The sequence below is a fragment of the Heteronotia binoei genome, chromosome 5 (assembly GCF_032191835.1).
Source record: "Heteronotia binoei isolate CCM8104 ecotype False Entrance Well chromosome 5, APGP_CSIRO_Hbin_v1, whole genome shotgun sequence".
NCBI lineage: Eukaryota > Metazoa > Chordata > Lepidosauria > Squamata > Gekkonidae > Heteronotia > Heteronotia binoei.
In genome coordinates this window covers 92,867,977-92,969,202 of record NC_083227.1, presented here as the reverse complement: position 1 = coordinate 92,969,202, position 101,226 = coordinate 92,867,977, and the positions used below count along the sequence as shown (strand labels likewise).

The 101,226-nt window shown below is 42.3% G+C and overlaps 1 protein-coding gene across 1 annotated transcript; it reads left to right on the top strand.

Annotated features, from left to right (window-relative positions):
* Positions 1-33,505: 33,505 nt before the first annotated feature.
* FBXW12 (F-box and WD repeat domain containing 12) lies at positions 33,506-63,769 on the top strand. Its single transcript, XM_060239822.1, has 10 exons — positions 33,506-33,661; positions 34,632-34,669; positions 37,985-38,145; positions 39,690-39,811; positions 44,784-44,993; positions 53,468-53,629; positions 55,645-55,852; positions 56,808-56,992; positions 57,074-57,201; positions 63,519-63,769. Exons 1-10 carry the CDS (start codon positions 33,569-33,571, stop codon positions 63,616-63,618), a joined length of 1,407 nt encoding a protein of 468 aa, XP_060095805.1. The 5' UTR covers positions 33,506-33,568; the 3' UTR covers positions 63,619-63,769.
* Positions 63,770-101,226: the final 37,457 nt, after the last annotated feature.

Sequence of the window (101,226 nt, the reverse complement as noted above, 5' to 3'; positions counted from 1 at the left end):
TGTACTAATGCAAATCATATTGAGGATGTTTCCATCAAAATTCATTCTTTTAAAGCCCTACAAGAGGGAGAAATGCTTAACTTGCCTGTTATCTTTGGGACTTAAAAAAAACAATGAAGACAAACGTTGGCTGGCTTTGAGGGATAGGTTGATAAGATATACAATATCAAGGAGAACTAATCTATACATCTAGATTTATTAAACACTAAAGCTTTTCATCTCTTTGTCCCATAAGATATTTACTATGCAGCAAAAGCAGATGTGCTGCAGGGACAGGAGTGTTTTTTTTCCAATATGATATATTCATGTTCACCAGATGCTTACTGGGAGACTGCCTTTCCACCTCTTTATTTAGCAGCAGCAACCTTTCCCTGAACAAAGATAGCAGGTCAAAGCTCCACCCAAAAACCATTTATCATGTGTTTCCACATTTGTATTCCTATTGTTAATTGTCTGCCGGGGTTGCCTCAGGGGTGAGACTGTGCAACAGTTTAATACACTGTTAAATCAGTATCCAGTGCTTAGAATTCAAAGAGGAATTCTAAGGAGGCATTTAGGGTCTCAGTAAAGTCCACCTTGGAACTGGAAACTAGACCTGCACTCTGCTTTTAGGATTGATACTTTACTTTTCAGGGTCAAGATTCAAATCCACTGGCTGCACTAAGCAAGGAAGCTTACACAATGACCACACACAATGGTTGGCTCTGGTCAGGGTTATTAATGTCTCATTTTTCATATGTATAAAGAGTTACTCAAGCAGTAGCAACAACACCAACCAACTCCCCCCATCTCCAAGCCTGGCCTCTCTCTTTTTAAATTCAAGAGATAATGTTGTTAAAAGCCCAATTTGTAACTAGATCCTAAACATACATCCCATCCCAGCCCTCCCTTTTTATCAAACTGTTCTGGTTTGTTGTCAAAACACCTCCTCAACAGCCACCCTGGAAAGTCTTTGCAATGGCAGGATGGGTCAAAAATCACAGAAGTGTCTGAATTGTCTTCTTTTCTAAACTAAATACAGCAAATAAACACCAGTCATCGACAGTTTATTTTCCACACCAGGTTCCACATGGAATCAAAAATATTCTTTTAAAAAACAACAACCCAAGGCCAGAGAAACTGCTTTATGGGTTGCTACAAGGCATGCAAGCTTTCAGAAGAATCCTTGTCTATTTTTGTGATTAAGATTAGATGGACAAATTTTACCAACCTTTTATTAAGCATCTGTCCAGAATCTCAAGATCTGGCACTCACTCTCTCTTCATTGTGTCAATATTATGGGTTATTTTCATTCCTCATTGGATCAAACTGAGTAGATCTGTTTGTGCTCATCCGTAGATCAGGAGGGAAGGCCCATAGCAGGACATCAGCCTGTAGATTCCGAAGCAGCTCCCTGCCTGAGTCATCTCAGGTAGGTACTTTGAGCTCCAAGATAATTATGTGCTGCTCAGACTAGTGATAGGCTCTGAGGCTTGGGGGAGTTAGGTTACTTCAAGTGAGAGAGACAGGGAGTTATTCTGACCAAGAGCCAAGGGAAAAAATCTGGATACAGGTGCTGGCTTTCACTTTTAAGGGTTGCTCACAAACCTGCCTTAAAGGAATGCATCTTTAGACACTACCCAAGTCTGTGTTGTCTTAATTAATCCTGGGAGGTAGTGTTTGTCTTTCCAGTGTGACTAACTGGTTACCCCAACTGCTGAGACCTCAGTTTTACCATTTCTGTTTTTGAAATGTGTCTACAAATTTAATTCGGTTGAAATGTCATTCCAGTTTTCAGTCATGGTTCTAATCTTCAGAAGCCTGAAGTCCAAGCAAGGCAACTTAAATTCATGAAAATCAAATGAGAAGAATTTCTTTACCATCAACCTGGGACCTTATGTTGTTGGCATACACTTCTTTGCGTATTTGAAAAGAAAATATTGCTTTCTTCTTTAGTGTCTGAATCAAATAAGAATGCTTGAGCTATATATAATCATACTTTGCTGAAAGTAAGAACTCCAAGTGTCCTTACCATGGAAGAACCACCAGTTAACCAAGGCTGAGGAAGAACAGTGGCTGTTCTAAATGGGAATGGGAAATAAAAGATGGCATATAGTGTATAAGAAGCTCAGGAACACAAAAGATAGCCTTGAGAAGTCTGGGAAATGGGAAAACTTTTCCAGGCCCCAAACTAATTCTAAGTAAAGTCCATTGACATCATTAGGCTTAGAAGGATTTGACTGAGATGGTATAACTGAGGCTGTTGAATAAGACAAGGATGAGAATAAGCCACACCAGTGTAAAATGGTATGATGGCCCTGAAGCAGAGAAATAACGAGGTCCGCACATTGCTGTGTTGAAACGAATTTTTACTTTGATATCAAGGCAGAACTTAGCCAGCCATAGGCCCAATATGACTAAGTTAAAGTCATTCTCATTCAGATCATTTTTATTCACACCCCAAAACAAGCAGGCAGGCCCCCAGGCTTATCTAACTCAACATTCCCCACCCCCTTGCTCTCCTTCTACCTTCTGTCTCCATGCATTATCAGCTCTTGCAAGAAGCTTCTCAAAGAAGCGGAGGCCCTTTTGTTAACTATTTTACAACCTTGAATCCGCACCCACTGAGACTATCTGGCCTCTAATGGACAGTTGCTTCAAACATCTTAATTTTAAAGGCAGAAGTATGCTTTTATTCGTTATTATAGGGGTATTCATTAATTATTTAGGGGTCCCCCTTCATTCCCCCCTTTCAGTCTGAAGCAGACTGACCATCATCATCATTAAACTAATGATTAATTCTGTATGCCCACTCAGGAAGGGCAGCTAGGTGACAATTTGGTTTTCGACATTCTCAAGAAAGACTGAAATGACACTACAATGGGGTAATGAAATAGTATATTGACAGAGATGGGGTACAGATGGGTCACTGGAGGAAGAGAGACAGTGATGGGATTATCCATTAACACTGGCACACCCCAGTATTTTCCATCTAGAGAAGATGTGTGTGTGGGGAAGAAGGTCACTCAGAGGCATGCCTTGGCTATGCAGCCCAGCCTTCCAATATGGAGTTTTCCTGGTCTCCATCATGGGGCCTTTCTCGGCACACAGACTAGCTTGAGAGGGCCCCCTATGTCTTTCAAGGCTACCCTCTTTATTTGGCAGCATTCTGGTATCAATTTTCCCTCTTTGGCACCACCCAATCCTTGGAGGGTGTGCGCCACATTTCATGGTGCACTGCCGATCAGACTTCAAACAACCAGGGATGAGACACAGTTGGGACAAAGGGAAAGGGTTTAGGAATGCCAACTACCAAAAATAGGCTATACATGAGTTAAACAGATAAAATAATCCATTCATGGTATATGCATTGAATAATTACATATGTCCAGTCTAAATTTGTGAACATAGATCTTGGAAGGATCCTAGAGAACTTATTTCTTTATCAATAAAACATCACTAGTTATGATGCAAGAATACAAGAACTCATCTCAATTTCTAAAACACATAAGGGACATATGCAAGTGACATGCTATAACCTGAATCAATTCATGAGCCTTTATGGCAAACACCTTGTTGTAGCCTAGGTGATTAAGATACACACATTCAGACATACTTGGAAACATTGCCAGTTGTGGGCAGTCCACATTTGGCCACATTATTACAATACAGAAACTATTTCCTGACTAATTCCTTGTTCCCCTCCTCCCTTAGTCTAACAAAAGGCCTTCTTTCTTGAGTTCATGGAGAGTTTGAGTGCTCTATGCATGACAATCTCTTCACAGGGGAATCTGTTTCTATTGCAGCCAAAAGGCATTCCTTTTCCTGGAAGCACAACTTGGAAGTGGCAGTGGGGCTGCTGTTGTGATCAGCTGGGGCAACCAGCCTTTTGCTAGGCAGAGGAATTTCCCTGGAAATAAGTTTTCTCCATAACTCAGTTTGGATGGGGTTCTGGGGGAGGCCTTCCTTCCAACATCAATGAGGCATGACCAGGCAAATTCCAGGACCTCTGGGTAGATATGGAAGAGCCTGGAAAACATACCTGGAGAAACAAATAAACAAAACAACAATAATAGGTGCTTTTTCCCTTTAAAGCTTTCCTTGGCTATCCACAAATTGCCATAACTTGAGCTCAACCCTGTTGAGATAGGGTTGCACACATTAGCTAAATTACCACACTTGCTTTGGACTGGAGTCTTCCTCCTCCTCACATGGAGTTTCAGTTTGACAAGGTCTCTACCCTTCCAATGTTAAAGGGCAGATTTCATACACCATACATTATGCAGAACACAAATCCACAATATAAACCTATGCATCACTTCTCATGATACAGGCTAGTGCACATCCATATAGAAAGCAAGCAACTAGAGGTTCATGAGAGGCCTTTCACTTTGTTGCAACAGATATGAATCTTAAAAAAAGAAACATGAAATTGTGCAGAAGATTAGGAGTTCCAAAAAGAGATTACCAGAGTTGGGGTTACCCCTGGATTATGTAAATGGTCACAAAAAGGGGAGAAAAAACTTCAAAAACAAACACAAAACAAAACTGAGGCCTCAATAGAACAATGCCAGCTTTTAACATACATGTATGCGAGGGATCAGACCCGAAATGATTAGAGAACTGGATTAGAGAATTTAAACCATTGGAAATCAGTGGTGTGTTCAAGTCCCACCGAACCCCATTTTCCTCCATGTCAGCTCATCCAAGATTTGTTCTGTGGGTCTCACATAGGTGTAAGAGTGGGTTTCAACAAACTTTTAACAACAAAAATCCTAAAAGCAAATAATAGTTAATCCTTAAACAACAATTCTTAGAAGACATACCAGCAATTCTTAAAACTACTATATAATAATGAGCATTCACTAAACTTGAATTGCAGATCCAGGTTTCCTTTATATAACAAAACAATCCTGGAAAGCAAATTCTGGTTAATACACCTTGACAAAGGAGGCTGAAATAACGGAGAGGCAGAAACTTAAAACAAGCAAATGGAAATGTGTTATCCAGTAGCAAACCTGGCCAGAACTGGAGACTGGATTGAAACACAAAATCAAGCAGAATTGGAGTCCTACCATGGTAAGAACATGAAACACAGAAAGGATTTTCTGGACAGAACACTCAGAAAAAGTCAAGCTCTAACAAGATACTATAGATGGAGGCATAAAATATGATAGATAAGCATATAGATGCCTCTTTCCACAAGTAAGAAGTTCACCATATAACTGAATAGGAAGATTGATATGCAGAGTTCATAGATGGAACATAACTATAAATTACATTAAGAGAGGAAATGAAGATATACATTTTGAGGAATGCAGAACATTATTAAAGTCCAGATTTCCAATGAAGACCAAGAGTTTTCAGGAATCCTGCCTACTAAATTACCAACAAATCTAGAGAAGGTATTTCTATGGGAAACACGACACTGAGAATAACTGGATCACTGGTAAAACGAAGTATTAGAGAAGCTGCACAGTGAGAGGGCAGTTCCACCCAAGGAAGGGTACAGATGTTCCTCTATAACACATGTTATAACTTCAAATGAAAAGAGGTCTTGTAGAAACCAAAATTTGTGAAGCAGAACTTCAAAACACTGCTCTTTTCAGAAAACAAAAACTCAGTACCAACAACAAAAGGAATCCCCAGATCCAAATGAATGAAAAATTGGGAAGCAGCCCAAAGTAAGACAGAAAAACTGCCAGATGCAACACCTGAAGACCACATACTTCTGGTATGAGATTTACTTAACAAAAATCACAAGAGAAATAAAATTTCCAAAAGGTTTGATACTCTATTACTTTAGCAGAATAGATGTTCCATATAAACCCAGAATTGCAAATATAAACTTTTAACCCATTGTCTCAGATTTAAAAAAATTAACAAAAAATCTTCTATTAGGTGCACCATTTCTTTAAAACAAAGGAGATCACAAGCTACATGGTATCTTAAACATATTCCCCTTAAAATTAAAGCTACAAAATCTAAGTACAAGGGAAACTGATAACAGCCACTAGAAAAATATTCTCAGACTCAAAAGGTAAAGCAAAAAAGAAATAAATTATCAGAGGAAAAGCTTCTAATCTAGAAGAACTCTTAGCCTCAGGACAGTTTACAGGCAGGGTCTTTTATCTAGCAGAGAAGTGGAACTTTGGGATGCCAGCTCTAGGCTGGAGATTTCTGAATATTTGAATTAAATTTGAATTAAATTTGAAGATTTGAAGATTACAAGGCATGCAGTCCATTTTCTTGGACACTTGCTCTCCCAGAGGCACTAGCCTTAATGTTCTGGGCATTACATTATATTTTTGAGAGTGATCTCCAGGTTCCACCCAGAGACTGGCACCCTTGCAAAACGTAGTAGTGTTTTTAGCAAGCCAAGGAGCTTTCAAACTGACTTGCTTATTTTAATATATACACATCTTCCTTCAAACTGACTTGCTTATTTTAATATATACACATCTTCCTTTAGAACTACTCAAATAAAATAGAAGGCGTAGATAGGCGTTTGAAAGACACAAAAACAACACTACTGACTTGATCAAAACCACTAAGTCAATTGAAGGAAAATTAATGCTAACAGATCAACGTATAGGAAAGATAGAGTTCCAACAATGAGATCTAGAAATTAGGACTGCCAAAGTAGAAATGGATAAGGCAGAATATATCCTAAGATTCTTAAATATCCCTGAAGGGGAAAATGAAGACTTGGTAGACTTATTGGGGAAGGCTTTGGCGTCAATACTGACGCTTATGAGGAAATAACGAGAGAGGAAGAAAAAGATTTGATTCAAGGGCGGACGTGGTGGAATTGGGTGTGGAGAAAGGAGAAAGGTGCGGTTGAAATGGCGGTAGGACAGAATGTATGGTGAAGTTTGAAACCGAAAGTAGGAAGAAAATGGCGACGGCCATGGAAAGGAACTGTGAGTAGAAGAAAGTAGTGGTTGGTGAGAGTAAGTAGCAGAAGTTTTGTGAAAGGAGGAATGGATTGGGATTAAAGTTTCAGAATATAAAAGAAGGTAAAGGGAGTAGAGGATACTGTGGAATTTTAGAGGTTTAGACTGATATCGAAGGTACAGGAAAGCCCAAAGGAGGAAGAGGTGGTTTTTAGCTATTCTTGTATGGCAGCCATCACTTCCTTGAAGAGTGGCAGAATACTGTGGTAGAAGAGAAAGGAAGACGTCAGGACTATGAGGAGGAGTGACTTTTAAATAAAGATATATAGGATATATATTAAGAAGAAAGAAGAAAAAGGGGACTAAAGTTGTTGATATCATTGACTTTTTAGTGCAACGGAACATTGATAAGAAATATAAGAAATTTGTTATATACTGTTATTGTGGAATTGATTGATTGAATTTGATTGGGGAATTTGAACTATAGAAAGAATGAACTGTATTTATTATGTTGATTAATGTTAGAATTCAATTCATTAGAATACTTAGTCAGTATAGAAAGTTGATGGGGTTGGAATAAATTAATTTGTAGAGGTGTTGAATAGGTTAGTAAGGTAGTTAAGTTGGTTTAATTGGGAGTGATTGACAGAAATTTTAGAAATGGAGTCTAAAATTAAAAAATTTGGTCAGGGTACCCCGCCAGGGGGAGGTAAATCAGGATCTTCTGCAATTAATCAGGATGCGCTGGAAAAACTACAAAATATAATGATAGCGGGGTTTAAACAAAACCAAAAAGCTTTAGAAGAAATTAAAACTGAATTAATGGGAGAAATTAAGAAAACTAATGAACAAGTGGTAGTGTAGCAGGGAAAGTCCTGCGTTGTCCAATTAATAGTAAATCATACTCACAAACGAGGTCTGAGGCAAGGTCAGGAAAACAGCTTCTTTATTTAACGTGCATAAGCGCTCTATACACGGGCTCCAGACCCGAGGGTCTGAGCAATGATCACAGTTACCTGCCGTCTTTTATTGGGTTTCTTCACCCCAACTGCCAGCTCAAAACACCCATGTTCTCAGTGTCCTTGGAGGACGCCTATGTCATACTTTAACCACAATCCCGGTTGTTTTTCAGCTCTCTGGGCCCTTCTTGGAGCCCCTCTTGGAGCCCCTCTCGTGCCAGTTTACCAGCTCCCGGCGCCCCTTTTAGGGCTTCTGTTTGTCCCCTGTTTCCCCACACGGAACCATTGCACACACACATTCCTATTGCTACACTGCTTTTTGCTAGCGCCTAATGAAGTTCCCTTTTACGCTTTCTACTGGCGCTTCTGTGCTTTCCACTCCGAAAGGGCAATGACCTTTTGTAGTTCCCTTTTTCTCAGCCAGCTAACACTCCCTTGCTCAAACTGCTCCAAAAGATTATTTTCTAAAAGCACTTTCATACATCTCTAGCATTTCCAATTATCCATCAATCCATATTTCCCTTTATCAATATCCCTTCTTACTCTGCCGTCTCATTCCCCTCTTTCAGGCTTTTTGGCCTGACTCTTCAGGCTTAAGCCTGACCAACATTTCTAGTCCACCTTCACAAACTCTCATACACATATTAACACCAACCTATTAAAACCAATACATTAGAGCCATACTCAGAACACATCTGGAATAAATTTGATAACCATTTGAACAGGCCCGCTTCAGTGACTGCGGCTAGGGGAGTCGTCTCCGATGCCTGTGGAACCCTGCCATTTCCGGTAGGCCAGGATCCAGAGGGCGTTGCCTGTGGAACCTCACTGCTGCCGGTGAGTGAGGTCCAGAGGTCGGGCTTCAAGCAATCAGGTCTGGGAGCAAGGCTGCACCTAGAAAGCCTATCTAGGAAAACTTCAATCAAACTGCATAGCCAAAACAAGGTCAGGTTCAATACAAGCCTACCCTATCATAACATTTCTTTCTGGGGCTGGGTTTTTTCATTTTTAACAATTTTCCTAAGGGCCTCTCATGTATCACAAATCACAAAGAACTGAATCTTCCCTCTTGCTTAAGCATCACAATATATGGCCAAGGCACTGAGCAATGTGTCAAGCTAAAACTAGCTTTGGGCACATTTTGACTACTTACCCCTAGGGAACGTCTTATTTTCTTCTCTTCTTCCGGGGCAAACAAGCCTTATGCATAGAGCTGTTGCTAGCAAAGGAAAGTGGCTTCAAAACATTAAAAAAAATCAAAATAATCCAAAAATTACTCAAAAGGAACAAAAAGAGTCCCCTCTTTGTAGCTTCATACAGAAACTTAGCAAGTTGGACTTTCTTCCGGACTTTCTTCTGGACCCCTCTCCCTGCTGGAGAGGCTCTTGCAGGCTCACACCTCGTTCTGGGACTGGGACAGCTGCTTCTTCCGTGCTTCTACCATCTCCTGGCCATCTCCCTCTGGCGCAATCCGGCTACAGCCTTCAGGCGCGGGACTTCCTTGATGCCAGTCAGTTCCCCTTTGTGGATCTGCTTGATCTGCTTCGCTGCTGGGCAGCGTTCTTTCTGCCAGCTGCTTGGCCTTCTCGTCGACATCCAGGAGCTCAGGCATCGCAGACATCGGGACCTTCAAATGACCCTTGGTTTCCTTATCTGGATCGGCCCTTCTGCTAGGGTTTTCTCTCTTATCTTCTGCAGCAACAGCGACAAAGAAAAAACTATTAAGGAAGCTCTTTTAACCCACAGCTTCCTCCACAGGCTTTCTACTTCTTTGGGCCAGCTGTTTGGCTCGATACTCATAGCCTCACATCTTACTGGCTGAACAATACTCTTCCAATCTCCTCCAGGCTGGACTCAGCTTCCTGCTGCCTTCGCCTGATATCTGGAGCCGACTGTAACTTCGTGGTTGGTGGACAAAATACATCTGGTGGGCTTCACACAGGCATCTGGCTTCTGGAGGATCTCTGCTGCCTCACACGTCTTAATGGCTTTGTGCCTGCCGGTAGAGCTTGTTGGCATCGGCTTACTAGGCAGATGGGAGCCTCCCTGCCGGCATCTCACTCGAGGGCAGTTGTTTCTTCACTTCCGCAATCTTGGAGGATTATTTCAGGGGCACTCAGAAAGCACTTTAAAAGTCTCTTCTCTCTTGTGCCCAATGAATATCTTGTAGCCTGTCATGGGCCAGGAGTTTGGGAGCCCTGGATCTGCTGGACATCACATGGCTGACGGGGATTTCTTCTGAGAAGGTAAGCTGACCAGAGGCAGGGGACTTGCTTCTGGAGAACTTCTCTCTGGGAGAGCCCATAGATCTGGAATTCTTCAGTTCTTAATCAATAAAGGGGGCGAGGGTGAGGTCTAAGTGGCAAAAGAGGAAGAAGCTGGGAGCCTTGCGTTGGGCTTAAAGGACCAGCTCCCTCCAAGGGGCAGCAGAAACACTGCTCTATATCCTAATATTTGATTCCTGGGGCTTCCTAACTAAAAGTGCCTTGTCCTGAGACTGAGATGCCCGTCCAGGGACAGTATATCTGGCAACCATATGCTACTTAAAACTACACATTAATACACTTAAGTAAAATGGGAACCATATCAAAACACAAATGTGACCTGATTAATGCTTTTAGGTGCTCTTTCACATGGTCTCACACGGCAGTATTATTGCAATCATAAAACAAAATAAAGCACAGTTTCCCTGGTTAATAGATAGCATCTTTGGGGTCTCCAGGAATCTCTCCTGGGGCAAAACACATACATTTTGCAAGTTGCTAGGTTCACACTCGCACTTCCCATTTTTCTGAGCGAGGGTTATGCAATACTGCAGAAATATTTCACATCACCCCAACCAGCCTTTACACTATCCAGCTGCCTGGGGGGCTGCGAAACCCGTCCACGGCTTCTCACTGTTCAGCAGACAACTTCTCTGCAATCAGTGCAATTTGAAAAATTTTCAAGAATTATGCGACCTTCTGGCCTCCAGCATTTTAGTGCGGGTCAAAACATACCTAATCGTCACACACCAAGTGAAATTTATAAACGGTTCTCTCTTCCACACAGTAATATATGGGCTTGTAAATTAAAGCTTGAGCCACTTGCTGAGCTCTTCCAGTAATGGTTACACAAGCAAAGGGGCAGAAGCTGCTGTGGCCCATACTAGGGCCACCATTGATCATTCCAGGGGGTAGATAGCATTTTATTTCTAGGGTCCCAACATTCTGGACCTGGGTCACCTCTAAATACCAATAATCAACATCGGCCCCCCCACGAGCACATATGGGACCGCTTTAATAAGCCTACAATACGTCTCCCCCGACTGACAGACAACTAGAACACAAGAACAGGGAGGGGTCACATATATGGGATCCTATTCAGCCGCTTCTCTGTGGTCCCGGCCCACCGTGCTCACGCAGGCGGGAAACGCGGTACTGACAGATCCACTATCGCTTCAATAGCAAGTATTGTCTCAGGCACACGTCATGCACACATCAAGCATACCAGACAGATTCTATTGCATTAATAAAACTCTTAAGTAATGAGGAGGCACAAAACCCTCCTTTCTTTCCCCACTTTTTGAAAGCTCTGGAAGAAGAGTGAGGTACCTTGCCTAAAACCTGTGTCGGGATGGCAATCACAAAAACAGCAGGGGCGTCCCCCAGATTATAAGTCACTGATGGTTAACCAAACAGGCAAAACATTTAAGACATATTGGACACACAATTTCCCTAAACATTAAACAGAGAACTTTCCCCAAAATGGAAGAAGAGGCGGCCTCACCCTGGCGGGTGACTCAGCCATTTTATTTTTCTTCTTTACTCAGTACCCTACCTACAGGAGGCAGAAGGGTCGATTGCGTCCCTTCCCCTCTTCGAATGCAGCCCGTAGCCTAGTGCAGCGGCTGCATGCGGAACCGACTAAGGCCCGCCGGCAGAAGGGGCTAATACCTTCCCTTCTCCGTCGATCAGACACTGTTAGAAGGCCGCAGGCAGAAGGCAACTCTTGCCGTCTCGCTCTGCGGGGTCCTGCGAGTGCTGGAGCGAGGTAGCTAGGCTCGCCTTCCCTCCGAGAGGGGCGTCTGGCGACCCTTTGGGTCACCTTACCCTATTCTCTCATATGGAGAGGTTCAGTACAAGTTTTAGTATTGTAATCAGACTATTTCAGGTGGAGAAAATCTATCACGTTGAGCACAAGGTCCTGTACTATCAGGGCCCTGGGTTCAAGGTTCTCTACTTACACTCCGGAGTCTTTCAAGCAGAGCTGATTCCTGTTGCCCCCTTGCCGGTCCGAGATTAGGCCATCGGTCAAAGGTCAACTGAAGACAGGGCGGGCAGATGACGGTCAGCCAGAAAGAAGGCTGGGAGCTCCTTACCGTGAATCTGGTCCTCCCTGCCAACAGCAGCACCTGGCCGGGCTAATCATCAGGGGCTAAAGGCCCCATGTCCCATCTGGGTCGCCAAATTTATGTAGCAGGGAAAGTCCTGCGTTGTCCAATTAATAGTAAATCATACTCACAAACGAGGTCTGAGGCAAGGTCAGGAAAACAGCTTCTTTATTTAACGTGCATAAGCGCTCTATACACGGGCTCCAGACCCGAGGGTCTGAGCAATGATCACAGTTACCTGCCGTCTTTTATTGGGTTTCTTCACCCCAACTGCCAGCTCAAAACACCCATGTTCTCAGTGTCCTTGGAGGACGCCTACGTCATACTTTAACCACAATCCCGGTTGTTTTTCAGCTCTCTGGGCCCTTCTTGGAGCCCCTCTTGGAGCCCCTCTCGTGCCAGTTTACCAGCTCCCGGCGCCCCTTTTAGGGCTTCTGTTTGTCCCCTGTTTCCCCACACGGAACCATTGCACACACACATTCCTATTGCTACACTGCTTTTTGCTAGCGCCTAATGAAGTTCCCTTTTACGCTTTCTACTGGCGCTTCTGTGCTTTCCACTCCGAAAGGGCAATGACCTTTTGTAGTTCCCTTTTTCTCAGCCAGCTAACACTCCCTTGCTCAAACTGCTCCAAAAGATTATTTTCTAAAAGCACTTTCATACATCTCTAGCATTTCCAATTATCCATCAATCCATATTTCCCTTTATCAATATCCCTTCTTACTCTGCCGTCTCAGTAGAATTTCAAAAACAATTGCTAGTTAATACTCAACAAGTACATGACCTGTCAGCAAAGGTAGTGAAATTAAAGGACCAAGGAGAAGCAATGGCTATAAGTACATGAGAAAATAAAGCCAACTTGTCAGAATTAGAAGACAGAGTAGCTAGATTGGAGATGGACAAATCACTGATATCACTGATCCATAAGAAAGGGACAGATCCATCAGAAATTCACAATTATAGACCGATCTCGCTATTAAATGCCGACTATAAAATATTTGCATCAATTCTGTCTGAGAGGCTTAAAAAAGTTATATCTATGGTGATTAATGAAGACCAAACGGGGTTTATTCCCGGAAGAATGATGAGGCAGAATATAAGATTCTTTATGAATATTCTAGAGTATTATCGGATGCATCCTGAAAAGCAGTTTGCAGGCATTGGACTAAATGCAGAAAGGCGTTCGACAACATCAACTGGAATTTCATTTTAAAATCCTTAAAAGCTATGGGATGTGGTGAAGCTTTTATTAAACTAGTTAGAGCCATATATACGAAGCAAAATGCAAAAATAAACATTAACGGTCACTTCACAGGGCCGATAAATATAGAACGGGGTACTAGACAAGGATGCCCGTTGTCGCCCTTGCTCTTTATCATAACATTGGAATTCTTAATTATTAAAATAAGAGATGATGATGAAATCAAAGGTACTAAAATCAAAGGGGAAAAATATAAAATACGCACTTTTGCGGATGACTTATTACTTATATTAGAGGATCCCATCTCTTCAATGGAGTATCTGATGAAGAGACTGGATCAATATGGAAGAGTATCTGAATTTAAAGTAAATGTACAGAAAACCAAATTTTTGACTCAAAATATGACTAAAGATCAAATTGTTCAATTAGAAATGAAATCTGGTTTTAAATATGAAAAGAAAATTAAATATTTAGGCATTTATTTTTCAAATGATCTAAAAACTTTACAAAGGGACAACTACAATAAGACTCTAAAAGAAATCCAAACAGACTTACTCAGATGGAGAGATTTACAAATTTCTTTATTGGGCAGAATTGCCACAATTAAAATGAATGTACTGCCTAGAATACTATTTCTATTCCAGATGGTACCAATTATTCTGACACAAACCTTTTTTCAGCAACTAAACAAAATGATTACAATATTTATCTGGCAAAAGAAGAAACGGAGAATTAAATTAAAGGTTCGGCAAGATAGCACATCAAGAGGCGGTCTAGCTCTGCCTGATTGGAGAAGTTATCATAAAGCATACTGTTTAGCATGGTTAAAAGATTGGTTTATGTTAGAAAACAAAAGATTATTGGTACTGGAAGGTATAGGACTGGCAAGAGGCTGGCACTCCTATATTTGGTATCAACCCCCAACGAGAAAAAATATCTTCCTCAGACATGAAATAAGAAAGTCATTATATAAAGTGTGGAATGAAGTTAAAAATATGATCTACATGTATGTACCAGCTTGGCTTTCACCAGTAGAAGCTTCCAGTCAACCCAATTTATATTGCTGAGAAAATAATTATAATTATGGTATATTACTGGACAAACAGAATAACCTAAATTTGGATGACAGTGTGAAATTGGATTGGTAGTTGAAGACTCAAGTAAAATCTAAATACCAATCAGACAAGGAAATAGGATTTAGTAAAAAAACCAAATGAATTTGATGTGATAATTCATGATAATCAGAAACTTATTTCGAGAACTTACAATTGGTTGTTACAAATTAAAATGCACAGTGAAATGATTAAAGAAAGCTGGATAAAATGGTTGAAGGATTTTGGATGATTTAGAGGAATGGGAAAAAATTTGGAATCAAAATTTAAAATTAACTAAATTGTCAGTGTTTAAAGAAAATTTATACAAAAAGATATATAGGTGGTACTTAACACCCGAAAGATTGAGTAAAATATATCCTAAGTATTCGAATAAATGTTGGAAATGTAGGCGAGTAAAAGGGTCCCTCTATCACATCTGGTGGCAGTGTGAGTGTGCTAAAAAGTACTGGACCCAGATCCAAAAATATATAGATCAAAAAAATATCAGGATTAAGATTTCAACATACTCCGAAATTGTATCTGTTGAACGTGTGTAAAGGAAATATCTCCAGACCAAAAAAGAAACTCTAATCCAATATTTTTTTTCCTTACTACATGTCCACCATAAATGATAGAATGTATCCGTTTTTTCTCTGCATTTCCAACATTTTGGAGATAGACCTGGATTAATCTTCGCTAACTGGACTGGTGTGATATACCACCTGTGGAACATTTTGAATAGATTTTAGGCACTCTCTATACATGCTCAGAGGCTTTTCCTTGAGCCTGAAATTTATAGAACTGAAGCAGTAAATATTTAACAAAACTAGTTTAATCTCTCTTTCTCAGAGGTATTTGGTTCTGGCATTTTAAAAGTAAAAATAAAGGTACAACTCTCTGAATCTCTCTCTCAATCATGGCAATAAATTGTATTTGTTTAATTTGCATCCTGGCTGCATTTTAAAAGAGCTGAACCTAAGTTCTTTTGGGCTAACTATAATGCAGTAGCCATGCACCAACTGAATTTTAGAGCTGATATAGTTGAATAGCCTTAACTGGCTACACCACAAGGGTCTGGAAGGCATAAAAATAACATAATGAGTACATTTCTTTGCCCAGCCTAACCGAGACTAGAGCCTGTTATGCTGAACAGCCTCCTGACGTAATTCCATTCGGGGAAACCTTTGGATTCCATCTGGACATTTGGACTCTATGATAATATCTAGTTCTCTGAATTTATACCCAGTTAGCTAGTTATATTGAACAACTCACTGAAACCAATGCTTTCATGCCTATTTTGTAAAATAAACTTTCTTTAAGTTTATTTGTGTGGTTATTTGCCTTCAGGGCCACCACAATCTGAGCCAAACTTACCCACTAGCCTTTGGAAGCACCTACTATTAATTTGTGAAAACTGACTTGGGGAACCCCTTGCTGCAGTGGTGTGGCTTGGTTTTCTCTAATTTCTATTTTCCTAATAGGCAGAGGCTTGACTAGGGCCTCTGTGCTAAAGGATTTATCCAGTCTGGTGGCAACCTACCTTCCTGGTGTTTCTGGGGGAAATACCAGACTTTGGACCTGTGTTGGACTATCAGTTGGCAAGTCTGCTAACCCACCTCGGCCAGACAGGTGGCAGACTTCATCACACTAACAGAGACCTGATCTTTTCGGCAAGGCCATATTCTCTGCAGTTAATTTTATTTCCTGAATGCGGCTGCCATATCCAGACAAGACAGATTGCTAGAGATCTAGAATGGAAATCTAAAGAAAGATGAGATCCCAAGGGAACCAGGCTCTGAGCTCTCACTCACACCAAACTTCCATTACCCTGCAGAGAAAACTGAGTCTGCAGCTTGGAACTTTGTGCTGTGATTCCTGGAGATCTCCAGGCCTCCCCCTGAAAACTGGCCTCATCTAGTTTTAGTCCAAATCATTGCTCTTCTGTTTCTTTATTTTATTAAGGGGAGAGAGGTCTTTGTTACCTTACAAAACCAGGTTTCTCTATTCTAAAAGACATTCAAATCTAAAAGTTAGATTTTTCTTGAAGGGGAGGTTTAGGGACAAAGGAGCCTTGTCTGCCCATGTGGAACTACCATTCTCTGACATTTCCCAGAATTCTGGCTTTTAAGTTCCCCATGGCACCAAACATTTAGACAAGACACTTCTAGAGAAAACAGAAGACGACATTGGATTTATATTCCGCCCTCCACTCAAGAGTCTCAGAGCAGCTCACAATCTCCTTTATCTCCCTCCCCCACAATAAACACCCTGTGAGGTGGGTGGGGCTGAGAGGGCTCTCCCAGAAGCTGCCCTTTCAAGGACAAGCTCTGTGATAACTATGACTGACCCATGGCCATTCCAGCAGGTGCAAGTGGAGGAGTGGGGAATCAAACCCAGTTCTCCCGGATAAGAGTCTGCATACTTAACCAGTACACCAAACTGGCTCTCAAACAGAAAACAGGAGCTGCCAGTAAAGGGTCTGGTAGCCAGGGAGCCCTGAGGGTTTACACTCCCTCTCTCTCATGACCCAGTGAGGTCTCCCTACTGGGAACTACACAAGAGAAAATCCCTCTCGCTTAGAAGCTTCGTCTCCTCTCATTCACACACAACACAGAAATCCTCCCAGATCCTAGCTTCTGTGCTTCAGCTCCAAAGCAGAGCCTAATAGACAGAGCTTAAGCGGTGATCAGACCCTTCTTCTCTCCTAAGGAGAAGTAATCAAAATTCCCAGACAGTTCATACTCACAATCCTGAAGATCTTTCAATTTCCTGCACACGTCGGTTCAACCAGGCGCGGGATCTTGGTTGGCTGGCTGGGCATCTTCTCCCACCAGGGCGGAGAGAGCTGGACTCCATCAAAAATGTGACCGTTCACTCTTCCCACCACGATTATGGAAGGCAGACGGTTATGCAGCCACCCCAAGGGGAAGGAAAAATCCTTACCCCCTTATTTCCAGGCCAATCGCACCAAAATGAAGCAGAAAAATAACGAAGTCCGCACATTGCTGTGTTGAAACGAATTTTTACTTTGATATCAAGGCAGAACTTAGCCAGCCATAAGCCCAATATGGCTAAGTTAAAGTTATTCTCATTCAGACCATTTTTATTCACACCCCAAAACAAGCAGACACGCCCCCAGGCTTATCTAACTCAACATTCCCCACCCCCTTGCTCTCCTTCTACCTTCTGTCTCCATGCGTTATTAGCGCTTGCAAGAAGCTTATCAAAGAGGCGAAGGCCCTTTTGTTATCTACTTTACAACCTTGAATCTGCACCCACTGAGACTATCTGGCCTCTAATGGACAGTTACTTCAAACATCTTCATTTTAAAGGCAGAAGTATGCTTTTATTCATTATTATAGGGGTATTCATTAATTATTCAGGGGTCCCCCTTCAGCCCCTTATGCTTCCCTCCTCAGAGGTAAATTTTACCTCCCAAATTTTGTTCCCCTCCGTGATTGAATTGCCCCAAGTAACACGGTTACCTTGTCTTTTAAAAGACTGTCTGTCCCACCCTGTCACAGAGATATAATTTGGCTTTTAGGCAAACCTGAGGGAAGAATAAGGAGTTGTACCTCTTCAAATGGCACTAAAGACGATGTAAAAGTCAAACAGAACAAAATATTTTATATAAAACACAGGGGAAAGTCAAATATAATTAGGAGTTGTTAACACTGAGGCAAAAATCAGTGGTTGTACAGATTGCAATTATTTATACAAATGAGATATATTGAAGATTATTTTTAGTTATTGAGTTATTAATATTTGAGTGGTTTTTATTCCTATTTCCCAAACACTACAATGTTTTTAATAGAGTTTTCTATTTCTCTTCTTATTTCCTTAAGGCTGGTACCTTCTTTCCAGTCCCTAACTCCCTTCCTTTTTATCCCCCGTTTCTCTCTAGCTCTTGAGGTTGCTCATGCAGTTTCCTTTCACAACAGACCAGGGGTCTCCTCTTTCCAGAGATAACTCTCCCTGTTTAACTGGGCAGGGATTCTTCTTATTTCCCTGGCCTAGAAGATATATCTCCTTTCCTCTGGCCCGAATGGGAGTCTCATCTCACTACCCAACAACCTTGTCAAATCTCATTCCCAGTTCTTGTGTCTGCGTAAAACTGCTTTCAGCATAGGCTGAGACTTAAACTCCTTCAGTTCAATTGGATTCTTCCTCAGAGCAGATTTTCAAGTTAAGATACAGAATATTTTCTCTACACTCAGATCAGGAATCGGTCTGAATCCCAATTCCCCCTCAGCACCCAGCTAATAAAGTTTCTGCCCTTAGCTGGAGCTGGCCAATCAGAGTGCTTGGAGCAGCCTTTCACTCAAATCTCTCAATTTTTGTGGAGATTTAACTCTTCAGCTCCTAGTACTCTGATAGTGAATCATTTTGAAGCCTGTTTTAAGGGTTGTCTATCATTCATAGATGGCTTTGCAAAGATGTTGTTACAGTTTGGGCAAGCTGAAGTTTAGATGGAGCTCAAGACCTCAGAGAGGGGGCCCATATCACTGTCTTTCGTGGGGTCCAAAATTTATCTTGTGGCCTAGCTATTAAGTAAACAACAACAGGAATATAGAAAGGAGTTGGTGTGGTGACAGAGTGATAATGTCAGAGTAAGTCTCAATATCCCCAATTCAAATCCTGATTCAGCATGAAAGTTCATCTTGGGCTAGTTCATGCCTCTCTCAGGCTAGTCTGTTTCACAGGGTTGTTGTGAGGAAAAAATTAATGGAAAACCATAATTGCCACTCTGAGCTATCTGGGTAAGATAAAAATGTGATCAATAATTTTCCATATATCCTTAGGAAGAGGGGAGAAATTATGCATTTAAAACACTGCTTCTTCTAGCAACATTTTTGTAGGCAAAATACAAAGTTCAAAACACCTCAACCTACTTGCAGCCCAAATGATTGCAGATTTACTCAGGATTCACTGTGCTGATATGCATCTGTCAAAAATTGTTCACACAAGGATTAAACAAACAGCTTTCTGGAAACATGGCCACCTAAAATATTTACACATATGGATGGTATATGGACAGGAGTGAGTTCACAAAATTATGTTCCAATGTTCCAACCACCCATCAGAGAGGTAAATAAGTGTACATCATGTATCTGATGCAAAGTAAATGAGGCTCTTGCTTTCATGAGGGCAAGACTTGCTGAGTCATCAAAGCATACACGTCTTGAAAATTTTGCACTGAACTATGAAGCTAATTTTTGTTTATGCCAAGTTTTACTTCTGTTAGACACTGTTTGCATCTGTTTGCAAGCATTTTTCCAAACAATAATTTAGGAGTAAATGAAAGGAATGGATCACACCTATCATTGTGAGTGCTGTCAACTTAATGCCGTATTTAGAAAAAAAATCAAGTATTTACATGTTCCTTCCATGGTTCAGAGAAAGTCTGGCAAAATGAATAAAGAACCAGACAACGGTGCTCAGAGGTGTCATCTTTTGACCAAGAATGCCAAACAGAAAAATCCTCTGGCTTCAGTAATGTTGGTTTTCTTGTGATGTAACATTTTCTCCCATGGTAACAATTGCTGAAACAATACACTTTTAAAAAATACATTAGTTTTTTTAAAAAATGTATTTTAATTAAAATTAATGAACTTTAGAAATATATTGTAATTGGGCATCCCTATATTGTTATTTTTCTAGATCAAATCCTTGAGCAGAAGCTAAGAGGGGTCCAGCAATTTATTTTTAAAACCCTAATAATTATAGAACATGAAACAACAGGCATCAAGATTTGTTTGCTTTTTTACAAAATGGATTTAAAAAATGATCATTCTAGTTCTCAACTATATATACATACAACAACTTCTAACCAATTTAGATGCACACCAGTTCACAGGAATTACTAATACCATTCAAGAAAAATCAGAGGGAAAAGGAGAAAGGAAATGGAACATTAGAAAGGAAAGACAGGAAAGTAATGGAAAAGAACTGCAAAGGAAACAATTCCCCATGAAATTGGAGTAAAACTCTTCTTTTAAACAGAATTTTCTTTACAAACAGGTAAGATAGTTGGCAATGTTTTACCTACTTATTCTTCATGGACCAAAAGTTTTAACAACTTTCCATACTGTGTATACATATCTATTAGAATATTTTTGTGTTGCTCTAAAAATTTCTCAAACAATATAACTTACTCTGTTCTGCTTAGCGTTAGGTAGTGTGACCAAAGGCAAGCTGCTTGCTATTGAATATCTTGTCTTTACCCATTGCTTGGAGTTTTCAGAATCTGCAGGTGATGCTTCTGAATCAGAGCGGGACTCTTTGTCTTATATAGCTTTGTATAATATCGGGAATAATTGTTGCAGGTTCCTGTACAAGAATGAGGAACAGAAGCTGGTAGACAGATGAGCTTGTAGTGTGTAGGAGTTTCAAAACGTGGGCACAAGATTTAAAAAAAAACCCACACCTTATTTTTGAGTGCACTTCCAAGATTGAAGAGTATCTGGTTTAGAGAACCGCAATTTGTTGTGACATCAAAATTGGACAGATTTAGTCAAATGTGGTTTGTTTCTTGCCTACAGACCAGTATTGTAACTACAGCTCAATCCTGACAAGAAACAAAGGGCGTTTTCGCACTTACCTTAAGCCGGAGCAACGTCCCTCTTCACCGCACAGCGTCTGCACGGTTTTTGCATTAACTGCTGCAGAGCACCTGGAAGAGCCGCAAAGTCCCGCAGCTTTTGCGGCGCAAATGTAAACCGGTTTTTGGCGGTTTACATTTGCGCCGCAAAAGCCGCGGGACTTTGCGGCTCTTTCAGGTGCTCCGCAGCAATTAGTGCGAAAACCGTGCAGACGCTGCGCGGTGAAGAGGGATGTCGCTCCGACTTAAGGTAAGTGCGAAAACGCCCAAACTGAAATTTGTCATTTCCTCTGATTTAGATGTCACAACCAGTTGCTTTGTTTCAAATTTGACAACATTGGTGACTATATGCAAAACAAATTACAAAATGCAGGCAAGACTAGGATGCCTTTTTAAAAAATAGTTCAGGAAGATGCTGGCAAAGCCAAACAAGGTACAATAAAAATAGGTATAAAATTTCCTTTCTACATTCAGAAGCTTCATGTAAAAATCTCCAGTGTTTCAAAAATCTTTCCTCAGAGAATTTGTTTTTAATATCAAATACCATGTAACTTCTCTTTCTAATCTAACAGAAGTTCTGTCTCCTTGAGGTAGGAACATTTGGAAACGCACTGAGGTTTTTTACAACAAATTTCCAGAATAAAATAGGGAATTTCATACTTTGTGTTTAACTTCACCTTTTCCAGCATTGCTTTCTGCTACTTCTGCAGTGTTTTGTGCACTTCCTTTTCCTTTGCTAAAAAATTCAAAACAAGAATAAGTCTTGATTTGTTTAATACAATACAGTTTTGACCAGAGATTCATAGTTTAGTTACCATCAATGAAGTGTACCAAGGTTGTGAAGATGCTCTTTTTCAGTCTTATTGTTTTCACTGCTGATCTCTTGATAAACAGGATGCTTCTACTTGATCATTCTTCAATAGAATCCCCACATGCCACCCCGCTTTACAGCTGCTTACAAATGCAGATCTTACATAGCTTCTTAGACTTTTGGCTGGAAAAGCACACTCTAATATTAAAGTCACACATCCCGCAGCTAAACTTTTCACAGCTGAGATACATTTTTTCCCCTGAATTTGTAGGTTTGCTTCACTTTTATGCTCTGGAAGGTTTGCTGTTAAAAGTAAGAGAAGCCCACTGTGGTACAGAGGCAGCAGAGAGGCCAGAGAAGGCCTCACCTATTCAGGGCAGCAACTGCTCCAGGACAGAGCGGGGCACCATATGAGAAGGCAGTAGGAACCTTTTGGGCCCAGAAGTACTGGGAGACACCCCCAGCAGGACAGTTTCCCTCTCACCAGACAGAAGCTGAGCATAGCAGAAGGGATGGAAGACTTGCCAGCCCAGGGCATTAGCTGGAGCATGGGAAACAGCAATGGCCTCTGGCTAGCTCTGTGAAAACCCAACTGGAGTGACACAAGGCAAGGAACAGGTTAAGAAAGAAACAAGGCTCAGAGAAGGGAGGAGCAGTGGAGCAGGTCACAGAGCTTCTGGTAGGGCTCCCTGCTGTTGACCCTCTCTCCCACTCACTTCCTAGTGCTCCAGAACCTGTGCTCCCAGCTGCATGCACTGCCCAGTGCTAAGGGAAACAGTTGCAGGCAATTAAGCAGCTGAGAGCATCAATAGTGGGGAAGTGTCTTGGGGGAAGAATACACAGGCAGGTGGAAGGTGTGAATGTAGGCCAACCCTGCTAGGAGATGTTCACTCTATGAGACGTGTGAACACAAGCCCAAAACTTCTGCTAAGAGTCATCTGAATATAGCGTCTGCCTGTGTGTTTTATGATTCCCTGGTGTTGTGCTGAAAACTTTCACCGCTTCTGTCTCGAGTAGAAAGCAGTTACCACTAACACAGGTTGTTTGGTTGTATCTGTGCATCACCAGTGGCAAAACTGCTTATCTCCAGCAGTGGCCGCAGGGGAAGAGGCAGGGCACAGATGCAGAGGGCATACTTCTTGTGATATGCTGCCAGTTCTCCTGTAGCACAGGTGTGTATCCTCCTAACAATTTGGGCATTAATGAAGAATCTAAAAACCTGACATGTGGTCACATCCTCCCAAGCATTTTGTGTTTCAAGGAAAAGCAATGTTAAGAATTGTTTGCCTGCTGCAGCATCCTGCCTTAGCTCTGGTTGCACCAAATAAGCTAAAGCAGGTCTCACAGACCATTTTTAAAAGGATGCCTTGCTCAGAAAACACAAAGCAAAAAGTTTCAAGTGTGGGTACACTTCAAATGCTGGTGATTTTTGCATGGTTCAGGTCAAAAACTCTGGTGTAGCTGAAAAGACATTGAAATGAATCCAAGTATTAGCTGTGAAATTACTTCACTACTTGGACTACTCTACACATGCCATCAGTGGGGGCAGGAGGGAAAGTAATCATTCTTGGGATTTTCACCTTATCTAAGACCATCGTGAACATCCAGGAATTCTCAAGTGCCTGGCTTTGCCAAAAATTAAATAGTTGTAATAGCTTACTTCCTGCCATTATGGCAGCTGCCTCTCTATTTATTTTCATGCTGTGTAGGCTCCTAAAATAGGAGTGTTTTTACTTATTAGCTTACAGTACACCATTCCATTCTTCAACCACCTTACAATGTTCTATGAGTAGTGATGACTCTCAAAGAGACATCCTACCTGTCTAGCTGTTAAATGCAGATATTTTAGTGAACCAAGAATTCAGGGGAGTTGACATCATCCAGCTACCTTGTAAGGGAAGTTATCACTGTTAGTCCACCCACCAAGGTTTTTCCTCAGGATAATGGCTGTTTTGGTGATTCATCTTACAGACTCTGCCCTTCCTTATTTGCACAAAATATCCTACACCCTGCAACAATTTCTGGGTCAGGCTAATGCCATACATGTGATTTCCTTTTGGACATAGAGACAAGAAAAGATCAAGTTAAAAGGTTAGACCTCTGTAGGTCAGTCTACCCCACTTCAACTTCTAGATCAATTGCAAGTACTACTAATAGGATGTTATCAGACTGCTGGATATTTTTTTCTGGGGTATGGCAGATTGTCTGGGTGAGTCAGAGTTGACTGCTGTCTCACTGAGCAAGGGGGAAAATCACCCTGCTGTTGTGCTGGAAACTTTCACCGCTTCTGTCTCTAGTGGAAAACAGTTATCACTAACACATCCTGGCCTGTAATTTGCCTCATTTATTATTGTCTAGCACTGAGTTAGAAATGCACAATAAGCACTCCAGGACTTATGAAGGGATGCAGTTCTTGAAAGAAACATAATTCACTGATGCCAAGAACTTTAAGGATTTTTTTTCCTCACTCAGTCTGAGACACACCTTCAGGACTACAAGACATAGTTCAAGCAGGCCTAAAAGCTGAGTAAAAAGAATGGCCAACATGGAATAATGACTGAATGAACATTTTTTAAAAAAACCCAGTAGACTTGGAATGTTTCTGTTTCCACCACAGGTCCCTACAACATGGGGAAATAACAATGGTTTAATGTTTTAACAGCAATATATTACGTAGTGTTGGAAGCTATAATAAAATCTTTACAGCATGATCCGCTAGATCTCTCTTCAGAAGTAAGCCATTCTGAGTTCAGTGGAGCTTGCTTCCAGGTAAGTATGCATAGGATCACAACCAGGCCTCAGATTCAGTGGGAGCTCACAGGAGCGCAGCTCCTGCACCTTTCTTCCACCTCCTCCTTCTGAGAGTTCCACCTCCTTGTCCATTGAATAGTATGTGCAGCTGCATAACAATCCCTGGATGAGCTTCACCACCTATTTTTCTACAAAATGTCCGCTGATCACAACTAGGGTTGCCAAGTCCGACTCAAGAAATATCTGGGGACTTTGGGGGTGGAGCCAGGAGACTTTGGGGGTGGAGCCAGGAGCAAGGGTGTGACAAGCACAATTGAACTCTAAAGGGCATTCTGACCATTACATTTAAAGGGACCACATAACTTTTAAAAACCTTCCCCCCATTTGGAAATGGGGAATGGGGCCCAGCGGTGCAGCTGGCGTTGTGCCACCGTGGGGGGTAGCGGTAGAGGAGGCAGGGGCTCCAGGTGCCGTGGGGCCCGCGGGGCAGGGCGGCGTCGAGGAGACGGGCGGCAGAGGCGTTGCGCAGGGCCGGGGGCAGCAGGGCCGGGTCGGGGCGGCAGCGGTGGGGCAGCATGGCGGAGAGCAGGGCCCCGCAGCCAGGCTCAGTGCCAGCAGCACCGCCGGCAGCCCCGAGGCCGCAGCCAGCAGCCGCCCGTGCCGGCCGAAGCCCCCCGCCGGCCCCAGCAGCCGCCAGTCCCCAGCAGGCCAGTCCCCAGCTGCCGGCCCCAGCAGCCGCCACTGCAGCCCCGAGAGAAAGGGAGGGGAGGCTGCCCAGGAGCGCCGTCAAGGGCTGGTTGGTGGCGGCGCGGACAGGCCACTAGTTGCCGCCTCCTCCTCTCCGCTCCCGGGTCTGTTGGCTGGTGGGAAGGCCCAGCCCAGGCGCCCCGCCCAGCTCCCTTCCCCCTGCCCCCAGATTTTTTGAGAGCGGGGGTTGAGGCTGAAAATTCGGGGGTCCCCCGCCAGGGTTGGGAAGCCTAATCACAACTATTACATTTAAAATAGCCCCCTAATCAAGTATGGGGGCAGACAAAGGCTGGGACTTAGGGATACCATAAATGTAGGGGTGGTCACAACAGCATTGGAACATCTACACAGGAAAATTTCAGTTCCTTCCTCTCCATTCCTCATGCCTGCTATCTCCACCCCCAACCCCAAACACATTGCTGAAGAGTTTCCAACCTCCCTACACAAAAAGCTATAGCACTGATTTAAAAACAACAACATGAAATTTGTTCTGATGAGAAAGTGGGGTGGGGGGGAATGGTACCGGTAGGGCAGTTCAGAAGACTCCATCTTCCTGAACAGAGTATGAAAATTAGTTTTTATTTACTTCATTTATGACCCACTTTCCTCCCCAATGGAGACCCAAAGTAGCTCATGTTATTCCCCTCCTCCATTTTATCATAACAACAACTTTGTGAAGTAAGTTAAGCTGAAAGCGTGTGACTGGCCCAAGGTTCCAGGGCAGAGTGGGGATTCGATCCTAGTAAGCTTCCCAGATCCTAGTCCAACTCTAACTACTATGTCAAGCTGCCTCTCAAAAATGTCCAGTCAGGCTCTCAGAGTCAAGTAAGTGCTGACTCTTGACATTTCTGTTATGATCAGAGCAGATGCAACTTCTGGAAAATTGGAGAAAAGCAGGGAAGCCTGCAGAAGACAAGAGAAGGTGCACTGATGGAAGATGACATCTTGTGGATGCTCTGAGTCTCTCCACACACCCATCCTTTGAGAGTGGTAGAGGAGCATATCCTTTTGGTAAAAGCAGCCCCAAAGCATGATACCAGGATTTGAGACTCATCAATAATTTCCTGCTGTGTGGCTTGTGCCTATGTTTCAGCTGCAGGGCTCATACTCTATACTCGTCTATTTTAGGGACCTTAGGGTACTTTCAGGTCTTTTTAAAAAAGGGACCAAAATAGGGAAATCATAAAAACTATGGGAACAACAAAAAGTCACTCAAGAGAATAAATTTCATAACCAATTTTTTCTTCATATCATCAAAAGCCTTCTTTTTTTCACTTTCTACTCTTAAAGTTTCTGCTTTTGCCCTTTCTCTCACCTCATCTTCTTTTAGTCTCTTTTCTCTGTTTGGTTTCCTTTAAGTACTAGTGATACTTTTTGCATTTTGTCCATCTTTTGGTCCAGTTTTGGACCAATTCAGCCTGCTCTCACAAGAGGAAGGTGACAGGATTCCTGGTATTCCAGCAGTGTTTGCCTGCTCCAGAACCACTTATATTGGAAGGGATGTTGAAAGACCTGAGTCAGATTGAGGTGACAAGAGAGGAGGTCATAGACGAATTAAAAACTAACAATATCAGGAAAGTTGGTAGAAATCATTATCAAGGACAGAATGAGTGGGCAAATTGATGAACACGAGTTATTGAGGAAGACTCAGTTACTGAGGTCTACCATGTGCCTCCTGGACCTGTGCCTGTCCTGGCTGGTTGGGATAGTGTTTGGGCTCCACTGGAAGATAAGAACATAAGAGAAGCCATGTTGGATCAGGCCAATGGCCCATCCAGTCCAACACTCTGTGTCACACAGTGGCAAAAAAAATTATATATACACACACACATACACTGTGGCTAATAGCCACTGATGGACCTCTGCTCCATATTTTTATCTAACCCCCTCTTGAAGCTGGCTATGCTTGTAGCTGCCACCACCTCCTGTGGCAGTGAATTCCACATGTTAATCACCCTTTGGGTGAAGAAGTACTTCCTTTTATCCGTTCTAACCCGACTGCTCAGCAATTTCATTGAATGCCCACGAGTTCTTGTATTGTGAGAAAGGGAGAAAAGTACTTCCTTCTTTACTTTCTCCATCCCATGCATAATCTTGTAAACCTCTATCATGTCACCCCGCAGTCAACGTTTCTCCAAGCTAAAGAGCTCCAAGCATTTTAACCATAGGAAAAGTGTTCCAACCCTTTAATCATTCTAGTTGCCCTTTTCTGCACTTTTTCCAATGCTATAATATACTTTTTGAGGTGCCGTGACCAGAATTGCACACAGTATTCCAAATGAGACCGCACCATCGATTTATACAGGGGCATTATCATACTGGCGGATTTGTTTTCAATTCCCTTCCTAATAATTCCCAGCATGGCGTTGGGCTTTTTTATTGCAATCGCACACTGTCTTGACATTTTCAGTGAGTTATCTACCACGACCCTAAGATCTCTCTCTTGGTCAGTCTCTGCCAGTTCACACCCCATCAACTTGTATTTGTAGCTGGGATTCTTGGCCCCAGTGTGCATTACTTTGCACTTGGCCACATTGAACTTCATCTGCCACGTTGACGCCCACTCACCCAGCCTCAAAAGATCCCTTTGGAGTGCCTCACAATCCTCTCTGGTTCTCACAACCCTGAACAATTTAGTGTCATCTGCAAACTTGGCCACTTCACTGCTCACTCCCAACTCCAAATCATTTATGAACAAGTTAAAGAGCATGGGTGCCAGTACTGAGCTTTGCGGCACCCCACTGCTTACCATCCTCCACTGTGAAGACTGCCCATTTATACTCACTCTCTGCTTCCTATTAATTAGCCAGTTTTTGATCCACAAGAGGACCTGTGCTTTTACTCCATGACTCTCGAGCTTACTAAGGAGCCTTTGATGAGGAACTTTATCAAAAGCTTTCTGGAAGTCAAGGTAAACAATATCTATTGTGTCTCCTTTGTCCACATGTTTGTTCACCCCCTCAAAGAAATGTAACAGGCTAGTGAGGCAAGATCTTCCCTTACAGAACCCATGCTGAGTCTTCCTCAATAACTCGTGTTCATCAATGTGCCCACTCATTCTGTCCTTGATAATGATTTCTACCAACTTTCCCGGTATTGAAGTCAAACTGACTGGCCTGTAGTTTTCCGGATCTCCTCTGGAACCCTTTTTAAAGATGGGGGTGACATTTGCTACCTTCCAGTCCTCAGGAATGGAGGCAGATTTCAATGAAAGATTACATATTTTTGTCAGAAGATCCACAAGTTCAACTTTGAGTTCTTTCAGAACTCTTGGATGTATGCCATCCGGACCTGGTGACTTGTTAGTTTTTAATTCGTCTATGAGTTGTAGGACCTCCTCTCTTGTCACCTCAATCTAACTCAGGTCTTTCAACATCCCTTCCAATATAAGTGGTTCTGGAGGAGACAAACACTTCTCATCTTCTGTTACTGTTATACTGTTAACTTATCCTTGTCTTCAGGGATATTCCCATTAGGGTTGAAGGAAACAGTGGTACATTCTGTTGGAATACAAATTATTTACATTCCAGCCATTATAGAGTTAATGTTTGTTTACCTGAAAGAGGAAATGATGTATTGTAGTTTAAACTCAATTGGGAACTGAGTCTTCTATGCCTGGGAAAATTCTAAATAATGTATTGATCAGAAAGCATCTAAGGTGTGAAAAGCTTTGATGTTGTATGCAAGCTGAATTGCTCTTCTTCCTGGCGTGCAGTGTTCTCTGGGGAGAAGAACTAGCTAGACAAAGTGTTGTAAACCGTAGTCATGTAGCGATCAGATGTAGTTAGCCATGCTAGTAAGCTAAGTTACATTTCTTTTATCCCAAGTACCTTTTCCTGATCTTTTTCTAGTAAACTTTATTTCTTTTGATAAGCTTAAGCCTCGTCTCCATTTATTGCCATCTCCACACCTCTGAATTTTAAACAAATATCCCAACACATTCATTCTTTTAAAAGCCATCACTAGTCCCCATGGTCTTTGCCAACTACCGCCTGGTTTTGAATTTGCCATTTCTGAGTAAGGTGGTTGAGAGAACGGTGGCTGAGCAGCTCCAGGCTTTCTTGGATGATGCTTCCAAGAAAGCTTGGATCCCTTCCAGTGAGCTTCCACCCTGGACATGTAGTGGAGACCTAATTGGCTGCTCTCACGGATGGCCTCCCCAGGCACCTGGATCGAGGCGGGTTGGCATTGATGTCACTCTTTGTTCTGACAGCAGCTTTTGACATGGTTGACTATGATCTCCTGACTCACCACCTCATTGACATAGAAATATGAGGGACTGCTGTACAATGGCTTTCCTCCCTTCTCCAGGGTTGGGAACAGAGGGTGGCACTTGGGGAGACAGTGTCCCCACAATACCCATTGGAATGTAGAGTGCCGCGGGGGTGATTCTCTCTCTGATGTTGTTTAACATCTATATGCACCCCCTTGCCCAGTTGGCCTGGTGGTTTGTGCTGGGTTGTCACCAACATGCTGGTGACACCCAGCTCTATCTGTTGATGGATGGATGGACTCTGCCCCAGATAATATGGAAGAACATTAGGAGCCATGGCTGGATGGTTACAGCAAAGCCCTGGCCTGGTGGAATGCACTCTCAACTGAAATCAGGATATCTTTACCATCTCAGCCTCCCCTGCCTATAGATTTTTATTTATTTATCTGGGATTTATATCCTGCCCTTCCCATCGAGTGGCTCAGGGCGGCTTACAACATATGTAAAACTAACATAAAAATAAGTTACACTATAAAATTAACATTTCATTAAATAATTAAAATCCAACGTTTGTTATAAATGTACATGTCGTTAAAATCAGACAGCGGTCGTAAAGCTACACTCTATTCAAATTCAAATACCGATTCGGTATACCGTCTTCAACATTTCGATGTTCCATATTCGATATTCAGTAGTCGGTATACAGGTATACAAGGTATACAAGGATACATACTATAGATGCTTGCTATCCTGCTGATGTCTAACAGGAGACATACTGGATTGCTCTGAGCAATGAATGTTTCTTTGCTGCCATCTTGTTTTATTTTCTAATTATATATTTATTGCATTTTATTTATGTTGTTAGCTGCCCTGAGCCCCCCCCGGGATAGGGTGGGATATAAATGCAGTGAATGAATAAATAAATAAATAAGAAAGGTACAGCTACCACAAGAAATGGAAGAAATGCAAACAAAGAGGAAAGACTCTAGGGCAAAAGGGCAAGGGGCCCTGAAGAGGCAGTTTAACATCATATCTGGGACATAAAGTTGAAACTTACCAATTTTTAAAGACATCCAGCCTGACTTGCAGCAACTTGCCTAAAAAATATACTGGAAATCATAAAAATGTACATAAATTATTTCTTAAAAGCATATATTAGAGACTTGAGGCACTTAGGATTTTTAAAAAAGGACTTTTAGGGATTTTGTTTCAGTTTAGGGACTTTAGGAACCAAATATGAGCACGGTGGCTACCTCTTCTGCAGTTCAGAGACCTAGGATTTTTTTTAAAAAGACTTTTAGGGACTTTGTTTCAGTTTAGGGAATTTAGGAGCCAGATATGAGTGCTGCAGCTGCCTCCTCCACAGTTTAAATTGGGTTGAAAAGAGCACTCCTGTTATGAACTATTTGAAGCCAGAATTTGCTGACTGTTTGCCATTCAGAGGAAATTACTACTGTTTTTCCTGTAGTAAAAGGGACCCACGGGCAATGAAGGTGACAGTTGTAGCCAGTTGAAATACAGTGTGTGTGGGGGGGGGGGGCAGGGAATGCAATTGCACAAGTTCAGTTTGCAGTTAAACTGTCTTTTGTTTCAAAGAGGCTCCATGGAGAATGGGCCATTGTCAAGAACAACATTTAAAACAAACTGATTAGCATCTCACTCTGAAAGCTACTTAACTGGGCCAAGCTGTTTTACTATGCATTCTGCAGTAGCAGACAGAGGTAGATCTGTAGAATGTTGAAGGGGGAAAAGAGTTTTATGCTTTGTATGCCTTTTAATCCTGTTTTTGTAACTTTAAAAGTTCTTTCAATGATGTATGTTTGGGAAAGGGTTTTATCAAGTATGTATTAAACTGTTAGCTGCCTTGGCAGCCCTTGTAAGGACAGCAAAGAAGGCTATAAATTCTGTAAATAAATAAATGGTGGAAACTGCAGGTGGAAAATAACACATCGTTATATTATGCCATGTTTAAAAACTCCCCGCAAATCGCCACCAGCGAAGCGAAAGGCGAGAAAGCTTCCTGCGGTGTACTTTTCCACCTGCTTGGAGGTGTTGCGGGGGGGAGGGGCAGGATGTATCGCAACAATTTATAGCTGTAATCTACTTCAGGTAGGTAGGCACTGCAATGCTGTTTCGCGTTTCTGCCTTGGCGCTTAAGCCGGGAGCCCAACACAAACCAGATGGCGTCAGTAGGGACAGAAAGGACATTCAGGCAGCCACAGCGATTTACTTCCCGAAGTAAACGATCGGGCTCTAACCGCAAACCCGGCAGGTGCGTAACATGAGAAGCTGCATTATACAGCAACAGCTGGGGAAGAACTACTGTTCCCCGGATGCTCAGCAACGCCGGAAATATTTGTGCGTGTGAGAAGGCGGGCCGGGAAGAGAGGCAGTCACGTGCTCTCTGTGAGATTTTACATATATTCTTGGTGATAGGTTAAGCATCTTTCAAACATAGTCGCGGAAGCTCCATGCAGGGCTACATACGACTAATGCTGGCCGCTTAAGAGATTATCTCAAGTAGAAGAGCTCGGTGTGAGGAGAGTAAAAAATGACCGCCCCTTTTCTTGCAGATTTTACATTTACCCACCCCCGCTACCGTTACAGGGTAGGGCTCGTTTGCAGAAGAACACTTCTAAAAGCTTCTTGGGAGGCAGGAATTTAGTAGACAGAGGTCGCTATGGGGCTCCACGGGAGGGAGCTCCGGGGGCTCCATGGGAGGGAGAAGGCGGAGGGCGCATGCTTTTAGAAAAGTGGCACAGTGTGTAAATTTTTGATGTGATCTAAAAAGCTCAACGCCACCCGCAGCATCAAGGTCCCAAGACAACGCACAGCCTACCGGCGACCTTAAAAGAGCGGCGGGGGCACGGCAGCAGCATCATAGGCGTCACTCATTGCGCTTGCGCAAAGGGTGATAACTAAGTAGGGAGAGCTGGCGGATCCTAGAGGGCTGAGATGTCTCCAGGCGTAAACACCCACATTTTAAAAATAAAAAGCATGCTTGTTTATGAATCCAATTTATTTCAGTAACCGAATCAGTACGATAAGGATAGCAGCTCAAGCTGCAATTGCGTTCACCAGGCAAAGATCTTGCTGATTTACTTGTGCTAAAGTTGGTAGGACTGTAGTCTGGTGCTTTTTAATAAGCAAAACCCAGCCGACTTCTGTCCTGCCTACCAACAGCTAAATTCGAGTCCAGTAGCACCTTAGAGACAACAAGATTTTGGGAGCATAAGCGTCCAGCTTGTATCTGACGAAGGGAGTTTTGACCCCGGTAAGCTTAAAGCTTGTTGGTCTCTAAGGTACCTAGACACGAATCTAGCGGCTCTGCCGCGGACGAATACCCTCTGCAACTATCCTACCGTCGTTCGCGAAGTTACTATGTTACATGTGAGGCGGCTGGATGGTGATGCTTGCTGCTTTCTGTTGGTTTCAAAGCATTCATCGGCTAGATACCGTGCTCGCTTAATCCTACGAGTCTTTGCTTGGAATGAATCATATTTCGTTACGTGGGGCTTGCTTCCGACCAACTGCACTGTAGTCTTCGAGTATTTATCTCTTCACTTAACTAGGAAGTTGATGTACCTCCCATTGATTTGACTGAGTTTACTCCGGGAATTGCGCCACGGGTCGATTAGCTTTGGAAGGGCGATTCCACTAGCGAGCAACAATGCAGCTATTCAAGATGAATAAATTTCTCCTCCCTCTCATCCAAGTGCAAAAACAGCATTTAGGATACGTACTGAGCCTCAACAATGCAATCCTAACGAGAAATGCAACCCCCTACATCAATTTAAGCCAACGATTTTAGAAACACGTGATTCTGTTTAGTATTGCCCTGTAGTATTAGCTCCACCTTAACTGCTTCCCCAACTGCGCTCGGCCAGGGAGGAGAGAGAACCATCCCGGAAGTTTGTTTCGTTTGGGGCGATCTTGGAAGCAAAATGAGCGACGAATCGCTTACATTAGATTGCTTGGTCCATATTTTCTCATACCTGGAGGCACCAGATTTACTCAGGGTAGCCCAAGTGAATAAGGTAACACCGGAACCTGTGGTTTGGCAACAAATGTTCCAGATCCACCTCTGCGCATGGAGTGCCTTCTTTGCGGTAGCAGAAACCAGAAAAATAAGCCTTTTCTTACTATCTTCTTCCCTCTAGTCAAATTAGCAGGTTTAAAACTGTTCAGATACTACTGTTAGCATCTTCGGATTAACATTCACATTGGTCTTTAGTTGCTGAGTGTCGCAGCAGTTTTATACAATTGTGTCCCCTTTACCTTTTTTTAAAAAATAGCTATTTTTACCTTTACTATATTTTAAAACTGTTGATCCTGGTATTTGTATGTGGATGAGGGATAATAAATTTCATAGGGTTAAACTTATAGCCTAAAAAGCGCAGAGGGCGGGAGTCCGACTGGGTTTGTTTTTTTAAATGTAGTTAGCCTCTGAACAGACAGTGGCATAGTATTAAAGAGAAATCAGCCTGAGATAGAACAGCAAGCCCCAAATCTCGTCGCCCTTAAAAGATGCCTGCTGTTTACTCCCCCCCTACCACAGCCCTGGCAAGCGGGCAGGCCCTGTTTGTGCAGAAGTTGAAGGAACTAGAGGGAAACTTGTATGGTTGTGGCCTTTTTTTCTGGGAGAGCTCTTGTGTACTTTACAGTTGTATGGGCAGCAATAATTCAGCTGGGAATACTTTCCCCAATACAGTAGCTGCATGCCAGGGGGAAAAAAGCACCTTCTGAATTTCTGCTAAATCATGCTACTTAATAGCACAGATGCTTGACCTGAACCTGTTCCTTCTGTGCAAATGATAAAGGATGAAGTACTTTGAAGAAACAAATAATGGATTAATAATGCTTCGTACTTCAGTGTTTACACAAGAGAGGGTGTTTCTAAAAACTCTTCAGGCATCTCCCCCACCCAATGCCCTTTTTATGCTTATTCATGCTTAGTCCTGAGGCACTACTTCCTAAAACTCTATACTTTTTAAAATTTCATTTTAGACATGGCTCGAAGCAACAGAGACTGCTTCTCTTTGGAGGTGAGTACATTTTTGTAACTGTTAAGAACTGGGTCAGGAGGATTTCATTAATATAGATAATAATCCAATTCTGTTAATATATAGGACAATCCAATCTTCATTTTTTTTAAAAAAAATTACTTTGTTTGTTTATATAACAAGTCAAATCTGAACATAAAATCAACAACAGGAAGGATAACAGAGTTCCAGTAGGAAAGACCAGATTTCCTGAAGTTGGATTAGTCTTGGTCTTGTGGGATAGGCCAACAGCTTCATGGAAAATGTGGTCTTTGAGTTGTGCTTGAACACCCATCAGTTTGGCTCACGTCTTACTTGCCAGTTACTAGCAGGAGGCTGGTCATTTGGTGAGCTGTTCAGATGTGTCCAAAAGAATAATTGTGACTGTAATGTCTCATGCTCAGGCTTTATTGCTGCCACTGTGCCCCACCCCATTGGCTACTTTCTGCCACACCCCTGCCTTTTTGAAGGACACAGTAAAAATTTAAAACATGAGATTTCTGTTCCTGCCTTTGTGTGTATGCCCATGAATCTAGCTTAGAAGTCCCCAAAGTATTTTTTTTAAAAATTCAGGCAGGCATCTTTGGAATTATGACAGGATGGTGTGCACAACCACAAAACAGCTGCCAAAAGGGATGGAGCCAACCACAAAATGTCAGGGAGTGAAGTTATAACTCTGCCTTGAGTCCAAGCAAGAAAGGTAAACTATAAATAATGTAATTTAAAAAAACACACCTCTATGGGTGCCTTTTAAAATGAACATATTTAATTTTTTTGCATACGCACAGCTTACCTTCAGTCATGCAGTGAAGATCCTTATGTTTTAATGGCAGCTGCTGCTGAAGCAATTTTTTTAAAAAATCTGCACAGCCAATCAGAAGCCTTGCCAGGCAAATGCCCCACCTTGCCTCACCTACTTTCTAAAACCCCTTGGCAGATACCAGGTATGGTGTTGGAGGGAGCCATGGTAGGCACCATGCTGGGGACCCCAGATTATTGGTGCCAGCCCAACAGGTGAAGAGTTTGGGAGTGACCTTGGATGCCTTCCTTTCTATGGAGGCCCAGATCACGATGGTTGCCAGGTCTGCCTTTTGTTATTTTTGGCAGATCAGGCAGCTAGCACCATATCTATCCCCCCAGGACTTAGCTACAGTGATCCATGCAATGGTCACTTCCAGACTAGACTACTGTAACTTGCTCTGTGCTGGCTTACCCTTGAGATTGATCCGGAAACTGCAGCGGGTGCAGAATGCGGCTGCTCGCCTGCTGACTGCACCACCTTTACATGTGGGCATTTGGCTGGTGCTCCGCAGTCTGCACTGGCTGCACATTGAGTACCGGATCCGCTTCAAGGTTTTAGTTCTAACGTTTAAAGCCTTACGTGGCCTGGGACCAACATACCTGTGGACCGTCTCCTTCTATATATGCCCAGGAGGTTGTTACGTTCAGCCTCCCAACATCTGTTGGCCATCCCTGGTCCAAGAGATGCCCGCCTTGCCTCAACTAGGGCCAGGGCTTTTTCAGTCCTGGCCCTGACCTGGTGGAATCAGCTCCCTACAGAGATCTGGGCCCTACCTGGCTTATTAACCTTCTGTAGGGCCTGTAAAATGGAGCTGTTCCGCCAGGCTTTTAGTTGAGGCTGCGGGCATCTATTCTTGATCTGGTTGGCCTCACCTATCGGTACTGTCACCTGTGCTACAAAATGAATTATCATCTGCCATCTCTATGAGATATCATGATGTGAGACGGCCAGGCTGGGCAATATGTGTTGATATGGTAAAGTTCTCTGTGCTGTTGAATTGTCTGTTTTTAAAAAAATTTTATTGTATTTTATTGTTTTATCATACAACACGGGGCAATGGGCTGAATGGGCAATGGGCTGAATAGAAATATACTAAAATAAATAATGTTGGAGACTTGAGTTTATTTCCTAAACAAATGCTGCGCAGAGTTGGCAAAAAGCATAATAATAACAACAAGAACAACAACATATTCAGGAATGGAATTTTGTGTATAGAACCATCAGGGAAGAATGGATGGAACTGAGTTAGAGGCTTTTGTGCAGTTGAGAGTGATGGAAAAGAAGGTCAAGGATATGGCTATAGTACAGAAAGAGAGCTGATAGACAGCAGCAAGTGTGTGGAGAACATACCTAGTGTGTGTGGAGATCATACCTAGCAGTTTGCTTCAGTTATATTACTGAAAGGGTATAGTTTCCAGAAATAGAGTTTTGGAGGCAGGTGACCAGAGCATGAATTAGAATTTTATGTGAGGGAGCAAAGAAGAAGGGCAGGATTTCTGCAATGCTATATAGGGGGGTGGGAATAACTGTTTAAACTTGATGATCTGAGTAGCTAATTCCTGTTGAGTTGCCAGGTTGCAGTCCACAGACACCTTGATGTTAATGATTCCATGAAAAGTTGTGCAGATGTTGTGTTTCTTGCCCATTCCTTCTCTGTCCTGCACTAGCAGGACTTCAATATTGTCCCACAGAGAGGGAAAAGAGAAGGAAGAAAAGACAACAGAAGGCGTCAGGTACAGAAATGTCTTAAGACCGACACTAAATAGATAATTCATCTCCCACATTTCTGTCTCCCCCCCTCCCCCACAACTTTTAGAAAATGTGGGCTCCTTTTTGTTACTACTTATATTGTGAAATTGGCTGTGTTGTATTTTTCTGACATGTTCCACCAGACCATTTCTATTGACCCAGAATGAACATTGAGCACTTATTGGATTCTTTAGAGGTACTGAAACTTCAGGATGTTAGCGCAATGATTGTGAATACTATTTATAATCTTACGTTAGCTGCAGTAACGGGTTCCAATAAATAATTTTAAAACACTTTTAGCATGATGATTGTCAGCTAGAAAAACAGCTGTGCCATGTTAATATAGTGTTTGTACTGCTGTTGAGTCCATGCTGTTTGGACTCACTTCTGTGCAGTCTTTTCAGCCCTCATCAGATTTGGCAGTTTGCCCCAATAATATCACAGAGGTGTGGTGTATTATTTGCTTTCTGAGATTTGGGGATGAACTATATACTCTTCAGGAAAAGCCGCACAAGGGGTTCCTGGTATTTTTAAAAAATGTTGCTTCAGAGCAGCTGCAGATGGCTCCAAATTTGTTCAGAGTAGCAGTGCTGAAGAATAAGGCATACATCTCCCTCCAAAAAAAGCCACATCTAAAGCATAGGTGGTAGTTGAATTACCATCCAGCCCCTAGTGATGGGACCAACTAGCAGTTTAATGAAGATTAGCAGTTGCAGAAGAAGCCATTTCATGTTTCAAGGTAATACTGTCATAGTTTGTATTCACAGAAATATGTGCCTAAATCAATGGACATTCTGCAATATCTCAGTAACGCCAGGAATGCAGACCTGGAAAAAGTACTACCTCCACCGTTCTAACATTGAGCATAAAATGTTGTCAGGACGGCCTTCGGTTGACTATACATGTAAAGCCATGAGAGGACATCAAGGTATGAGGTGTGGCAAAAATGCAATACTTCATCTCCTAGCCCAGAGAATTTTTTTTTAAAAAAAACCAACATATACCACATTCTTTATGCATTATATTCTTTGTTTAGAAAAGCATGCATGTGCAAAATTTACTGTTACAAAGGCATGCACGTAATCATTAAACATTTGCCAAGAAGCACCTACCCCGGTAGCCTCCCTGAAGTATGATTTTTAAATTGTTCTCAGCCTAACAAGCAGCTTGGTGTGACTAGTGCAAGTCTGGAAGTGAAGACGATATGAAGATATTGGATTTATATCCCGCCCTCCACTCCGAAGAGTCTCAGAGCGGCTCACAATCTCTTTTACCTTCCTCCCCCACAACAGACACCCTGTGAGGTGGGTGGGGCTAAGAGAGCTCTTACAGCAGCTGCCCTTTCAAGGACAACCTCTGCCAGGGCTATGGCTGACCCAAGGCCATTCCAGCAGGTGCAAGTGGAGGAGTGGGGAATCAAACCCGGTTCTCCCAGATAAGAGTCCACACACTTAACCACTACACCAAACTGTGTAGTGTGTTTGGTTCGCACATCCTGGTTTGACTTTTTCAACTGAGGGAAATTTTTTAAATGTATACTTCAGAGGCTTGGGGCGGAGTTGGGTCTGAGAAAATGCAGAAGTTATACTAAGTGTACTTCATGCCTTACCATGCCTCCTTTCCCCACTTGTTAGCCACTACTCCTGGCAGATGCTTTGGGGTATAATTTTTAGTCACTGGGCCTTTTTCTTCCTCTTACTGAGATCCTAGTCAAGAAGGGATCATGTTATAGAAGTCATGTCAGAATTCCAGATAGTCATTTGGATTTGGCAGGAAGGGGAACATGACTTGCCACTGCTTGGCCACCCACAGACCATTTATGAGAAATGATGCCTTGTTGTGGTTGCTACTGCCATCTCAGTACTGTTCCACCACCCAGATAGTTCAGATGATTCTTTTTTATTTATTTATTTATTTAGAATTTATATCCCGCCCTTCCCACTAGTGGCTCAGGGCGGCTACTATAACTCCTATTGGGTAACTCCTATTCTTCTACTATAACTCCTATTGGTAAGGTGGGTACAACTTCCTCCCTTGTAGCCCTTTCCTTTCCAAAACTGAGGGGCTCTCTTTGCAACCTGCATACAGACTGAAGTTGATTAGGTCTCTTAGGGCTCAGCTCTGTTCAACTCTGTTTCAGCTAACTCAAAACAATCATGGCTGAGATTGTCCCCAGTTCCCTTCTACCTTTCACCCACTTTCTGGGTCTTTGAAAATGGCTGCTCCCTCCATCTTGTTTCTTCCTTGCCATATAAGGCCAACTCTGTTCACAGTTATTCTGAATGTTTAATTCCAGGCTTAGAAGATGCTGAACAAGGCAACCCTGATACTAGAAAAGAAATGCCCAACAGAGTGATTGCAGGTTTTATTTTGAATGGATGCTCATTCTCTCAGTGCACCTCAAATTAACAGAGATTTTCAAGCTGAAAAATACTATATTTCCAAAGTGAATTATGTGCTATGTTGTTCTAGGAGAGATACAAGATATGGCTTACCTGTCGCCTAATGAACACACATTTGCCATGGGAAAGGTGAAATCCATTGTGTGCACTGCATCTGGTGATGGCACGGTCAAGGCATGGGATGTCCAAGAGGTAAGTTGGACTCTAAAATGGGAAGAGGGATAACTTCCCTTCTGGAGTAATGCCTACCCTCCACATGCTCCTTATATTAGCAAATTATTGCTATTATTTGTATTAATATTAATAACCACCATTCTAACTGGGACCCAAGGCAGATTTCAAATAAGATAAAAAGCTTTTAGTCCATCAGTGGGTCGACTACAAAATATAACACGTGAATCTAACACCAAAGATTCCTCTTAAGACAAAACAATTCAGTTAGACTGGGACTGTAGAATGAGGAGTGGAAAAAACAGATCATCACATGCAAACATGGTTGAGACCCAGTAATATCTGTTCCTGCACACCCACTCTGCCCTACTGAATTGAAAATTGAGCTTCCTTTACTGTGGAAATAGCCAAGGGTCAGATCCACGCTAAATTTTTCATCAGCAGAACTTTCCTGCGTCCTTCCCACTGCAGTTCATTGATCTGCATGAAACGCTCTCCTGGAAGATAGGGTTTTTCAACAAGCCTAGAGAAAAACATTCCATCAATAGAGCTCAATGTGTGGTGTGGTGGAATTTATTTTGGGTTGGCCCTCTTTATGATCTTAAATATACTCTTGATGAAATTGGCTACAAGAACTCTTTCTGAAAGTAGCCATGCTTTCATGAAATGAGCACTACGCTCTTCAAACACCTTAGAAGCCTCTATATTTCTCTACGATTTTTGTCTGCAGTTATGAATTTGGTCACTAGAGGTCTCAGTCTTTCAGCACCATAGAGCACCTATATTAGGGCTGGGTGAAGGTTCAAGCTGCCTCTTCAAGCAGGAAGAACCATATATGGTAAATATCCTTATATGGCAAGGAGGAAACAAGATGGAGGGAGCAGCCATTTGCAAAGACCCAGAAAGTGGGTGAAAGGTAGAAGGGAACTGGGGACAATCTCAGCCATGATTGTTTTGAGTTAGCTGAAATTGTTTACAGTTGGCTGTAAAAATTGTTGACAGTAAATGACCCAGTATATCTGTTATGGGGTCACTGGAGCCTATATAAGCTGTGAATTTTTTGGCCCACTATGCTGATCTGTAACAGAGTGTTGCTACACTGGCTCTGTGTCAGATTATGCTGCACTAACTGGAACTTAGACTCTGAGGCTGCTCTGAAGAGACAGTTTCTCTGCTGGACAGCCTAAGAGGAGAGACAGGTCTGGATGGCATACATCCAAGAGTTCTGAAAGAACTCAAAGTTGAACTTGTGGATTTTCTGACAAAAATATGTAATCTTTCATTGAAATCTGCCTCCATTCCTGTAGACTGGAAGGTAGCAAATATCACCCCCATCTTTAAAAAGGGTTCCAGAGGAGATTCAGGAAATTACAGGCCACTCAGTCTGACTTCAATGCCGGGAAAGTTGGTAGAAATCATTATCAAGGATAGAATGAGTAGGCACATTGATGAACACGGGTTACTGAAGAAGACTCAGCATGGGTTCTGTAAGGGAAGATCTTGCCTCACTAACCTGTTACATTTCTTTGAGGGGGTGAACAAACATGTGGACAAAGGAGACACAATAGATGTTGTTTACCTTGACTTCCAGAAAGCTTTTGATAAAGTTCCTCATCAAAGGCTCCTTAGTAAGCTCGAGAGTCATGGAGTAAAAGCACAGGTCCTCTTGTGGATCAAAAACTGGCTAATTAATAGGAAGCAGAGAGTGAGTATAAATGGGCAGTCTTCGCAGTAGAGGATGGTAAGCAGTGGGGTGCCGCAGGGCTCAGTACTGGCACCCATGCTCTTTAACTTGTTCATAAATGATTTGGAGTTGGGAGTGAGCAGTGAAGTGGCCAAGTTTGCAGATGACACTAAATTGTTCAGGGTTGTGAGAACCAGAGAGGATTGTGAGGCACTCCAAAGGGATCTGTTGAGGCTGGGTGAGTGGGCGTCAACGTGGCAGATGAGGTTCAATGTGGCCAAGTGCAAAGTAATGCACACTGGGGCCAAGAATCCCAGCTACAAATACAAGTTGATGGGGTGTGAACTGGCAGAGACCGACCAAGAGAGAGATCTTAGGGTCGTGGTAGATAACTCATTGAAAATGTCAAGACAGTGTACGATTCCAATAAAAAAGGCCAACGCCATGCTGGGAATTATTAGGAAGGGGATTGAAAACAAATCAGCCAGTATCATAATGCCCCTGTATAAATCGATGGTGCGGTCTCATTTGGAATACTGTGTGCAATTCTGGTCACCGCACCTCAAAAAGTATATTATAGCTTTGGAAAAAGTGTAGAAAAGGGCAACTAGAATGATTAAAGGGTTGGAACACTTTCCCTATGGTTGAAATGCTTGGAGCTCTTTAGCTTGGAGAAACGTCGACTGCGGGGTGACATTATAGAGGTTTACAAGATAATGCATGGGATGGAGAAAGCAGAGAAAGAAGTACTTTTCTCCCTTTCTCACAATACAAGAAGTCGTGGGCATTTGATGAAATTGCTGAGCAGTCAGGTTAAAACGGATAAAAGGAAGTACTTCTTCACCCAAAGGGTGATTAACGTGTGGAATTCACTGCCACAGGAGGTGGTGGTGGCTACAAGCATAGCCAGCTTCAAGAGGGGGTTAGATAAAAATATGGAGCAGAGGTTCATCAGTGGCTATTAGCCACAGTGTGTGTATATATGTGTGTGTATATATACTGTACTATAATTAATATAATATAATATAATATAATATAATATAATATAATATAATATAATATAATATTTTTTGCCACTGTGTGACACTGAGTTTTGGACTGGATGAGCCATTGGCCTGATCCAACATGGCTTCTCTTACGTTCTTATGTTCTTTGCTGATTTTAAATCATCTTCTGTTTGAGATCTCAAACAAAGAGAAAATGCTCAGAGCATAGCATCTACTAAGACATGGTACTTTTATTGTAAATGGGAAAATGTAACTAATAGGGGAAGTCTCTGTTGGGACTTATATTTTTCATTATTGCTTTATTGTATGTTATATTTGTGCTTGACTGAATTCTAACTGTGTAGCTGTTTTTTTGGTTCTCTACCCTTTTGTTCTCTACTCTTTCAAGGCTTCTATCTAAAGGAGAAACTGAAATGTACTAAGTTTATCTAACTGCTTTGTTTTCTATCCATTTGAAGCCTTCTGTCTAAAGAGAAACTTGGAGTCTAGCAATTGTACTAATGTCATCTCTTGTTTTGGTATCTGGGGTTTTATGTTGTTGAGGATACAAGAGAAATCCCCAATGTGGGAATGGGCAACTGAAGCTTTTCATGGTATGGAGGTAAATACCATCCCCTGCTAAATAACACCCTATTAAGTCTCAAGGGGGCAGGACTTTTTTTTCCTCAATGAAGTTGTTGACAACCCTAAGGATAGGAGGCCTGCAGAACAGCATGAGGGGAAATCCACTTTGGGAAGAGGAAATCAGTGGGAATTGCCAATTCCCCACAGTTGTGTAATATCAGGGTGAGGGGAACAAATATAAAATGTGATCTAATATGTGGAGGTGGTGAATGTGTATATATACTGTTTAGTTTGAACAGGATAGGAAGCAAGCTAGCCTTCTTGTACTACTACTGAAGAAGCAAGCTAGCCATATTGTACTACTGAAGAAGTAGTAGGGAAAGGTGCAGAGTCAAGGTATTACAGGGCATGCACCCAAACAAACACCACAACTCACAATGGGCCTTATTCAGTCAGATGTTTATGCATGCTGTCAAGCACATGCAGCCATCCTGCAAACTTTGTTATTTGCCAATAGGAATATGAAGGGAGGAGAATGCAAAAGCTCCCTGGATATTTTCTGGCTAGATGCAAGCACGGACAACAAAAAATTCAGTGGAAGTTGAAGGGAAGAACAATATATATATAGTGGGAATATATATAGTGGTTTTAAAAGACACCTTGCAAGAGAATGGAATTTTCCAGTCTCCCTATTTCTGCTCAGTCTTTTTGTGTGATTTGGGGACAAGCCATGTCAGAATTCCAGATAGTCATTTGGATTTGGCTTCATGATGTTACAGAGAGTAATGCAGAGTGATTCCTGTTTTGCACTGGCTCATTTTTGGCACAGAATGGCAGGAAGAGGAGCATGACTTGCCACTGCTTGACTTGGGGACAAGCCCTATATGGTCGAGGACTGAGGTCAATGGGGAAGAACCAACTGACTATCCCCGGGCCGAAGGAGGCAAAAATAAAGAATACTCGTACACGGGCCTTCTCTATTGCAGCTCCACACCTATGGAACCAGCTCCCGGAAGAAGTGCAGGCCCTGCGGAGCCTTGAACAGTTCCGCAGGGCCTGCAAGACCTTCCCCTTTAGGATGGCCTTTACCTGACTGAATGATTGATGGACTTGTCTTAAGTGATTCCGCCATCATACATACTTGCATCTAATAGAATAGCACCAGAAATGTTAATTTTAAATTGGAATGTTTTAAGTTGAATGTTTTTAAAATTTGTTGTATAACTGATTGTACAGATTGATTATGTTGTTAGCCGCCTTGAGCCTGCTTTGGTGAGGAGGGCAGGATATAAATAAAATGTTATATTATATTATATTATATTATATTATATTATATTATATTATATTATATTATATTATATTAAGCAAGATTGAGCTTCCCTTGAATCAGAAGTTTGTTAAAAAATATGTAAATTTTGTTTAAAGCTTTACGGCTGCAGACAAGACTTTGAAATGCAGTGAACAAGACTGAATCATCATAGTCATCCAACAGAGAAATAAGAGAACAAGTTCCAACAGAGAAAACAGAGAAAGAAAAATGAATAGGTGACCTTCCCAATAGCAACAGCATAAAAAAATTGCTGCTAGAATGTGTGTGCTAGGAGATATATTGTCATGCAAATATGTAATACTTTCAAAAATGCATAGTAGTCAAGCATATAATGCTGGCTGCATTGATGACGAGATCATATTTTTCAAGAGGTGCTCATCAGCTGGCATTTTTTGTTGTTTTGGTCAGAGTACACAGATTTGGTCGAGTCCCAAACAGGAAATGAAACTAGTACAAGTTATCACACTCCCTGAGCATAATCTGGTTGTCACAAGAGATTTGTCTGGGACAATCAAACTTTGGCAAGGGGACACAGGGAAAGAGGTTGGAGCATTTTCAGCAGAGTCCACATTCTGCCCTACAATTGCCTACACAATAAACAATAAGCCGTTCCTATCGGTAAGTACTACAGAGTCTAACAAGTTTCCTGTTGTCTTGATCGATGTTTGTTAAGAATGTGGGGTAGTGCATTTTAAAGTCTGAGAAACAAATTGTATATTGAGCTGAATCAGACCAAGATCAACCTTGTCTAATATCATTTGCAAAAGTCCAAACCACCAGCTGTGTAGGGTTGCCAGGTCTGTGCTGGAAAATGCCTGGAGACTTTGGGGGTGGGGGGGTGGATCTGGGAGAGGAAGGGGTTTGGGAGTCAAGGGGCTTCAGCATGGTACAATGCAATAGAGTCCACCCTGCGAAGCAGCCATTTTCTCCAGGGGAGCTGCTCTCTGCCAGCTGGAGATCAGTTTCAAAAGCAGGTGATCTCCTGGCCCCATCTGGAGGCTGGCAACCCTAAGCTGGTGTCAAGTGGGCCACCAGAACATAAGAACCCTGCTAAATCAGACTAGTGGTTCTTTTTTTTTTCATTTTATAATTTGTATTGGTTTAAACTACAAAAGAAAAAAGCAGTGCAGAGAATACATAAAAAGGGGGGGGGAAGGGCATTGACAGAATGGGGAAAACAGAAAGCAGTACAAATATATCAATTATAATTCTACCTCCCAATAAAATACTCAAGTCATTCTACCTGCAAGTATAAAAATCTCCCTATATTTTACCTTCCTTTCTTTCATTACCAAATTTTTTTTAAATAAACTAATAGTAAAAATATGAATTTAAACAATTCTTCTTAAACACAAATAAGTATAGCAAATTCTATCTCAACGCCAATTTTGTCTAATTTAATTTAACCCTATTATAGGCACAAATTAGATTGTTGGTTTAACAAAATCCTTATTAAAACAAGCACATAAAATCATCTTTATCCTTAACAAATTACATAAGATACAACTTAATAGTTTGTCTATCTCAGTCTAAACAGTTTCTCCAAAAGAGCATGTTAGAAACAAATCTACCAAGTTACAGAACAATTATTCTATCTGCCTTTTCAACCATTAATCCAGCTCTTGCATCAGTATGAGCAATTTCACTAAATAATCATACCGTAGATACATCTACTATATATATATAAAATATGTTATCTGCACTCTTTAGCATAAATCCAAATTGACTATATATTTAATTACAATTTTACCAACTCTCTTATTTCTTCAATCTCCCTTATTCTTTTAAAATCAAATATCTGTTCATTATTAATAGTTGCATGTTTGTTTACCCACAAAACCCCCCCCAAAAAATCAGGAATCTTTCTTCCCAAAGATTAAAAGCTTTTAAGTTCCTTTAATTTCTGTATCTATATTACATCAGAGACAGCCCATTTAATCACAGTTTGCCTTTTAAAATCGAATACTGCTTCTTAATCAGGGTTCCATATCCAACCATTCACAAAAAGGAAAAAAAATCAAAATCCTTCTTCCGGAAAGCTTTCCACATCTTAATTTGTTGATCAGAATGTGCCTTTTCTCTTCTCAATGTGGCCTGCCCCTTCAACAGTGGGAGGAAGAATTCAACACCATTTTTCCCTCTCAGCATGACTTCAGTAGATCTTAATTTCCAGTCTTGTTTTAATACTACGACATAGGAGACCATTTTGATTTTCCTTTGTTTCAGAGAATATCACTTTCCCATTCGAATTCCACAGACGTCAGCAGGCTCTCTTTGGCACTCAACTTCTGTAGATTTGCAATTTCATTAGCTTTCAGGATAAAACAACTCATCTGGTCTTCAATAAGTTGCATAAATGAGGCAAGATCCTGTTTCAGAGGAATGATATTTAATAAGATATCTTTTTTATAAGACATTTCTCTAGGCAGTGCCATTTTTCTCTTGACAGCAAACTCAGTCTCTTAGTTCAAATTGTAAAATAGCTTCGAGCTCCTGCTAATCCACATTCCACTACAGCTCCAACTGAGATTTCAAATGGCATTCTTTCAAATACAGTCAGGCGATAGAGACGGATCTCTCTAGAATATATCTCCTTTATGTTCAGATCATATTGCAACCTAATAATCTCTTTAATATATGTCAAATTATAATCTGGGTCGATTTTAGTAGCTGTATTCAATCCAATTTAAATAGTTAAAGCTGTTCGTAACTATTCGAGGCCTCATTTCTCTTCTTTTGAGCTAGTCTCTCATTGTTATGTAAAGTGACCCATTAGGCATCGAAATTAGGAAAACACCTACTTGTCAAGTAGAATCATCACATTAGGAGTAGAAAGACACTACATCAAAGGCGTACTGGAGAAAACGAAAGCAAGAAAGCAGTCGGGCGTTCTTTTTCTGCTGGTGTGCCAGCTTTTCATGGCTGCAGAGCCTCAGGATATACAGTAAGCACAGGGGAAGCCACTGCTGAACCCCTCTTTCCCCGTAAAAGTCCCATGCCGAAGAAAAAGCCTCTTCCGGGCTTTTCTATGGGGGTATCACTTCTGTGACACCCCTCCAACAGCCAGACTCAGAGGTGCCGCAGGAGGACGATCTGCAGACACCTCTGAAGCCAAGATGACAGAGCCCGGAAGACCAGACTACTGGTTCTTGTCCAGCATCCTGTCTCACAGTGGCCAACCAGTTCCTCTGGAGGGCCAACAACAGGGCATAGAGGCCAAGGCCTTCCCCCTGATGCTACCTCCTGGCTCTGTGATTCAGAGGTTTAGTGCCTGTGAACATGGAGGTTCCCCTCAATCACCATGACTTGTAGTCCCTGATAAACCTATCCTCCATTAATCGAATCCTCTTTTAAAGCCGTTTATTCCTGTAGCCATCACTACATCATCTGGCAGTGAATTCCACATTTTAATTATCTGGAGACTGGCAACCCTATGCAGGGTCATTATAATATCAACTGTTTTATGTTCAGTCCCTTTCCTAATAATCGCAAGCATAGAGGTTGCATTTTGCACTGCTGCAGCACACTGAGTTGACATTTTCATCCACTGTGACCCCAAGATCTTTTTCTCTTGCAGTTCAGCAATTTCAGGCTTCAGTAGCCTATAGTTGAAGTTGAGACTTTTTGTTCCTGTGTGCACACACACATCTTCAGATACAGTGAAATACAGCTAAGATTGGAAGAACGCATTTGGTAAGACCTGTTTCAATGTTTCTGAAGAAGTGTGCATATATACATACTAAGTCTCTCAGTTCTCCCTTATACCCAGAATTTAACTGGACTCAAACTTAGTTCTCACATCTGTTTGTTACCTCTTGTATTTGTATGCTAATTTACTGCTATTCACTGAATTTACCAACTGCTTTAATTCAACCTCAGCTATAATTGTCCAGTTACTTATGCATCTTGTCCGTAATTAGCCCTTCCTAGCAACTAAACCCCTCCTCCACACACACCTTCTACCTATATTATGGTTGAAGAAGTTCTGTATTAATGTATCTGAAAACACGTGCGTACACATAAAAGCCTATATTTTGAATTAAACTCTGCTGGTCTTAAAGGTGCTACTGGACTCCAACTTTGTTCTGCTGCTTCAGACCAACACAGCTACCCACCAGAGCCCATTCACCCAATTTGTGAAGATCCTCTTGGAGCTCTTCACAGTCAGCCCTAGTTTTCACCATCCTGAATAATTTTGTGTCATCTGCAAACTTGGCCACTACACTGCTCACCTCTAGATAATTTGTGAATAAATTAAATATTACTTGTCACAATACAAATCCTTGTGGGACCCCACTGCTCATTTCCCTTCACTGTGAGAACTGTCAATTTATTCATACTCATTGCTTCTTGTAATTTACCCAATTTTTAATCCATAAGAGAACCTGTCCTCTTATCTCATGATTGCTAAGTTAAATCAGGAGTTTTTGTGACATACCATGGTGATGGAGGGGCTGTGGCTCAGTGGTAGATGATATGCTTGGCATGCAAAAGGTCCCAGATTCACTTCCTGGAATCTCCAGCTAAAAGAACCAGGCAGTGGGTGAAGACCTATGTCTGAGAAAGGTGCTGGCAGTCTGAGAGTAGACGATACTTTATGGACCAAGGGTCTGAGGCAGCTTCTTGACTGCATTCACCTTGTTAAAAGTGTTTTGAAAGTCCAAGTATATAATGTCGCTGTTATCTACATGTTTGTTCATTTTCTCAAAGAACTCCAAAAGGTTGGTGAAGCAGGACTTCCCTTTGCAGAAGCTATGCTGACTTTCTTTCAGCAGGCTTTGTTACTCTGTGCCTAACAATTCTGTCTTTTGATTACAATTTCTGCTCATTTGCCTGGGACAGATGTTAGGCCGACTGGCCTGTACCCCTCTGGATCTCTCTTTAAAAATTGGTGTCACATTAAAAGTTGGTGTCACATTTGCTACTGCCCAGTCTTCTGGCACAGCAGCTGATAGGTTACATATGCAAGCTAGTAGATCAACTATAATACATTCTAGAATTCTTGGCCATCAGGACCTGGGGAGTTAGTAGTTTTTAATTTCCCCAACAGGCCTAGAACCTCATCTTTTGTCGCCTCAATTTGGCTGAATTCTTCAGACTCCCCTCCTGAAAATACTGACTATGGAATTGGTATATGCCCCATGTTTTTGACAGTGAACACAGAAGCAAAAAATTCATTCTGCTTTGCTGGCTGATTTTCTGCTGCATATATATTTTAAAAAATTGGGGGGGGGGGTGCTGGGTACTAATTGTATGTGATAAATGGGTAGGAGTCTGGAAGCAGGAAATATTTTTAATGTAATCAGTAGGGGGCAGGGGAAACGTCAAACATGTTCTTTTTGTCTATAATTACTAGAAATAATGTATTAAGATTACTGTGGTGCAAACCATGACACACTTTACTGGAGACTCTTAGAGATGCCTGTTCATATCTCAAAATCTGCTGCAATTATGTAATTACAGACTGTGCCTAGATAAACGATCTCTTATAAAGACATTCAGACAAATGTTAAAGATACCATGTCTCCCTAAATACATTAGAAATCTCTTGTTCCCCAGTGGAACTTCAAAAATCAACTAAAAGCGCTCTTTTGACTATGCCAGCCCATCTGTAGCCCAAGTTTGAATAGCAAATACCGTATTTTTCGGTCCATAAGGCGCTCCGGACCATAGGACGCACCTTCCTCCTGGGGGGCAATCCGCTGCCTCTGCCTCCGATCCGGCACTTCCCCCGCGCCTGCCTGCCTGGCTCCATCTTCTTCAGGCAAGTGCTGGGATCGCTCCACGTGGCCCCACCGCAAACCCAGCGCTTCGCAAGCACCGGCTACAGAGGGGGCAGCGTGCTTCCTCCTTGTCTGTTTGCCTCAAAGTAAATCTTGGGGGGAAAGGAGATGTCTACCTTCAGCTACAAGGCAATACCATGAAACTTTTTGTTACTAAATGTATCACAAGGGTTTTGATTCTTTAGCCAGAAGACTGAAGAATAACCTCCAGGTAAAACTAAATTCCATAAATCCTAGAACAGCCTTTTCTAGGGACTTTTATGGATTTATTGACAAGGTAATTAGAAAAGCCAAGTAAAAATAATGCACTAAACTAGAAAAGGCCAAACCCAAGTTAATTAACAGTGTTTCCAGAAAAGCTCAGTTTGAGGCAAATTCCTGAGGGAACAAGCTTTACAGATGTCACAAAGAATGTATCTACCGTATTTTTCAGACCATAAGACACACTTCCCCCCCCCCAAAAAAAGTGGGGGGAAGTGTGTGCGTCTTATGGTCCGAAGGTACGTACCTTCCGGGGGGGGGGGGCGATCCGCTGCCTCTGCCTCCGATCCGGCGCTTCCCCCGTGCCTGCCTGCCTGGCTCCATCTTCTTCAGGCAAGCGCTGGGATCGCTTCACGTGGCCCCACCGCAAATCCAGCGCTTCGCAAGCGCCAGCTGCGGAGGAGGCAGGGTGCTTCCTCCTTGTCTGTCTGCCTGGCTCCACCTCTGATGCTTAAAGCAAGCGCTGGGATTGCTCCCTCCGCCCTCCGATCCCAGCGCTTGCTTTAAACATCGGAGGTGGAGCCAGGCAGACAGGCAAGGAGGAAGCACTGGGTTTGCGGAGGGGGCGGGTGCTTCCTCCTTGCCTGTGTGCCTAGCTTCAGCTGTGATGCTTAAAGCAAGTGCTGGGATCGGAGGGCAGAGGGAGCGATCCCAGCGCTTGCTTTAAGCATCAGAGGTGGAGCCAGGCAGACAGACAAGGAGGAAGCACGCTGCCTCCTCCGCAGCTGGCGCTTGCGAAGCGCTGGATTTGCGGTGGGGCCACGTGAAGCGATCCCAGCGCTTGCCTGAAGAAGATGGAGCCAGGCAGGCAGGCACGGGGGAAGCGCCGGATCGGAGGCAGAGGCAGCGGATCGGCCCCCCCCCCCAGAAGGTACGTACCTTCGGACCATAAGACGCACACACTTCCCCCCACTTTTTTTTTGGGGGGGGGAAGTGTGTCTTATGGTCTGAAAAATACGGTAGATACATTCTTTGTGACATCTGTAAAGCTTGTTCCCTCAGGAATTTGCCTCAAACTGAGCTTTTCTGGAAACACTGTTAATTAACTTGGGTTTGGCCTTTTCTAGTTTAGTGCATTATTTTTACTTGGCTTTTCTAATTACCTTGTCAATAAATCCATAAAAGTCCCTAGAAAAGGCTGTTCTAGGATTTATGGAATTTAGTTTTACCTGGAGGTTATTCTTCAGTCTTCTGGCTAAAGAATCAAAACCCTTGTGATACATTTAGTAACAAAAAGTTTCATGGTATTGCCTTGTAGCTGAAGGTAGACATCTCCTTTCCCCCCAAGATTTACTTTGAGGCAAACTTGTTAGAGCTAAGTTGCAGAACCTATGTTCAATCCAAGAACATAAGCAATAGGCCCTCTGAGCATGTTCAGACTCTGCTGTCTTGAGTAAGTAAAGCTAGCCTACATACATCAGTCTTTGACACGGTGGACCATTCCATCATGTTATCTGGAGGCAGAAGTAGGGATTAAGGAATAAAGTTAGTCAAGTGGCACCTTTAAGACCAACAAAGTTTTATTCATAGTATGAGCTTTCGTGTGCATGCACACCTTGAATAAACTTTGTTGGTCTTAAAGGTGCCATTGGACTCAAACTTTATTGCTTCAGACCAACATGGCTACTGACCTGGTCTAAGGATTAAGGGTTCTGCCTTAGATTGGATTCCCTATAGGTAGGACTTGGAGGTTACAGTCAGAGACCAACTGTCATCATCTGGTGTTGTGGGATTCCTTGGGGTTCAATCTTGTGTTCCATGTTATTCAGTTTCTACATGGAAGCCCTGAGGAGAGATCATTTGTGGATTTGGAGTAGGTTGCTGTCAATACGATGATGACATTCAGCTCTAGATTTATTCAAATCACCTGATGATGCTGTGGCGGTCCTGAATTTAGTGTTGCGGTTAAATGATTATGGGTGAACAAGTTGAAACTGAAAAAGTGCTTGTGGGAAGGCTGAGGTCTTGAAGGACATTTCACGCCTCACTTTAGATAGGGTTCAGCTGATGGACAGGTAAAACCACCACTCAGCTGTTTTGACAGCTGGGCCTGTAGAAGTACTGCTCTAGCATCCCATCTCTTCCAGAGGAAATGGTTTCAGAGGATAGCCATGTTAGTCAACAGTAGAAGAGCTAGACTCGAGTCCAGTAGCACCTTAGAGACCCAAATGATTTTCAGAGTATAAACTTTATTTTTTATTTTATTTATATCCCACCCTCCCTGCTGAAGCAGGCTCAGGGCAGGGAGGGCTCCCTATCTGACAAAGGTAGCTTTAACTCTCTAAGGTTATACTCTCAAAATCTTGTGGGTCTCTAAGGTGCTACTGGACTCAAATTAGCTCTTTGAAATGAGAATTGAGGGCTGAGAGAGAGTGCAGACAGAAGAGGGAAATTGTCTCAGTAAGGGAACAGACAATTTCTCTGGTAGTGTGGTAATAGCTCTGGTGGTGTGGCAGTGGTTTAATTCTACCTCAATCTACAGATGGGGTGAGATACAAAATTAAATACATGCACAAAGTCAAATTTCTTCTTCAAAGGGTGTTCATTATGGTTCAGTCAGGTTTTCTAAAATGATTTTTTGGGGGCACAGAACGAGTTTTGAAGGGGGTGAAGTTTCTTGAATGTACTTCTCCATTTCATTCACTCCTTGGCTGAAGACCTAGTGGCAATCATCTGGCATTCTCTCCCCCACCTCAGAACTGCACTAGAATAAGAGCATAGACACATTCCCCTCAGTTTGACTTGGTTTTTTATCATCATCATCACACAGTCAGGTCTCACTGGAAATATAGTAGTCATAAACCTAACATAGCAAATGTCATTATTTGTACCCCATTCTAGTGTCATGCAACAAAGTGAGGGGGAAACAAGCAAGAAATGATGGAAACTAATGAGATGGGTGAACATTTCACCCAGTTTTCAAATGCCCCCTCAACAAACTGCTGAAAAGAGGGCTTCTTTCTTTTTTGGACTATTGAGTAGCACAGCAAAACTGGAGTGCCGTTTTGGCTCAGCCTTAATATTAACCATGTCCCTCCTTTGATTTAGGTAGCCACATCAAGTGAAAAAATCTATACATTGGCAGTTCCTGATCTAAGTCAGATTTCTTGCATAAAACCATTCCCAAATTGTGGTGTAGATTTGTCACCTTGTTCACCAGATGGGCAATCAATAGTTGTCCTTCCTCTGGATAGCAATCAAGCACCAAAGGTACTGTTATGCTGTTGCTCCCTTTCCTATGTATTTCTGGCCAGTGCATTAGCATTGATTAAATGTGCTGGGTATTCATGTATTAAATACAGTGCCGAGTATTGATGTATTAAGTACAGTGGAAGGAAGCAATATACATTTGAGACCTCTGAATGTTTGTTCTTGTTAGAGTCTAATGCTTTTAATAATTATGAAAAAAAATCAGTGCTCTTTTCATTTTGAATTATATATGTTCTGTATTAGAAACTGTATTAGTAACTTTTAATGAATATAAACTGGTTTTTAATATTATACAGTTTAATGTTACCCACCCTGAGCCCCTTTTGGGAAGGGTGGGATATAAATTTAATAATAACAACAACTTTTGCTTTAGCATTAGGAAAACCTACTTTGTCAAGGAACATCTACAAATTAGCTACAAAATCCCTACATGTTGTGGATAAGTCTTGATGATGTTTTAGTGTGTACTCTTGCTATCACCCTGTGCAGAGACATCCCAGAATACATATAAGTGCTTATTTGCAGCTGTGTTTCGGGGCTCTTGTTCACCATTACTGTTCATCTCAGTAAGGAACTCTTCCAAAGAATTATTTTAAGCACACTTAAAGGCTTTGGGCTAAAAGATGGCTATCTTCCCCATTTACCAGCAGACTTCCATGCTGTATCATAAACTGAGTTTGAAATTTTCTTTCAGTTCAGAAGAGGTTTGGTAATCTGATGAGCAGTATCAGGATTAATTCAGAAGTTTACACAACCAAAATTTCTTATATTCAGCGATTTTCATGTTGTCAGTGCACTTAATTTTCTGAGCTGACTGCTGTATTGCATTTATATCCACTCCGAATCTCAGAGCAGCTCACAATCTCCTTTATCTTCCTCCCCCACAACAGACACCCTGTGAGGTGGGTGGGGCTGAGAGAGATCTCACAACAGCTGCCCTTTCAAGGACAACTCCTATGAGAGCTATGGCTGACCCTAGGCCATTCCAGCAGGAGCAGGTGGAGGAGTGAGGAATCAAACCCGGTTCCCCCAGATAAGAGTCCACACACTTAACCACTACACCAAACTGGCTCTCACTCCCTGCTACTTTGTAGAAGCACTACAAAGTAGCAGTGAAGCAACAAGCAAGCCAGAAATGCAAGATTTCTACCATAACCACATTTAGAAGAAACAAGAAGCTCTGAAATATAATACATGGATTTCCTCAAGATGTTTAAGAAGAACTCCACAAGTTCTCGGCTCACATTGGCTACAGTAGTAATTCAACAGTTGGTTTGCAGTCTTCTTTCATGTGTATCCTCCCCATATTAGTGTGGAAAACATGCCATGCACTTGGGCCTGCTAAGCAGTAGTTATTTCATCTGCTGTGATCAGAGAAATTACTTAGTAGCAATGGCATTATTTAGAGAAGGTCAGAGTTAAACACTGTTTTCTAAGCAGATTTTCTAGGCCCTGTGACTGTGATAGTCTGAATTGGCCCTACAGCTTCCTTGTAGGTTTTTGTCCTGACCTAGATAGCCCAGGCTAGCTGATCTTGTCAGTTCTTAAAAATTAAGCAGGGTTGGCCCTAGTTAGTATTTGGATGGGAGACCACCAAGGAAGACCAGGGATGCTACCCAGAGGCAGGCAATGGCAGACCACCTCTAAACATCCCTTGTCTTGAAAATCCTATGGGGTCACCGTAAGGCTGCTGTGACTTCATGGCAAAGAAGAGACTTAGCAAGAACATTATGTCAGCTGTTATACAGTTGAGAGTTTTAGTTGTAAATAATGACCTTGAGATAAATAGTGTTACAACTATAGTGTTTCTTGAGTGACAGATGCCCATACTCCATGGCAAATGCCTTTGGAAACTGAAGGAAGTACCAAAATATTTTTGTGATATGGTACTGAGCTCTGCCATTTAGAAAAACAAAGGTTAAAATTGTCACTGGTCGTGGCCAAGCCCTTGGATACACCCATAATAGTTTCTAGAAGTCAGGACAATATGTATGATTCTCATTTTTGTATACCAGGTACTTTATACACACTATGCAACTAATCCAGAAGATGATCAACTGATGTTTTCTAGTCCTCTGCCAATCAACAACAGTGTTTTTGCCACCTGTTGGTTACCAGCAGAACCAGCAAGAATAGCCCTAATGCATGGAGAAGATCAAAGCTATAACATCACGACCTTTGATATTACCATACAGAAGTCTAAATATAAAATGAATATTATGTGTAAGTTTCTTTAAATTATTGCTTTAAAGCAGTGGCCCCCAACTTTTTTGGCACCAGGGACTGGTTTTATGGAAGACAATTTTCCATGGCCCAGTGGAGGTGCTGGGGTTTTTGCTGCCCCAGGCTGCCCTCATGCCCACACTCAATCCCTGCCTCCCGGGGGGGGGGGGGTGATCTTTAAATAAGTAGGCGAAGGTCTCTTCCTCACTACGTGGCCCGGTTGCTAACAAGCCATGGACTGTTTTTACTTGTTACTTTATTTATTAGCAGTCCAAAAATATAAAAAGAATAAATTTACCATTCTAAGTCACTTTATCTTAAACATTCCACAGTAACAAGCACTTCTTCCACTTCCAGATGACATTCTGAAAGAAAAATCCATTCAAGTATTACATATTCAGCATTCAGCATCAAGTCATCCCTAAACTAAGTACTAATGGTGAAACTCTGTGCATCAAAACTGACCAGGCAAATTACTTTTAGTAGTATACAGGACCTTTCTTGCATAGTTAGATAGGTCCATCTTAGGAACAGCATGTTTTAAGGGGCTTTATCTTGGCAGAATGAACATAGGGATCATTCTCTTCTTTCTGTTTTCTGGATTTCTTAATAAACTGTTGTTCTGAATGCATACTAGTGATAAGGAAAAAATAATTCTTTTTGGTCATGCACTTTTCCTAAAACCCTTAGACAGCACGCTATCTAAATGGAATGTTTTTGTCTCTGTGTCACTCTTTTGCAAGGTAACACTGTACCAACGCCAATGTGGAGATCCAAATCCTGACATAAGTCAGGCTAAGGGTGACTTAAGAGTTGTAGAGCAGTGTTGCACTATACTTGAGGGGTCACAAAGTAGTAGGATATCAATTGCTAGAAAAGACTATAAACCTAATTTTAGTGCTAGAACTGTATGGAAGCAACACATCTAACCATCTAACTATTCTTTTATTAAAAGCTCAACAGGTTGCAACCTTCAGATTACCAAGTAAACATATATTTACAGAATACAGGACCATTGCAGGATTTGGTAAACAAACACTTGTTATAGCATTCAATATGGAGCTGAAAGTATACTCCCTGAATGGGGCTGAATTAAACGCTTTCCAAGATCACGTGAAGACGATTACATCAATATGGGTGGTATATACAGTTACTACTACTATTACCAGTTCATAAGCAATATCATGAGGACTGAACTAAAAGGATAATTTTTTTTTGCAGGATCCTTTTCGTGTTGTCACATCTTCCTTAGATCTCTCGCTCCGTGTATACACCTGGAAAAATGACAACAAAACCTCTTCCCTCGTTAGTCGCTATCATCTAGTAGGGGGGTCTCATAGATGGTCAAGGTAAAGTTTGCCTTTTTAAAGCTAGTTTTCAATTCCTTGCTCTAGAATATCTAATTCTGGCTATTTTAATTGGGGGGGGGGGGGAACATTAAAACTAATTTTCAGATAGAATGTAACACAGAGTGACTGTTAATATATTTCTGCTGGCCTACTCTAAACTACCAATAAATGCATGCTGACATTTCAACTTAGTTAGCAATCTCTCATTCAGAGAAGAGTTGGCTTTATACCTCACCCTTCAATTGGAGTCTGAGAAGCTTACAATTGCCTTACCTTCCTCTCCCCACAACAGACACCCTGTGAGGTGGGTGGGGCTGAGAGAGCTCTTGAGAGAGCGGCTCTGAGAGAACTGTGACTGATCCAGAGTCACCCAGCAGATGCATGTAGAAGAACTGGGAATCAAATTCAATTTTCCATATTAGAGTCCATGGCTCTTAACTACTACATCAAACGAGCTCTCTGATTGTCTATATTAGAGGTGTTTACAATATTATGATATAGAAGGGCTAGAGTCAGACAGTAATGCTAACACCAGGAACTAAAAGAAACTATGTAATGAGCATGACAGGTTCAGTTGCAGCAGCACCCTTTGTATCTAAATGTTGCTTAGTGGCACCCTATAACCCAATAGGCTGCTGCTTCAGATAGAATGGTGTTGAATACACTTGCTGAACCCTACACATAGTGCTTTGGACTCCAAAGTTTGGCATGCGGGAGGCCGCTTATCTGTTTGAATTTATTTATTTCTATTTTTATCCTGCCCTCCCTGAGAACAGGCTCAGGGCGGGTAACAACTATAGAGATATAGAACCACTAAAACCCAGTTATAACAACTAAATTAGTGAAAACAATTAAAATGGCAGGCAATGCAAATAGTAGAATTCATAAGGTTCCAGCAATACTAAATGACTTGCAGCAACTATATCACAAACCAAGGATTGGGAGGTTTCTGCAAGAAAGGCCAAAAAACTGGGTGCCTGTTGTGTCAACCAAAAGCCCTTTGAAACTGTAATAGGCCCTGATCTCAAGATGTTCCACCAGACTGGGGTAAGCAAACATCCTTTGAGTCAGGGACAGCCAGTAAATTTTGGTTCACTGAGTACAAGGCTCTCAAGGGCACATATGGAGAGATGGTCCCTTAGATATTTTGGTCCCAGGCCGTATAGGGCTTTAAAGCTCAGTAACAACACTTTGAAATTGATCCAGTACTCAGTTGGTAACCAGTGCAACTGACATAGCACCAGCTGAATGTGCACCTGCAGACATCACAGTCAGTGGGCGTGCAGCCACATTTTGCATTAGCTGGAGTTGCCAGACCAGATTCAAGGGGAAGCCCACATAGAGTGAGTTACAGTAATCATGCCTGGAAGTGACCATTGCTTGGATCACTGTAGCCAAATCCCAGGGGAGAAATAGGGAACAAGTTGCCTGATCTGCCAAAGATGATAGAAGTGTAAGCTAGCAACTGTGGTTACCCAGGCCTCCATAGAAAGTGAGGTGTCCAGAGGCACCCCTTGGTTTCTCACTTCAGGGCCAGGGCAAGGAGTCTAATTCCCAAATCGACCCCCCACCCCCGGCTCAGGTACAGGACCTCTCTCTTTGCATTTAGTTTCAGATGACTCTGCTGAAACCACCCAGCTAGTGTCTCCAAAGCCCATCCAAACTCTCTGGGGCGGAGTCCAGATGGCTATCCATCAGCGGTTACAGCTGGGTATCAAAACCATACTGGTGGCAACCCAGCCCATACTTCTGAGCCAAATGGGCAGGGGGTGGGGCAGGTAGATGTTGAACAACATTAGAAATAGGATCACCTTCTGTGCCACTTCAAATGAGGCCCACTTTTCCATCTGAACAACTGGGATAAGCCTATGCATACAAAATCTTCCTTTTCCTGTTTCTCACTTCTATACTAAAGGAGTTGCTGACGAGATCTATGTGAAGTTTGAGGGTCCAATTGTAAAAAAAAAGACCCCTTTATTATTATTAGCAAAGCAATAAGATTCTTTGGCATATTCAAAAAGAGCACTGAGACTTCCTGCTCAAGGCAGTTTACAAAATAAAAATAATCTTTTTAAAAAAATCCAGCATTAAAAACTGAGCCACAGCACCAGAAAACCATAAAAACACAAGCTGCTGAGCTATATAAAATGTTTCCAGACTAAAATACGCATTACAATTTTGTTAAAAGGTCTACCCAGGTTTTTAACTAAAGGGTTAAAAAATGTTTTGGTCTAGCACTTAATAAGAGACCAACCAGGTGAACCTTTCAAGAGCCTGTGTGGTATAGTGATTAAGGGTGCCAGATTAGTATCTGGGAGACCTGGATTTGAATCCTGCTTGTCATGGAAGCTTGCTGGGTGTCCTTGAGCCAATCACACTCAGCCTAACCTACCTCACTGGGTTGTTGTGAGATAAAACAGAGGAAAATTATGTCAGCTGCCTTGGGTCCCCATTGGGAGAGAAAAGTAGGGTACAAATGAAGTAAATAAAAATAAGTAAGCTGGCACTATTTAAAAACAACAACCCACCACTACTAACCACCACTGAAGACAGGGACAGAGAGAAGATGATATTGGATTTATATCCCGCCCTCCACTCCGAAGAGTCTCAGAGCGGCTCACAATCTCCTTTACCTTCCTCCCCCACAACAGACACCCTGTGAGGTGGGTGGGGCTGGAGAGGGCTCTCACAGCAGCTGCCCTTTCAAGGACAACCTCTGCCAGAGCTATGGCTGACCCAAGGCCATGCTAGCAGGTGCAAGTGGAGGAGTGGGGAATCAAACCTGGTTCTCCCAGATAAGAGTCCGCACACTTAACCACTACATCAAACTTGCTCTCCGGACTTATGTGGCAGATCTTAACTGGCAGGTTGGACAATATATTAAGAAATCCTTGAGGTGTCCTGGCTTCAAAGGTAAGAACTAGCACTTTGAATTAGGGGTGTACAGGCTAACATAAGAGAAGCCATGTTGGATCAGGCCAGTGGCCCATCCAGTCCAACACTGTGTCACACAGTGGCCAATATGTGTGTGTGTGTGTGTGTGTATATATATACACACACACACACACACACACATATTTACACACACACACACTGTGGCTAATAGCCACTGATGGACCTCTGCTCCATATTTTTATCCAGTCTCCTCTTAAAGCTGGCTATGCTTGTAGCCGCCACCACCTCCTGTGGCAGTGAATTCCACATGTTAATCACCCTTTGGGTGAAGTACTTCCTTTTAGCCGTTTTAACCTGACCGCTCAGCAATTTCATTGAATGCCCCAGAGTTCTTTTATTGTGAGAAAAGGGGAAAAGTACTACTTTCTCCATCCCATACATAATCTTGTAAACCTCTATGTCACCCTGCAGTCGACATTTCTCCAAGCTAAAGAGCCCCAAGCGTTTTAACCTTTCTTCATAGGGAAAGTGTTCCAAACCTTTAATCATTCTAGTTGCCCTTTTCTGCACCTTTTCCAATGCTATAATATCTTTTTTGAGGTGTGGTGACCAGAATTGTACACAGTATTCCAAATGAGACCACACCATTTATAGAGGGGCATTATGATACTGGCTTTGTTTTTTAAAAAACTGATACTTTTCAGTTCAGGTCTATTGCTCCCCCCCCCCCAAAGTTATTTCCAAAAAAATCCCAATTTTTTCCAGTTCCAATAGACCCATGAAGGAAAATGCTCTCTCTTTTTAAAGCCACCCCAATCTAGGGGTTGGCTTGGCTTTTCATGCAGCCCTGTTTAAACCGTGCAGCAGAAACCAGCCCCAGGATTTGCTCACCATGGCTAGCAGATAGCTCCCTACAGTATAACATATTTTTGGTCTGGCTTCTCCTGCAGCTTGGTCTAAACTGAGCTGCTTAAGAAGCCAACCCCCCCACTGAGCCAGCTGGAGTACTCTGCTCCCTTGGCACACTTGATCCTTGGACTATTTTCTGCTTTCTTCTCTAAAACAGCTGACAGGCAGGAGATATCTGCTACTGCTTCTCCACTGTTTTTTCCCCTTTCCCAAGAAAATCTAGATACATTCAGGAAGCTGAAATATATATTTGGTTTGAATAGATCGAAATGCACACCCCTGCTTTGAATTGTACCCACAAATAAATTGTGCAGCCAGCACACATATTTGAGCATTTGGCTATGACCCCTGCACCCCACCTGACAGTAGTCTGGATGCCACATTTTCAACGAGCTTAAGTTTTCAGACCAGGGGTGTCAAACTCATTTGTTATGAGGGCCAAATATGATATAAATGAGACCTTGTCAGGCCGAGCCATGTTGGGTTGGGCCAGGCCATGTGTGTACCTATTTATGATTATGTAGCAGAGATACAAACTTTATAAAGGACACAAAGATTTAAAAAAAAAACCTTTAAACACCCTTAAAATAGCAGCACTGGCTCTTAAAGGTGCTTTCTTTGTATTTCTCCCATGGGGCCCAGGGAACTGGGGCAAAGGAAGCTCTGGCTCTTTCCTTCCTTCCCTAGGGAACCAGGAGAGGAAGCCTCAGCCAATAGAAGGAAAGGAGGTTTGACTCAGTAGCTCTGCTGTGCCTGACAAAGCAAGCTCTCCTCCCTTCATCCCCAAGGGAGGAGCCTCAGCCAATGGAGAAAATACAGGTTTTGCTCTGTAGCTCCTGTGCTATTGAGCAAGCCTCACAAAGCAAGCTGTGATGCAGAAGGAAGCAAGAGAGAGGGAGAAGGAAGCAGATGACAGTTGCATGGGGGCCTTATTCGGCCCTTGGGCCACATGTTTGACACAGCTGTTCCAGACTATTTTCAAACCCATTTGAATGTGCAGTATTCAGAAATGTGGTGGCAGGGGCTAAACAATACAGTGAAGTCATATCCAGGGGGGAAATTGTGACTTTAGTTATGAAACTAGGTTAGAATATAGCTCCCAGCTTGGGAAAGAGGACAATCCAGAGATTGTCCTCTTTCCCAAACTTTCTCCATCCCATGCATAATCTTAGTCCTATAAACCCCTAGTATTTTATTTCTTTTGTACTGCAAGGACCTGAAATTGTATTGGTGGGGTCTTATTCAAGTAACAGTACTGAGATGGGAGGGATCAACCTGTAGGAAAGACAACACAATACTTGTTCACAGGTGCAAGCTATGGGCTTCACCAATTTGTTAAAACAACCTGTCAACAGCTGAAAGGGTGCCTTTATTGCAGGTTAACATTTGCCTTATTATTTTGCAATTGCAATCTTCTGTTTCAATTCAGGCCTAGGAAAAACTCAATAAAACAGGGGTGGCCAATGGCTCTTAGATGTTTTTTGCCTACAACTCCCATCAGCCCCAGTCATTGGCCGTGCTGGCTGGGGCTGATGGGAATTGTAGGCAAAAAAACATCTGGAGAGCTATCGTTGGCCATCCCTGCAATAAAATAAAATTTACTGCTGGCTGAGAAATAAACTACATACTAAAGCTTCCTGAACTTTTTCATAGTATTCAATAAAACTATTGTGTCATAAAACTTAATGCGTCCAGGGAAGGTCCACTTTTTTGTTCAAGTCAAGTGTAACAGAGATTGTGACTTCCACCAAATTATTCTAAGAGATCTTTTATTTCTGATAATCTTTATTTAGAAAAGTAACACATTTAAGTATTAGTTATTTTCAGGAAATAGAGGCTACAAAGCATCCATCCTCCAAATCACATCTTTGGTGGCCTTACACCAGATAATTTACGTGCCTCTTTCCTCCTGAGTAAGATCTAATGCAAGAGGTAACTTGTATGAAATGCAATTAAACAAGAATTTAATACTAGTACAATCAAGATGTCCAAGAACAAAGTGTGTTGTCTGATGGGGGTAGTATGTTTTTTTCCCCATATATTGTAAGACCAATTAAGTTAAAAATAAACACAGAGAACTGAACAAAGAAGTCAAATTGCACCTTTAAGACCGACAAAGTTTTATTCAGAATGTACGGTAAGCTTTCATGTGCTGGAAGCACACTTCTATTAGATGTAGGCAACTAACACATACAGCTGCTAAGAGTTTAAACCTTCAACTCTACAGTAAGATTTTTGCTAGGAGATGGAATCTAAAGATGCAACAGAACTGGTTGTCTGTTTTCCCTTGCACTGCATTAAGTCCCTATGTGTTCTGTGATCCTCTGAAGTCACTACAGTAGCTTAAGTTGTGATTACCGAATATATTAAGAATCCTTAAAACTAGGGTTGGGGTGTTAAGTTTCTTGAAATGGAGTGGCTTAGTCTGTATGACAAGTTGAGTATTATGGATTATTTCATTGTAAACACTTGTTCTTGCTTTTATATATGTATATTTATTTATTTTTTACCAGAGGTTTTACAAATGTGGCCTGTGATGATGTCAGTATTGTTGGTGTAGTTGCTGGAGTGGAGCAGACAGACATTTTAAGAGCATACAGCTTTGATCTGTAAGACTTAATTCCATTCAGCATCCATCTAAGAGACTCAACATTAATCAGCGTAACAGTCTCATGAATCCATATATATAGGAGCACAACTAGTTTTTTAAAAGTCACTATTATAAAGTTTATACAAAAATAAAACACTTGTATCTTGTACAGACTCTTTGAGTTCCCATTCTTTTATCTTCAGTGTGTGTGGCAGGGAAAACCTCTTGAAATAATGTTTTTTTAATTAAGAATTCTACTACAATGTATGAGAATGAAACAATTTTTTGCAAGGACCGAAAAAACAGGTCAAGGTGCAAAGTAACAGTCATTCGAAACTAAAGCATGTTAGTTGACACAGCATATACTTACAATGATTTCCAGATTTGGAGGTAGGATGAGACAGTAAGTTCTGGAGCCCCAGTGAAGAAAACTGCATATGGTAGAAATTGACACTGGGAGCAGAGAGACTGCTGCACAAGAAACAGATGGAACCACTGAAACAAGTCTCACTGCATGCTACACTGTACAGCAATTGCATTACTATTAGTGCTGTCATTAGTAGAGTTGCATAGTCCACTGAAGTTGGTGAGCTTGGAAAGATGCGTTTAGGCCTGCATTATGTTGTACTTCATTCTAAAAAATTCTGGGAATCATACATATTTGCTGTCTTTTCTCCAATCCTCTTACTGGGATAATCAAAAGGTGAGGAGTCTTACCAACTGTGTACACGAGCAGTTTTACTTCAACCCTAGTCACTGGTGTATTTGTCTGCATTTCCCTCTGAAACAGCACTGCAGAGAGGGAAATCTGTTGCTATCACCTCATGAGTCATATTTCCCAGATTCAACTACTAATCACCATAATAAAGTAACCCAAGTGGGACCAATACAGAACAATTTTCAAATTTTAAGATTTATGATTTTTATTGGTGTGTTCTCTTCAGGTTGAAGCACATTTCAACCCATTACCAGCCCCCCTTTCCATTCAGTACAGACACAATTCAACACAATCCTAAATAAATCTCAGAAGAGATTGGATTTATACCCCGCCTTTCACTACTCAAAGAAGTCTCAGAGCGGCTTACAATCTCCTTTCCCTCCCCTCCCCACAACAGACGCCCTGTGAGGTAAGTGGAGCTGAGAGAGCGCTCTGATAGGAACTGCTCTTAAGAGAACTGCACTGTGAGAACTTGTGACTGACTCAAGGGCACATCAGCAGGTACACATGGAGAAGTGGGGAATCAAACCTGGTTATCCCAGATAAGCGTCCATGCACTTAACCGCTTCACCAGACTGACTCAGGATTTACTGGTGTATTTGATGGGGCTTACTCCCAGGAAAGTGTTTTTAGGATTGCACTGTGAGTATACCTTATGAAACCTATAAGAGAGTTAATGTAGAAATTATCTGGCTTATTCACACCAGTGGACAAAGTCATACTAAGTTCTACATAACATACCCTAATAAAGGGTTAGACTAAACCAATACGATCCTGTTGTAATTTTAAAGCCCTAAGAAAGGCAGCAGGTTGTATAGTTAACTCCTTGTGGGCAAAACCACTGCCCTAAAACTATGCAACCTACTACCTCTTCCTAGGAACCCACCACTTCTTCTGCAATTCTTCCAAAACAGCTGCAGTGAAAAATCAACTTTATGCAAAAACAGAAAAACATTATTAGAAATGCAAATGTTTATTTTGGGTAGCAGGTGCTGAATCCCTTGAGATTACTTAAGCATGAAGGCAATATTACGAACACTATTTTGGTGAACACAAAATGTGAAATTTGTTACCACTATAAACAACTGGTTGGATCCCAGCTAAGACTTTTATTACATGAAAAGGGGAAATTTTTAAGTTTCTGGCAGTGTCCTATTCCCCCAGGAAAAGCATTTTGGGAAGATCAGTGAGTGACAGTAGAAGAGCCAGGGCAAATCAATTTTGCTGAGAAACACCTTTGATTAGCAGAAAAGTTAGTCTCAATGCAGCTCACTAACACTAGCCAAAACACTTAATGCCCCCAATCAGCCTAGCAACAAAGCAATAACATCTATTTAAAGCTCAGTTAAATGGTACAACATTTCAAAATGCAGACACCTGAGAACACCATGAAGCACATATACAAGCCTGTCATATTAATTCAATCCCTGGAAATGTAAGAAGTTAAAGCAAAATTGATATACCGTGCTTCCCCGAAAATAAGACCTACCCAAAAAATAAGCCCTAGCAGGATTTCTATGCATTTGTTAATATAAGCCCTACCCCGATAATAAGACCTAGTGATGGACTTATTTTTTGGGTAGGTCTTATTTTCGGGGAAACACGGTAGATGCAGGCCAGGGTGAGGCGGCGGCCGGGCGCGCTCTGCAGGGCCATGGCAATCAGCACCGAGTATGAGTAGGGTGGCCGCACCAGATCCTCTGCTGGCCCGCCCAGCCCCTGCCTGCCTCCCCCAGCCCCAACGTCACCGGGACCCCCTCGTAGGGCAGGAAGCCCGCACCCCCACAAGTAGCCCGCAGTCCAGCCCGTAGGCCCCCGACAGTGCCGCAGCAGGAGGGTAGACTGTGGCAGCGCCTAGGGCCTCGCTGCAGTAGACGGACAGAGGAGGGGGCGCCTTGCGGGCCCTGCTGCTGGGCAGCCAAGCCAGAGAGCCGCCGCTGCTGCTGTCGGGGGGCTGCAGTCGGTGGCTGCCGGCACTCATCCCCACCGCCGCCTCCGCGCCTGCTCGCCCTTATAGCGCCCCTGGGCTTGCTGGAGGGAGGGGGAGCAGGGAGGGAGGGGCTCCGCGTCCGGCTGCCTCCCAGGGGCCGCCCCTGCCGCCCCATCCCAGGCCCTGCAGCGCTGCAGGGGAGGGAGCGGCTTTGACGGGAGCCCATCAGGCCACCTGGCCAGCCTTGCCCTGCGGCTGGTCGCCATCCCCCCCTCCCTCTGTGCCCGGCCTGTGTTCCACACCCCTCCCCCGCTTCTTCCAGCCTTCGCGTCAGGCAGGCAGGAAAGGCCCGCACTACCGCTGCCATCGGAAGGCGCGCTCGAAGCTCTGTGAGGGAGAGCTCCCCTGGGCGGTCGCGGCCTGGACTGCCCAGGCACGGGCAGGGGTGGGGAATAGGGAGGGGAGGAGGGAGCCAGCCAGCTCCCCGAGGGGACCGCCTGGGCAGAGAGGCGGGCGGAGATATACTTACAGTAATAAAAATAAGACATCCCCTGAAAATAAGCCCTAGTGTGTCTTCTTGAGAAGAAATAAATATAAGACAGTGTCTTATTTTCGGGGAAACACGGTACCGTCTTAATGACCGCTGACACACCCGTATCTATAACCTCATGCAACCACAGGACAGTGAGAGAGTTTTAAGCACTGAACTAAGATTTCTTCTAAAAGTGGATGCCTTCTAGAAAGTACGGGCAGGATCCAGTGCAGCATTTCCATGGATACAAGGGATTCAACTCATGCAGCAAGAAGTTTTCAGGTAGCCCCCTGAAAGTCTGTTCCTGGTACCTTTCAGTGTTTGTCTTTCAGCTCCCTATTTCTGTGGCAGTCTGGTTGCTGTATGTCACCTTCAGAAGTCCTTGTGTCCATGAAAACACTGCTCTGGATCTATCCTATAGATTACAGATTTCACTAATGGATTGTGGTTGCCCATGAGTTCAGTGCTGAAAAATTAACACTTTCCAGTTAATACTTCTGTACAAAGAGAGGTCTTTCTTTTCTCCAGCATCTAATACAGATCATCAGAAACATAGCAAATAAACAGTACTGCAGAAATGTTACTCCTCAGGGAAGGCAATAGATTGTATAGTTATCTCCTGAAGAGGGCAAAATAACTGCCCTACAACTATACAATCTACTACCTCAACCTGACTAGAGAAATTTAGGAAATCGAAAAAGCTTTATTTCTACTTAATTTGGAATCTTTACATCTGAAACCAACAAGCAGGGATATAATAAGTGCTTCCTTACTATGTCAACCTTACAGTTCATTCAGAAAAACTATTAATGTTTGGCTATATTCAACAACTCAAGAGCAAAGTCAGATACACAATCTTGTAACTCCAGTACTGAAACCCTAATGAAGTTGTCACTGCTGAGTCTCTGCCTCTTTAGGAAAGACAGTAGACTGTATAGTTATCTCCCAGTGGTGGGTATGACCCTAAAACTATACAACCTACTACCTCAACCCACAGGGCAGGCATCTTCACTTGAGACATGGGAGATCATCCGATGAAAATGAAACTTTTTTTAAAGAACTTGCAATAGCAGCAAGGATGCATTAGCTGTAAAACTTTAGATACTTCTCCTGACAGTTCTGTTGACAGTTAATGCTCAAGAAAAGAAGAAACAGTATAGTATCCCTCCTCCATCTTCATGTTCAGCCCTGAAAGGAGGAAGATGGATTGATTAAAAACTGTCTGTGAAGAAGCAAAAATGTTAACTAAGGAAACAAATGCTCCAGCTTGTTTAGGGCTCTTAGGATTAAACATATAGTTCTCTATAAAGTCCATCTTGTATTTAACAGACACATTTTTTTTTTTAAAAAGTTTTAACTATTTACAATCACATTGAAGAAAGCATAATTATCAAAATGACAATAAATTGATAATAATTATGTATGAGTTTTTTCTTGCTTTTCTCAAAGTAGATTCTATAAAAACTACCAAGATTTTGATAGTCAGATTTATTATTTACAGAATAAAGACTTCTGATAAGGCAGAAATCAACACTCAGAGATGTGTTACTGAATTATCTGATGTAGTACGAGGAATGTAAGAGGCCCATTTTGTAGATCTAGGTAACAGAATAAATGGATGATCATTAATAGCAAGATATGCACATCTTTGAGGTTCTGAAGCTTGACTTGGAAATGAACATTAAGAATATTCTTAATATACATGTTTTCTGCTCCAGAATCAAGCAAGGCAGTATAGGTGCATAACAGCACAGCAATGATGTATGAGATGAGACAGAAAGGGGATCAACAATTGTGTGAGGCGCCCTTTACTCTTAAATACCAGTTTATTAAAATCAACAGAACTCACTAGAAACTATGTTTCTAATCTAAAATGTTCAGTGTCTAGATTTTAAAAGAATAATCAAGAGGCAATCCATAATTTATTGAAATAACAAGTACTTTACCAAAAGTGAGTTGTGTCTTTGCAGAACCTTGAAGTTTAACAAATGAATCATAGAGTAATGTTCATCAACTGAAGGCTATTCCATAAACTACAAGAAGTGTATTACTTAGCCACAAAAATTGTTTTTCTGCAACAGATAACTTGGCTGCCACATTCAATTGTGTGTTGTGGTTCTGATGTACTGAATGAGCTGTCTGTATTACACTTACCCACCTACTGGAGATGCTAGGAGTCTCCACAATGAATATGAAACACAGGACAAGTCTCCTAGCAGATTTATAAAGCTCCTCACTATAGGACTAAACTGAGGTTTAAGGAGTTTGAAGGGAGCAATGGATAAGCTATCAGGCACCAATATCCCATTTTTTTCCTTATTCCATTCTAAGTCAGAACCAAAGAACACTTCAGTTTGTTCTTTCTCTAACATCAGAGGAAATAAACCACTTTTTAATTGCTGATATTGCACTTTGTTTTTATGGGAAGCTATCCCCTTCAATGTGAAGCAAAATAATTGTATAAATAAACAGATCTTCCACCAAGCACAATGTGCTATAATATACTATCACATCTTTGGTACTGTAAGCAGGCCTCGGATTCAGTGGGAGCTCACAGGAGCGCAACTCCTGAACCTTTCTGAGAGTTCCACCTCCTTGTCCATTGAATAGTATGTGCAGCTGCATAACAATCCCTGGATGAGCTCCATCACCTATTTTGCTACAAAATGACCCCTGACTGTAAATAATACCTCAACCTATGTTAAGTCAACTCTTGCATTAAAAAAATTCTGAGATTAAAAGAGTCCTGTTTCTTTACAGGTACGCATTTTCTTGTATACACTCTCCCAGTCTCATTTTGACATTTACAGTACATGGCTCACTGTTTATATACAAGATGTTTTTCTTCTTTGGAAATCGCTGTTATTTCATACAACTACATGAGATGACCTGTCAAACTGTTCAAAAACTTTCAGATGTTACCTTTATGGAACTGAAATGTTAACTTGGAACACAATTTTTAACCAGAGCTGAAGAACCCTATTTGGGGCCTGCATGATAAAATTATGTAGTGCTAGCTAACATTCACCGAAGTATACATAAGTGTCGCAAGTATTTTAAAGCGTGATTAAACTGCTGCCAAAATTGCTATAAAATTGAAGACAGTTTAAAATAAAACTGAATTTCATTTTGTCTGGAGTACTGTAGACACATCTAATCAGGTTAAAACCAAACCTGATCAACTTGAGTGATGAAGCTGAATCATGCAACCAGCACACCATTCTCTATGGTTACATATTAACAAAAGTGGATTTGTCCAGCTATATGTAGACCAATATTTTTTCATAAACAATGGTTTCCTGCAATGTATAGCAGTATCAAAATGCATCCTAGCTACATCAAAAGGTGCAGCAGCAATTTGTTTTAAAACCAAAACCATACATAAACTTCACTCGATCATACTGAAAATCTACTACAGATCAACTGTGAAAATGCTTAGTCAGAAGAGGTCTAAATAAAAATTATATTCAATTTAACAGATGCTAACAGCTGCTTTTGACAATGTTCTCCAAGATTATTTTCTGATATTTCCTTTTCAGCCTTCAGAAAAGTTATACTTTTCTTGCAACTATAATTTCATTACAAACTGGGATCCCATTTTCTCTCAACCAAAAATAGTTTAGGATGTTTAGTAAACTGCTTAACAAAAATTCTGGTACCAAGAGCCAAAACAAACAACAATGTAGACAGTTTCCAAATACTTTCCTTTATCATAGTCTTCAGTGCTGCCTGACTACCACATCTGAGGCCCAGGTTCCTCCTTTTTCAGATGCTATAATGAAAAAGACAGTCAGTCTTCAAGGAAGTCATATTTTCCTGCTGTGCATCAATGTATATCTCTCCCCATACCCACCCTGGCATGTGAATTGCTTTGTAAGTCTTCCGTCTACCTCGAAGAATATAATGGGTTACAACAAAAAGCAAAGCTCAGAAACAGTAAGCCAAAGGAATTTTGGGGGAGGAAAGCACATACTCTTCATTATAAAAATGTACGATGCAGAATTAGTTCGACTGTCGACGCAGGAACTATAATGGCACCGGGTGTAGGAAGCGGCGGCGGCTGATATAAGTAGGATGTGAAAAGGGGCCGCAATTCTGCTCTAAGCTAACAAGTCACAGCTTGACTTTCGCGCTAAAACAGCAAGAGGCTAGACACGCACCACCGCTTCTTCTCTGAAACTGCACGCGGTCTTCCAGATCTCTTTCATCGTCGGTATCAAACACAGGGGAAAACGCGCGGGAAGGCGAGGCGGTGCGCCTCGTGGTTAACAGGGCAGCCTGCCAAGGAAAGCCCACCCTTTCTCTTCCCGCCCGTTCTGGCGCAGCTCAGGCCACGGGGCGCCGCAAACCGTGGGTGGCAGCAGGCCCTCCACCTCACGAGGGCTCTCCAGGCCCCAAGACCAAGGCGGGGGGGGGGCTGGAGGGTGAACTCCAGAAGGAAGAAGCGCCGTTCTCTGCCGGCAGCAGATACGGAGCTACGATCACCTCCTGCCTGAGAGTCTCTGCCGCAACAGCATCCCCTCGCCCCCTCCCTTTCTTCCTTCCTATCTTTCCATCCTCCTCTCACTCGGCAAAGTCTGTCCCTCGCCCAGCACAAACTTGCTACGGGAACTGACGCCACTTGTACAGGCAGCACCCTCGCCCAATCCCAACAGAGTCTAACCTAAGCAACCAATCAGAAGCAGGTTAGCGGGCGGTACTACTTGGCCGCTTCGGTTTCTCAGAGAGAAGAGAGGGCTGAAGCACGGGATACAGGAGAGGACCACAAATGGGGGGGGGGGGGGGGATTCGTGTGCAGTAAAGGAGGCCCGCCAAGGAGGGGGCGGGGAAGTCAGAGACACGTGACATCCCATCCCCGCTTTAAAATCGCCTTAGTGACAATGGGGAGAGCATCAGCATTCTTCAAAAGCGCTTTCCCGGCACGCAATGAAAGAAATTGTTTTTCCCTCCTCCCTCCCACATCCATCTTTCCCGTCAAATCCTTTCAAGGTTTAAGGTTCAGTTACCTGCAGAACGGTGATCCAGCAGCAGCACCGCCACCCAGGACCCGGATGAAGTCTTCGCTGCGGCTCCTCCTGCAGCACTGCTACCGCCTTTCGCCGCACTGGATCACGGGAAAAGCTGATGACGCTTCCCGATCTCATGGGGGGGGGACTGCGGGAAAGCTCCGCCTTAGAGTTATCTAGTGGGTTATGCGGGAGAGGGAAGAGAGTGACCTGTCTATCACCCATGCTTTCTTCCAACCATTGGACCAGGCGAGGGGTTAACACCCCGGTGCTACATCCTCTTGACTGATTGGGTGGGTGCTGAAAGAGGCTTCCCGCGGCTCTCTGTCACGTCTTACCTGGCGAAGGGGGGTGCACCAATGCCGTGAGAGATGCCTGCGCCCCACTTCCCTCTCCACTCCCTGCTCCGCTCTTAGGCGGGATGGAGAAAGGCTGTAGCCGCTCCCCCGCCCGCTGGGATGGCCGTTGTGTAACGTACACCGCCGTGACCCTCAGGGTAGGACTTTCCGAGTCCAGAGTCAGCTCTGCGGAGTCCAAAGGGGCTCATTCTTGAGTAAGCACGCACAAAAAAGGTAAAGGTAGTCCCCCGTGCAAGCACCAGTCATTTCGGACTCTGGGGTGGCGTTGCTTTCACAGTGTTTTCACGGCAGACGTTTTAAGGGTGGTTTGCCATGGGACAGGGTAAAAGCCAGAAAGGGCATAAAACAACGTAGACTGTCACAAAAAACACTTGGATGCATCACAGACACTCAAGGACAATTTTCTAAAACACGAAAAGTGGAACTCACATGTCCTTATTACCAGTACGAGCCAAAATGCCTCCGGAACATCCCAGAACAAGCATCAAATAACCTGGGCTGCCACAAAAAAACACTGGCATGCATCACAGACACTTGGAAACAATATTCTAGAACAGAAAAAGTAGAAGTCACACATTCTTATTATCCTGTTCCGGGCCAAAATGTCTCCAGAACAGGCTGGAATTGTTGTCAAACAACCTGGGCCGCCACAAAAAACACTAACGTGCATCACAAAAACTCAAGAACAATATTCTAGAACAGAAAAAACAGAACTCACACATCCTTATTACCTCGTTCTGTGCCAGAGTGCCTCTGGAACACCCCGGAACAGGCCAGAACGAGCATCAAACAACCTGGGCTGCCGCAAAAAACACTGGCATGCATCAGAGACACTCAAGAACAATATTCTAGAACAGAAAAAGCGGAACTCACATCCTTATTACTCAGTTCTGGGCCAAAATGCCTCTGGAACACCTCAGAACAGGCTTTAAACAATCAATGGAAGAATGTTTTGGAAATGCAAATGCAAAAATGTCATTCTGTTATTTTCCTGTTCCAGGCCAGAATTACTCCAGAACACCTCCAAACTGGCTGGAATGGGCATTTAATAAGAAAGCGTAGCACCAAAAATACGTGGGATTCATTGAAGGCGCTCCAGAACAACATTTTAGAAATCCAAATGCAGAAATAGTGCACTTTTAACCTGTTTCAAGTTAAAATGCCTCTAGAAATATTGTGTATTCATTTCCTCTTTCCAGGCCAAAATGTCTCTGAAACAGGCCAGAAAAGTTATTAAACAAACAATAGTTCCTGCAAGTTCCCTAGGTAGAGCTAGGAGCCACGGAGAGATAGGAGATACATTTCTACAGATATGAGAGATGTCCTGGTTTGTGGAAAAAGCTGAAAAGTAGATTTAAAAATGGGAGTCATGTGGCACAGCATAGCCAACATATAGATGCCAGCAAGGGGATTTCAAACAATTGAGAAGCAGAGATGGTTTGCCATTGCTATACTATGCCACTTTCTATCCCATCCAAACTAGTCATCAGTGTTTAGGAGGCTGAAGTTGGTTCCTTATTCTCAGATCCTTATTCATTCCTTATTCGTGAATTCAACCAAAAACACCAAGGAGAGTTTGAAAGCTCTGAACCACAAAATAAGGTCTGACTCCCATATATCAAACACTCCCTTGTTCAGGGGACTCTGCCCTTCGAGAAGACAAGTGCTGCCTCATGGTCCAATGAGCGGTTCTCGTGCCAGCTGCTCCAAAACAAGGTGCCCCCAGGACACTTAAACAGACACTGGGGAGAGGCTGTACCCCAAAACAATGTTTGGACCACCCCAAGTGACACATCCCCACATTTGGGACACTGTCCCCTTCAAGAAGACATGCAGTGCTGCCTGGTCCAAACAATGGTTCCGGCACCAAAAACTTCCAATTGGGGTGCTACCTAGAAGCCTGTATTTCAAATGAAATTTGAATAAGGAACTATTCTGATTGATTGCCCTCCAAACCCCAAAAAGCAATATGGACCACAATATGCCATACACCTCCACGTTCAGGGCACTCTGCCCTTTGAGAATACATGTGCTGGTTCCTGATCCAAAGAACTGTTCTCATGCCAGCTGCTCCAGAGCAAGGCACCCCCAGGACACTCAAAGAGGCAGAAACTGAGGCCTGACTGTACCCAAAAACAATGTTTGGACCATTCCAAGTGACACATCCCCATGTTCGGGACACTGTCCCCTGCAGTGTTGCCCAGTCCAAACAATGGTTCTGGTACCACAAGCTTCCATTGTGAGTGCCACCTAGAAGCCTGTGTTCCAAAGGAGATTTGAATAAGGAACTGTTTTGACTGCTTGCCCTCTGTCTGCACCCCAAAAAGTGCACTATGGCCCACCATATGCCATACCACCCCACATTCAGGGGACTCTGCCTTTTGAATGTTCTGCCTCATGGTCCAAAGAGCTCATGCCAGCTTCTAAAAAGTATGGCACTACACGTTTTGTTTTGGGGGACCACTGTAAAGGCCTGTCTTTCAAAGTGCATTGGATAAAGGAACCTCTCCCAGTGATGTACCAGCTTGCAGACCCCCTTAGGGTTAAAGTCATTTTGGTTCTGAATAGGGATTAACAATCCTCCAAGCTTCAATTCATGGTAACAAACTGAAATTTCTAAATTTGAATTCTTTTTCAAGTTCACTATGATGGACTCATCAGGGCTCAGTGGATTCTTACCTCACCTTTGATGCTAATGTACCACACCCAAGTCCCAAACGTCATTCTAGTTTGCCATTATTTTGACTGCAAAATAGTGAAATCAACAAATTGAAAGAGCAAACTAGAATGATGTTTGGGACTTGGGTGTGGTACATTAGCACTTTGAAGACAGGCCTTTACAGTGGTCTTTACAGTAGTGTCTTATTCAAATCTCCTTTGGAATAGAGGCTTCTAGGTGGAAGCTTGTGGCGCCAGACCAGGCGTGTTTTTATTAGTTTTCCAGAGAAAAGAGGGGGGAAAGGGTAAGGGAAAATAGCAAGTTTAGAATACGAATATCAATGTTGTAATAATCAAATCTACATGAAAAATGCTTTCTTAAAATACAATATTATTAAATGCTGTTGTCTCTTTAGACTATTTCAACCACATCTAAGCATATTTTAACGCTTGTAAGTCTTCATTTAAGCTATCTAATTAACCTTCAATTACCAATATAGCTGTTATATATAGCTGTTATTGTAATACACCTTACAGGAGATAGAAAATAGAAGTCCACACCAAAGAGTCTTAAGAATCTTGAAGATCTAGCCACACATATAGCTTCACCCAGTATTTTCTTGCTTCTTCTTTAGATTTCCCAGCCAACAACTGGGATAAATAGTCCATCTCAGTCATTTCCAGTATCTTCCCCATCAAGTTCAATCTCGTGGGAATTTCCTGGAGTTTTCATCTCTGTGCCAGAAGAATTCTAGCCACTGTAACAATATGTGCCTCCAAATGCCTCATCTCTCTCGAATAATCATTAGGATATATGTTCAATAAGAATAGTTCTGGTTTGAATTGAATCTGCATCTTCAGAATTTTCTGTAATAGTTCATGAACCATCTTCCAATAATCTTTCACCACCTCACAGGTCCACCACATATGATAAAAAGACCAAACATGTTTAGTACATTTCCAGCATTTGTTAGACATATTAGAGTACATTTTACAAAGTTTCTGTGGGGTTACATACCATCTATAAAACATCTTGTATAAGTTTTCTTTAAAGGCTACTGACTTGGTTAATTTAATATTAAATTTCCATAACCTCTCCCATTCTTCTAACATGATATTGCAACCCACATTTTTAGCCCATTGTACCATACAATCTTTTAAAATCTCATCTTGCATCTTCATCTGTAATAAGTATGAATACAATTTAGAAATTAATTTTTCTTGAGGGCCCAAATTTTTTTTATCAAATGGATATTGTTCCATATTGAAATGTTGTCTTATCTTTAGCATATCTTGATTCTACTTGTGTTCTCACCCACCAACTCATTTTAATGTCTGTATATTCTAATTCTTCCTTGGTTTTCAGTTGGTTATCATCTTTCAAGAATTCTTCATATCTGTAATTTTGATTAGATTTCATAAGGTTTGGAGATGTAAATGCTTCCACTGGTGACACCCATCTTGGAATTTTCTGATAAATTCTCGGTTTTAACTAGGACCGTGTGTGATACAAAGATTTCCGAAACCAGTGATTCTTGAAGTAAGAATGCCCTTTTAACCTTTGGTACCATAAATACGCATGCCAATGCAGATTGAGACCACGGCCCTCTAGCAATAACTGTCTCCTATCATTCAATAGCAGCCAATCTCTCACCCAGGATAGCACTGAGGCTCTGTAATACAATTGCCAATCCGGAAGTCCCAAACCTGCTCTCAATTTAGAATCTTGTCTTTAGCTTAATTCTTGGTTTTTTCTTCCGCCAAATAAAATCAGAGACCATCTTATTCAATTCCTGAAAAACCACATTGGTTAAAAACACTGGTATAGTTTGAAATAGAAATAGCAGTCTTGGCAAGATATTCATTTTAACTGAAGCTATTCTTCCCATCATAGATAAATTCAAATCTTGCCACTTTCCCAAGTCTTTTTTAATCTTTTTGAGCAATTTATCATAGTTGTCCATCTTTAAACTACTGCATTTGTTTGCAATATAAACACCCAAATATTTAACTCTTTTCTCATAAGAAAATCCTGATATTTGTTGAAGGAGATTAATTTGTTCTGTTGTCATATTCTTTGTCAGGAATTTTGTTTTCTGATAATTTATCTTTAATTCTGCCCAGTGGCCAAACTGGTTGATCTTATTTATCAAACAATCAATTGATTCTGTTGGCTGCTCTGGTATAAAAACCAGATCATCTGCAAAGGCTCTCAATTTATATTGCTCGCCCTTGATCATGGCCCCCTTAATACTTGCATCTTCTCTTATTTGGTTATTCAGTATCTCTAGAAACAAGATGAAAAGAAGTAGTGACAATGGGCAGCCTTGTCTTGTACCCTTCTGGATAGCAATTGCTTCTGTTAGTTCACCATTCACCACCACCTTTGTTCTTTGCATAGAGTATATTGATTGTATTGTTCTCAAAAAGTTCTCACCGTATTCCATACCCTTCAATTGTTGCAACATAAATTGCCAACGCACGTTGTCAAAGGCCTTCTCTGCATCTAGGCAAATTAATGCCAATTGTTTCTCTGGATGGTTTTCATAGTATTCCAATATATTACATACTGTTCTGACATTATCTTTCAAATATCTTCTAGGAAGAAATCCAGTCTGATCTTGATGTATTGTAATCTGAAGAACCTTCTTAAAGCGTTGTGCCAGTATTGAGGCAAAAATTTTGTAATCCACGTTTAAAAGGGAAATTGGTCGGAAGTTCTTTATATCTTTCAGGTCTGCACCCTCTTTTGGGATTAGGGATATTGTAGCTTCTTGCCACAAAGCTGGTATTTGTGCTTTCTCTTGAATCCTTTCAATAAGACGTTTAAATGGTAACAGCAAACATTCTTCGTAGTCTTTATAGAACTCTGCAGGTAAGCCGTCTGGTCCTGGAGACTTACCATTCTTTTGAAATGCCACTGCCTCTCCCACTTCCCTTATCGTTATTGGCTCATTTAAAATTTTCCTTTGCTCCTCTATAAACTTGTTAAGATTATTTTGTTTAATATATTCTTCTAAATCTTCCTTTGAAGCTTGTTTATTTTCATATAGTCTTTTATAAAATTGTTCCACAATTTAGCGTATCTCCTGTCTGAATTTCTCTTTATTATTTTCATCTTTCGGTACTGGTATTATTCTTTTTGCAGTCTCTTTACTCAGTCTGTAAGCCAACCATCTTCCCGATTTGTTTGCATGCTCAAAGAAATTCTGTCTAGCAAATCTTAATTTTTTTCTCTGTTTCCTCTACAAATAGTAGGTTGAGTTGATGCTGTATTTTTTAACTTTATTTTGAAACTCTTGTTTTGGAGGTTGTGTTTTTAAATTCTTTTCAGCTTACCCTGCTTGTGACATTAGCTTTTGGAAATTTTTGGTTATTTCTTTCTTTTTCTTGGCACCGAATCTAACTGCAAGTCCCCTAAAAAATGCTTTAGCTGTATCCCAAACCACTTGCATCTTGACATCTTGAGATATATTCTGTTTAAAAAACTTTAGTATGCTTATGTATTTTTTTATCCAATTGTCTGTCACAGACTGCATTGAAGTCTCCTACTAGACAGTAACCTGCATAGTCCAGATTTACTAACCTAAGGTGTAAATCTTAAAAAAATCTTTCTTGATACTCATTTGGAGCATAGATTTTTGCCAATAAAATTTTTTTGCTATCCACCATTACCTCCACTAGTAAGATTCTTCCGTCTTCTGAGACATACTGTAACTGTGGATTATATTTGTCCTTGATATACATTGCCAGACCCCATTTCTTTTTAATTGAATCTGCTGCTAGAAACAAATTGCCAAGTTTCTTGTTTCTCAAGAGATGTTGATCTTTTGCCAAAACGTGAGTTTCTTGTAAACAAATTATATCCATTTCCAATTTTGCTAAATATTTGAAAGCCTTTCTCCTTTTTATAGGAGAATTAAGTCCATTAACATTAATAGAGACTATTGGTGCCATTATTAAGGTAGAGATGACCTAAGAGAGTGCTGTGGAAAGGACAGTTGGCCAGATTACAGGAGGAGGGAACAATAGAGGACTAGGTGGGAGTGGCAGGCAAAGGGTCAGGGCTAAAAATGCAGCAGGCATACTTTTAACTCCAAGGCCCCTGAACTGTCCTGTCCGGTGTGGTTTGGGGCTGAAATCATGGTCTTAAACTAATGTGGGTCAAGTAGCTGCAGGTACACAGCACAGGGCCACGGGCTGGCAGTGGAAGGGCTCCCCAAGGGTTTTTGCAGGTCCCCCACTCACACATCAGTCAGTTTGTTTGCATTCCACAAGACCTGGTGAAGTATTTAGCCAACTAACAATAGAACAGAGATGAAGGAAAGGTCAAGGGTCTGGCACACCAACCTTGGTCTGACTTCATCTATAGACTTAGAAGGCAGCCTTAAGCCTTTGTGTACTTTGCCCTTATGCAAGACTGCTGAGGGCCTTGGAATGTTTTGTACCCTTTCACCTCCTTCCTGGAACACACATTTGGGGTATAGCTAAGGTAAACATCTGTCTCCTTATTCTGCATACTTCTAGTAAATGATTGTGTAAAGAAGAATGTATAAAATAAACGACCACTGTCAGACAGACAGAGACTGGTGCAGAGAACCTCAACCCTGCGTCTTGATTGCTACAAGTGGCGCAGCAAACAGGGACCCCTCTCATCAACGCCTGGCATAGGCCCCTTGAGTGCACTCCGTCGTTCTCAACGACCCCTTCATTGGTGAGTATGGGAGGACAGTTCTCACAAACCCAGAGCAAACATTTGGAGGAGCTGCAGTTCCTCATCCAAAAGTCCAGCGGGTCCGTGACTTCTGGCCAACTTAAGTCTCTGTTATAAGAGATCAGTAAGCAATGGCCCTGGTACCCGGAGGGGGGTTCTCTTAAACTTCGGGACTGGGAGAAGATAGGGAAGACCTTTCATACAGAGCCTCGAGCTTCTGTCAAGCTTCTTCAAGGCTGGCATCAATGTTGGTATGCAGTAGAGAAATTTATGCCTGTTTGTAACACAAGCCAGCTCTCCAAAGATGGTCCCCTAAAATACACTGGTGTCCAACTTGTGCCTCCTGCCCCTCCTTTTCCCCCTCCTCCACCAATGAATCCACCCGTGGGCCCACCATCTAATGCCCCGGGACACATGGTCCGTAAAGTTTTGGAGAAGGAACTTAGGCTAAGTTGGAAAATGTTCCAGAATTGGCGGAAATGTTGTCTATTTTCCCTGAACATTTGACAGGGGAAGAGTTGGCTGACCTTTTATCGGTATGCCCGGTAACATACGCACATAATGAGGAATGGCAACAGGTTGTTAACTATACTACGTTGCCCCACTCTGTTTTGAGTGAAATTCAAAAGGCTATCAGAGATACGGGCATAGGGTGAACCGATGTGCAAGGTCTTTTAGAAGGAATCTCTAATGGATACACTGTGATTCCTCAAGACTGGAAAAATATGATGAGGATGATGTTAACTCCTGGACAGTATGTAGTATGGGACAGTGAATATCGTAATTTGGCAGATGCTCAAGGGCGTGGCTCCAATAGGGCTTATACTGCTGAACAACTATATGGATCAGGACAGTTCAGCACTATTGAAGCACAAGCTGTGCTCCCTGTTGCATCCCTTGCTATAATATCTAAATGTGGATTAATTAATGGGAACAAAACCAGTAAAGACTGACTTTGAATGGTTGGAAAGTTAAATGAAGCACTGTTGCCTGAAGACAGGAAGGGTTAATAAAAGTGTACTCTTTCTGTGTTTTGTTTTCCAGAATTTTGTTCTGGAGTGCTTGTAATGCATCCCACCTTTTTCAGTGATGCTATTATTTCTTGAATGTCCAACTCGTTGTGTTCTGGAGGCATTATGGCCCAGAACAGATTAATAAGGGCATGACATTCTGCATTTGGATTTCCAAAATATTCCTCTAAAGTGCCTATCATGCATTCCATTGGGTTTTTTTTATATATACTGTTATTTGTTGAATGACCCTTCTGCCTGATCTGAGGTGCTCCAGGAGCACTTTGGCCTGGAACACAATGGGCGTTTTCGCACTGACCTTAATCGGTAGCGACGCCCCTCTTCACCGCACAGGATCTGCGCGGATTTCGCACTAATTGCCGCGGAGCACCCGGAAGAGCCGGAAAGTTCCGCGGCTTTTGCGGCGCAAATGGAAACTGGTTTTTGGCGGTTTCCGTTTGCGCCGCAAAAGCCGCAGGACTTCCGGGTGCTCCGCGGCAATTAGTGCGAAATCCAAGCAGATCCTGCGCGGTGAAGAGGGGCGTTGCTGCTGATTAAGGTCAGTGCGAAAACGCCCAATATTTTTGTGTCTGGATTTCCAAAATAGTATTCTACAGTGCAGTTAACACATCTCACTGTTTTTCACAGTACTATTATTTCTCTAATGCCTGTTCCACCCTGTTCTTGAGGCATTGTGGCCCTAAATGTGCTAATAAAGACCTGTGAGTTTCACTTTTTCTGTTCTAGAATATTGTTCTGGAGTGTCTCTGATGCATCCCAGTGTTTTTTGTGGCAGCCCAGGTTGTTTGATGCCCGTTCTGGGTGTTCTGGAGGCGTTTCTGGCCTGGAACGGGGTAATAAGGATGTGTGAGTTCCGCTTTTTCTGTTCTAGAATATTGTTCTGGAGTGTCTCTGATGCATGCGAGTGTTTTTTGTGGCAGCCCAGGTTGTTTGATGCCCGTTCCGGCCTGTTCTGGGTGTACCAGAGGCATTTTGTTCTAGAATATTGTTCTTGAGTGTCTGTGATGCATGTGTATTTTTGTGGCAGCCCAGATTGTTTGATGTCCATTCCGTGGTGTTCCGGAGGCATTTTGGCCCAGAACAGGGTAATAAGGACGTGTGAGTTCCGCTTTTTCAGTTCTAGAATATTGTTCTGGAGTGTCTCCGATGCATGCCAGTGTTTTTTGTGGCAGCCCAGGTTGTTTGATGCCCGTTCCGGCCTGCTCTGGGTGTTCCAGAGGCATTTTGGCCCAGAACAGGGTAATAGGTACGTGTAAGTTCCGCTTTTTCTGTTCTAGAATATCGTTCTCGATTGTCTGTGATGCATGCCAGTGTTTTTTGTGGCAGCCCAGGTAGTTTGATGCCCGTTCCAGCCTGTTCTGGAAAGAACTTTCAGAGCAAAGACATGAGGAGGCCATTCCAGCAGGTGCAAGTGGAGGAGTGGGGAATCAAACCCGGTTCCCCCAGATAAGAGTCCGCACACTTAACCACTACACTAAACTGGCTCTCCAGTTTGCACTTAGTAGCACTTCCTTTTTGTCAAGTTTAAGTGTCAGCTTGTTAGCCCTCACTGGGGAGGGACGGTGGCTCAGTGGTAGAGCATCTGCTTGGGAAGCAGAAGGTCCCAGGTTCAATCTCTGGCATCTCCAAAAAAGGGTCCAGGCAAATAGGTGTGAAAAGCCTCAGCTTGAGACCCTGGAGAGCTGCTGCCAGTCTGAGAATACAATACTGACTTTGATGGACCAAAGGTCTGATTCAGTATAAGGCAGCTTCATATGTTCATATCCATTCCAAAACTGCCTTCAGGCACCTTCAGTTCATGATTTCCACAGCCTCCCTCCCCAAGATCTGCTAGCAGTATGAGATAAAGCTGAGTGTCATGTGCGTATTTGATGGCAGCTCAGCCCAAATCTGGATGACCTCTCCCAGCAGCATTACATAGATGTTGAAAAGCATAGGGAACAAGATGGAACCTTGAGAAACCCATAGATAAAGGTTAAGGGGCAGAGCTGCAATCCTCAGTGCCACACTTTGCAACCTCCCCTTGGTGTATGACCAGAACCACCACAGAACAGTTATAAAATGGAATCCAGAAGGATACCATGATAGATAGTATCAAAAGCCACTGAGAATTCCTGGAGAAATAACAGGGTGACACTCCACCTGTTCATCCCCAGCACCTATCATCCACCAGGGTGACCAAGGCTGTTCCAATCCCATAACCAGGCCTGAAACTGGATTGGAATGGATCTCAATGGATCTCAATCAATCAATCAACATTTTATTTATATCCCACCCTCCCCGCCAAAGCAGGCTCAGGGCGGCTAACAACATCAAATACAATAGATTATACAATAAGTATTTAAAATCAGGATCTAGCTTTAAAACAGTCTAATTTAAAATTTAAAATTAACATTCTGGTGCTATTTCCAATAAGCATGATGGCGAAAATCACTTAGGTGAGTCCCTCTGTCATTCTTCATTCAGGAATTTCTGAAGTTGGTCACCCATCGCTTGTTCAGTTTCCTTGGTCAATAATGGTATATTTGAGACAGGACAGTAGTTATTCAACTCTCCTGGGTCCAGAGTAGATTTCTTTGGGAGTGGACACACTACTGCCAGCTTCGAGGCAAGAGCATCCACCCAATCTCTCAAAAGCATTTAGTGTTCCCTAGATTCAGTCCGCCAGCACTCCCAACAGATTTAAGCAGCCAGGAGAGCAGGGATCATACAAACATGTGGTAGGTCTCAAACTTCCAAGAATCCTGTCTACATTCTCAGACTGCACAAGCTAAAAGGTATCCCACACAACTGGACAAATTGGCACCCTGGGACAATCTGATTCTGTTGATGTTAATGAAAGTCAAAGTTGGAACAGAAGTGAGAGATTTTAAACACAAAATGCTTAGCAAAATGATCACGATGTGCTGTAGAGAAGGGTTCTACACTGTGCAAATACAGTGCTGACAAAAACATTGCTGCTTTGCTGCCATCACTGCTATGGAGTAGGTGTTCAAATGAGCTCTAGCCCCTGTCTTGTCAGATTTGGCCTGAGTCTTTCTCCACCCTTGCTCTAGATGTCTTGAGTACTATCAAACCGTTCCCCTTCCTTTGGTGGTGATACTGAAAAAACAATTAATGCTTGGATGAGAGGCCATTCATCTCCTAGTGGTGTCTGGGAGGAAAAAGTCTTGTTAAAGTAGCTGCTAAGTTGTTGCAGTTAAATCTTCTAAGACCTAGTTGTATAATATGTAAATATACTTTCATTCCGTCACAAGCAGCTGGGACCAGTTCTTGGGAATCTGGAGGATCTTCCTAGGTTCCCATTTTAACAGTGACTTTTTTCTGTTTGTTTTTAGGAGATCCCTGTTTTTTATTGGCTATTGTACATTGACATTTTTATTTATTTATTTATATTTCAATTTATATTCCGCCCTTCCCACCGAAGCGGCTCAGGGCGGCTCATGTGAATGTCATCCTCCAGGTCCAGCAATCTGAATGCTAGTGATGAAAGATTGATCTGGAGTTTTTTGCTACTTATGAAGACAGCTTTAGGTTAGCAGCAGCAGAATGTAATTAGACATTTATCCTCCAAGGTTATTTATTTTACTTAAAATACCTGTGAGTGAATGAGGTGTCTTTACTCTGATTACTTAAAGAACTGCTGTGTCTTATATGAACCTGCCTGCTAGTTATGATCACCTTTAGAGACTCTGCGTTGTGCAATCCCACTGAAATGTAAATGTCTGTCAGTGCCAGACAGGACTAGAGATGTTTATGCCATTAAAGGTTAGAATCATAGAGTTGGAAGGGACCCCGGGGTCATCTAGCCCACCCCCCTGCACAATGCAGGAAATTCACAGATACCTCCCCCTAAGTTCACAGGATCAGCATTGCTGTCAGATGGCCATCTAGCCTTTGTTTAACCTTCAATGAAGGAGAGCCTACCATCTCCTAAGGAAGCCTGTTCCACTGAGGAACTGCTATGATTGTCAGGAAGTTCTTCCTAATGTTGAGCCGGAAACTCTTCAGATTTAATTTCAACTAATTTTGGGACAATTTGATTTAATTTCAACTTTTGGGACAACGGAAAACAATTCCACACCATCCTCTCTATAACAGCCCTTCAAGTATTTGAAGATGGTGACATATCACCACTTTCAGTTGTCTCTTAACTTGACTAGAGATATAAAATTTGGTGGGGGTGGTGGAAATTGAGGAAAAGATTGAAGTATAGTAATAATAATAATAATAATAATAATAATAATAATAATAATAATAATAATAATAATAAAATTTTATTTATATCCCGCCCTCCCCGCCTAGGCAGGCTCAGGGCGGCTAACAACATTTATAAACATACAGAACAGTAAATATAGGGCTTTAAAATTAACATTATTAAAAACCAGTCAATATACAATTAAAAATTTAACTTAATCTGACAGTGGTGATGGTATTTCCGGCGCTAATTTCTGTCAGTTTACATAGTTTACATAATAACATAGGTCCTTAAACAGAACCATATTGGCAGCTCCCTTATAAACAACCACAGTTCAGCAGTCCATGTACGCTAGCTTGAAGAGGGTGGTCTTGCAGGCCCTGCGGAATTGATCGAGGCTCCGCAGGGCCCACACCTCCTCCGGGAGCTGATTCCATAGGGAAGGGGCCACGATTGAAAAGGCCCGTGCACGAGTGTTCTGAAGTAGGGATGTGCAAAAAAAAAAAATTCGGATTTACACGGATTCGGAAGTATATGGGGGGGGGGGAATTCAGAATCCCCGTATACTCCTGAATACCGCATTCGGAATAGCCACATATACGGTAGATGCGCGGCTATTCCCGAATATACGGCCCTATTATACCCTATCGGCCATTGAAATCAATGGCAAATAGGGTATATTTGAAGCTGCCTGGAGGGGAGGGGGTTTGAGAGAGAGCCCCCAAATTTGCAGGGGACCTGCAGAAGACTCTCCCCTACAAACCCTCCAAGTCCCAAAAAGATTGGGCCAGGGGGTCCAATTCCAGGGGCACCCAAATAGGGTGCCCCTATTCCATCATTATACCCTATGGGCCATTGAAATCAATGGCAACATAGGGCATAATTAGAGGCTACTGGGGGGCAGGGGGTTTGAGGGAGAGCCCCCAAATTTGCAGGGACCTGCAGGGGACTCTCCCCTCCAACCCCCCAAGTCCCAAAAAGATTGGGCCAGGGGGTCCCTGTCTTTGGGCTCCCCAAAAGGCCCATTGCCAACAATGATGGGGAAAGCCCAATTAGCCACTTCCTCACTGTAATTGTTATGGGAAAAGTGGCTCTGGGGAGCAGGGGGTTTTGAGGAGAGCCCCCCAAACTGCTGTGCAGCTTCAGGGCACTGTCCCACACAAAACCCACAAGGCCAAAAAAAATTGGACCAGGGGGTCCAATTCCTGGGGCACCCAAAGCCAAATCTAACTTCACATCAGAGAATCTCTATAGGATCCAAATGCACTACATCCCTCTATCTACTCTATGAAACCTGCAGGCCTGGAACCAATATAAACCCAGTTGCCAACGTCACTGCCACACAAAACACAATCTGCTCAAGGTCTGCTCTGCAGACCTGGCTGCAGCAAACCCAGATGCCAGCTCTCCAGCCCTGCCCCAAACAACACGAGGAGAGCTGGCCAACCACAACAAGCCTGCTGGTTCTGGGTCTCTCACCCAGGTGCCAGCTTCCCTGCCACAGAACACACAATCTACAGATGCCAGCTCTCCAGCCCTGCCCCAAACAACACGGGGAGAGCTGGCCAACCACAACAAGCCTGCTGGTTCTGGGTCTCTCACCCAGGTGCCAGCTTCCCTGCCACAGAACACACAATCTACAGATGCCAGCTCTCCAGCCGTGCCCCAAACAACACGGGGAGAGCTGGCCAACCACAACAAGCCTGCTGGTTCTGGGTCTCTCACCCAGGTGCCAGCTTCCCTGCCACAGAACACACAATCTACTCTATAAAAACAAGAAAGTGACCCAGCCCACACACACCCTCGCCAACCCCCACACCAACCAGAGGTAATTTAAAAAAAACAAAACAAAACCAGCAGAATCACAAAAGGCCAAGTGTTAAAAAAGTGGCCTTTTCAACAACAAGAAAGCTCAGGCCAAATAAGTCAACAACACCCCCACCCCCAAACCAGGAAAAGGGACAACAGGAGAAAAGGCCAAGCAACTCAAGTGTTAAAAAATGGCCTTTTCACCAATAAGGAAGCTCAGGCCAAATCAGTCAACAACACCCCCCCCCCCTAAAACCAGAACCAGGAAAAGGGGGTACAAAAGTGGCCTTTTAAACAATAGAAATTAGTAACAGCAGCAGCACAACACAGCAGCAACAAATCAAACACTGAATACTTTTAAAACAGTAAAAAAATTAACTTTTAACAATACAGGAACTTTGCCAACCCCTCCCCCCCCAAAAAACCCTTCACCCTAACCCCAAGAAATCCAAGCCACCCAAATCAGGAGAAGTAAAAGGACACTGCACTTTTAAAAGTCCTCTCACTAAATTAAGATATGGGCAAATTGGCAAAAACCCCCTACCCCAGGCCCCCTCCCCAAGCAGAAACCCCTAACCCCCTAACCCCAAATAAGCTACCCCACCACCACCCAAATCTGGATAAGTAAAGGGACTCTGAGTCTTAAAAAGTCCTTTTACCAACAATAAATAAAAACAAGAACCCCAAGACTGTCTTACCTTGTCTTCTCTAGTCCAGGGAAGTCTTGTAAGGCTGAGTGAGAGAGCAGCAGGCAGCAGCTGAAGCCAAGGGCCAGCCAGCAGCAGCACAATCTCTCACACCAACCAACACAGCAGCAATGGAGGAGTCCAGCCAGGAAGACTCCTTAAAAAGCCCTGTAAAGCATGCATTTGCAATGCATTTTGCAAATGCATGCTTTGGATTGGCTGCTGGGGCTCCTCTTCCCCCTCCCCCCTCCCTGATCCCAGGGAGGCTATGGGAGAGGCGGGAAAAGGCAACTAAAGGCGGGAAAGTAGGCAAGCAGCTCCTTTGAGGCTGCAGAAGCTACTTTCCCGCCTTTTGAATTGACAGCCGTATACTTCCGAATAGCTATTCGGGAGTATACGGCGAGCCGTATTCGGCTGCCGTGTAATGGGCGCCTATGGGGATCGGCTGCAGCCTATTCCGTATACAGCCGAATCAGTGCTGATTCGGCTGTAAATACGGTTCGGCCAAACCGAATGCACATCCCTATTCTGAAGTTTAGCTTCTTTCGGCCCAGGGGTAGTCAGTTTATATGCAATAATTATTTTCCTATCAAACTTTTACTGATTTAACAACATAAAATCCATCATTTATAATACAGAATTTCAAAGTATAAATGCTGACTTATGGTACCATACATGCATCTTTATAATATTCTGTCACAGAGCCTGTGGTTAACAGAAGAAAGTGTATTATTTGAACAAAAACTCTCATAAAGTCACACAAGATAGGACTACCAACATGTTTGGATGTCAAGATAAACTTGATAACATTGAAAATACTGAACTCTTTACAAATGTATAAATTATAACATACTACCATTTTAAGGCAGGGTTTTTTCCCTCTCTTGGCCTTCACAATTTTAGACAGAGCCTTCTCTGAGGTGGTACCTAGACTGTAGAACTCTCTACAGAAGCTGATCTGAAACAAATTCCCAGTCCTTTCAGTGCCGAGTAACTTACCTACCTACTTTCCTTCCTTCCTTTTATTTTCCTTACCCCTGGTTTTTTAAAATACCAGATGACCTTGTTTTTATGCTGCTTTTAGGAGGTTTTCCTAAAATAGTTTTTAGGAATAGTTTTAATAGTTTTTAAGCACTGGATTTATAGTTCATGCTCCCATACTGCATTCCTGCATTATTTTGTTTTTGTTTTATAAATGACTTCAAAGAAACTTCTATGGAAAGTGTCAAGCAGAAATAAATAACGAGAGAAAGCAGTTGGGTAACATTCTACTGTAGTAAACTGAGGAAAGGATGTGTGGCTGCCCATGAGCTCAAGATAGCTGAACTGCTTATTGTCTTGTTATTCCTAAACTTTCTTGATCATCGCAATCTTTATTGTATCATTCTTCCTTGAGATAAAAACAAAAACAGACCCTTTGGCCTGTGCTACAATTGTACTGGGGCTGGGCACAGTTGATGTAAGAATAGTGATTGTGTGTAATGACTTGAGCCAGTGTAGGGACTGGGGACAGGTACAAATTCAGATGCAGGTGGATAAACCATGCTGTTGTGGCACAATGAGAATCACCCATGTAATCCTACATGTTGTTGTATCAGCAGAATAGGAGTACACAAAACATGTATGTAAATTATTGGCAGCCAAAAGACATCAACTTCAGCTCTCTGCTTTCTGTCACAAGAGGGAGCAGGAATCCCATATTACAGTAATGTGTTTGTTGTAAGTGCATCCATGGGTGTATGCAGATAAGAGTCTATGTACTAAGCATATTGGCTTGGATTACTGTATGATGGTCATTTGGTCCATTCCAGCCCTTTGTGTATTAGTAACTATCATCAAACTATATGCCTTGCCCTTGAAAGAGAGGAATTCACAGTAACATCTACAAACAACATTTATTCATTTAGGAAGCAGTCCTAAACAAGTCTATTCAGACATAAGTCCCATTTTATTCAAAATGGAGCTTATTTGCCAGAAAGTACTACTTGGATTGCAGCTTTGGTACAATCCTGTCCTTCTTCCAAGAAGCTCAGGGCAGCATGCATGGTTCTCCCCTCCTCCTTTAAACTTTCACAACAACCCTGTGAGGTATGTCAGGCTGAGAGAATGACTAGCCCAAGGTTACATAGTGAGCTCCCTAATAGAGTGAGGGTTTAAACCCATGTCTTTCAAGTCCAAATCCAGAACTAACTACTGTATTATACTGACATATAATGTAAAATAAATTATGGATGTCGTTTAAAGTCACAAGATGAAATTATGGATACCAATTCCTCCCTTGAATTTTCTAGAAAAGTAGCTTAGGGTGTAGTACTAAAGTCATCTCGCAGATTGTTTAGAATAACAGTTAAGCTCTACAGCAGCATAGCCCATAGATAACACTGCTGTAAGTCATGCTGCCATATCTTGAGATGCGCTGGTATAGCACCCTACCAATGCTGCACCAGCAAAGAGGCCAGAAGTGGAATCACCAGGAAGGAAAGAAGGCTTTTTGGTATCCTAAGCCCTCTTAGCCCACATCTCAGTGGTGTGTCACCATAATGGTTATGTTGTGTAAAATCCTGACATAGGTATAAATACATTAAATTAATTAATTGGGACCTCCTGCCACACTTTCACAGTCATGGTGCAGGTTATGATACCAAGTTTTCAACCACTCATAGTTTTTTTAAGCATTACTTAGATACCCATATTTTAAATGATAAGGCACATAGTGTAAAGCCACATCTCTCTTTCTTCATGTCCTGAACACCTAAAATATATGTTGGCACTTGGTTCAAAAAAAGAACTTTGTGCAAAGAGCCGAAGATAAGAATCAACATTGCTATAAAATATTGCTAATGCTGTTCTGCTAAGAACCCTTTCAGGTAGGCTTCTTCTGCTAAGAACCCACTTCAGGAGACAAATACTGACTTGGAACCTTCAGTGTTACAAAAGCAGACACAAAGAGGGTCCTACCCCACACAAGGGAAAGAGATATCCTGCCACATCACAGCAAAGTCCCTGGTCCAAAGGACATCTACTTAGGTTTGACCATAGGGCTCTGGCTTCGGCTCTGGTGGAATACTCTCCCAAGTGAGATCACGGCCCTGAAGGAATTACAGTTTGCAGGGCCTGTAAAGTGAACTTGTTCCATAAGTCCTACGATTGAGGAGGCAGGTGCCCAATTACATCAGCCTTTCTCTGCTCAACATAGCATTAATTATTATGTATCGCTATTATGGGCTGCCCATCTGCCCAGGATTTGGATTAGCTGAGTGTTCATTCATATAGTTCTTTTGAATTCTTATAAATTGGTAGATTGCCAACTGGATTGTAGGTTCTATATTTGTAATTATTAGGGTGGCCAGGTTGGACTCAGGAAATATCTGGGGATGTTGGGGGTGGAGCCAGGAGCAAGGTTGTGACAAGCATGACTGAACTCCAAAGGGAATTCTGACTATCACATTTAAAGAGACCACATCCCTTTTAAATGCCTTCCTTCCACTGGAAATAATGGAGGATGGGGGCACCTTTTGGAGGCTCATAGAATTATACTCCCTGTTCCAAACTTTTTGAGGGGAGGAGGAGAGGCATCAGATGCTATATGAAAATTTGGTACCTCTACCTCAAAAAACAGCCCCAGATACACATAGATTGATTCTCCATTATACCCTGTGGGGACTGGTCTTCATAGGGTATATTGGACTGCCCAGAGGACATTCTTCCCCACTTTCTGATAACCTTGAAGTGGGGGGCGGGAGCCTCCAGACCAGGGGATTCTAGTAACAGACCTCCCTGTGACACCCACTTATATGTAGAGTGCTGCAGGGAGCTGTTCTCTCGCCCATATTATTCAACATCTATATGCGCTCCCTTGCCCAGATTGCCCAAGATTTTGGACTGGGTTGTCACCAGTATGCTGATGACACCCAGCTCTATCTGTTAATGGATGGCAGTCTGTCTTCTGCCCCTGAACATCTGTGCGAGGCATTAGAGGACGTAGCGGGATGGTTGCAGCAGAGCCAACTGAAGTTAAATCCAACTAAGATGGAGGTCCTGTGCTTGAATCGAGGGGATGGGTTTGTGCACCCAGCTCCCAATCTTGGATGGCGCTGTGTTAGTGCCAACGCAACAGGTGAAGAGTCTGGGAGCGATCCTGGATGCCTTACTTTCTATGGAGGCCCAGGTCACGGCGGCTGCCGGGTCTGCTTTTTTCCATCTACGATAGATCAGGCAGCTAGCACCATATATTACCCAAGACCTGGCTATAGTGACCCATGCAATGGTCACTTCCAGACTAGATTACTGTAACTCGCTCTACACTGGCTTGCCCTTGAAGCTGATCCGGAAACTACAGTGAGTGCAGTATGTGGCTGCTCATCTGCTGACTGCATCACCTGTACGGGTGAGCATGCGGCCAGTGCTCCGTGACCTGCACTGGCTGCCTATAGAGTGCCGGATTTGCTTCAAGGTGTTAGTCCTGACTTTTAAAGCCTTACGTGGCCTGGGACCAACATACCTGCGGGACCGTCTCTTCCCGTATATGCCCTGGAGGTCACTTCGTTTGGCCTCCCAAGATCTTCTGACTGTCCCCGGCCTAAGAGATTCCCGTCTTGCCTCTACCAGGGCCAGATCTTTCTCAGTCCTGGCCCCAACCTGGTGGAATCAGCTCCCTATGGAGATCCAGGCCCTACCTGGCTTGCTAACCTTTCGTAGGGCCTGTAAAACAGAGCTGTTCCGCCAGGTTTTTGGGTGAGGCGGTGGGCATCTATTCATTAGATCGGTTGGCCTCCCCTGCTGTACTATCCTACTGCACTGTTTTGCTGCATTGTATTGTTATGCCATCTGGTCCTGCTGAACTATTATGTTGGACGGTGTATTGAAATTGGTTTTACTGTAATGCTGTTATGTTGATTTTATTGTGATTTTACTATTCATGTTGTACTCTGCCCTGAACCCCTATGGGGAATGGGCGGAATATAAATAAACAGATAATAATAAAATAAACAGATAATAACCCCAGCACTCCACAGAATAGTCTGAAATAACAACAATAATGCTACCATGGAAAATAACAAATTCTATTCACAATATAATAAATTACTAACAATACATTTCTCTATTGATAAACATCAAATCACATCCAGAGATTAAATATCATTCACAATGTTAAAGTGCAAGTTTATACACAATTTTTTCAGAAAGGTACAAGCTAGAAAATTTCAAACAGTCTTGTCATAGTTTGAAATTTTCTAGCTTGTACCTTTCTGAAAAAATTGTGTATAAACTTGCACTTTAACATTGTCTTGTCATAGTTCATTCTTTGTCTCCATCAAAGACTTCCAGAAGTTTCAACTCCTCAAAGATTACCCCACTCCTGCAGGCTATCTTAAAGTGCTAGTGTAGGTCCTGTTGAGAAAAAATCACTCCATAATTTGCAAGCTTTGTTTCATATACTTTTTCAAATGCTGCTTCCAACTTTTCAGTTTTCAAAAATTTTATTAGTTTCAGAAAAAATGGGGGGTAAGGATAAGAGAAAAATAAAAATAAAAGCACAATACATTCTGACCTTATTTTACATAAATTCTTTCAAAAAACACAAGAATGATTCTACAATATTTTCTTTCCATAAATTGTCCCATATTATTTTGTCTAAACTGTATATAATCCATTTTAAAATTTTATAGTATAAGTCTTTTGTTATTATATAATAATTTTGAAAAAGAAATCAGTTCACATAAGAGAATCTTAAGAGTCTTGAATATTCAACCAAGCATACAATTTCATCCAATATTTTCTTGCTGCTTCTTTAGATTTCCCAGCCATCAGCTGGGATAGAAAGTCCAGCTCTGCTGTCTCTAGAACTTTTCCCACCAAGTCCATTTCCTGCGATTTCCTGCGATTTTCATCTCTGCGCCAGAAGGATTCTAGCTGCTGTGATAAAGTATGCCAACAAATGTCTCATCTCTTTAGAATAGTCCTCAGGAAATACGTTCAATAAAAATAATTCTGGTTTGAAATGGATCTGCGTCTTCATAATCTTCTGTAACATTTCAAGCACCATTTTCCAATAGTCTTTCATCATCTCACACGTCCACCACATATGGTAAAAGTACATTTTAGTTTAGTACATTTCCAACATTTGTTAGACATATTGGTCTAAATCTTACACAATTTCTGTGGTGTCAAGTACCATCTATAAAACATCTTAGTTTAACATTAAGCTTCCACAGTCTCTCCCATTCTTCTAATACAATATTATAACCAAAAATTTTTGCCCATTGAACCATACAGTCCTTTACAACTTCATCTTGTGTCTTCATTTGACGTAAGTATGCATATAGTTTGGAGATTAACTTTTCTTGTGGGCTCAAAAGAATTTTGTCAAATAAGTATTGTTCTGTATTAAAGTCTGTCATCTTGACTTTAGCATATCTGGATTCAACTTGCATTCTCAGCCACCAATTCATTTTAATGTCCATATTTTCCAATTCTTCTTTGGTTTTCAGTTGATTATCTTTTCCCAGCAGATCATCATACCTATAGCTCTGATATGATTTTAAAAGATTTGGATGTGTAAATGCTTCTACTGGTGAAACCCATCTTGGAATTTTTTTTGTAAATTCTAGTCTTTAACCATGACCACGTATAATACAAGGATTTTCGAAACCAGTGATTCTTAAAATAGGAGTGGCCTTCAAGTCTTTGATACCACAAATATGTTTCCAACTTTTATAGTCTCCGAATCATATGTTGTTGGCACTGAAGTGTGGATCACTGTGTTGCCTCTGACAGAAATGCCAGCCTTTGATACAGTTTCTTACAAGCCCTTTAACAAAGAGGCATTCCACACATATCACCATTCAACAGATTATTCCATACAAGCGCTATCCATGAAGATCCACAGGAGCGGGGTAATCTTTGAGGAGCTGAAATTTCCAGAAATCTTTGATGGAGGCAAAGTATGAACTGTGATAAGACTGTTTGAAATTTTCTATCTTACACCTTTCTGAAAAGACTGTGTATAAACTTGCACTTTATTATTGTGAATGATATTTAATCTCTGGATGTGATTTAATGTTTATCAATAATGCATTGTTAGTAATTTATTATATTGTGAATAGGATTAATTATTTTCCATGGTAGGATTATTGTTGTTGTTCCCAACTAGAGATTGGCAACCCTAGTTAAGTTTTAATTTTTTAAGCTGTTGGAATTGTTGTTGTGACCCTCTCTGAGCCCTGCTGTGCAGGGGGAGGGCAGGATAGAAACGTAAGTAAATGTCATGCCGGTGTAAACACACATGTACTATCAGCCACTCTAACCATTGCTACTGTTGGTCAAATATTCATGACACCTTTTGCCATGTGTGGCAGTTGTTTGACCACCATGGTTGAACCTATCCTGGGCACTCATTGTCAGGGACCTCTTCTTATGTTTCTGAGAACTGTCAGCACAGCTTTTAAAACCACTAGTGCCTTGCTAAACCTAAAGAGTAGGTAAACTCATCCCATTTTGACTTCTTTTCAAAATTCCCTGGAATAGTCCCAACAGATAGCATTCCAATACAACTACTTGCAAGGGATGGGTAAGTATTGGCCCAGCGGTTCAATCTCATCCCACCATGTGGGAACCATTAAGGAGGAGGGGGCTATAGGAACTGGAAGAATACTATGTACAAAGTTCTTGAGTTAACTTGCTGTTTGCTGATAAGGCTGAATAATTACCTTTTTGGTTCTTTGTAGGCAGCCAGAGTGAACTCCATTCCTATTGTTCTGCCAGTCACCTGCTGAACCTATAATATGACCAGTAGCTGCACTGCTGAATGTGCATCTAGCTGTTTTCCTGTGTGATTGCAAGTTCTGTTGTTTTAGCCTAGCACTTACACCTTTGCAAACTGCTTAACATACAGCTGTTTTACCACCATGGTTGGACTTATCCTGGGCACTCATTGTCAGGAACCTCTTCTTATGTTTCTGAGATCTGTCAGCACAGCTTTTAAAACCACCAGTGCCTTGCTAGACCTAAAGAGTAGGTAAATCCATCCCATTTTGACTTCTTTTCAGAACTCCATTGCTAATACTGTTCAATAAATGTGGGTTGCTTCATAGCTGTGTCATCACTTTATTGGAGTTTAGTAGATAAAGCTCTATGACCCACTCCCTAATCATGATGAACTGTAGCTGTCAAGCACAGGATTGACAATGGAAGGGGTCCGACAAGGTTGCCCACTGTCTGCATAGTCATAATCTAGTAAGGTAAGAAGCAGGCTTCTTGAAGTTCACAGTTTCCATAGTCCCTGCTGATACTTTAGAAGCCATTCAGCTACATTACTGAAGGGTGGAGGAGAAAGATGGAGAAGAAAGCTAGGCAGAATGAATAGTAGTAGATGGCATAATGAACCCTCTGGATTCAGTGGGTAGCTGCCTACTAGGGAAGATGTTAAGCAAATGATTGAAATCTTGCCTTCTGTGGTTGTCTTGCTTGCTCTCATACACTACTGGGATAGGGGGGAGTGACAGGAATTCGTCTGTGAGTGTTCTTTTGTGTCTCCTCTTGTTACTGTCCTAGTGTCTGCATTTCACCCCTTCCTATGCCTTGCAAAAAGCTGCTCTTTGGAGCATTTTCCGTGCCCTGGGACTAAACAGCTGATTGGCAGAGAGTGTGGGCTTTACTTGGTGGCCTTGACCGTCAGTTGTGCTGTGGACCTATCTGGATGGTAAGGTCAAGCTGTCCATGCTTCCCTCCCTTTTGTCAGCCCAGGAGTATAGTAGTAGAATTCTACTAGCCACATCACAGTCCTCCCCACAGCAGAGGGGGCTGTGTTTATTACTTCCCTGGTACGAAGTGTGGGGGGTGGGGAATGGCAAGGTGACATCAGAGAGGCATGTTGGCATCAACATGCATTAGTTGTCTTTTTTCCATAGGTGATTGATGCAGTATCATTGGCATGTAACACTGTAATTGGTAGGAGTAAATAATGTTGCTGCAGACTCTTAATGCGCTGAGATCTTTTAAAAAATATATTTTTTATGATGAAAGAGTATACGATACTGATCAGCTACACCAGCACCACTCTGGCATTTGCGGTCAGCTTAGAATGGCACTGTTAATGTACCATACTACATTTTGGCTATGAGATGATGTCACCTACAACAATCTGGCAAAGCAATGAAAGGGTTTCCTGTTGCTATATTGTGCGTTGGAGTTGAGATAATAATTGTAAAAATTCCAGAGGCAAAGGATATATTTTTAAAATAGAATGTTTTTTCCCCACTGACTGCTTTAGCATGAACCTGTCAGTTTGATTGATGGATGCTGACTCAATGAGGAATGACAATTACTCACTATCCAATAATAGTACCACAATTTCTATTGTACATACCATTGTTCTGCATCGTATCCAGTTAAAAAGTAATCTGTTGTAGGAATGCTTTTATTTTAAAAGCACATGCATTGTTTCAACAGATTCTGTTTTTGCTAAGTTATGTAAACAAATATTTTTAATACTTTGTAAACCTGCAGCTCTTCCCCCCGCCCACAGACAACAACCCACAATGTCACTTGTCAAACTATTTTTGAACATGAGAGAATTTTCAAAAGCGGGTTGGGAGTATAACATGAGGTTATAATATCTAGGGCTGGGAAATCTCATGGAGAAAGTCCAATTCCTAAAGCACTTCTAAATTAGGTCTTTGGATCCTGGCCACTAGTGTTATTAAGCACTTATATAGAGCTTTACAGTCCTCGCAGCCATCTTTTAATAATCTTTTCCCAAGTGGCCAACATAATCCACATTTGACAAACGGTAAACAGAAGCTAAGGAAAAATTAAACCAAGGAAAGTGGGTCTATAATAGCAACATGAAATTGAAGTCTAGCGGCACCTAGAAAACTAACAACATGCAATGCTTCATCCATTAATCCATTGCATTAGTAAAATTACTTTAAATTTTGTTAAAAGTTGTTTACAGTTCTTTTTTCAATGCAAATTGAGAATTTTACAACTTGTATGTCATTCAGTCTCAAAACTTAGTGAGGTAGATCATCTCCCCATTTTAGAGATGGAAGACTGGGGCTGCAAAATACTAATATCTGTAACCAGCATGAAACCCATGCTTCGGTACAGAATATACTTATCTTTAGTCCTGTTATAATACTTCTGCATATATAGAAGGGGGGGGTGTTCTTTGTTGTAGGAAGGGTGTTTTGTTTTTGGAATTGGATTTATAATATAATAGCATAGTAGCTGACCTTCACAAAGGTGTTTGAATAATGCAAAGCATATTGATGGAGAAAACAGATGAAGTGAATTTTGAAATATAACATTTGTTGAAGTAATATAAAAGAGAATTTTTAAAATGTAGTGGAAAACACATACCACCTTTTTTTTCCTCTACCGAAGGGTCTCTTTGTAGACCACATTGGTTGTTCTGCCCTCAGGTGCTAGGATCACCAGGCTGCTGGGTGAACTCACTCTGGAGCAGGCCATGTAGACCTGCCCATGTGAGAAGCAATCCTCTGTTAAGTCAATTCCTCCTACCTTCAGCATCTGCCCTGGGACTTGTTGATGTTCATAGCAATGCAGACCTTGAGGGGAAACTGCAGCCTCCTAAACTCGAAGGGGTTATCTGATGGCATGAATGGTATGAATACTGATCCCTGCTTGGCCCTGAATGATGTCATGTTGAAACATCCATTGTACTTATGAACACGGTCCATTAAATGGGTGTGCCAGGGGTGGCTGCCCAGCAGCAGGCTGTAGAAAGGCTCAGGCAGAGGTTTGAAGGGGGAGAGCTGCACCTTGCCATTGCTGCAACACATGCCGATGGGCTCCTCCTTCCACTGAAGGCACTGCAGTGCTTGCCTTTGTGTGTTATGGTACCTAGAGCTAGAGTGCTACCTGCCTCATAAACTACATAAGGATCATATGCCATGCCAGAGTGAGCCTTGACTTTCCAGGGAAGTGATTGCCTCTGTACTTGTGTTCCAGGGTTCCTTTGTTCATATCAAGACTGTGCCACTCTGTGCACCTTGGGGTGATCTTGCTGGTATTTGGCCATTGCTGCTTGGCATGCTGCAGAGGTACTATATACTGCATCCCTAAGTTGCTGCATCCCTAAGTTGTTTCCTCCTTTTAGTGTCCGTGTATGTGGCATGACATTTGCCAGGAGCCTTCTTGGGGGCAGTAAGATGTAAGGGGGAGTTGGACTGAAGGAGGGGTGATGTGGTGGACAATTGTTCAGGTTCATGAGGGAGGCATGCATTAAAATGACTTCTAGAATGGTCATGCATCATCTCCCCATGAGCATTTATAAAGTCATTTGCCATACTGACTTTTATGGAAAATGCCTATTCAGGAGTCTTAAGTCACTGATGTTATTACACAGAAGACAGAAGTTCCCTAAAGAGCAACTGTGTTCAACTGTCTGCAGTGTCCTTTAAGTTTTACCTCAGAATACAGAGCTGCACAACTGAGCAATCAGAGAAAAGGAGTGTGTGTGTGTGCTTCAACTGACTGCAGTCTCCTTTAACTGATTCCCACCTCAGAAAACAGAGCTCCACACCTGAACAATCGGGGGGAGGGGGGACAGGTGGAAGCAGGCAGCAGGCTACCAGGCACACAGCGAAGCTTTACCCCATTGGGAAAACACATTTTACCCCTTTCCACCCACTTAGGGGTTGAATTTTTAAAAATCCTTTCTTAGTGGGCGTTGATGTCATAGAAAGGAATGCACTCAACAGATTTTGGATTTCTAGGTCCAGGGGTTTGGGATGAGGGTTGATGATCTGTCAGGACACTTGTTTGGATGGATGGATGGATGGATGGATGAATGGGGTAAGATTTGACACAAAACTTCTCAAGTTAAAGAATGAAATGCCAGCCTTTAACTACGCTGATTATCAATAGTCATGCTACTGTGGTATAAGGATTCTTCTTACTATGTATTGTTCAAACAATCATGCAATGTAAGAATGGCATTCAAACATATTTTAAGGACAATATAAATTGGTAGGATGCCTGTGTAACCAGGACAGGAGGCAAGTCCTGACAGCTCTCCAGTATTAGCATCATACTGCTGGCTGTTTTAATTATGTATAGTTATAACAAATGTTTTATTTTAATTATATATTGTGAATTGTTAATTTAAAGTGTAATTTTATACTTTTATGTTAGTTTTATATATGTTGTAAGCCGCCCTGAGCCACTCGATGGGAAGGGCGGGATATAAATCCCAGATAAATAAATAAAAATAAAAAAATAAATCATCTATACTAATGCTGGTGGTATCCAGCTATTACACTGCATGGTGGTTGGATCAATAAAGTAGGAAGGTTGTAACAAGCTCAGGAGTGGCATAAAATAAATGAATCCAAATTACAGACATTCAGATCTTTAACTAGTATTCTGTAGCAATAGAAAAGAGTAAGAGTCCATCAGCACCTTAAAGACTAACATTTGTGATAGGGTACCTTCTTCCTCTTTATTGCTACAGACTAACATGGCTACCCCTCTAGATCTATCTCCATAGTATTCTGTAACAATTCTACAGTAGATGTGCACAGACACAGCAGTATATTCTGTCATAGATCTTTCCTGTGTTACAGCAGCGTACAGCATAAGAGGAAAGAGTGGGATTACTCGTTCTATCTCAAACTCTTGTGTGTTTGGCAAAGTTTGAAAGAATGTAAAAAATGCATGTATGTAGGATCTGCTTTCATCACTGAAAAGTCATATGTACAAAGTGTATGTTGGTACATTTTGTATGCATGTAGAGTATTTAAATGTTATACCAAATGTGTTTAGAGGGACTCGCAGGCTCAGCGTTTGTTAATGTTACACTGCCATAAAAATGTACATCAAAACTGATAACAGTCCTGAAATTACCTTTGATTTCAATGTGCTATCATGGAAATCTTCTACTCCAGTTCTTAGCTCCAGGTGCATAGACAGACCTCGTCCCATGCTGCAGTGCTCTCTCAATTTCTCTCATTCTCACCATTTTAGAGAAGAATTGGGCCATTTAAAGATGCTGTAGGGGTGTGGACTAGGCAATCTTGTTTCCCCTTATGCCTTTTCAAGTGTTGATAGGTAAGTGACACCTCCAGTTCTGCTGTCCCTCTTTTCTTCCTCTATCCCTTCTCCTCCTGGATGTGGCTGAAGAAAACGGAGAATCCAGAGGTCGACCATGCGTGAAGCAAATTCGAGACCCGCTTGCCAGGTGTCAACTGTGGTCTCAAAGGGGGGAAATGTGAGCCAGAGGCCGTGGTCTCCCAAAGATCCCACATAACTACCCACTAAGGACTGTGTGCTGTGGATAGTCATCTGCAATGGACTGCATTTCAACTCCTAGCATGTAGCCAAATATTGCTAGGAATGGGGAGTTTTATCCCAGAGACTAACACAGAGTCATGCGTAAGGCTCTGAATGCACATTTCAAATACACAGTAATAGGCAGGAAGGCTACAGTCCCAGTCACCCCCTCCACTACTGACTAGGCTTCACCACACTGAGAGGAAAACCATGAAGCCAGGGAAAAAGCCATTTTCCAGAGGGAGGATGGAAAAGGACAACACATCTTCCTAGCCACCATTACTGCAAAGCGGCCACATCATGTACACAGCTACAATCATGTCTATGCATATGGAGAACTTTTGGTTCAGATTAAAGGCGGTTACACCAATGGAGCCAGGAACTCATTAGCAAGTCAATACCCACCATCAAGACTGCAGGCCACAAGCCACATCCATTGTTTTTCCTTTCCTTTTTGTTTTGCTAAAGTTTCCAAGAAGTGTCACAGATAGCATCTAGACTCCAAATTGTCAAATGGTAACAGAATTCCAGACTTCATTGGTCCTCAGTGGGAACCAATCAGTACGGCTAAGATCAAATGTCCCCCACAAGTCAGGGCTACTGCCCAGTGGTCACTGCCCCATTTATCTTCAAGTTATGAATCTATTTAAGGTCAGGCAAGTGGGTGTTCTAGGCTCCTCCTGGTAGTACCCCT

Excerpts from the sequence above, each read along its gene's own strand:
- FBXW12 (XM_060239822.1), top strand. The coding sequence starts at position 33,569 with ATGAGCGACGAATCGCTTACATTAGATTGCTTGGTCCATATTTTCTCA. Across the intron at positions 53,630-55,644 it reads ATAGCAATCAAGCACCAAAG|GTACTTTATACACACTATGC; the intron begins GTACTGTTATGC and ends TTTGTATACCAG. Across the intron at positions 55,853-56,807 it reads ATATAAAATGAATATTATGT|CTCAACAGGTTGCAACCTTC; the intron begins GTAAGTTTCTTT and ends TTTTATTAAAAG.